At 53.1% G+C, this 139,609-nt stretch overlaps 6 protein-coding genes across 8 annotated transcripts in view; 3 read left to right on the forward strand and 3 right to left on the reverse strand.

Moving 5' to 3' along the window:
* Positions 1 to 2,372, reverse strand: part of PCYT1A (phosphate cytidylyltransferase 1A, choline) — a 22,999-nt gene extending 20,627 nt beyond the window's left edge. Inside the window, exon 1 of one of the 2 annotated variants that reach the window (XM_090050961.1) lies at positions 2,151 to 2,372. The gene's annotated coding sequence lies outside the window, so the exon portion shown is untranslated. Of the gene's footprint in view, positions 1 to 1,372; positions 1,461 to 2,150 lie in introns of those variants that run through there. The other variant, XM_090050962.1, reaches the window with a different exon arrangement.
* A 4,139-nt stretch (positions 2,373 to 6,511) lies between these two features.
* On the reverse strand, positions 6,512 to 12,041 carry DYNLT2B (dynein light chain Tctex-type 2B). Its single transcript, XM_090050963.1, has 5 exons — positions 11,890 to 12,041; positions 10,669 to 10,802; positions 8,909 to 8,978; positions 7,631 to 7,694; positions 6,512 to 7,009 (listed from the first exon to the last, which is right to left on the reverse strand). The coding sequence occupies exons 1-5, from the start codon at positions 11,955 to 11,957 to the stop codon at positions 6,962 to 6,964; spliced, it is 384 nt and encodes a 127-aa protein (XP_089907089.1). The 5' UTR covers positions 11,958 to 12,041; the 3' UTR covers positions 6,512 to 6,961.
* A 20,461-nt stretch (positions 12,042 to 32,502) lies between these two features.
* On the forward strand, positions 32,503 to 48,141 carry PDCD1 (programmed cell death 1). The gene is made up of 5 exons (XM_090052929.1): positions 32,503 to 32,758; positions 40,424 to 40,756; positions 44,334 to 44,501; positions 45,409 to 45,443; positions 47,038 to 48,141. The coding sequence occupies exons 1-5, from the start codon at positions 32,677 to 32,679 to the stop codon at positions 47,251 to 47,253; spliced, it is 834 nt and encodes a 277-aa protein (XP_089909055.1). The 5' UTR covers positions 32,503 to 32,676; the 3' UTR covers positions 47,254 to 48,141.
* An 18,651-nt stretch (positions 48,142 to 66,792) lies between these two features.
* LOC149863250 (receptor-transporting protein 2-like) lies at positions 66,793 to 70,084 on the forward strand. Its single transcript, XM_090054144.1, has 2 exons — positions 66,793 to 66,938; positions 69,550 to 70,084. The coding sequence occupies exons 1-2, from the start codon at positions 66,793 to 66,795 to the stop codon at positions 70,082 to 70,084; spliced, it is 681 nt and encodes a 226-aa protein (XP_089910270.1).
* Positions 70,085 to 77,164: 7,080 nt separating this feature from the next.
* On the forward strand, positions 77,165 to 83,099 carry LOC149863251 (receptor-transporting protein 2-like). Its single transcript, XM_090052250.1, has 2 exons — positions 77,165 to 77,847; positions 81,703 to 83,099. The coding sequence occupies exons 1-2, from the start codon at positions 77,687 to 77,689 to the stop codon at positions 82,346 to 82,348; spliced, it is 807 nt and encodes a 268-aa protein (XP_089908376.1). The 5' UTR covers positions 77,165 to 77,686; the 3' UTR covers positions 82,349 to 83,099.
* A 6,877-nt stretch (positions 83,100 to 89,976) lies between these two features.
* Positions 89,977 to 139,609, reverse strand: part of MASP1 (MBL associated serine protease 1) — a 51,552-nt gene continuing 1,919 nt past the window's right edge. The window contains exons 2-16 of one of the 2 annotated variants that reach the window (XM_090052678.1): positions 138,874 to 139,099; positions 122,848 to 123,025; positions 121,938 to 122,069; positions 121,358 to 121,554; positions 120,376 to 120,523; positions 119,679 to 119,797; positions 118,572 to 118,650; positions 110,141 to 110,278; positions 108,850 to 108,924; positions 99,982 to 100,116; positions 98,464 to 98,577; positions 97,850 to 98,035; positions 94,991 to 95,058; positions 92,237 to 92,336; positions 89,977 to 90,670 (exon numbers count right to left, since the gene is read on the reverse strand). In XM_090052678.1, coding sequence (XP_089908804.1) covers positions 90,480 to 90,670; positions 92,237 to 92,336; positions 94,991 to 95,058; positions 97,850 to 98,035; positions 98,464 to 98,577; positions 99,982 to 100,116; positions 108,850 to 108,924; positions 110,141 to 110,278; positions 118,572 to 118,650; positions 119,679 to 119,797; positions 120,376 to 120,523; positions 121,358 to 121,554; positions 121,938 to 122,069; positions 122,848 to 123,025; positions 138,874 to 139,099 — 2,086 coding nt within the window. In that variant the 3' untranslated portion in view covers positions 89,977 to 90,479. Of the gene's footprint in view, positions 90,671 to 92,236; positions 92,337 to 94,990; positions 95,059 to 97,849; positions 98,036 to 98,463; positions 98,578 to 99,981; positions 100,117 to 101,756; positions 105,009 to 108,849; positions 108,925 to 110,140; positions 110,279 to 118,571; positions 118,651 to 119,678; positions 119,798 to 120,375; positions 120,524 to 121,357; positions 121,555 to 121,937; positions 122,070 to 122,847; positions 123,026 to 138,873; positions 139,100 to 139,609 lie in introns of those variants that run through there. The other variant, XM_090052677.1, reaches the window with a different exon arrangement.

Raw genomic sequence — 139,609 nt, forward strand, 5'->3', positions numbered from 1 at the left:
GCACTCTCAGTGCAGGGAGCCAAGTGCTGTGAAATCAGTGGGAGCCTTTCTGCGATTTCCAGGGGGGCTGGACCGGGCACCGGAAGAGCAAGCCCAGCTCTAACAGGTGCTAAAACGAGAGCAGGTACAAGCCTGAAGAAAGTCCAACCACCCACCGCTACCCCCACGGCCAAGGGTTGTCCATCCCCAGGAACCCACCTATGTGGAACAAGCGCTTATCACCGATCTGGAAGCTCCTGCACTGAAAAGCATCTCTGGGACACAGCTTTAACCTTCTGCTATTTATACCCCACAGACTGAAATAGCCCCAGGACCGATCAGTGACTGCCAGCAGGATTCAACCCCTGCAGCACCAGCTCAGCACAGGCTTGAACATGTTACTTCCCGAATGCTCAAAGCCCCCTGTCCCGCAGCCGATCACGCCTGCAGCAAGTTGGGGTTCACTCCAAAAGCTTGTTTGAGAAATTCAAGCGGGCATGGCCCCAAGGAAGTACTCGTCTGCAGGCAGTCGCTGTGGCTCTGGATGAGTGGGGCTTTCCCCAGTGCTGGGGAATCTGCTCAGCTCAGACAAGAGCAGCAAGGTTAACAACAGATCCAATAGATCCAGTGCTGGGGGCTTCATTTCTGAGTTCCCGTCTCTCGTTTTCTCGGGCTAAAATGCATTTGGCCCCAGAGAAAGGCATGAAGCACCTTGCGCTGCTGTCCAATGAGCCCACCTCTTGGCAGGAGAGCTTGAGACAACTTGAAGGGGTCAGGATCTCCAGTGAGAACACCCCCTGCCCCTGCTCGGACCAGGCCAGCGCTGTGTTCAGGCTCCAGAAGATGCAATTGCAGAGAGAGGAAAAGAGGGAATTCCCCCGGCTGGGAGCCTCCTGAAAGCCGGGGCAATGCCCCGAGACCGCAGAGATTCCAGGCTGGAGGGAGTAAAGAGACCCACCCCGTGACCCTGGAGGAGCGCTGGATTGCCTAGAGCGGGCAACGCCTCGAATTAACCTTCAGCAAGTGCCGGGGGAGCAGGACCCTGCTGCCCCGGGCCGGCTCCTCTTCGGGAACCGGTGCCCCAGGCTGCCCTGGAAGCGGGACCGGTCCCAATTCCCGACCCCGAGGGCCCATTCATTCCCAGGCGGTGGATCCACGCCGCCGCCCGAAGCAGTCCTGAACGCCGGACGTGGACGTTTGGGGACCCGAGCGCGCCCCGAAGTTCAGCGGCTCTGCACACCGCAGTACAGGCCCCCGCCACCCCGGGGGGTCGCCCCGCTCCAGCAAAGCAGCACACGCGCCCCAGCCCCCCACGACCCGCAACGTGACGGCGGTGCCAGCACGGGGGGGCCGGCCCCGGACACCCGCCACCCCGACGCGCCCCGGCTCTGACCTGCTCCTCGGCACTCGGCTCCGCTCCCGCCCGCACCGGAAGTGCCCGGCCCCGCCGGAACGGACCGCGACGTCCGCAGTCGCCCCGCCCCCAGCAACCGCCGCCGCGCGCGCGCGGGTTCCGCCCCCTCCCCCGCCGCCACGGGAGGCGGGGTTAGTAGCGTAGGCCGGGGCGGGGGGACCGTAAAATAACAGGGGGACTCCACAGTAACACGGGATGGGGACCCCATAACAACCCCCGGCGGGAGGGGCTGGAGACCCCATGGGCTGAAGACCCTACAACAACACCACACGAGCGGAGACCCTAAAATAACACCTGGGGGGAAACCCTAAAATAATGGGGGGACGGGACTCTGCAATAACACTAGGGGCAGACCCTAAAATAAAGGGGGGACCCTACAATGGCATGGGGGAGACCCTATAAAAACACCTGGGGGACCCTAAAATAACAGGGGAGACCTTGCAATAACAGCCTGCCGGAAACCTTAAAATAACGGGGGGGGGGCTGAAGACCCTACAACAATAACACAGGGGGAGACCCTACAATAACACAGGGCAGGGGGAGATGTGGTCAGGTCAGCACACCCAGCTTCGCGGCCTGTGCTCAGCCTGCAGGGTGTTGCAGGGTTGCGGGGCAGCCCTCGGGCATGACCCAGGGCAGGGGCAGTGGGGGGCTGCAGGAGCCGCCCCCCCGGTGCCCCTGAGCTCGGGGTTAGGGGTATCAGCAGCTGCTGGCGGGGGGCGTTGAGCTCCGTCCCCTTTAGCAGCGGGGGAGTTACCTGGGCCTGGTCCTTGCGCTTATCCTTGCGGGGGTCCCCGGCGGAGGCCCGCGCGGGCCCGGGAGACAGGGGCCTGCTGCGCCACTCGGCCTCGAGGTCCAGCTGGGTGGCGGGGAGTGGGGTGTCACACTCGGGGCACAGCTCCCCCTCTGCCGTGCCCGGGAAGGGTGCCTCGCACAGCAGGCAGCGCTTGGACTTGTGGTGGTGCTTGCGTGGCCGCTCCGCCATGGCCTCGGCCACCTGCAGCGAGAGGGGAAGAAAGAGCAGGAGGGTGTCGCTGCCCTAATTGAAGGGCGGGGCTTGGGGTCGAGTCCCCCAGAGGAAGTGGGGCTGTGCCTCTGAGACCCAGCGGCGGGAAAAGGCAGGTCCCCACGTGCAGGCATGTGCCAGGTAGCCCTGCAGCATGTGGAGGGATTCAGGGAAGAAGCAAACCAAGGAGCGAACAAGCCCAAAGTTGCCAGGGGGCTGCAAATTGCCGGGTTCAATCCTGACTGCAGCGCTGTGGCCCAGCGGCCTGCGCTGCTGCCTACTGTGTGCTGATCACCGCGGCCTAGGGGACACGTCTCCGCCGTGCACTCGGTCCAGAAGAGACCACCAGTTGTCTCGTGCAGATCCCGGTGGAGCCAAGGCTCCCCTTTGTGCTAACGCTGTGACCGAGGTGATGCAATTAAAATGGCACTGAGTAGCGGAGGGTTGCACCCTTGTCTGCTTGCGGACAGGACTCCCGACAAGCTGCCAGCTTCCAGTGGGAGGATTTTGGCTACACACCAACTTCATGGACATGGGAGATTTTTCCCCAGTTTGCTCCTGCGGCTGTACGGCTGAGGGCAAGTGAAACTCACTGGCGTCCAAACCCCAACCCTCTGGGCTTGGGCCAGCGTGTAGGATGCCCGCCAAAAGATTTGGAAATATCCGAAGCCCCAGACTGGAAAGTTTGGGGTGCGGGATACTTGCTGGTAGTAGGACCACATGTGGTTCTTGAAGGATTGAAAGGATTTGGAACTGATCTGGCTGGTTTGACTTGGGACACAAAAAATTTTCCTTAAAACAACAACAAAAACCCACCCACCTTCTGTGCCTAGGAGCATTTGGCTCAGATCAAGTGTCTCAGCCTCTTGTGGGCTAAGATCAAATGGGGGCATCTGGGCTTGGGCCTGCCGATGGATTTGGGAGTATCTGAAATCCAAGGATGAGAGCCTGGGAGGGAGGATGCTCACTGGCCATAGCACCAGACAAGGTAGTTAGAATGACTGAGTTCTGCCTGCTCAATCAACATTGTTTTTGGAATGATTTTGTGCTCAATAGATATGAGTTGGCTGATTTGACCTGGAACACAAAATATACGAATAAAAAAAAGAAACTGCAGTCTGCCCTAGCTTTTTATATCTTTCCAGGCACAATCCAAGGTGCTGGTTTCGACCTCTATGGCCCTAAATGACCCGGGCCCTACAGAACACCTGCTCCCTTATGCCTCATCATGACTCCTGAGGTCAGCCAAGAGCAACCTTCTGCAAGCACTGTGAGTTTTCCAAGGCCGCATGGCAAAAACCCGTGGGAAGGTTGTTTGCAGCAGTTGCTCCTCAGCCTTGGGACTCAATCCTTGAGGCTGCCAGAGCCGGAGCCTGGACATCTTCCAGAAGCACCCTGAACCTTTCTGCTTGGGCAGGCATTTACCAAGCTGGGACATTGTTTAGGTAGGTTGGTTTATATTTTATGTTAGCACTGTGAGTTGTTGCAAGTTGTATTGTTTTATATTGTTCTCTAGCTGCTCTGAGCCTTTCTTGGGAAGGGTAGCAAGTACACGTCAGAAATAAAACAGGATTTCCACTTTTTTAGTCTTTGCCTTAGTAAAAACCAAAAGAATCACATGCTTTTCATTACTATTTAAATTTTTTTTTCTGATGACTTGAAGAATCAGATCGATACAGGAAGATGGAGTGAAGAATTTAACGTCAGCTTTTTAGTGAGCGTTTTCATTGAATTGACTTTTTTTTTTTTGCCCCGCTCCCACCTTCAAGCTCCTTTTCTGAAGTAAGTAAAGCTTTAGGTGTGATCTCAGTGATGCCAAGGCAAAATAATTTCCTAAGTGTGTGGAACATATGACAATGTGATGTGCCAATCTGTTAATAACTAAGTATATGGGGTGACAGTCTATTTGGTATTCAGATTCAAACTAGATGAAGCTGAGGTAGGTACTGCTTTGGGATAGCACTCAAAGAAGGAAGAAAAATAATTATGGTGTGTGTTATGTCCAGCATTGTAGCATAATATTTCCAGCACTGTAAGGTGGAACAGCATGCACAAGTCATAGGATCACAGACAATAAGGGTTGGAAGGGACCTCAGCAAGCCATCTAGTCCAAACCCCTGCTCAGAACAGGACCAGCCCCAACTACATCATCCCATCCAAGGTTTTGCCTACCTGGGTCTTAAAACCCTCCAAGGATGGAGACTCCACCACCTCTCTGGGTAACCTGTTCCAGTGCTTCACCACCCCCCTAGTGAGAAAGTTTTTTCCTAGTATTAAACCTCAACTTCCCTTGCTACAACTTGAGCCCATTGCTCCTTGTTCTGTCATCTGTACCACTAAGAACAGTCCAGCTCCATCCTCTTCGCAACGTCCCTGCAGGGAGTCGAAGGCTGCTATCAAATCCCCTCCTCGTAAGTGCAGTTCCCTCAGCCTGTCCTCAAGTTATGTACTCCAACTCCCAAGACATTTTCATTGCCCTCCGCTGGAGTCTCTCCAATTTGTCCACATCCTTTCTGTAATGGGGGCCCCAAAACTAGACAGAGGACTCCAGATGTGGCCTCCCCAGTGCTGAATAGAGGGGAACAAACACCTCCCTCCATTTGCTGGCAGCACTCCTACCAACACAGCCCAGGATGCTGTCAGTCTTCTTGGCAGCAAGGGCACACTGCTGGCTCCTGTTCAGCTTCTTGTCCACTGTCCCCCTAGGTCCTTTTCTGCAGATCTGCTGCCCAGCCAGCACCGATGCATAGGACTATTCTCTCCTAAGTACAGGACTTTGCACTTCTCCTTATTGAACATCATAAGATTTAAGTCCAATCCTCCAATTTGTCAAGGCCTCTCTGAATCCTAGCCCTACCCTCCAGCATATCTACCACTCCCCTCAGCTTGGTGTTATCCTTTAGGAGGCAAACGAAGAATAAAGTTTTGGAGTGTCATTGTGACCTGTTGTAACCCTGTCATTAAATGTAGCAACCATGGCTAATTTAGACTGTGATAATGCTAAAATGTCTTGAAATCCTACTGTGCATACACACACGTTGACACAGAATCAAGTGGGGTTGGAAGGGAGCTGCAGAGGTGTCATCAAGTCAAACTCCCTGCCTGAGACAGAATCAGCCCTATCCAAACCATGCTACACAAAGCCATAATCTAAATTCTTTGTAAAACTACCACTGACCCTGACACAACAGAAGACATCAAACCCAAACCTGCCCCAGGTAAAGTAGAAGCTATCAACCAACGTCCTGCTCCTTGTTGAGATCCCAGGTAAAGACCATGCCTCTGCTACGCAGGAAGGCAACTGCCACCCAGTCCGTACCAATCTGACTGTGGCCCAAAATGTAGCAGTTGGTCTGACCTTGAGCAGAGGGGCAAGACCCTCTAGCCAAGAACCTCTGGCTTTAAGTCCTAGCAGCATTGGCACAACCCAGTCAAAATTCCCAGCCTTGGCTGCAGCCAACATCTAATGCTTAAACTGCAGGCACAATACTGCAGGTGCTTTACTTGGCAGTGGGGGAAAATTACAGACAAGAGTGAAGTTATCTCTGTCAGCATTTGCAAAACCAGGGCCTCCTTTGAAACCAGCTGCCAAAAGCCTGCATAGCAGGCAGTACACAGAGGAGGAGGAGGAGGAGGCGGCGGCGGTGGCGGCTGTAATAAAGTAATCAGTTGTGTGAGCTAATGTCTGACTTAACTGTTGTGAATCATTTTTCTTCCTATAAGTATCAGCTCAACCTAACTGGCTTATTAGTGTAAGCTGGATTGATTAGCTTTGTTTTGTTCTTAGGCAGCACTGAAGTCCATGATCTCATGGGATTCAGAAGAAGATAGGGTAGTGGTTTGGAGGATTAGCTGAAGAAGGGCATTCTGTGCCTTAGAATTTGATTGGAAACAGCAGTGAAAGAAGCACTCTTGAATATCTAAGACCACTGTAAATGGCAGAGGAGGGCAGGGTGGCACCTTAGACACTGACTGGTTCAGAGAGGCACACGATTTCATAAGAGACAGCCTATTTTGTCCGAAACTAGAGGGTGGAATGAAGGCAGCCTAGACAACATTGGAAGAGACAAGCAAACATGGGGAGCAGCAGAGTTGCAAAAAGATAAAATAAATACATTTACATTTATTATAATTGTGCTTCTCATAAATAGTTCAGACATAGAAACAAGTAGATGCTCATAGAAAGGAATTGGCCATTTCAAGACACAAGTTGGATTTGCCTGCAGACACGAACTGTCTAGTGACTGAGCAAGACACTTGGCTTGCGGGGATGGATAAATCCCTTTTTGCACACAGTACAAAGGGAAGGTTAAAAAGGATGACAGGCTATTAATAGGCCACACAGCAACATTTAGCATGAGGAGGAGAGAAGAGGAAGCTGTGAACATGTGTGTTCTATGGTGGGTTGGCAAGTGTGCTTTACACAACCGTACATCTGCTGATTTGAACAACTGAGTACGTGGCTTGCCTCATTTTTTTCCCCTCCAAAACATATTACAGAAGGAAACCACACTAGGATGCTCTAAAAGAATGTGAGCTCTTCTTTGCAATCTTCACCAGCATCAGTAGTAGAAGCACCCAAATGCAGCCACCACACAGAACAGACTGTCCTGGGGGGAAAAAAACAACCAGACAATAGGGTTTTAAGTCAGCAGTCACAGAGAAGCCCAACTAAAAAGCAGAACAGAAAGTTCCCAAGGCTTTTTGCATGAGAAAGCCCATTTCAAAAAGTATCCACGGCAGATGTATGGGAGTGCGGAGAGATCAACTTTTCTTCCCATTGCATTAAGAACTTAAGTTCTAATGGAAGATTCAGACACGAGTACGTTAAACGATCCTGAACAATTCTTATAGCAACTTCGCATGCCAGGTTTTCACCTGACTTTAGTCAATCCACTAAAATCTCAGACATTATCATCATTAGCTGTGCCCAAGCTACACTGACTTCATATGAACAGCTGAATTCTACCTCTGGGTGCATGTTTGAAGGTACTGAGAGTACTGTGTGTACCTCCCACGTCTTACTAATCCTTGGGTGACACAACAAGAGCTCTGCCAGCAGAGCTGTTGAAGGGTGACACATCCCATTGCTGAGGCAGATCCCTGGCAAAACCTTGTGTGTGGATACAGCTCTGCTGCAGAATCTCCTCCCCCCATATCACAGCCGAGAAAAAGCCCTTGGGAATAGATCAGCGCCCCCACTCTCCTCCTGCAAAAAAGAAAAGGCTTACATTCATGAAGACGTCATGTGCATAGCTGTCTGTGTCAGCGTCCCAGAAGCATCGGGCAGCCATGCTAAACAAATAAACCAAGACAAAACCATTAACAAGATAGACTGCGGCATCAAGAGAGATATCATAGTGGAGTCCCTGTGAAGACCAATATTCTTTAAACAAGCAGGACGGGAAGTTGCCTTTTGGGCCATCGAGTCCAGTGACTTGCTGTTGTGCGCGATGCCAACAGATAACCCCCTTCAAAATGTGACCCACCTCCAGTCTGGTTTCTTACCCCTGCTGCCCCCTCAGAGCTGCTGTTCTAGATCTTCACTGTTCTGATTGTTAGGAACCTGCTTCTAATTTCCAGCCAAAAATTATTCCCAGCCAGTTTCTATCTACTTTTGGCTGAAATATCCCTCCTCTCTCCCCAATGTGTACCCCCTTGATATATTTGGAAAAAGCAGTTAGATCCCTTCTCATCCTTCTTTTTTCCAGATTAAACACACCAAGCACTTTTAGTTTCCACCTATAGGATAGGCTCTTCTACTGGAAATACTTTGACTGAGGGTGGTTTGACTGGAACAGACTACCTAGAGAAACTGTGGAATCTCCATCCTTGGACGTTTTCAAGAGCAGATTAGACAGACACTTGGCTAGGATGGGTTAGTCAGGAATAATGCTGCTGTGAGCAGGTGGCTGGACTAGATGACCCAATGAGGTTCCTTCCAGCCCTACTTTCCTATGATCCCAGAAAGACATGTGTCCTTACAGCTGCAAGGCACTGAGGGCTCACTGGCATCCTGTGACTAACACATACACCCACCTCCCTCTTCTCAGTCTTTTACAACTGCTGAGCTTCCAGTTTATACCAGTGATACACAGATATGCTGCTGCACAGAGACGCAGCACATACAGATTACCTGGTTCTTGGGCTGTTCCAGCCAGTTTTCTTAGCTCAGCACCAGAGCCAGAACCTTACTATGACATCAGGTAGAAACTTTCCTCTGATTGCAGACACCTGTGGCTAGCTTGGCAGATGCTCATCATCCACAGCTGGGACTGGGACTAAAAAGGCAGCATAGTATATTGGGTGCAGGGCTCTTTAGGCACTTTAATCAGCTAAATAGGAGCCGAAAACTTTTAAATATTTAACACTTAATATAATTCTTTCCCAGCTGCTTAACAAGAAATTATATTGGGCTTTACATTTCTAACTCCAGCACAGAGAACAGTTAGAAGCAATTCCTGAGGAGAACAACCAAAGCAAAAACACTTGTAATGTGCAACACTTACTTCACCCCTTCACCTCTTTGCTCTCCAATCACAACCTGCACCACCATTTTGTACCTGTCAAACCCCTTCTCTGAAAAAGAAAAGTAAAGATTACAAAGAAATAAAATTCAAAATTTAAAAGAGGCTGAGAATTCTACTACAGAGGTTGCAAAGGCAGAATTATTTATTTTGTAGCTAGAAAGCTTTAGCATCTTATGGGTGGTAAGAGGAATGCAACTGATGAAGCATAAAGTTGCCTACCAGTCTTATTTTCATAAATGCTAATCACCCATTCACTTTAACAGGACATTGAAGCAACTAATGTTTAGTGCCTTAACAGGACATTGAAGTGACTAGTGCCTCCCACAAAACAAATCAAAGAGGAAAGTTCCCAAACAGCCACAATAAATGTAAACATTCCACTTTTATATCTTTCAAGGATTTAAAGATGCCCACAAGAGCCATTAAAACAAGCATCTCTGTGGAAAGGAGGCTGTTACATGAAATGAATCCAAAGGGATTCAGGCAATTTCACTGATTTTAAAATTAGTCTAATCCACAGGATGTTTCCTCCTGTTTCTGGCGCACAGAATGCCTTGAAGATTCCCACTGTAGTATTAAAGACCTCTCAAAAGCAGGTGTAGGTCTGAGCGATGTGCTTGCAAAAGCACCTGGGTCTCTTTTAAAAGAAGAGCAACGATGTACCCTCAGATCATGGGTAATCTCCACTTTGGACAAGGAAACTTGCCAGGAACCCAAAGGCCAGAACAAATTTGCCTTAAATAGAACAAAAAAAGATTGCCTCTGTCTTTCACTCAGGCAGGGTCCCATGAAAGCTTCAGCAGGCTATAGTTCATTTTTGTCTCCCACTTCAGGGAACGGGGGTCCTGTGAGCTGGACTGGGCTTCTTCCTCTGCAGGGCATTATATTTATATATTTAGATATAAATAGAGATTCTAGAGAGAGAGAGAGGTAGATTTTAAAGCCTTGCACTCACGTCCTGGATGTTTAGATTGCATGCGTTTTGCACTCACAGGCACACATGCACGCACTCACCCCCTTAATATGAATCTCTTGAGTAGGGAGTTAATAAACTGTGGTCAGTGCAGGTACTTGCAATGTTTCGGTTGTTCCTGCCACTGCAGCCAGCAGAGGGAGCACAACCCCGTTCCCTGATGAATGCAAAGATCACTGATAATGATCATGAAATTATCACTGATCAGTGATAATGCTGAATCCCCTACCAGGGCTTTGGAAATGTTTTAATGGGTCCTCAAATAATTACAAGTTACAACTACAGTATGTCCTCATGCTGTAGCATGGGCTCAGTGTGGCAGTCTCACAGCCCATGCCTGCAATTTACACTCCTCCTCATATCCTACACTCTTTCCAATCCTCTTTCGGGCCTGCACCCACTGGGTCCCGTTCTGATCCCCTATTACAATAGGGTTTACATGACAGCAAACCAGAAGCAATTTTACTGAGGGTAGGAGGAGCATGATCTGTCCCTTGTCTCTTTCCACACCCTCTCATTCCCCTCTCTCATGGGAATCCGGTCTGCATAACCACATTTGTCTGTCTCAACTTGATTTTAAGTTGCTCCTTGCAGGGGGCAACTCCACCGAACACCCTGCCCATGGATGGGAATTTATTGAGCAATGCTAGGTTATGGGCAGTGAGTGATCAATGCAGAGGTTTAGGGAAAGAGGGAGTCAATACCTGTCAGAGGCAGAGGGCCAGCTCAGTAAGGAGAGAAGCTTATCCCTATCAATCCTCATTACCTTTCAGCCTGTCTTTAATTGTCTCAGATAATTGCTTTGTGAGCTGCGGTGTCTCCTCCGGGTTGTACTGCACATTGGCTAGCTCCTCCTTCAGTATAGCATGGATGCACTCTTTTACTGCCGAAGACCTGAATCTGGAGGTGGACAAAGGCCAACAAAGTTCACACCTGGCCTCGACAAAAGCACCGCCACATAAGAGGAAACAAAGTTTCCACTTCTGTCAGGTGCCAGCATGGAATCGCGAGGGAAGCCGGATGCCCAGCCTCGCCATGCAGCCCCTGGCAGTCGGGGTTGTACGGAAACCAGGCCTGGCTGTGAGATCGCGCCTGTCTCCCCTGTGCTTGGAGGTCACTTGTACACCCCTTCCCTTCCCTGTACGCTGCAGGGGGGTGTCCCCCCTTTCCCTTTGGCCCCCCACAAGGTGCTCTGTGCGCCAGCATTTCTCAATTTGTGGGTCATGCCCAAAACCGGGTCGCAAGAATATTCAAAAGGGTCGCGAGGGACTTCCAGGAAAGCACAGGGTGTCCTCCTGCCAGTAACCTGGCCTGCAAGGGGCTGCTTGGGCCCACACATGTGGAGCCAGGCAGGGTCGTGGGAGCAGGTAAGTGTCTGGGGAGTGAGGGGGGGGGCGGGGTGCAGGGCTTTTCCTGGAAGTCCCTCGCCACCCTTTCGAATATTCCGCCTGGGGGAAAGTGGCTCAGTGCTGAGACTGCCGTCAGGGCAGGGGAGGAAGGTGCTCCACCCCACAGATTACCCCTCCCTACCCCAGGGGCACTTCCCCCCAACCCTGCCGTGTCACTCTGCCCAATGGGCCCCTCCTCCTCCCCAAATCCCATCCCCATCAGTTCCCCCCTACCCTAGGGGCCCTTCTCCCCACAAGCTCACCCTCTAGGGGCCCCTCCCCCCATGAGCTCAACCCAGGGGCCCCTCCTCCTCCAGCCCAAACTCCAAGGGGCCCCTCCCCTCAGTGCACCCCCCCCAGCGGCCCCTCCCCCCATGAGCTCACCCTCTAGGGGCCCCTCTCCCTCCAGCCCACTCCCCCCAGGGGCCCTCCCCCCCATGACCTCACCCCCCAGTCCAAACCCCGAGGGACCCCTCTCCCCAGCGCACCCCCAACTCCAGGTGCCCCAACGACCCCTCTCCCATGAGCTCACCCTCTAGGGGCCCCTCCCCCCCAGCCCATTCCCTGCGGGGCTCCTCCCCCGCAGCCCGGGCGCTCACTTGCGCTGGCCGGCGGGCCGCAGGCTGTACGTGTTCTCGGCCGCGGACTCCAGCCCCAGCTCCCCCATGGCCCCGGGCCCTCACACCGTTGCCACGGCAACACGACCCATTTCCCCCTTGCCCAGCCTCAGCTCACTTCCGCTTCCGGGTTCCCCGTTTCCTCCGTCACGTGACGAGAGCGCAGCCCCGCTGGGCCCCCCCCCCCGCCTCGGGGGAGCGCATGCGCGGTGCTGCCCACGTGCGGGGCACGAGAGGGGCCTGGCTGCGCACGGCGGCGGCCCCTGGCGGCGGGCGGGGGCGCTGCGGCTGGGTTGGGCACGTGCCCCTGCCCGGGCTCCACTTGCCCTCGCCTGCCTGCCCGGGGTGCAGCCACGCCGGCTTGCCCGCCCCTGGTTCGCGCAGGCCTCCACGGGCAGCGGCCGCTCGCTCCTTGTTGGAGGGCCAGGGCTCGCTGCTCGGCATTGCCCTTGCATCGGCACACCAATTGTTACCCTTCGACCACTGCTCCTGTCCTTGCTTTTGTTATTATTTGTCCCGAGTGAGCTGCAACAAGTCATTAGTAGCCCCCCAGTGCTAAGGGGCATAAGGGTGGGCCACCCGGAAAATGGCCAGACCAACTTTTAGCATGTTCATTTATATAACCAACAAATGCACAATTGTCATGCCAGTTAAAACTAATAGCTATAGTTAAAACTGTGTAGCTATTTTTTTAATTGCATACCTAGCTAAATGAACGTGCTAAAAGTTGGTCTGGCCATGGCCTGGGTGGCCCACCCAGTTCCGCAGCCTATGCTAAAGAGGCTTTATTGTTTCCTTCGTTGGAGCCTGGGTCAGTGATTTCCCCCGGCGTGTGAAAAATCTTGTCCCTCGCCCGGTCATGCTATCAAGCAGAGGGTCAATGGGCAGCGTCCACTGGCTCCTCGGGCTTGTTTGCAGGCCAGTGGGGGCTGATCAGTGCTCTCTGCCTGGAGTCCCCCTTGCATGGGTGCACTCATTGTTACCCTTTGGCTGCCACGGCTGTCCCTGGTTTCATTATTACTTGTCCCAAGTAATCTCTAACAGGTCCTTAGTGCTTTCCCAGTACTAAAGGAGCTTTATAATTTCCTTGGTGGGTACCCGAGCCCATGATTTTCCTTGACATGTTGAAAGTCCTGTCCCTAGTCTGGTGACATTTCCAGGCAGAAGGTCAATGGGCAGGGTCTACTGCCTCCTCAGACTTGTCCGATCTCACAAGGTCCCTTCCAGGCCTAAACTTCTGTGAGTCTCCGAGGGCCGGTGGGCACCGGGTGGTGCTCTCTGCTCAGTGCCGCCCCCCAACCCTGGAAGCAAGTGCAGGTGTTAGGGGTAACAGGTTGCAGATGCTGTCTGTGGGCTAATGCAAAAGGGGGTTGGTTGGTCGTCATCGGAGATGCCTCACAGCCATGTGCAATAGAGGATACCCCCTCTGAACTCCAGCCAGGTGAACCGCCATTCATTTTTCTTGTCCTACAACAGGATTCTTCCTTTTGGTCCCAAACCACTTGCTGCTCTGCAGCTGCAGCCTCTCATACAGCTCCCAAAGGAGCTTCCTTCTGGCCGTCAACGAGGTGCTGCAGTCTGGGAAAACAGGAGGGAAATGCGAGATCTTAATCGTGAAAGAGCAGGGTGATGCTGAAGAGGCCTTTGCTTTCCCCTTGTCTTTGATCGAGCAGGCAGGAACACAGTGTGAAGACATGCAATCTCGCAGCCAGGTGCCTTGTGGGAAGCTCGCACACAAAACACCTACTCGTGATGTTTTTTTCTCTCATTACAGTGCATGAAGCAGCACGTGGAAATTATAGCCTGGCAGCTCAGAAAGCTCTATCTCATCTCATCTCGAGCACGTGCTCTGCAATTTGCTTTTTTATACACCAGCTTGTTACCATCCTCCTAGGCGAGTTGTCGGGGGTGGGGGGACAGCCTGAGCATGGGTGGGAGTCGGGATTCCTGGGTTCTGCTCCCACCTCTGACACGGTGCGTGACCCTCTCGGGTCCCGTCCTCTCGGTTTGCTCTGTCTGCCCCAGGAGATGTGTACTTGCATTGTGAAGGGCTGGGGAGGAAGTGCGCAAAGTGCATTGGAAGCAGGAAGGGTTGTAGAGGAAGTGGCGGTGCTGGGTGGGTAGGGTTAGAAGACCTGAATAGTAAGATGTAAGAATAGGGAAGCAAACTTCTTGCTTTTCCTTTATGAATAGCCCACCCCAGACCTAGAAATCCCTGAAGTATCTGCTGGATAACTTCAGGCTTTGGGGAACCAGGCTGCTTTTCACTATCAAGGAACCCCTGAGCCATGTGGGGAGCAGATATGACATCGGACGTGTCCATATGGGAAAGGTCTACACAGCCCATGTCCAGAGCTTTGGGCGTTTCACCTCCCATTGGCTTCAGAGCTGGAGGGGCTCAGCAGTGTCCAGGATTAGACCTCTACAAAGCAAACATGGCAGGAATTTTCTTGAGGGAGGTAGCCCAGATGTGGTAAAAGCTGGCTTTGCAAGGGTCCCTGCTCATCAATAGCCCTTTTGTTGGGGAGTCTAGAACAGCTTCACCCTGTTTTACTGTGCTGGGTGTGTCACTACATCCCTCTGATCCCAGGAGCAGTTCAGTCTGATTCACCACAACCAAGATAGTTTCACGGGAGTTGAGATGCCTCGGCCAGTGATCGCAGCCAGTGCCGGGAAAGAGCAGTGCTCGCGGGTCATGCCTCTGTTTCCTCGCTCCTTACTCAATTGGCCAAGAGAGCGTTAGCTCAGAGAAATGGCGCAGGGATATAGAGATTTGAATCTGAACTCTATGCAACTCTCCATACAAAGGCACAGGGGTGCGAGGCCGGAGCGTCCCTCGATTTTGAGGGGCCCGCGTCCTCCAGAGAGACCTGTCTAACAGCACTGACCGTTTTGGTCCTCGTCCCATCTAACCCCTGTCCTCCTCATTACTCTGGGATTATTCTGATTTTCGCCAGGCAGAGGTGTCACTTCCAGCTTGCAGGTCACAGCAGTGAGTTTCCTTCCCGGTTCTGGCTGCAAGGCAGAGCAGAGCATGTGAGAAAGCTTCATGAGTCAGGGGCTGGTTGTATCTCCGAGGGCAAGAGTGAGCGAGGAGCCGGATAAGGAGTTGTGCAGTAATTAAATAACAAACCACGGCAATTAGCAGCAGCCCCATGTTCCATCACACCTCCTCCTCGTATCACCCGCACACACACCTGTATTACTGGAAATGCAGTGCCATAATATGCCCCATTGGAACTTGCTTAGTTGTTTTTAGCAGGGTTTTTTTGTTTAGTTTTCGTTTAAAGGAGTCAGCTCATTATTCTTACAAAAGGGGAAGTGACTGCAGCAGAAGCGGTGATGGTGAGAGATACAGGCTCCTTGCTGAGAAGTTATCCAGGAAGAGGAGCTATTCACAGGCCTTTCCATTTCTTTGCTGTGCAAATCAAAGCTGCTCACATATGCTACCCCTGAATGGAGTCAGCTGCACCCAGGGCTTCTGGTTTTTAAAGCCTGGTTTCCCCATTGACTGAGCTAGAGGAGCATGTTGATTCATGCAGAGGCAGTAGCATATCTGCAGGCAATCAAGAGCAGCCTGAGTGCCAGGCTATGTGAACGGGGTTTTTACCAAACACAAGTGGCTTGGGTCTGGTTTTCTGTTTCAGAGCAGTATATAGAGGTGGAGAAGCATAGACAGGCCCTCTGTGTTCACATCCCAAATAGCACAGCTTTTTCCCTACAGCATGGTGGGAAATGACTGCAAGGGATACCAGGTTTCGTGGTGCGAGAGAGGGCAAGGGTGGAATGGGAGATCACGGGCAAGGGATGGTGCGGCCACAGCTCGAAGCTGACGGTATGGTCCATGACACGGTCCATCTCACTAGGACAGAGACGGACCGTAGTCTACAGCTGCAAGGTGTAGGTAGGACCCGGCGTGCTTGGTGCATGCTCTTCCTCCCAGCCAGGCTGTATCTGCATTCGTGCTCACGGACGGAGGAACAAGAGGAGCTCAAGGATCCTGCCCTCGGACAGGGCGTGGAGAGGGAGCAGAGCCCGGCCAGCTCCACACGTACAAGGGAAATGGCTGATGGAGCCATGCTACAGCCTCTCCCTTTCTCCAGCCCTGGCCTGTCTATAGGGTCCTCCACAGGCCCCACATCTCTGCCTCCACACCCTATATACAGACTTCTTCTATACTGCCTGCCTGGGCAGGAGTTGACCTATGGGCTTTTCTTAAAATACTTCAGCTGAGGTATGAACCATCCTGCTCTTTCCCTAACCCAGCTGCTCATGCAAGCCCTGCTTCCTTCCTCATCCCTATTCTTGCCTGCAATGAGCGGTTTTTTGCAGGCGTCCTCAAGGAGATTATCATCACGCAGCCCAGCTCATGCAACGACCTTCCACAAAGCTCACATCCTGCTTCCTTTTTTATTTATCTTGTTACAACCACTGTCTTGCTTGCATTTCCGATGTGCAGCTGGTGACGCTTTTCAGAAGCGGTCTCCAAGGACATTTCCTGACGCATGTAAAATGTAGCCACTGCTAAAATGCAACCAGCTCTGGGGTGGAGCAAGGCACAAGTGCTAAACCATGCTTTGTAATGTGGGGTGGAAACTGCTGGTAGCAGCATAGGGGCTTCAAGCAGCTGTATTACCCAAGGGGGATTTGGCTGGGATCCTGCAGTTCATATACTAATTTTGCAAAAAAACACCCAGAGTGGCATCTTCAGTGACCACAATGATGGTGATATCCATCATGCAGCACCAAAGATGTCATCAGTGACAGCACAGCACCCTCTGTTCCCATGGTAGGCAGCCTCAAACGATAAAAAGCCACATGTCCACTTTCCCAGGGCATGGCTTGCATAGTGGAGACATCGGTTCTTGGAAGTTCCCGGTGTCGGAGCCATTCGGATGCCTGGGGCTGTTTGTTTGTTTGTCGGTGTCTTGTGGTCCTGGGCTGGCGTGTTTTGTGCATACAGGACAGCCTGTGCCTGGCATCACCCTGTACGATCTTGTGTTTCACATACGAGCCCACGCTTTTCCTTGTCAGATAATGACTAATGACCTTTTTCTTTATCGGCAGCAGATCTGAGTATGTGAGCTTTGAAAGCACAGCTCTGCCATGATAGCTCATTAGTGAGGTGCCAGGGTGCCGAAATGAGCCTGCAGCACACCAGTACCCACTACTGGCCAGAGGCCAAACTGCTTGCCCCTCAAATCCAGGGGGCCGGGATTTTTGGAGCAGAGGAGTTGGGAATCTGAGGTGGCCACCAGCAGCGGGTGTTTCTCAGGGTGCAAGATCTGGACGCTGTCCCTGCTGACCGCGCCGAATCCTCGGTGGTGGCAGCACTGCTGTGACTTGCAGCGTGGTGCAGATGTGATGCTTGCCAACTGATTTGTTTCCAGATGCTCACTCATAAATGCCCCAGTTGAGGTTTGTCAGGAAAGGTCATGATAGCTCAGCCTAAAGGAATTTTTGCTTCATAATCTGCCCAAACTACCTGAACCTAACCTACCCAATGAGGTTATGTACAAGTTCCCTTGGGAAAGTAGTGTACAGTCATATAGATGTCACTGCTTGCATCTTTCTCGCCTTCACAAGCAGATAATTAGTATGGTGCCTGTATAAGCCCTGGGTGATACAAAATGCATAATGGCACGGCACCTGCTTGAAAGAGTTGAGCAATTTAAACCAACCAAGGAAACAGAGGGGAAGTGGCCTGTGGAAAGCTGTGCAACCGGTTGGCAGTGAAACCAGGAACAGAAGCCATCTCTCCCGAGTCCCGGTTGAGCCTCCTTTTCGATGCACTCGCCATGTTCCCCACAATTTATGAAATAAATGATGCCCTGTTTGCTTCAGGCGTGTGAGTGACGTGAGAAGGCAGGGCTCTTGCTGGATCCCCTGCCTGCCTTAGTGAAGCTTGGCGTTCTTTGAAATCAGTCCCTTTCTCTGAGCGGGGTGGGTTTCATGTTCACGTGCCCGGGGCTGGCTTCCAGCTTGGAGAAGTCTGTTATCACCACACCGCTGCTGAAAAGCAGGAGCCAGATTTCTAGGTATGGCACAAGCCTTTGCAATGCAAGCCTTTGCACTCGAGTGGTGTTGGTATGAAACCCGCTGGGCTCACAGTTCCAGATGCCACATGTCTCAGTGAGGCGACGTTCTTGTCTCTGCCTGTACCACACATGACGTATCTGAAAACCCATTCAATGACCACAAAATGAACAGAGGAAACTGCCTGCCCGAAGCCATCATTAGATATGCAGCATTTGAGAGAAAACTTTGCCTTACTGGAAGGGTCAGGCTGATTTTAAGCCCTGAGGTCTGCCTTTTCATAGGCATCAATGATCTTTTTCCTATAGTAGAGGTTTGCCTTGTGATCTTTGCAAGTGGAGATCTAAGCTTCTGCTCTTCACGCCAGTGGCAGCTGCTTCTCAGTGGTGTGGCCATCCTAGAGACCAAATCCCATCCATCTTGCATGCATTAAAATCCACAGACATATACAGTCCACAAGATAAATTGCCAGGAGAGAAGAAACAGGCCTGCGTGGCATGTGAAAGGCTTGGAGGTCTTTCAAGAGGAAAGAGAGAAGTATAAAAGGACCTCAGGCAGGTTCGCACACTGGGGCAGCACAACAGGTTGGTACCACACGCCCAGTCTAAGCCCAGATTCAGGCCCAGATCCTCACCGGGTTTGCATTTCAGTGGGTGTTAGATAGGAGTTGGGGGTTTTATTATCTTTGAGGATCTGGGTCTCCAGATTTTCAGGCCGGGCCTAGGTTCTGTGCCTTCAGAAGAGGAAGCAATTCCTTCTTTTACTGCCACCTCATTTGGGTTGTCTGCCTCAATCCTGACTGGGGTCTTTAGAGGTTATTGCAATATTATGATTAATGGAACCCTTCTGCTGGGCACCGGTCAGCAGCAAAATGGGTCGGGTTCACATTTTGGGGCAGCTTATAGCTTATACCAGTGGCTCGAGCCCCCACCCAGAAACCTGGCAACACTAAATTTTCTGGGGTGTCCCATATGAACAAAAGTCTCTGCTTGCAAGCAGTGTAAATGCAACCCTCCATATTTATTAGAGAATTAAAAAAAAAAGAAAGAAAACACTAAATATAATTTTAAAACACTATTAACTATAAAACAAAGTCTGTAGGTGGCACTCTCTCGGGGAGGCGTCACCCATGCCCAGGCACCCTGGGACTTGGGGCTCCCCAGTGGGTAGTTTCAGGGGCCTGCACCCCTATACCTGCCCTTCAGCAATGGGCTGGAGAGTGGGGAGTCCTGAGCTGCTCCATGAGTTCGCTGCTCGAGGGTGCAGGTCCTTCTGCATTGCAAAGGGCTCCATTGCTCCTGGAGAAGTGGTAGAGCACCAACCTCCACTTCTGCATGGTGGTTTGGAGGGGTTAACTGTGGCGTTCATCAATGCACTGCCCCCCAAAATTCCTAGTCCCAATCCCAACTCGGTTGGGTGGAAAATAATAAAGAAAACTGGAAGAAAAGGTCAGGCCTATCTTGGCGTGGGCCTCAACTACAACTAGCGCTCAACCATGCTGCTTGGCTGGGACATAAATTACAAAAGGGACAAAAGGCGGCCCAGGCATAGCTCACTGGGCTGGAACAGGGCAGCAAAAGCCGGCCAGGCCTATACTCCACTTAGGGTTGCCAACTCTGTTTGAATCTATTTTGGGGGGTTTTATCACATGATGTAAGGACATTAATGACTGATCTACTGGACTGTACTTAGGAAGGCAAACGCACATGACTACTACCTTTTAAAAACCCACTGGACTAGTGTATAATTTGGATTCAACATTTAATATTTATTTTCATGAATGCCCTCTCATTTCTCTCCCGGTTGACTCTCAGAAAACTCCTAGAGATTTATATCTAATTCCTGGAGACTCCCAGGCAATCCTGGAGGGTTGACAACCCTAATTGCATGGAGGCCTGGATCAATGACAAAAAGTACCTGGTCTTCTCCCAGCTCAAACCATGGCAGGCTTCACCCTGGTTCAAACCTGCCAGCCAGACATATGGCTGGGGTTCAGCCACACAGCTGTGAAACGCAATAGCTGTGAAGGAGCCAAAAAAAAAAAAAAAAAAGCCAAGGCCTATGGCTGCAGCTTGGGCAGTCTCAGCTACACCACAATGCTGAGACAATGCAATTATAAAACAAAGGGGGCCAGGCCCATGTGGCCAGTAATTGCCCGGACCCCATTTCTGGTCAGTCTGCTCCAGGGATTAATACCCCCATGGTATTATCCCACTCAAAGCTTGTGTGGCCAAAACTGCCAGGACTCCATGCCTGATCATTTGCTCCAGAGATGAATACCCCCATAGTAGATTAGGAGTAAGAGGGAGGGAATTAGGGTCTCAAACTCCGAGACAGACTTTCTCTCCCTGTAGCTCAATGCTTTTGCTCGCCTCTCCAGTGAAAGGGGGCAGGGGGAGATCCCCTCTCCTGGGGAGCAGTTTTTCTGGCTCCCAAATCAGCTCTTAGCAGCTGCAGGAGAAAGAGAGAAAAACCCTAGTCGAGTTGTTCTTATATACCTGGTGTGACATCACCCACGCCTTGTCCAATGAGGGAGTGCCACGCTCCAGTCTCTTTTTCAACCAATCTGCCTGAGACGTCTTTGCTCCCCCTGGCCAATGAGGCCAGAGGCTTTCGAATCTTTGGCCCAGATATAGGCTCCAGCTTTCCACGTGCAGAGCACATGGCCCGAACAGCAGGGGCCATTTTGCCCGCATTAAAACACCTGCACACAACCCCCCCAAATACACAACCACCAAAAGCACCCATTTTACCATCCACAACTCAAGTGTGCGTGGGTGTTACATTAATAATAACAGCTCTGCCGTAGCTCTGTGGTTGGATAGGTTTGGATAGGTAGGCCTCATAACTGGCTGAATTCATTATTACCGCAGGCTAATTGAATAATATGACATTCTTTGTTAATTTGGCATTTAGGCATTTTAAGGACAGAAATGCTCCATGCCCCTTGGCCTTGCATTTAGTTTTGCTACTGGGCTTAGTTTTGCCATGGGGTCAGAGGCAGGTTATGTAAAGCTGCTGCAGAACCCAAATTTCTGAGAAATGTTTGAAAGGCACTGAGCTTTCTGTGCATTTATTTGCAAACACTGTTAATCATTTCCTGTTCCTGCCCCAGCCACTGCTGCTTACGGTGCCTAGCTGAATTTGCATCAAGGAATCCCATTTTGGAAAGGATTTGCACATTGGCGACGCATAGGGGGTGCACGCGGGTGCACATGCACCCCCCGAGATCGGCCGTGCACCCCCTGGAAGCGCCAGCTGTGAAACTGGAAGTGCACGTCCTGTTTCACTGCTGGCTCGGCGATTGGCAATTGGCTGCTGGGGGACTCCCCGGCTAGCAATCAGCCGCTGGGGGACTCCCCCTCCCTGTGGGTGATCTGGTGCCCCCCGCAAATTCGGGAGGCACCAGTCGCCCATGGATTTGTGCAATGCTGTTTTCAGGGATCTTACAGTCCTCAAGTCTCTCCCTGTCCCTGAGCTTTTCCAGTGGCAGTGAACAGGGATGCAGGACGAGGCCTCCGCTTTCAAGCTAGGCTGAGAAGATGTTGGATGAAAGTAATGCTGAAGTTTGGTTGGGCCCCTCAAGATAGCTTCTTGGCCTTTCTGGGTCAGATCAAGTGTAGATGGGGGTCAAATGAATTCCCAGACTGTCTGGCTAGGGAGCTGCACATAAGGTACCAGTCCAGTGGAAATCAAGAGGTCCTGGAGCTGAATGACATGGAAACTAGGTAGAGACGAGACTGGATTTGGCCTTTAATTGGAAAGGATTTGGAAATGGAGCTCAGTTGAAGTATACATGTACCAAAAATGTCATTGCTCTCCCCAAATTCTGTGATTTTGATCCTCTTTCAGAAATATCCGGAATGGTTTTGCCTATCCTGAGCCTGTTCCCAACTCTTTGCAATGAGTGTGAAGGGACCAGGGCTGGTGAGCATGGCAGGGGGTAGCTGGATGCAATGGTGAGTGTGAACGTGGAGAAATTTGGGTTCTCATCCAACTCCCACTGAAGCCAGTGAGACTTTGAGGGCCACTTGGGTTTGATCCAGCCCTGAGAGCGTGCGCCCTGGTTTTCACACTTCCTTTGCTGGTGGAGACCAAAGAATGGCAGGCGCTCTCCTAATTACAGTCAGGGCTTTGTCAGTGCATTACAGTCAGTAGACAGAGTCCATGGATTAACAGTGAAATACTATCTTATCCTAATGATAATTACAGAGAAGCACAGTGCAACCTGTTCGGCTGTTAGAACTGGCTGGATTTTTTTAAACAATGTTTCAGAAAAATGACTTTTTTGCCAAAAAATGTCAGTGTTAGAGTTTTTCTGGTTTTATTTATTAAAGAAAACTGGAAAAAAATCAGTTGCTTTTTTGGGCTGCCTTTTTTCCTCCCTCCCCAGTGTTTTTATGTTGTTTCTCTTTTAATAGTCGGAAAAAAGTAAAAGTGGACAAAAGGTAAAACAGAGAGCAAAAGGAAAAGAGGGAACTGGTAGTTTTCTAGTCTGAGATCTCTTGGTAGAAAAGGTTGCAAGTGCTTTGTCTTTCATTCGGCAATGAGCTGTATTCTCTCTCATTCTCTGCTTTGTACCGCAGCTGCCCCTGTATCATTTTAAATTTTAGTCCTTTACTGCTATAATAGGTTTCCAATGACCAGCTGTGGTCATTGCCTGAGGAAGGACTTCCCAGTTGGCCAAATGCAGCAAAACCAGCATGTATTGCCCATTATTCTGTTTGCTGCTATTATTATTCTGTTAGCTGCTATTCTACCAGTTTTGATTTGGCAGGTCAAAGTCTGCTCTGTGTCACCAGCATCAAACCCGGATAGAAATCCACTGAGTTTAGTGCAGTGGTGCGCAGTAATGTGTGTGAGAGGAAAAAAAGGTTAGGTCAAGTCTTGTCAAACACCTTAATTAAAAGGCTGTTAAGGGTTGTTAATCATAAATACTCCTCGGAGCTGATTGCTTCTGCCTGGTGATGGAAGGTAATGTGGTGATGCCCCCAAAAGAATTAAAGCACCATTTATGACAAGTGACGAGCAGTGATCACCTCTGTCAAGTCTGCACAGTCTGCTTTCTTCCCCGGAGGCCTAATACCTGGTAAGAAAGTCTGCCAGCTGTTTGCTGAGCCCAACTTATCTTCGGTGATATACTCAGTAGACTTGATTTTACCAAGAATACCAGATGTTTCTGAAGGGCACAGCAGTAACCTCTGGGTAATACTGCGCTGGAGCTCTTAGAATAACACTAAGCTATTTGTACCCAATCTGCACGATCTGCAGTGTTAGCAGTTCCACTGTTATCTGTGTAGGTGTGTTTATAGTTCTCGTGTGCTGATTAAATATAGCTCTTTGTGAGCGATAGCTGGTCTGTGCTGATCGGTGGTTCTGTCTGCCCTGGGATGGGGCCATTGAACCTTGATGCAACCAATACGAGGGTAGTCTGCCTACTCCAAACCTTTGCGGACCTCTGGTCTCCTCACTATATGGGGCATTGCCTAAGGACCAAATAGATGGAGCCTTGCTCTGTCCTCTCCCCTTTGGGGCCTTGATCTGTCCTCTCCCCTTTGGAGGGAAGGCAGAAATGATGGAGGAGCTACCAGGCCAACGTGTGCTTTCAGGTCCCCTATTGTAAGACGGGTTCAGTGGAAGTTGCCCCTCTCTTGGGGACACGGGTTGTGAAGCTAAATTTCCTAATGCTTACAGGATGGTGCCAGAGAAGGAAAAGCCAATGTCAGGTGCGTGGGAAATTCTTCGTCCTACCATGTCATTGCAGGCTCATGTTCATCTTGGGGGTCATCATTGACCACAAGATGAACATGAGCCTGCAATGCGATGCTGCAGCTAGGAAACCGACCAAAACGCTGGCTTGTATCCATAGTTGCTTCTCGAGCAAATCCCGGGACGTCATTCTCCCCTTGTCCTCGGCCTTGGTGAGGCCGCAGCAGGAGTACTGTGCCCAGTTTTGGGCTCCACAATTCAAAGAGGATGTGGAGAAGCTTGAGAGAGTCCAGAGGAGAGCCACGCGCATGATCAGAGGTCAGGAAAACAGATCTTACGATGACAGGCTGAGAGCCATGGGGCTCTTTAGCCTGGAAAAGCGCAGGCTCAGGGGTGATCTGGTGGCCACCTACAAGTTTATCAGGGGTGACCACCAGGATCTGGGGGAACGTTTGTTCACCAGAGCGCCCCAAGGGATGATGAAGTCGAACAGTCATAAACTACTACAAGACCGTTTCAGGCTGGACATAAGGAAAAATTTCTTTCCTGTCCAAGCCCCCAAGGTCTGGGACAGTCTGCCAGCGGAGGTGGTTCAAGCACCTACATTGAGCACCTTCAAGAGTAAATTGGATGCTTATCTTGCTGGGATCCTATGACCCCAGCTGACTTCCTGCCCTTTGGGCAAGGGCTGGACTCGATGATCTCCCGAGGTCCCTTCCAGCCCTGATGTCTATGAAATCTATGAAATCCATGAATGTCATGCCCCTGCACAGTCAGCATTTACTGGAAGTAGCAAAGGTAGTTGACAAAGTCTTCTTCTCTGAAGACCTCGAGTTTCCACCGGTCTCTAGGACAAGGCCTATGACGTGCAGTGGAGCTGCATTGATTCCACCTAATGGAAACACATGGCTTCACCTGAAGGATGGGCCATAGCCATCCCTTTTCCACTGATGGTTGTAGGTTCACATTGTTATATAGAAGAGATGAAAGCCAATGAGTTCTGGTCACCAAACCTCCTTCTGTTCCCTCTCAGACAAGCCGGTCGCTGCTTCCCTGCATGGCTGTTCCCACTGCTGTTCCCTCACTCCAAAACCAATCTCGTTTTCTAAAATAAAAGACCGGGGCGGGGGGAGTGGTTCTTCTCGAAATGAGCCACACTTTCCAGTGCTCGCAATCCTGGGAGCGGGAAGTCAGATGCCATCAGCATCTCTCTGGAGAGCTCCATGACCCATGCTTGCCTGCAGTTTCTTCTTTAAATACCCATTATTCTGAAACCTCACCTGCATTTCCTGTTCTGATAACGAGCCTGTTCTGAAAACAAGCAGGAGCACAGCAGTGAGCCTTCTCGATTATCACGGCAGCGATCTGGAGCTGCAGGTGCTGGGTGCTCCTCAGGAAGTGCTCAGCGTTGGGTAGGATGGGGTCCCAGCAGCAGCCAACTGTCGTCGCTGCAGGATTCTGAGAATTATTTTTAGCTTTTTACTTGGCTTTGTTATATTTTTAACTCAACCGCCTTGCGGACTGCGGGCCCGATCCAAAGCCTGCTGGAAGCAATGGAAAGATTACCAGCAAGAATGATTGCATCCATCCCTAAATACGCAGTCCTTTGTGTACTTGCTAAATGGAAAGGATGCTCCATGGAGGAGTTTTAGAAGAACACCCAACCTCGGCATGGTTGTGTAGGGCCGGGGAGAGGCCTTGATGTCTGGGATTGCCTCGCAACAACCAAGGGCATGAACCTTCAATGCCACATGCTCAATTTAATGGCGTTTCATACTTGTTTGGGGGTGGAAGGGACCTTGCCGATCATCAGGTTCAGCCCCCCTGCACTTGGGCAGTTTGAGGCTGAAAGATAAGGCCAAACCAACAGGAGATGCAACGTGACACCAGAGCCGTAGGGCTCCATTTGCTTGCTCCAGGCTAGAGGGTGGCCCAGCTACGTATTTCTTTTTTAAAATGATAATGGAAAAGAAAATATTTTGTGCTGGAAGTGAAGCGTTCATATGTTTGGGGATGCGTGATAGACTGTCCATCTTGGAGTGTGATCAGAGGGCTTTTAGTTTAGATGGGAGGTAAGCAGCTAAGTGCAGGGAAAAGATTTGCATTGCAGACAGGTCCAGCAAGGGCCAGAGGCCTTGGTGCCTGCCATGCAGACAGTACAGCTTCAGATCCGTTTTTGGAAGTCATTCTCGCTTTGGTTTCAAGTGATCGGGAGCAAAATAAAAGCAGGGGTGGCTTGCCAGAGCATGGGTCTTGCTGGAATCGGATGGAACTTGAACTTCAAAAATTCCAAGTTTGGGTTTAAATTTAGAAGCCGACACTTTCGACGGGACTTTACTGAGTTTCCCTTCCCTCTGCTGAAACCCGCCCCTGTGCTCCTTATTTTTAGAACATGTATCACCCATCTTGCTCCAGCTTGACTCATGTTCACGCCTGTCCGTGCAGCACTCTCATGTCACAATGCAGGTGCCCTGCAAGAGATGCAAGCGAGCCCATTGCTCCTGACGGACGTGCAATGCTCATCCCAGCTTCTGCATTGCCTTCCATTTACAGGTGCCAGCACTGCTCTGCAAGCATGAGCTAACCCTGCTGCACCCATCGAAAGCACAGCTAGCAAGATAAAGCACCTCTCAAGCAGAGGGGCCTCAAAGCGCTCTGCAAACTGTGCAGTTCTCTTTGTGAGCAACATCAAATAGCAGCAATGGGACACTTGAATGAGCATGCAGGCGTATAACTGGGCTCAGGGAGGTTTCAGGGAGACAGTCCCATGTGTTGGCTGTGCACAGCAACCGCTCGGCTCCCACTGCACCGATGGAAGCCCATACCTGATTTTTAGGCATGGGAAAACGAAGGGTTTTTTTAGAGGGTGCCTGTCCCCCAACCCCGGTATGTGGGCATACCCAAATCCTGCTACAGAAGGATTGAAGGGAAGCAAAGTAGGACTACCTGAGGTAGGCATTAACTGAACCCGGGGATTAACACTTCTGCTCTGTGGAAAAAAATACACCAAGGACATCATTGACCACAGGATTTCAGTTGACGCCTCACCCAGATGACAGAGCCAGAAAAGCAGAAGCGGTGAGGGGAAGGCAAGCCTCAGAGCGAGACGGTGACATTTCAGATCTGTTCTTGGCCCCTTGCCCCTGAAGCTGGCATGCGCTGCAGCCCTGCCTCCCCCACACGGGCACACGCACGCTGGCTTTTTGATCACCAGGCTCACATTTAGTACAATCAGACATTTTTCCACAGCTAACAAAGTGTAATCAAAGGAAGTTTTTTGGAGTGGGTGGCAACTGAAAGTCTGGTGTTCTGGTGAGATTTGCCTCCATCGTGTTTCGCAGCATGTCAAGGACATTTCTCCTTTGCCTCAGAGAAAGTATGTCCTTGTTCCATTCAGCTCTCTGGATTTGGGCAGGAAAGTGGGAAAGGCATAGAGAAGGGTGGGAAGGGTGGGCAGCTGCTGCAGAAGAGGAGGAAAGCTGCCACCGGGGCTTCGGTATAACATTGCACAGGGGTTACAGGAGCCGTTGGTGGGTTTGATGTATTCGTGGAGGGGCATCCCCCCAGACTCAGTGCCTGGGTAGGACTGGGTATACCTATAGCAGCAGGACATGGGCTGCCACGGGTCCTGGGCTTTACCTGTGGCAGGTTCAGGTGTCAGGTGAGTGTTGTGTCAGGGTTGAGGTTTGTCTTAGCTAGAGTTTAGGTGATGAATTTGTCTGGGATAGGCACGATCCTGCCTTGGGCAGGGGGTTGGACTAGACCAATGGTTTTCAACGTGTGGTTCGCAGACCCCTGGAGCTCCGCAGACTTGTCTAAGAGGTCCACGAAAGATCACGATGATCAATCAAATGTATGTGAATGCCCACACTTACAATTCAAAGGGACCCGCAGCTCTGTTAAAAATGAATGCGGGTCTGCAAATGAAAAAAGGTTGGAAACCATTGGACTAGATGACTTCTGGATGTCCCTTGCAGACCTACTTCCCTCCGTCTGTGTCTATGTCTATGAACAGCAAAAATCTACAACTCTTGGTTCAGAGATGATCCCTTTTACTAGACCAACTGAGAAAGTGCAAAAAAAGAAAAAAAAGGAAATTTTTCTGCAAGCTTTCGGGTTCCCATGCGCTTCATCAGGCTCAGGGAAAGGTAAAGATGGTAAAAAGTTCCCACAGGTGGGAAATAAACTTCATTTTTGTACACATCCATGTCTATGAAGCACTGCCAGTTGCTAGACTCTTTAAAAGAGCATCGACTATTAATGTACGAGTTGATGCTTGGAAGACTGGACAATGCAGCCCCACTCAGTCAGCTGATTGATCGGCACTATAAAACCTCATAATCGCTAATGAGGTAAAGTGTACACCCCTGCGTCCTGGGCTGTTGTGGGCTGCAGCATATTCTTATGGAGGAAGCACAACACAGATCATTGCATGACCCCCTCTTAGCGTTAACCGGGTTATAACCCAGGGTCTGATCAAACGGGCCCGATCAAGTGCACTTGGGCAGAACTCAAAACCAGGAGCACTAAGAAAAGTGCGGTACCAGACAGGCACAGCATTATACCAGCAGCTACCTGGCATTTTACAGGAGGAACTGATTGAAAAAGGCCATTGATCAGCAGACTCTTAATGAAAGCAACCAGGCAGACTTGTATCATAGCTAAGAGAGTATTAGGAGAGCTGGGCCAGCTTCTTAGACTAACACTGAATGCTGATCCTAATGAAAGTCTGAGCTTCAGTAGGTATTAGGGCTGAACAAGGGTTAGTTCCTGCCCTTGTACCATCCTCATATACCCAGATGGTGACTTTTCCTAGCTTGCTGCCTGCTCCCAGTGCTACGTCTCTCCTGTTGTGCTCCAAGAGGCAGGATTCAGGCTTCTGCCTGGGCAAAAGCAGAAGATGGCCTGTCTCCCCTTCTCCCGCATGCACCTGAGGGCCCGTGTAACCAGATGAATGTTGGCCTGAGTCATGGCTGCCTGCGTGAAGTCCAAATTAATGTCTTGCTTGGGGAATTTTCATGGAAGAATGGAAACTGCTCTTGGAGCAGCCGTCATCAGACCTCATGGGCATCTGGTTGCCCTGTGGGGAGGATTTTAGCCAGCATGATCCTATGCAAGGTTGCCTTCATGCACTTTTCTCAGCTGAATTCAAGATCCCACTCCCTAATAGCACTTGTGGTCTTTCCAGATGTCATAACGTCCATCCAAGTAAAGGCGCTGTGCTAGGGTTGATGCATGGAAGGGGCGGGTAGGCGAGAAATCCGGTGGAAAGCAGAGCTGGTTGCATATTTTCCATCGTTTCCATGGCAGATGGCTTTGCAGGAGGATGGCCGTGTCTGCGCAAAAAACTTTCTGTGTTTGCGGCAAAAGTTCAAGTTTCATTTTAACATCAGAGCTCAATGCCAGAAATTTTCCAGGGTACAGATTTGTGATGGAAACTCAAGAAACTCCAACAAATTTTTGCTTTTTGGGGGCAATAACTGATTTCCTGTTCTTTGCCTTCTTGTAGGCAGACACATCCAAAGCAGAAGGAGCTTCTTTTTAAGGTTATGGAGAGCAACACCCCCCCCCCCCAAAAAAAAAAAAAACTCAAGAGACTTGTCTTTCACCTGGGGTTTGAGTTGAACATGGCAGAAAGGTCATGAGAATGCCTGACTTCAGAAAGTTTCCGCTTTAAGGTGGCTGAAATTTAACGCAAACGGAAAACAAGATTTACTGAGACGGGCCCTGAAGCACTAGCCTGGATAGACTCGGTTTGGCCTCAGAGCTGAAATCTTCCCCCGTTAGCCCATTAGCAATTGATTCACCCAGCTGCTGACACTATCCTGCTGCTATATTGCATTGTGTTACTTGAACTAACCATTATAATGCCCTGCATTGAGGACACATGGAAATTTGCTAAATCGTAGTGACAAAACACCAGCCCATTCATTAATTTTTCCCCTGACACTTTCTGAAAGCCCTAGCATCATGAGATTCCGTTCAAGAGGAGCAGGAAGAACCAGAGAAATGGGTGGTTTCATCACTGTTTATTTCCTTTGCAAATATTAGTCACAGCGGCTGGGTAAAATGACAGACCGAAGATGGTGCAGGTCACCAGACTAAGCATTTCTCATGGGTTTTCTCAGATGTTTCTGCTTGTGGCATCTCAATCAAGTCCAGCTCCTGGCCAAACCAGCCTCAGGGAGAGAGGAACAGGGGAGAAACCCCTGCTCAGACCCTGTTCCTTGTCCCTTCTGCAAGTGAGAGAGGAACAAGGGATGGGACAAAGCGGTGGTCAGGCTCTGCTCACTCTCCCTTTCAGCATCCACTGCCTACCCCCATGTGACATAGGAGACTGGGCAAGATGGACCTATGGTGTGACCCAGCCAGGGGCAGGTCTTGTGTTCTTATGTAGTTGAGGTCTTTGTTTCAGACAGGATGATGAGCAATTTGGAGATGGTCTGACTAGAAAGATGAGACACAAGCCCCATGCACATGCTAAAAATTATTGCTTAGGTCCTCTTTGTGCGTGCCCAGGAATGCTCTCAGATCCATCGTGGTTGCTATCCTGGCCCAGTGGCCTTAGGGTAGTGGGGCTCTGGGGAAGAGAGTCATTCGGGGCCCCTTAGAGGCTTAACTAGCATGACTTAGAAGCAAGTAGGGCATTTGTTGCAAAATTTTGGGGCCCCCTAAAGTGTGGAGCCCTGGGAGGTCACCTCCCTTAAGGCCACCACTGCCTGGCCAGCTGCCCACAAGACTTATTTTTAACTGTGAGCTTTGTTCAGAGTGGGAGCTATCACTCCCCACACGCCATGCACTGCACGTTCACTGTCCCGGTCCCGTGCAATGACAGTGAGGAAGAAGAAAGTGATGGTGATGAAGCCGTCTCCAGTAGCTGCCTGCTGCCACGCATGGAGTAGTAGCAGGAACAGGAGGATGTGGCTCCTAGTCATGCCCGTGCTTTCCAGTCCTCTAGTGGCAAGTCACAGTTGTGCAGGTCAAGAGATCTTAACATGTGAGTGCTCTAAACCCATTATAAAATTAAAACCGTTCAACATTTCACAGCACTGTAATGTGGCACAACACCCACAGCCTTGGGATGCCACGTCCCATAGCCTTGGGATGCCCATAGCCTTGGGATGCCACCTGTAGCCTGGGACCCATAGCCATGTCTTGGGATCACCAGAGATGAGGTCTAGACATCCCTTTTCTTTCTTTCTTTCTTTCTTGGTCTGGCCAATTCCTGGTGGGCTAGGCCAAGATGGCCACCCTGAAGAGCCGGCGAAACCGGCTCACCGGGGCTGGGATGCAGGGCGCCCTGCAGCTCTTCCACCTGCTGGTGCGGGCCTGCCTCTCTCTTGAATTCGAGCGTGCGGTCCTCTGGCGGACGGTGTCCACCTTTGAGGAACGCTGGGCCGTCGACGGGGCACTGTGCCGAGTCGAGGCGGGACGCCTGCTCCTTGCCTCTGACACCACCAGCTTCTCAAGGTGCGGAGGCGCACCCAGCAAGCTGGGACCTTGGGCTTTGTCCAGGCGGGCTGACCCCGATGTCCTGAGGCCCCCCGGGTGTTCCCCCTGGCAAGAACTGTATATATGTACATATGTGAATACTTCTTTTGTTCTTTGTGTTTTTTTTGTCTTTTTGTCTAACGTGTGCGGGCAGGCCTTGCAGGCCATGAGCCCAGGCCTTGTCCTCGAGGCCCAGATCCTCAGACCACACTGTACATCATTTTTACTGCCCACCATTTGTCACCCTTCCCGGAATAAACATCTCTTAAAAGTCAAAAGTCTTTCTTTCTTTCTTTCTACAGTTCGGTCCAAGGATCTGGGCCTTGAGGCAAGGCCTGGGCTTATCTGGGCAGAAGGGGCAGGCCGCCAAGGCCACCGGGTCCAGGTGGCGCACAAAGGTGCCAGTGGCCAGGATGCCGTGCACCAGTCTCCACTGGTGGTCGCCGGTCTTCTTGGCGGTGGGCGCCCTGTAGAGCGGGCGCCACGCTGGGGTCCCGGGCCACGCCAGGTGCCACTGCCCACGTGTAGAGTCCCTTCCGGGGCGGCGTGCCAAAGGGGCAGCCGCTCTTGCTGCTGGGGGGCACAGGGAGCCTGAGCAGTGTGTTGGGCCGGTCAGCCAGCTCGCTGGCCACCGCTGGGATGACCGGCAGTGGTGGGAAGGCGTCACCTGTGGGGTCTGCGGCGGGGAGGGCCTGGCGAGCCTGGAGGTAGCCTTCCAGGCATTGCACGTTTGAATCCAGCCCATGTAGGCCATGACGCAAAGTGACCGTGAACTAATGCCTAATCTGACTTTGTTGGCCTCCGTTGCATGTTCAGTGGACAAGTTTCTCTATCACACCAGCAATTTCAGCAGTTCTCCGTGGGGCAGGCCAGGATTGAACGGTCCCTGGAGGCTATTCGCCCCTAGAAGCAACCCCCGGAGGACCAGGTCTTGGGATAAAGCGAGGCCTCCAGCCTCTGGGGCTTTCTGCCCAGGTGCTTTCACTAGCCCTGCAATGAGTCAGAATAAATAATCCATATTAAAGTCTTTGCACAGCCACGAGCCAGCAGCACAATGTGAGCACGACCCGTTGCATTGCACAGAAAAGGGCCTCTGCAGCCCGCTGCCGCCTTTCCTTGTGGTCTCGTGCTTCAGACCCTTACGGCGAGGCTGCTGCCTCTCTTCTCTGGGTCGGGTGAACGATGCGTGGGAACGTGGTGCGGGGAGGGGGCCGGGGCCAGGTGGAGGCGCAGCTGCCAGGCTGCGTTGGAGGAGGAAGCAGGGGGCGGATGGCAGGGAGGATTTCCCTCCTCAGCCGCGATGGGCACGTTTCATTTCCATTCCTGCCTCTGCTGCACACAGTCGGAGGCAAGCAGCTGCCACGCTGGCGCCGGGGTCGCCGTGACGCAAAGCCCCCACTGCAGCGAGGCACGAAGGGACCCCACGGGGACACAGGCGCCCCCGCCACGCCGCCTGGGCCCAGCCGCTTGGATTGCGCTCGCTGCAGCCCACGGGTGGACCCCGTCGCAGCTCGTGGCCTCTCAGAAACAGCCATGGAGAGACTACCTGTTATCGTGGCCGGCGTCTGCATGCTGCTGCTATGCTGCACGCCGGGGCTGCTGCTCTCCCAGCTCGGTACGTAGCTGTGCGGTGCGGCCCATGAACTTGTGCCCCGTGGCAAAGGTTTGCTTGGCCCCGAGCTTTGCCAGCTGTAGAGGGAGAGATGGTACCTAGGAGGCTGAGAAGCCAGATTGACGTGCTGGGCTTGATGGAGGGGGGCAAAATGCCGGGATAGACACAAACCTGAGTATTGGGAGCAGCGGTGGGGCCAGTCTGTAGCAAGGCTCGCGTTGAATCTGTCAGGAGCGGGGTGGTGGGACGAAGGCTTCATCCCTCACTTTGGACTCTCAGCCATCTCGTTTGGTTGGGGGCACTAATTCCCCCTCCGCAGAGACCTCATCTCTGTGGTCCAGGCCCACGGACCCTCGCTGTGCGGGGCACCGTTGAGAGAAAGACGCGTGGTGGGTGACGATGGGGTGCAGGGATAAGAGCAAGGATCTTGCGGGGCTTTGTTCCCGGCTCTGCCAGGGACTCGCTTCCTGTCCCCGCGCTCCACCTTTAGAGGAAGGTTAATGGGTCTGGTTTACTTTTATAAAGGGCAAGGAAGAAATGCTTGAAGTGATGTGGAAGTGCAAAGATACGAGTCGGCAAGTCGCTGACAGCCTGTGCTACGGAGAGCGTAAAAACTCAGGTCTGAAAGTCACTGTCCGGCTTGTAAGAGGAGCAGAGGGGGGACGAATGAGCTGAATGCATCCAGAAAGGCAGGAATTGTTTTCAGTGGAGTGGGCTCTAAATTTATCGAATCACAGAAAATTAGGCTTGGTTTTGGCCAAACTGGCCCAAGTGTTTTCCAGAATGAGCTGTTTTGGATGTTGAGCTGAGAGGGCGGGTGGAAAACAATGCCTCTCTCTGTGATGTGTCCTAAAAAGCTGAGGCATTGCCCCTGTCACGCATCCCCTGTGAAGAGTCAAAAAAAAGCCAAAAAAGAAAAAAGCCACAGCACATGTAAAATTGGCAACAGCAGCACAGTCCAAGCAAGCTCCTTTGCCTCACAGAAAACTGCACTCGCGCCTCATCACCATGCCCTGAGCTCTTAATTCATAACCATAGAGCTGCGATTTCACGGCAGACCCATGGTCCGTCAATTCTCAGATCTAATCGAGGAAGCCCTACCGCACTCCTGGACGGTTCATGGTCCCAGAGTTGCTTTCCTTGCTCATCTGAACTTGCTTAGAAAATGAAAGAGTTTTCTGTGCCAACAATGCAGGTTGTTTCTGTGCCAAGACTGCACTTGAGAGTTGGGGGTTTGTCTATGAGAAGGCCATGCAGGTTTTACCCAAGGGGCCATTTGAGGGGAAACCAGTTGGTTTCATGGACTCCTGCAAATAACCTGGGAAATTACCTTTTTTTTTTACAGGGAAACTGAATTACCATTAATTTAACATGTCTTGCCAGCCATGTGAAAGATGTGGTTTGGAGTCAGACTTTCAAATACTCTAAACTATAGGGGTTCACACCCATCTCTAATCTAGACAGATAGACAGACATATAGACAGACAGATAGATTTTTAAGGTTGGAAGAGATCTCCATAGATCATCGAGTCCGACCCTCTGCCCTGGGCAGGAAAGAGCGCTGGGGTCAGATGACCCCAGCCAGGTGCTTGTCCGGTCTCCTCTTGAAGACCTCCAAGTTCCTTAGCTAGATAGATAGACAGACAGACAGATATTGGGGTGCCTATGGTGCTGATGAATAGATAAAGTACAAGGGGAAAGGCCTGAGAATCTTATTATCAACAATTAATGATGGCAATTGAGGGCTAGATCATGGATTATGATAGGGGACAGTTCCTAATATGAATGTAACAGCATGGACTTCAGTCCCTGGAAGCAGAGCGTCTGCAACCTGTCCTCATGTTTAAAAAGCTCCTTTCTGTGCTTCCAGCAATTAGCCCGCAAAGTTCATAAGCAGCTAAAAAGGAGGAACAAAATAGATAATGTCAAATATTAATCACGTACTGGCAGCAGCTGACTCTGATGCATCGCAGCAATCCTTCAGACAGTGAAATTGTCCTTTTGCTCAAGTCCATGCAGATAAATTTGGCCTGTTATATTCAACCTGCCGGTGGCTCCTATCAGTGAACCCAGGGGTGCTTGTCAAAGCACTCTGGGCTGATTTTCTTCTTCTCTGTGTTGATAAAACTCAATGTCTTCAACAGGGCGATTCCTCATTGCATTTGGGGTGGGAGTGGGCAGAGTCAGGCGAGCAGTCCTTTACCTTGCTGTCCGTAAGGCCTAGGGTGTTAGGGGGGATGCGAACACCTCCCATGTGCTGTGCCAGACATATGTGATGCACGGACCATTTGCATTGCAACAGGCCTGCAAAGCTAGGCGTGCCGACAGCCTGATGACCCCACCTTGTGCCTAGCCCACCAAAATGCCCAGGCTGCTGGCTCGCCAGTGTTTATCCTCTGGGCTTCCATGCCCAAGCACTTAGAACAGCTTTCCCCAGATAATAAAGCCCCTTTCTCTGATTGCATTGATGTCAATAAGGGGTGGATTCAAGCAGAACAGATGATGGGGAAGGAGCATTTCACAGCCAGGCAATGGCCTGTTCTAATCACAGCCCAAGACCTCCTGAGGTCCCTCCCAACCCTCATTTTCTATGATTCATCCCATGGGCAGACCTGGGGTTTGGAAAAATGGGTGCAGGCACTGTGGCACAGTGTGGCAGCAAGAGCAACCCCATTTTTCTCCAGGGAAAGAGAAGCTAGAAACTTTAGTGATGGGGGGCAGGGGGGTTGGGTTGGGGAGGTAGCGCTATATTATCCAGGTGGAGAAGAAAATAAAAAAAGTTTCAGTTCATTGCAATGTGCTGTAGGAGAGACCAGAAGAGGACAGAAGCTGAAGGGAAAGGACGTGGTGACCTCAGGCCAGGTCCTAGTGGGCAGATCTCCGTGCCGCCTTGGAAACACTGGCTGGCAGTCCCAGGGGAGTGGGTAAGGGCTGTCTTTGTGATGGCCTTATCCTTTCGTGATGAAGAGGAGAGTGGTTGCTTGTTCCCTGTGGGTACAGGAGGAAGGATGGGAAGAAATACCAGCTGGGCACTGCATTATACCAGCAGCTATGTGACATTTTACAGGAGGCACTCATTGAAAAAGGCCATTGATCAGGAAACTATTCACAAAGACACCCAGGCATAATTAAAAGAGCATTAAGAGAGTTGGGCCAACTTAACACTGAACACCTGACCCTAATAAAAGTCTGAGTTTCAACAGGTATCAGGGATGCGCAAGAGTTAGTTCCTACCAGCCTCATATACCCAGATGATGGTGACTATTCCTAGCTTGCTGCCTGCTCCCAGGGCTATGTCTTTTCCCTTGTGCTCAAAGAGGCAGGATTCAGGCTTCTAGCTCGGCAAGAGCAGAAGATAGCAGGAATAGAAGACATCAGCTTTCCTGGCAGCAAAGCATTTGTGGTTTGGATAACGGGAAGAAGCTTTCTAATTGCAAGTGCAACAAAACTCCAGAACAGGTTACCAGGGGAGCCTGCAAAATCTTCTTCACTGGAGGTTTTTAGGAATAGGCCAGACAAACTCTTCCTCAGGGCAGGGGGTTGGGAGCTGGGATAGAGGATCTTTTCAGGTCCCTTCCCGTCTTGGATTTCTATAAATCTGTGATTTAATGATGATTCGACTCCCCCCTCCTATCTGTAGGGGCGGCTTGTCCAGATTTAGACACATTAATCATCCTGTTAATGAGGGGTTTAGCGATGCTTGATGAAGACAACATTTTCTTTGTTAATAATAATCATCCTTCTCATTCAAAATGTGCTCCTGTGGAGGAGTAGGATTAATCAGGAGGCTCTTTCTCTCTCTGAGCAAACAGGCATGGCTGTTTATGGTGTGCTGTGCTCTGTACATGTCCTTAGGGATCAGGGCATAGTGATGGCAACGATGACTGTGTCATGGAACAGGACCCTGAAATTATGTGAGAGCGAGAAGACAGATTGACTGGATCATGGCTTGAGTTAGGAAGCCAAGTGACAAATAGACGCCTGATGCATGTAAATCATTAGACAGGCAACAGCAAGTAGCATGTAGGCAGTAATGAGTGGAACAAGAACTATACCGAGGGTTTTTTAGAAACACTCATAAAAAGAAGGTGGGAAGTTATAATTGGCTTATCAAAGGAGGACAGAAAAGAGAAAAGCGGAGTCTAGTTTTAACCGCAAAGGAACAGGCTATTTGCACAAAGTACGTGGATGCAAAGATAAGTGGTAGGAGATCAGAACGTAGCCTACACAGTTGGCCCTCTCAGACACTCGGTTGTCTTGCAGGTCATATTGCAGATGCATTGTACTCACCAGAGAAGAGTACAGAGCACAGCCTGACAAAGTTTGCAATATTGTGCCCTAAGAAGCTGGCAAGGAATGAGGGCCACAAGTAGGAGAGATGCATTGACAAAGCCCTGGCTGGGATGATGTAGTTGGGGCTGCTCCTGCTTGGAGCAGGGGGTTGGACTAGGTGTGACCTCCTGAGGTCCCTTCAGCCCTCATTTGTTATGATTTTATGATTACAAAGTCTGGCCAGACACAGTGTGCAGAGGATAGCAGTGAAATATGGGGTTTGCCATTTGTTAATGTTTAAAGTGCTTCCTTGTGGGTTCTTCCTTTCCATGGGGATGAAAAGATTCAGTGAAAGTGCAAGGAAAGGTGGAGCTCAATTACGATAGAAATGGAGGGGAAATAATTCTAGCTGCTTGTGACGGGCTGGGATTTTGTGCAGCAGCATTTTGGTGATTGGAAATTTGGCTCTATGATTAGCCGGGCGAAGCAGGGTGATTCTATAATCCTAAGAAGGGAAGTTTAGGTTAGATATTGGGGGAAAACTTTCTCACTGGGAGGGTAGTAAAGCACTGGAACAGGCTACCCAGAGAGGTGGGGGAGTCTCCATCCTTGGAGGTTTTGAAGACCCGGGTAGACAAAGCCTTGGCTGGGATGATGGAGTTGGGGCTGGTCCTGCTTGGAGCAGGGGGTTGGACTAGATCCTTTCCAGCACTCATTTTCTGTGATTCTCTGTTTCTAAGGTGATAACTTTCCAAACACACGTCTAAGTTAGCCCCTCCTTAGTGACTCTGTTCCCCCACAAATCTTGAATGCTGGAGGGATCATGGTAATAAGGGATGTTATTTCAGAAATGTCCAGGATGGGCGCAATGAAGAATCATGATGCTAACCATTGCGAAGATAGTACCATGGCAGTCCCCCCCCCCCCCACAGGCTGCAGTCTAGTTCAGGACAAGATGCAACAGGTGGATGAGACAGACATGGGAGGTAGGCACGGGAGCAGTAGCACATGGTAGGACAAGGTGTTCAAAAGTGCATGGGAAATGTGGGCACCAATTTGGGACCTGGCAAAGACCTGATCATCGGAGGGAATATGCAGCATGTTCTAGAGATCAGTCCCCTTGAAGAGGCTTGGATGTGGTAGCTCGGGAGACCCCTTCCAGCCCTGTGTTCCTCTGTCTGTAGCAGGGCACCAGGGAGCACTTTGAAAGCCCCGTCCATAATGCATATCTGTGTCAAGTCTGTCTGCCTGCCTAACTCTGATACATCACTTGTTTGCACCCTTTAATGAGGACACAGCAAGGTTGTCACATCACCCACTTCCCATTGTGTTTGACCACATCTTTGCAGCTGAAGTCAGCATTAATTCTGCGAGCTGGAGAAGGGTGCCACAGACCCTGAGTCCTGAAGTGGAGGCATCACTCTCTGTGGCTACTATATGGATGGTGTGGCTACAACTCAAAAGTCTGCAGGGCCAGCTATGGCAAGAGGCACAGCGGGGTGACAGATGAGACACAAGCATCTCATCTGTCCAGTTAGCAGCGTGAGCCACTGCGGGCAGGCAGTGAACGTGATGAGGCTGAGGATGGGCTTGCTACTCCTGCACACACCCTGTTGTGAATCACCGCTGTTCATTTCACCCATGTGTTGGTTTCACTTGCTGACTCTCGGGAGCAGAGTCAGAGAAATGATGACTAACATATAATAAAAATAGTTCCTAATTTTCATACAAGACACAGGCAGGTTGGAAGTTCCTCTGGGGCTAATTGCGGGGAACTGAGAACAGAATTTGACTCGGTACCGTATTGAATAGAACAGTTATTACTGATGCCGAAATGCTCTTTGTTTAGCTCAGGGTCTGGCTGCAACCATTCCTTTGATTTCAGGGGAGTTAAGTCACAGAGACTTTGTCTCTTTGTTCAGTACCTCCAGAAGGATACAGCCCCTGCCGCATACAACTTCCAATCCAGGAGGCAGAGACAAGAGGTCATGCAGACACCTTTTAATTCAGGCCCAGATTTGTAAAAGTAACTAGTGATTTTATATGTCTCAGCTGCCACATTCAGGGAACAGGAGCTCTATGGGGCAGTGAGGTCTAGCTCAAGCCAAGGTCCTTGTGATCTTCTTAGGGACAGGCTTGCAAGCACTGAGCTCCTAGAGTTGGGACCAGCTTTTCAGAAGAGCCCAGTTGCTACTCAGTGGGTGTGTCTACACATGCATTTGCACCAGCTTAAATTTACTGCACAGTAAGTTGGAATAGGCTGGCATCTACACATGCTGGCATTAAAGCACATTAATGCTGTGCGTGGACTGACTTGGGACTAAAGCTAGTCCCAAGTCAGTCCACACACACAGTGTCACTGCACACTAAGGCATCTACACATGCCTTACGGCGCAGTAACTAATTGAGCGTAAATAGGATACCTGCATGATGCAGGTCTTCCATTTACACTCAAGTTGGCGTAAGTCGCTATATTTACTGCGCAGTATGGGCATGCACATGCAGACATTCACCTGTACTGTGCAGCAATTTCAGTTACTGTGCACGTGTAGACACACCCAGTAAGGAGTCCTTTGGTCTCTAAATCTGGAGGGAAGCTGCAGCTTTTGCCACTCTCTTAGGATCTGTGTGGTCCTAGTATTACTAAAAATGTTAGAAAGTCAAGAGGCAAAATGCACAGGCTGTGTAATATCCAAAGGAAGGATTATCCCAGATACCAAAGGTCTGGGTGCTCCTGTGCATTTAAGCACAGTACTCAGACTCCATCCGCTTTTGTGCTTGAATAAAACAATCACCATGAATGAACCCGTGCCAGCCCCTTTCAGCATCACAGGGCTTTACCCCCCCCCCCCGAGGCACAGGCCAGAGATCGGAGGTGGCCTCCTAGGCAGGGCTTCCAAGTGCCGGAGAGCTTTTGCAAACTTATCCCCTATGCCTAAAGAAGGGTGACTTTGCTCAAAAGCTTTCAAATAAAGACTTTGTTTTGCAAACATCTAGTTGGTCTAATAAAAGATATCGCCTCTAGCACAAATTCTGATTCCTCAGAGCAGGAGACACTGGGATGAGTTGCACTTTCTTTGATCCAACACAGACAGTGTTAACCAGGCTGAAGCACGGTTTGAGTCCATGGGTATATACCACATCCGTTGGCCACATCCTTCCATCTGCCTCTAAGAGTGGGTAGATAATTTAGGCCAAAGCTGTGTCCGCACACACACTGGTCAAGGGCTGTCTGTGGTCTTCTCTATTTTATAGCTCCCTATACAATGCAGTCCTTCATTTAAGACTGGGATCTCCAGGACCCTTAGCAAGAGTCCACTGTGAAATGTTCCCATGAGGCAGATCAGTGAGCTGGCTGGTAACTGAGCCCTGTTCTTTTTTTTGTTTCTGAAACAGTGACTTTTCATCCACCCACATTAGTCAGACAAGAAGGGGACACCGCCTCCTTCTTCTGCAACATTTCCAGGAGAAAATTCCAAGCAGTGGATGATAACTTGAACTGGTACAAAGCGACCAACGGCACCCAATCCCTAAAAATTGCTGGGCTTCAAGGGAATAAGAAAGAAATCAAGACAGCAAAATACCACCTCATCAACCATACATCTGCAATTGAGATGAAGCTTTTGAACCTGCAGAAGAATGACACGGGCTTGTACTTTTGCGGGCTGATAACTTTCTCTCCATCTCACAAAGTGATAGAAAGCAACCGGTCCATGCTCACAGTAACAGGTTTGTTTCAAAGATACGGTCATGAAGTGTCTTGGGTCTCTGGCTGTGGTTACCCTCTACTGAACGGGATCGCAGCTGGGGGGAATTGGCCCTGCGTTGCTAGCAGAGGCTGCAGGCAGACATACCTTGAAAAGGGTTTGAAATGGGAAATGGCCTTGCTGCTCTAGAAAATGCATCTGCAGGTTCAATAACTGTTATGCCTGTCCACTCCTATATTGCTAGCTCAAGGTAATGGTAAACCTGAATGAAACATGTTTAAAGTTACAGCAGTTTAGCTCCATTATACCCATATAGGAGTAGAAAGATCTATGGATTATACTGGGACAACTAATACCTCTATAGTATAATGTTGGTATAACTGTTACATCTGTCCACTCTCTAGAGCAGAGGTTGGCAGCCCCTGGAGCATGGCACACAAAGGCATTTTGCTTGGCATGCACACCTCTGGGTGAATGGTGTGGAAGTTGTCGGGGCTGAGCTGCCACGACAAGGATCAGGCCCTTCGTAGCTCTCGCACCGTCCACCCCGGCGTGTCAACATCTTACAGGTGGAGGTTGGGGTGTTTTTGGCCTTCTGCCCCAAAACCTTGCAGACGGCAATTATTTCAGCTGGAAAGAATCACCAATTCACTGAGAGCAACTCATTAAGAGCAGCAATTAATGAATTGTTGCTCTTAATAATCAGCTTATTATTCACGAATTGTTGCTCCAACAACTGGCTGGAGGGACGCTTAACGAGTTTTGGTGAGCTGTGAGGGCTGCGTACGTGAAATCTTTCGGAAGATATCATTTGAACAGATCAGAGATAAAAGAAACAGATCATGTACTAAACATCAAACATCTACCCTAGCATACTTTAATTTTCTTTCCAAAAAGAAGGTTGGTCCTTATTTATGCTTTCTTTGAGTCGTGTGTACAGAGGTGTTTGCATGATAGCTCAAAATAAAATCTCCCCCGCCGTCCGGAGTGGTGCAGCAGGGGCAGGAGGGGGAGGACTTGCTGGAGGCAGGGGGAACTGAGCAGTTCCTGGGCGCCTGCACTGGGAGCAGCCCCCCTGGGAAGCTGTGTGCACTGGTTGGGGCTGGGACCAGTGGGCACAGGCTGCCCTGGGTGGGAGCAGGAGCGGGCCTGGTTTGGCCCTATGCGTAGCACTGCCGGGGCAGCTGCGGGACAGATGCATTCAATTAGCAGGCACCTGCCTGCAGATTGGACCCCATCAGTTGGTCGGCCGGATACAGGCTGCGGGCTCTATTTTGCCCACCCCTGCTCTAGAGATTTTCCCTGAGCTTGAGGGGTGGGGACTGGTGTGTTCGGAGGGGCAGAACCTGAGGTCTGTCCATGCCGCTGTTTCCGTAGCGTTTCAAGGGCCTGTGGTGCCCATGCAGTGAATCTAAAGCCGTGATTCTCAACCAGGGTGCCACAGCACCTTGTGCTCCTTTCAAGGGTGTCATGGGCTGCCCCACAGTGTGAGCGCTGCTAGGTTTACAAGCTTGATTCATGAGATAAACCCAGAGATTTCAAATAGAAATCGATAGGGGTGGTCTTTCTGAGTTCTTTGCAACAGAAAAGATGCCCTACTATTTTTCTGTAGTCCAAGAGCGAGTGAAAACAAAGAGCTGCCTTCATCTGAGTGGGGTGTGGAGTCTAGAAAAGGCTGAGAACCACTGATCTAAAGTCTCATTACAGGGTTGTCGGCATGTGCTATATTCCCCATTTATTTCATGGCTTAATACCATACAAAGCCTGCTTAGCATGTGTGCTGCTAAGACTGGTGACGATTTTTGGCTGGAGAACTCATTTCCACTCATGCCAGTCAAAACCTTAGCTCTCTGGTCTTCAGACTACATGCCAACCCTCATTTTCCCAACCAACTATTTATTATAGCCTAGCACCCAAAGACTCCAGCCTGGGATGACAGCACTTTGGGTTTAGATTCAGTGATATGTGCTTTCTCATCCAAGGCAAAAACAGTAAGTACCTCTGCTCTGAAGTGCAGTCGTGCTCAAGGGAAGCTTAGACATTTGCAACTCTATTTCTAGGAGGCCAACTTAGTTAAGATCACAGATAGGTGCTGGGGCAGGTTCTTGCATGTTCACCTCGTTAAGTGAAAGCACGTTTGTGGGTGCTTTCACTCCAGCGACTGAAACGTTGGCATGTGTCAAGTACCATCTGCACGAGTAGGCTCCTATGTATGTATACATCTATATTTATGTGTATATAAGTAGATCACGGTAATCCAGCAGCCCACCATGGATATTTTGTTATGTCACTTCCCCAGCACAGCTAATTATCTGCAGCAGCTGGAATAAACCCTTGATCACCGGTGTGTGCCCCCTAACACACAGTGGCTGTTAACCAGCACTGTAAGATCTACCCCTTGATTGTCTCCTCTGTGTTACAATGGGCTTGTGTGCAGTCCCTGATCCCACCCGTGCTACAGCAGCTGCGAGACTGACGTTATGACACTGACGTTGTGCAACTCGCACGGGGAAATGTACATGATGAAGAAACCAGCTCAGCCCCAGAGGAAAATGCCTGATGGCCCAATAGTGGAGTGTGCAATACACTTCTTTTACAACCGAATGACATTTTCCCCACAAAACCACTTTTTCCTTTTTGGGGGCGTTTTTTGCTACAATCCCAACATGTGACTATCTCTTGGCTTTTTCATGCTTTCCAGTGAAGGTTTGTATCAAAGATGTTGATGTGTTTCTTGACATATTTTGTTTGCCATACATGGGGGATTTTTTTGGTGCTCTGAAAATAAGGTGTTCAGAAAATAAGGGCGGGAGCAGGGGGTTCACTGGTTCAGTTGTGAAAAACTCCAGAATTTTTTTTTTCCAGAAAGGTTCATTGGGTGCCCTGAGAAACAGAAACATTTTCAACTTTTCTATTTTCAGTTGAATCCTTAAAAAAAAAAAGTCCACCAGCAATAAAGGATGATTGGCAATGAGACATGGTCCTGACAGCCTGCTATTTAGAAACAGGTGATAGAGGTAGCCTGTATCTCAAGGGGGTATGTTTGATTCAAAGGTTTTAGGTGTTCTTCCTACCTGAATAGGACTATTGGTTTTTATATGTAAGTGGCCACTAGTTTTTGCACTGCCGCTGCTTCAAATAGAATGGAGGGAATTAGCTCATTTTTGGTAAAAAGGGGTGGTTTTTTTCCTTTCTCTTGCCTTTCTTTTGTTCAAATGAAACAGGAGACTGAACAATCGGAGAGGGTTGGACTGAGTGGGTGGCACGGTGGAGATAGAAATTGGAAGATTTCATCAAGAGCACTGTGATGCGTCAGCCCCCGTTCCAGCTCTTGCAAGCCGTGGGTGAAGTCCACCTCCACCCAAACGGCTGGCTCGAGTCAGAAACACCTCCTGCCACGGGCTGGAGTTCAGTGGGATTTGGGTTCCTCTCAACGCCTTTAAAATTTGCAGCCAAAGGGCCCACGAGAGACTGAAGCGATGTCAAGGTCTTGCTCTCTGCCTAGCACCTGGGGAGGTGACCTGAACGCCTTTATATTTATACAGAGACTTGACAGCATCTTTTGTAGTCTGACCATTTCCTGTACTGACTGATTTCAGAAGCTGTGATGGATGGGAACACCACAGACACTCCTGATGAGATCCTGAGCGAACCCTATCCCAGGGATCTGTATAAAGTCCTGCTCATTGTCGGCCTGATTGTCACCACCTTGGCCCTGCTGCTTCTCTTCAGCTACCTGCTCTTCCTCATCACACACAGGCGAGGAAGTACGTTGGGGCAGGGTGGATAGGCCAGTGGGCACCTGCTGCCTTCTCCCTTTTTGCAGCCAAAGCCAGCTCAGCCTTTGGCCTGGGGAGATGGTTGAAGTAGGTGTCAGAGATGGCCACGAGGGCAGAAAGGTGCATTTATTGCCGTGTTGTCTCAGAACAGGTCCCGGCTGTTCAGCCTGCCCGAGGTCAAGGCTGCTGGGCTCCTCTTGCCCACCTTGCCCAGTCCCCACGCAGTGTGGACCCATTCCCCTGTGACCGACGAGCCAAGCTATCCGGCCTGGGTCATATTTGCTTGACCTTTTTGTGGGTTTACCAGGCAGTCTCTCCCTTAGATGGGGAGAATATTAGCTGCTGCACTGAGGTGCAAGTAGCCCAAAAAAGGTGCTGCTGGTGCCAAGTGGATTTCAGCCTGCCATTTCCAGCAGCCCTCTTGGAAGCGGGCGCTTCCACCCCATGCTGGGATCATCCAGGCTCTCCAATACCCCAGGGATGCTTGTGATACTAGGACCTGAATAGAGGAGAATAGGGTCTAGGTCTCTTGCCATGAAAGGACCTTGAGGGTTGAAAAACACATCAAATTTCTCCCCATCGTGGGCCTTCATTCTGCTGTGTTGAAGGGCTGAATTCACTCAGGTCTCCTATGGCAGGGCTGACCCTGCATCCCATGCTTCCTCGAGTAAAATTTCTTTGCCCAAAGTGGGGAGTCTTTATGGCTCTGCATATATTGGCACAGCCCACAGCGTGATCTCAGGAAATGCTCTGGGAGGGGGGTGGGGGGTGCTGAGCGGTCTCAGCGCCATTCTCGGGTTTGCAGGGAGCTAAGGCGGGCGACCCTGCTAGCTGCTGTGCTGTTTGCTCTATCTTGCCATGTGCGTGTGTAGTAACCAAATGTGTTGCTTTGCAGAAGAGCCAAAACCACAGAGTGGAAATGCACTGAAGGTAAGCTTCCCGTCACTCGCCCTGGGCTGCACACCCCTGGGATGTCACCAGGGGAAAAAGCACCTCCACCACAGTCATGGCAGTCAGCACAGCTGTGCAAGTTCATGGCTTCTCACCCATAACTGGAAAAAAGACCAGGACCTGGGCAGCCTGGTACTTGGGGCCAAATGTACTGGCAAGCTAGACCCAGACAAACTGAACGATGCTAAGATGCAGAAAAAACACCTTATGTTGCAGCTGTGCCATTGCGATTGTTGCTGCTGTTAATGCAATGCAATATTTTCACTGGATATTTATATGGTATCTCGTGAGCCAAAGTATACCTTTCTCTATAGGCCTTGAAGCAAACGCTTCTCTGAGATGGAAAATTGTCAGTCTAACAGGTTGTTGGTTGTAGCCGCGTTGGTCTAAGGACATAGGCAGGCAAGGTTCTTTGGGTAGATGTGATATCTCTTATTACACCAACTAAATATCTGGAAAAAAGTGTCTTTGCAAGCTTTCAGGCCCAAACACACTTTGTCAGGCATAGGGAGACTCTGCTGGTGTTATGTGTTCTCCAAAAAAGAAGCTAATTTACAACAAACAGATCTGTGAAAATGCAAATGAGTGGAGGTTAGGAAGGCAATGGGCAGAGATAGGAGGGAGGGAAATGTGTGCACAGCTTATCAGTGCATGAATATAATTACCGGAGAAGGAATTTGGCCAGGACAGCTGGATCAATGTCCCAGCTCTGGACAGAAGCATCATGGGACCATGCGCCTTGGTTGCATATTGTATGAGAACATCCTAATGTCATGCTATGTCCTAGTGCCATACTGGGGCAAACGCTCACTTGGCGGGAGCAGGGCTCCCTGCAACACCCCTAACAGCTCCCAGTTATCCGATGGAGGTCTCCCCTCCAGTTACTGGCCAGATCTGCTGCTCTGAGAGCTCCTGGGAGCAGAGCACAAGATCCTTTGGCTGCAGCCTTCCTGAGTTGGTAGAGCTGGGTTGCTCTTGAAGGATGCTTTTTTGGGAGGAGGCTAAAGATGCTCAGTCAGTTCATCAAAGCAAAGGGTAAGAAGTGAACCTAAGGGTAAGAAGTGAACCTGATCTCAGTCTGGCAGTCCCAGGCATTGGGGAAGAGATTTCTGACAGTATTTGGCTTTTCAGACTACCAGCAAAAGGCCTGACAAGATCCTTTGGCTGGAAGGTGAAACCAGACAAACTCAGACTCGAAATAGGGCGCACATTTTTTTAAGTGAAGGCAGCGAGAGGCTTGCGATGGGTTGTCCCAGGCTTGTCCAAGGGTTGCGATGGGTTGTCCATCTCTTGCCAGCTCAAAGTATCAATAAGATGCTTTTTGCAAAGAAGTCCTCTAGCTTGCACAGACAGGCGGGGCTCGATACAGGAATTACTGGCTGTGGTTCTTGGGTCTGTTAAGTGGGAGGTGAGACTGGAGGATTATAGTGGTCCCTCCTGATCTGAGCGCCAATACATTTGTGGATGTGTGTGTGAATGTGTGTGTGGGTGTGGTGGGGTGGGGCACTTGCAAGATCTAATCACACCTGGACGTGACTTAGTCGAAGTGGTTCCTCCTCCTGTTTTGCTGCAGGGAGACAAGACCGTGGTGGTGACTGAGCCCACCGTGGATTACGGGGTGTTAGAGTTTCAGAGGGACGAGAAACCGCCGGCCCCTGGGGAGACGGCCTCGCACGACCAGACAGAATATGCCACCATCGTCTTCCCTGAGGAGAAGCCCATAACCCCGGAGAGGGGGAAGAGAAACCAGCACCAGAGGAACTGCCAGACCCACCTACAGCCCTGCTGACTGGTCGGGAGTCCACCCAGCTTTTTTCTTCCATTGCACCTTATCTCTACATCCGCCTCAGAGGCGTTTGGACAGCAAGGCCTGGTGGTCCTGGTCGCACTATTTGTACACGTGGTGTGCTAGAAGTGGGCCAGTTCTTGGCATGCCTTCCTCCACCAAGGGTAGTGACTGGGGCTTTTTCCGGCCCTCCAGGTATCATCCAGTTCCTAAACCCCTTCGGCAGATCACAGACAGTTGTTCGCCGCTAATGAAAACATGCAGTTGGAACTGGATGAATGGCCTGGGAGGAAGGAGGTTAGAGCCATGGATTCCCCATCCTTGGTTTCTTGCACTGCCTGGCTGCGTGACGGGATCACCCGAGGAGGTGGGGAGGGAAGGTAGAGGCATATATCGGAAGTTACCTCATTTGGGCAGTGGTGCTGGGCTCCGTAAAGAGCCTTGGCCCCCCGCCCATGCATTAGCTTGGTGATGGCCAAGCTGGATCTAAAGGACGGGGGAAAGTAATGCAGTGGAGGGTGGAGACATGAGCCAACCCCTGCCTTATTCACCATCTTGCAGGTCCCTGGGCTTGGAGGTGAGCAGATAAAGCAGCTGAGCCCCTCTGGCTATTCCAGACAGTCCCAGCTCCCCACACACTGCTGATGTGTCTCCGTTTGTCCCCACCCAGGGCTCTGACAATGCCCTTCCATCCAGCCTAGCCTCCGGTCCCCCCCGCCACCGTACGCCATCCCCTGGTTCCTGCCCGTCAGGCCAAACTGCGCACACACTTCCCCCTTTCAAACTCCCCGTTGGGTTTGAACCTACTAAGAAATCACAACTTTGGGAGAAACCTGCAAATGCATGCTGATGGGTGCAGTACAAAACCAACCGCAACACTGAGATGCTCTCCTGTCCCCCACAGAAAATCCACCCAGCTGAAATCAGTCCGGTCAGCTGGATGCAGTGGGCAGGAGAAGACAGTGCTTTCTGTGTACTGTGTCATGCTGGGGGCTTTTCTGAGCATTGTGTGAAAAGTTCTCTTGTATATAAATGTTTATTTAAATAGACAAATAAGAAACATGCTGTGATGATGGCTTCCCCGCCCCCCCCTTCCCCTCTGTAAATTCCTACTTGCGTTTGAGGTTTTAAACTTTCTAGCATGATTGAATGTCTGGTAGGAGCCTGTCCCAATTAAGCCAGGCACTGGCAGAGGAGAGAGCAAATATCTTGCTCTTCTAGGAGGCACCAAGACTGCAAAACTCTTATTTACCTTGAGTATCACCTAGCTACCCCATCGATTCCCTTGGAAATGTGCACGCAGTTTAGGGGCTTGGGCCTGCTGAGTGGGATTGGTTTCAGATGGTAGAAAGTTTCAGGGGGTATAAAGTTCAGCTCTTATGCACAGATACCCTCTGGGTCCTTGTGAATCCCAAGAGGCTTTAAAGTGATTTTCAAATGCATGCAGGCATTGGTGTGGAAAGGGAGGCATTGAATGCCGCTTTGCTAGTTCACGCCAGGCCTGCAACTTGGAAGTTATTGTGGTCCACGGTGCCCCACAATTATCAGGGTCCATCGTGCCCTGATCTCTCATGGTATCTAGGACGATTCATTCACACAGAGAGCACCGTGCTTTGCCATCTTTAGACCACGTCTTGCATTTCAGGCATGAATCATGGGTGGTTGCCCAGGACCATTGATATTTTAACCCTGCCTAAGTTCTGGGCACCTTTGTTGTGTTTATTCCCCTGCTTATTTTAAAGGTTGGATGTTGCAAGCCAGATCCAATCTGACCCTGGATCTAATGCCACAGCTCAGACCTGATCCTGGAACCAATGCCACAGGCCAGATCTGACCCCGGATCCAATGCCACAGCCCAGATCTGACCCTGATCCAATACGCCAGGTCCAATCTGACCCTGGCTCCAATGCCGCAGCCCGGACCTGATCCTGGATCCAATGCCACAGCCCAGATCTGACCCTGATCCTATACGCCAGGTCCAATCTGACCCTGGATCCAATGCCAGAGCCCAGACTTGACCCTGGATCCAATACACCAGGTCCAATCTGACCCTGGATCCAATGCCACAGCCCAGATCTGACCCTGATCCAATACACCAGGTCCAATCTGACCCCAGATCCAATGCCACAGCCCAGACCTGATCCTGGATCCAATGCCACAGCCCAGATCTGACCCTGATCCAATACGCCAGGTCCAATCTGACCCCGGATCCAATGCCAGAGCCCAGACTTGACCCTGGATCCAATACACCAGGTCCAATCTGACCCCAGATCCAATGCCACAGTCCAGATCTGACCCTGATCCAATACGCCAGGTCCAGTCTGACCCTGGATCCAATGCCGCAGCCCGGACCTGATCCTGGATCCAATGCCACAGCCCAGATCTGACCCTGATCCTATACGCCAGGTCCAATCTGACCCTGGATCCAATGCCAGAGCCCAGACTTGACCCTGGATCCAATACACCAGGTCCAATCTGACCCTGGATCCAATGCCACAGCCCAGATCTGACCCTGATCCAATACACCAGGTCCAATCTGACCCCAGATCCAATGCCACAGCCCAGACCTGATCCTGGATCCAATGCCACAGGCCAGATCTGACCCCGGATCCAATGCCACAGCCCAGATCTGACCCTGATCCAATACGCCAGGTCCAATCTGACCCTGGCTCCAATGCCGCAGCCCGGACCTGATCCTGGATCCAATGCCACAGCCCAGATCTGACCCTGATCCTATACGCCAGGTCCAATCTGACCCTGGATCCAATGCCAGAGCCCAGACTTGACCCTGGATCCAATACACCAGGTCCAATCTGACCCTGGATCCAATGCCACAGCCCAGATCTGACCCTGATCCAATACACCAGGTCCAATCTGACCCCAGATCCAATGCCACAGCCCAGACCTGATCCTGGATCCAATGCCACAGCCCAGATCTGACCCTGATCCAATACGCCAGGTCCAATCTGACCCCGGATCCAATGCCAGAGCCCAGACTTGACCCTGGATCCAATACACCAGGTCCAATCTGACCCCAGATCCAATGCCACAGTCCAGATCTGACCCTGATCCAATACGCCAGGTCCAGTCTGACCCTGGATCCAATGCCACAGCCCAGATCTGACCCTGATCCAATACACCAGGTCCAATCTGACCCCAGATCCAATACCACAGCCCAGACCTGACCCTGGATCCAATGCCACAGCCCAGATCTGACCCTGATCCAATACGCCAGGTCCAATCTGACCCCGGATCCAATGCCAGAGCCCAGACTTGACCCTGGATCCAATACACCAGGTCCAATCTGACCCTGGATCCAATGCCACAGCCCAGATCTGACCCTGATCCAATACGCCAGGTCCAGTCTGACCCTGGATCCAATACGCCAGGTCCAGTCTGACCCTGGATCCAATGCCAGAGCCCAGACTTGACCCTGGATCCAATACACCAGGTCCAATCTGACCCCGGATCCAATGCCACAGCCCAGATCTGACCCTGATCCAATACGCCAGGTCCAGTCTGACCCTGGATCCAATGCCACAGCCCAGATCTGACCCTGATCCAATACACCAGGTCCAGTCTGACCCCGAATCCAATGCCACAGCCCAGATCTGACCCTGATCCAATACGCCAGGTCCAGTCTGACCCTGGATCCAATGCCACAGCCCAGATCTGACCCTGATCCAATACGCCAGGTCCAGTCTGACCCCGAATCCAATGCCACAGCCCAGATCTGACCCTGATCCAATACGCCAGGTCCAGTCTGACCCTGGATCCAATGCCACAGCCCAGATCTGACCCTGATCCAATACGCCAGGTCCAGTCTGACCCCGAATCCAATGCCACAGCCCAGATCTGACCCTGATCCAATACGCCAGGTCCAGTCTGACCCTGGATCCAATGCCAGAGCCCAGACTTGACTCTGGATCCAATACACCAGGTCCAATCTGACCCCGGATCCAATGCCACAGCCCAGATCTGACCCTGATCCAATGCCACAGCCCAGATCTCACCCTGATCCTATACAGCAGGTCCAATCTGACCCCGGATCCAATGCCACAGCCCAGGCGTGTTGGGAGGGCTCTGCTCAGGTCCAAACCCTATGCCTTGGGCCTCATTTTTCAAGCTAACTTTTCCTTTCAGAAGTGACTTAAACTGAATTAAACTGCGCCTGTGTTGCACAGAAACCAAAACCGAAAGGAGGCAGAAACGCCAGAGAGCTCGAGACCGCTCTGAGCTTGGAGCAGCAGCGAAGGGCTTGGAAACATATAGCGAGATACTTGCTCCGCAGGAAAAGCGTGGTTGTGACTAATATCCCCTGCAGAGGTAAAACCCTCCACGGCGGGTTTTTTGTTTGTTTTTTTTGCTTGCCTCAACATTATCGAGCAAAACGTCAAACACTTTCATAAAACAATTCCTGCACGGGGCCTGCAACCTCAGCATTGCTTTACTCATGTGAAGAGCCTTTCGGTGGTGGGAACAGCTTCTGCAGAATCAGGTCAGTAGGGCTCGTAGCACGAACCAAACTTCAGAGGCTCCAAAAACTTTATAAGGGGCAGGCTGTGTATGAGGAATCAGAATGAAAGAGCCCAGATAAGAATCTGCCACTTGCTTCTACTAGCCGGCCCAGCCGATATTTGCCTACCGCATCAGAAAAGGCAGCTCGGGAGGCAGCAGTGGGGAGACAGTGCTGGGGCGAAGTGGGAACTCAGTCAGCAGTTTTGTTTCTCGCTTTCCCGTAAGATGCTGGCAGCCCTGCCTCTGGCTCACTTTTTCCACCCTGCCTCAGTGGCAGAATTAAAAAAAAGGTATCGGCGCTATTAGGTGTTGCTGGCTGCCTGGTCGCAGGTCGTGTGCTGCGGTTAGCTGAGCGTGTGCTCGGCTCGGGGCACGGACCGTGCAGGCGCCTTGTTTACGCCTCGACCTGCGGAGGAAAAGACAGGCTGAGCAGCAGGCCTGTCGGCTGCAGGGTGCGGGGCTGGTGCCGGGACCAAGCCCCCGGGCGGCCGGTGGAGGCCTGAGCCCGATTCTGGGCACAGGGTCGCGCTCCAGCGTGGTGGGCACGGGGTCATGCTCCTTGCCCGCCTGAAGAAACCCCACGTAGGACAGCAGCAGCAGGCTTTTATCCTCTTGCCATACTAGCTGCTAACCTGGGACAGGGCACGTGGAGCAGAGGACTACTTGCCCAGACAGGATGGTGTAAAAGCATTGGGGAGACTGAGTCTGGCAGCACTTTGTACTGTTTGGAGCAGCTTTCTCTCCCTTCCAGTGCCTCCTATGGCATTGGAAATGCTGGGGAGACAGGGCTGGACTCAGGCATGGGCAAACTGGACGGCCACCCAGGGGGCCCAAAAATGGTAATTTATATTATCATCATTATCTCCAACGAAGGTGGGCCTGATATTAAAAGTTGGCCGGGGCCATCAGGAGCCTAGGTTCGGTGCTGCAGGGAGATGACAGTCTCCTCACTACTCCCCACCTGCAAAACCTTCCCTCCATCACACCAGCCAGACGCTGCTCAGGGCATGGCCCTTCCCGGTGCAGCGTGTTCTCCTAGTGAAAGGACTCGCACGTCCAGGGACTCAAAGCAGAGGGCCAGAGCCAGCACCGCTGGAACGGCAGAGCAGCGCGTGCAGCCACACAGCACATTTGATCCGGAGCAAAGTGACTTTATTCCGTAGCAAGTAGGGCAGTGCACACACCCCTACGTCATTTGAAGTCACTCCCCTCTGGGGTAAAGTTCCCTCCCGGAAAGTGAGGACTAGCCACACACCAGGGTAAGTTATACCGATGTAGCAGCTGTGCGCCTGTGGCCCTAAATCCATTTCATTGCAGGGTAGCACCCATCTCGGTGCGAACCAGGTCCCCTGACACCGAACAGCCAGGCGTTATGATAGCGCCTACTGCAGACATTCAGCCTGGCAGAGCTGGCCCCATCACGGCTCCTCACTACAGACTAGAGTTCCTACAGCGTGCAAGCCAGGCTAAGTTACTCCAGAGTAATTGTGATGTGTGTTCTCACTTGTCATCTTCATGCCTTTGGGAGGAAGGTGTCAGCAGATGATACGTCCTTGAGGGGTACCGCTGAGAAAGACCCATCGGTGCCCAGTCCAGAGAGGTGCCATTCAGGAGGGCACCCCCAGGAGGAAGGGGCAGAGGAGGGCTCATCCCATCAGCTCCCTTGGGCTAGCATGGCTCTGTACTCAGCACAGGCCGCGTCCTGACCCTGCCCTCACCTGGGTGTGCCAAAACTTGAGCCTGGCATGGCAGTGCTGTGAGCTGGAGAGCTCTGCTCAGCCCCTGTGTGTGTGCATATGTGGGTGTGGGTGTGTGTGCTTGTATTTGCATGCAGGGGTACATATCTGTGTATGCATGTGTGTGTATGGGGTGTGTGCTTGTATACGCATGTGTGGCATACATATGTTTGTAGGAATATGTGTGTATGGGCGTGTGTGCTTGTACATGCAGGTGTGTATATATGTTTGTATGTATATGTGTATATGGGTGTGTGTGCTTGTATTTGCATGCAGGGTTACATATATTTGTATGCATATGTGTGCACAGGGATGAGTACTCGTACACACATGGATGGCTTATATATGTTTGTAGGCATATGTGTGTGGGGGGGTGTACTTGTACACACATGGCATACAATCATATGTTTGTGTGCTTAGGTGTGTACAGGGGTGCATAATTCTATGTACATGTGCGGTGTATACATATGCTTGTGTGCATATGTGTGTACAGGGGTGCGTACTTGTATGTGCATGTGCAGCATACATATGTTTGTAGGCATATGTGTGTATGGGGGGCGTGCTTGTACGCGCATGTGGCATACATATACTCATATGGTTAGGTGTGTACAGGGGTGTGTACTTGTATGCACAAGTTTGTACGCATATGTGAGTGCGCTTGTAGGTGCATGTGTGTCTTTCTGGCCACGCGCTATAGCCAGAGTTGGGCTCCTGTGGCTGTGGAGGGAGAAAGAAGAGGAGCCGGCCAGGACAGCCGGGCTGTGCTGGGGATTGCGGGGCCGGGGGGTTATTTGCTCAGGGGGTAGGTCAGGCCCCGCTGTTTGTGTGCTAGGAGTGCACGCTCCAGCGTGCTATTTTAGGCAGTTCCAGTTTCACCTCACCTGAAACCGAGAGCCCGCGAGGTAGGCAGTCCTGCCCGGCTCAGTCATCTCGACATTTTCCACGCTGGCCTCTCTCGGGCAGGCTGCTGTTTGCCCGCCAACACCCCGGTCGCGAATGGCTCCATCAGCAGCAGGATCCACCCGAACCCTCTCATCGGAGAGCCCCTCCCTGCAGCCTGTTCGGGGGGCTGGGGCAGGCCCCCTAGATTGGCAGCTGTCCTAGGGACAAGGCGCCGGGGAGCTCTGCCTCCTCTGCACAGACCTCTGACTCCTCTCCTCGCTCCCCATCTGCTGCTCGTGTTGGTCCAGTGCTCAGCTCTCCCGCAGAGCATCAATCCTGGCCTGAAACCCAGTCCTGCGGTCCCCTGCACACAGCCCTGCCGATGACCCTCGGTCCTGCACCACAGACCTCTGTCTGGCACTGCCAGCTGTAGTGACTGGAGGGGTCCTAATGACTTGTTGTCCCTGGAGGAAGCTGAGCCCCAGGCAGCTCATTCCTACTGTGATCTGGCGCCAGAATTGGCAGCTGATGCTCCAGAGGGGAAGGGGTAGAGGTGCAAAGCCGAGGTCCTAGCACTGAGAGCCGGTCAGCTCCTACCTTTGCTTTTCCAGCATGCAGAAGTTGCATACAGGCTGCGAAGAGATGCCACAGTGGGGCTTGGCACCAGGGGATGCGTTCGCCGTGCCGGACAGGCTTCTCAGACACCCGTGGCTGGTCTAAGAATAGGACTGAGGCAGGAGAGGAGCTGTGTGGCTGTGGTGGCCTGAGCTTTTGGCTGGGGAGACACCACGATTTGTGGCTGCACCGTGCTCTGGATTTGACCTCACCGAATTAAGCAGAAAACCAGTGGGCAGGCCTGGGTCTGACCCTCCCTCAGCTTTGCAGCGGTGTCCCTCCATCGGCATCTCTGGATTTGCTCCTGCTTGTCACCAGTACAAGGGAGAGAAGAGTTTGGCCCGGAGCAATCTCACTGCAGCTAGACATGACATCACGGATCTGATTCTCCGTGGTCCTGGCATCCTGTTTTCAGGTGGCCATGCGCACAGTGGGAAATGACTTCCAAAAGGGGACCAGGGTCAGTAGGTCCAGCACAGCCCACGTGCACAGTGGGAAATGACTTCCAAGAGGGGCAGGTCCTAGGGGACCAGGCTCGTTTGGTCCCGCGCAGCCCATGCTCATGGACAAGGCACCTTCCTCTCAGCGATGCGTTCTCCGGACTGGTATAAAATTACTGTTTTATACAGCTAAAGCAGGAGGGTGCCCAGCTGGGAGAGCTTTCCTGGCATGCTCGCACCTGGCAACACATGCACACGTGGATGTCTCCAAGGACAGGCACACGCACGTGTATATACACGGCCTTCTCTAACGCTCCCAGTGACTTCTTAATGTCACCTGAAGCCTGCTCCTGTCCTCGTCCACACTGGGACCCGCCAGCTGATGGTGTCTGAAGCCCTGCTTCCCCCTGCGCTGCACCCGCAGCGGGGCAGGCTGGGTTCGCTCTTCCTCACCGCTGCACGGGCTGCAAAGTGCTGCTCTTTCAGCAGCGCTGGTGCCGGTTTATCCTAAGGTGGTGGCTGTGGTCTCTGCAGCAGGTCCCCGTTTCCTGTGTACTTTGGTCTGCCAGAGACGGCAACCACTTCCGACCACAGATACCCAGCGCTGACGCGGGCAGAGGGGCCTTGTCTCATTCTCCGTTGGTGCTGAATTGCTTCGTCAGCCCCACCCCGGGCCCTTGCCGGGGATACACCTGGCGTGGAGCAGAGCTAAACGCGATCCCCGGCAGCGAGGCCCAGACTCGAGATCCATCCCGTCCCCTTTCCCGACCTGGAATACGGATCCTCGTGCCCAAGGGAGCAAGAAGTGGCTCAGGTGACTCCTCGGGCTGTTTGCAACAGCATCCCGCCCAACAGGCCAACATTACACCACATTTTCCACTCCGAAGCAGCGTATCGCTCACCTGCTAAGAACTTGCAGGGTTGATGTCTCACAGCATCACCCAGCAACGCTCGATGTTTCCACGGTGATAATTATACCTACCGGAAGTGGGTGTTGGGCAGCTTACCGACTGTTTCCTAGGGGTGTTAGGATCCGTGGAGGGAAAGTGCCAGGAAGGACGAAGCGCTGCTCTCAAGTGCTTGGGTCCACGCGCAGGCTCTGTGGCCAAATGGCCAGGGTGTGGGCAGGATCTCCAGCCTGGTCTCACTGGGCACCCCTTGATGGTGAGGCATAGCTTTGTCGGTTGTATCTAGAAAGGGTGACTGCCCAGGTCTTGCCCAGGTTCCCACCCATGCGCTGCCGGCTGACATCTCTTACCCATTTCTGCTCCTTGCTAGATGCTGGCGTCCTTCCTTTCCCCGGCGCTGAGGCTCGGGCTGGCTTACACTCAGTGTTAGGGTGACAGAGAGTTTTCATTTCCTCCCCGATGCCTCCTTTTGCTTTCTCTAGTTTTGCTTTGAGTTTGCTCTGGCATCTCACTGTTTTCCCCTTTCCTTCCTCCCTCCCTAGCTGCTGAGCTGTCAGCCACATGAATGGCTGCATTGAACGTGCCCTCCTGGAAAGGCACCGGCTCCCGTGGCTTGAAAGCCAGCAGAGTGGCTGGTTATTGTTTGAGGGGATGCCATAACCCTTGGTCCGACAGGCCGAGGCAATCTCCGTGCAGCTATGACTTGGAGCGTAATGGTCCTTTCCAAGTGCCTTTCTCCTACTGCCCTTACAATCAAAATCTCTGATGGCTGAGGGGAGCGCAGGGCTGAACGAGCTTTCCATCAAGGTCACCGGCATGAATATAACCTGACTCAATAGCTGTTCTCTGCCCTGCATAAAATGAGGTTAATTGGGACGAGATACTCAATTAAATTTAACAGAGAGAGAGGACCGCAGAATAGGGAAAGAGGAGGTCAAAGCCTGTTTAGAAAAGGCAGAAGTATTCAGCTTGGCCTGGCCCAATGAACTTCACTCTGCGTTGCTTCAACACCGCACTAAAGCCATCTCTGATCCATTAGCAATTATCTCCGAGATCTCTTGGAGAGTCCGAAACTGCTCAGAGGAATGGAGAAGGGGAAAAAGACAACTTATTCTTGAAAAAGGAGGACCTGGGGTATTCAAGACTGGTCAGCCTAACTCCCAGCCCTGGAAAGGGTCCAGAACAGACTCTTAAACCATCCACCTATAATCACGTACAAATGGCCATCAACACAGCCAACATGGCTTTGAACAAATTGCATCCAACCAATGTAATTTCCAGCTGGTACTGGTCTAGATGATGTGGTGAACTGGCCTAGATGATGTGGGAAAGAACAGATGTGGTATACATTGCTTTTGGTAAGGCTTTTGGCACAGTCCTATGTGAGATTCTCGTGAGTAAATTGAGATATGATCCAGATGAAATTATTGCGATGGGGGTGTACATGTGGCTGAAAAGCTGTCCTCAGAGAGTACTTGTCAATGGTTTGCTGTACAGCTGGGAGGACATTTCAAGTGGCGTCTGGCTGAGGCCTGTCCTACCAGTGGTACTAGCCAATAGCCCCATTGATTGCTGGGATGATGGGACAGGGGGCACGCACAATCTGCCCCGGCCACCAACCTGGGAAGGGTTGGAAGCACTTTGGAGGACAGGGTCAGATACTGGAGAAAATCAGCAAGATAGAGCTCTGGAAAAGGAGGTGCAAGGAAGTCTACTCAGGAAGGAGAAATCAGAGGCACAACTATAAAACAAAAGCGGGATAAGCAGCCCTATGGCAGGAAAGACCTGGGGGTTATCATGGATCACAGACTGAATGAGACCCAACCAAGGGGTGTTGTTGCAAAAAAAAAAAAGGTGAATATCATTCTCAAATGCATTCATGGGAGTGTGGTAAGTGAGACCCAGGATGTGATTATTCTGAGTCAGCTGCCATGGGCGAGGCCTCCACTGCAGTCCTGGAAAAATATGTGCCCAGGAGGACAGAAACAGGGAGGATAAGGAGCTTAGCACCTGACTTGCAAGGAGGGGTTACAAGAGCCAGGCTTATTTATTGTAGGGAAGAGGAGCCCCCCCAGCAAACCTACTGAAAAAGGCTGTTATAAAGAGGATTATTAACTGTTGTTCTCCACCGCTGTAAGAAAAGAAGCACTGGGCTTTATTTGCACCCCAGAGATCTAGCCTGGTTTACTTGGAAAACTTTAATTTGATGGTTAATTCAGGCTTCCTGGGATCCTTTCAGCTGGGGAAACATTGAGGGGGTCAGCATCATGTGGAAGGACCCAGTGAGCTGCGTGGAAGGCCCTGGCGGGGGGGGGACTTGCCATCTATATGTGGCTGGCTTGCCCATAGCAGCACGTGCATCCGGGCTCAGACAATCCTTGTTGTGACTGGTGGAACACTTCCATCAGTCAGGCGATTGCTGGGGGGGCGCTTGCCCCGCTGGACCTGGTTGAAGCCTGCACCTTGCTTCAACCTGATTGCTCCGTTTGCAATCTGGGGGGGCGGAGCCTCTGGAGGGAATAAAAGAGCAGCGTGCCCAGCACACAAGCGGCTGCATTGAGGGATGAAGAAGAGGACCGGGCAAAATAAGAGCTGGCCAGCAAGGGGCGGAGCTGTTGCCCCGAAATGCCTGAAGACCCTCCTCGCTGGACGGGAGCAACAAGCGGCTGCAACCTGCAGCCCCGCTGCTGAGAGGCGCCATGTCGGTGTATGGATTGGTGCACGGGGGTGAGACCCTGGGAGATGCATGAGGCAGCTCAGGTTTGCAGCCCCTGGTGTGTGGCCAGGAACGCTGTACATGAGCTGGTGCACAAAGCCAGACCTTGGGAGCTGCATGAGGCAGCTTGGGTCCCCAACCCCTGGCAAGCAGCCAGGATGCGGTGCCAACAGCGTGGCACGGAGCGACCTGGGAGGGATCGGGATCCCTGAGAGCCGCACGGGGTCAGCAGCTTGGTGCAGACAGCGCTGCACAGAGGGTCTGGGAGTGGACCGAGCCCTGGTGCTGCACAACACAGAAGGCAGAGCCATCGGTGCACATGACAGCGCACAGGGCCACCAGTGGCCAGTGGCCCAAGGGGAGCCAGTGGCCTCAGAGGCCTTGCATGTGAGGAGAAAATCAGCCAAGGGGGACTAGGACCATCTATCCAGGCCCCAGAGTTGTGAATTGCTGGGGAGAAGGATTCCCACAGGGAAGGGGTAATTCCTCCTGGCTAGTATGGGGCTCCTAGAGGGAAAGCAAAGGGAGAGGGCCCTTGGGTTTAGGGGCTACCTCAGGACTGTGAAAGCCCCAAGGGGCATTAAGGTCTTCCCCCCACTGATCCCTGGAGTGCTGGCAAGGCCTCAAGACCCATCAGGGTTTTGGGGCCCCTTAAAGAGTTTTATTTCTGATGCTATGCACCTCATATTTTGTAAGATAGTGCCTTGTATTTTGTTATTCCTGTGTCATGATAAGTGTTGATTCGTCAATATGTGACCCCACCGAAATCCTTGCTGGGATCCCTCCCGGCCACCCACCTGTTGCTTATCCATTCTTGATTTGTGCCCACCTGTACTGGTTTATTACTTACCTGTCCCTGCTTTGTGTTTACCAGTATTGATCTGTTACTCGCATATTCCTGAGTGGAAGCCACTACTAGTGGTAGTGTATAGCTGCCCCCATAGATTTATGTCAAAGTTGTACATTTGTAAATATGTCTATTAATAGATCTCTCTCGGTCCATTTTTATTAATACATCTGTATATAGTTACGTCCATATTGTCCCAGATTGTCTCTGTGGGGAATAGAGGGAAACTGGGCTTTGATTGCCGTTTCCTCTCACGATACTCCTGCCTAGCCAGCTGCAGGACTCCTGCCTAGCCCTTCCACTGGGGGAGGGAGCGCTTACCCTGGTGCACCCGGGTGACATATAAGGAAACCCTAGGGTTGGGGATGGGTACAAGAGGGGAAAAGAGGAGGCAGAGGATGAAGAGATCCTTGCAAGTAGTCAGGGTGCCTGCCTCGGTGTACAGAAAAGTGACTCAGTCAACGGGGGAGCTGAGTCGATGCATTACCCAGCCCCAGGGAAGTGAAAGCAGCAGGGAAACACCCACAGAGTGGCTGCATTTAGCGGCTGTGTCCTTGAAAGCAATGTGAAGTCATAGCTGTGAGGCCAGCCTCGGTGCCCATGAGAGTGCACCCGTTCCACAGTGGCTGCCGGGAAAAGGCCTGGCTCCAGGCAGTGCTGGGCGAGGGGCGTGTGAAATGGAACGAGATGCCAATGCTATTTCACCCTTGTGGGCGGGGGACGGGGAAGTCCCTATTAGTAATATCGGCCTGAAGTCTTTAATAGAGGGAGTGGGGGCCTGCCCATTCTCAGAGATGACTCTGGTGCTCGGGGAGTCGTGTTTTGACTGTTGCTACCGTGACGCGTGGCTTTCCATGACTGCAAGCTTTCTTGGGCTGGGGGGGCAAGTGCAGAGCCTGGAGAGGGGAGGCCGGGCTGTTCTGTACCCAGGGTATTTTCCCAACATCTGTATGAACCCTCAGCAGCATTTGGGAACAGCTGTCCTCTGGAGAGGAGGCACCAGGCACACACAGACCAGGTGCTACCAGCTGGACCTGCCGTGGGTTTGGGCAGCAAGAGCCGTTTTGTGACCACGTCTCTCCTAGCCATAGGACCGGTTGGTTGTGGCAGAAGGAAGGGTCCATTTCACACAGTTCAAAACAGATTCTCCATGGAGCCAAGAGGATATAGACACCCACCTGCCAGGAAAGTGAAAGGAAGGGGAGGTGCCTAAATCCCCCAGGCTGCAAGCTTGTCACTGCAGGAGACATTCAGGGGCCATTACTGAGCAATTACATAATCTGAACTCCCTGGTTTTTGTTCTCGTCATGAAATCCCCGTTTTGCCGGTGATGCCCCCACACTAAGCACAAGGTGAACAACACCCCGTCCCCTGGCGAAAGCTGTGGTGACAACAACAGCACTTATGTCACACCCAAAGGTCCCCTGCGTGCAGGGTGAGATGCAGCCCACATCCTTGCTTTCGTTCTGCACCGTGCTGTTGTGGGTGGTCTCTCTTTCCTTTGATATGATGAATGCCGGTGCTAATCTATGGTAAAGCCCTGCCCGTGGCTCATCAGGGAGCGAGGCATACACAGCAGGTGGGAGCCCTGCTATTATTTCATAGATTTCATAGACATTAGGGCTGGAAGGGTCCTGGTATTATCCACTGTCTTTCTGTCGTTGTGGCCCGGAGGCGTTTTCTGCCAGTTGGGCTTGTTCTGCGGTTCCCCTGGTTCTCCTATGGCTTTTGACCATGGAAATCCATGCCCCAGGCTTGGCCCTTCTCCCCAGCATAGCCAGCCCCTTGGTTAGTACCCTGGCTACTGCAGTCCCACCAGCCTGGACTCCGACCTCATCTCGCTGCGTCTTCAAGAAACATCTGAAGCAACCTGGTTTTCCCCGAGGAGAAGGCAGGGCAGCGAAAGTGGGCCGCAACCGTCTCTGCCTCCGCGGCAAATGTGGAAACAGAGTGACGCTGCCTTGCGACCCGGTGCGGGGGCCCACCGCGACCACATGAAAGGGCTCTGCGAGCGCAGGAGTGGGAGCAGCCAGGCGGGCCAAGGGTTAAGTCGCTTCCCTTTAGCAGAGAGAACAGGGCGGCTGCGCCCACTGAGCACCGCTGCCACGCAGGTGGGGCTGGGGGAGCCGATTGCTGAGCCAGGCAGCCTATAAAGGGAGCACAGAGAAGGGGGCAGCGGATGTAACGGGAGGGATGTGGGCTTTGTTTGGAGGGCACAGGGGCTGCTGCTGGCCAGGCGGGTGGGTTCCCTGTGTTAGGGTTTGCCTAACTGGCTTTGCAGAGTCCTTGTTTCTACTGAGTCCCCCTTGCTGGCTCTGAGCACCTATTTTTCTCCTCCTGGGAGCCAGATCTGTAGCCTAGTGCACCCCAGCTATTGCAGGGCCACAGTTGTGAGGTGCATCCCCCCTGCAGTGCTGGATCTCCAATCCTGCTGATCCCAGTTGGAAACGAGCACCCTTGCTCATGCAGTAGGCGGGAAATGGATCCCCACCTGAGCGAGCAATAGGACATCCCGGCCACGAGGGCTCATGCTGGAAGGGCGCCCTGTTCTGAATGCTCATTTCCAGGATGATGGAGGGATGGTAAGGCCAGCACTGCACAAACAGCCCCCTTCTTCCCATGCACATGAAACGGCCACGTGCCTTCCCACCTGTCTGCTGCCTCCTTGCACTTGCAAAATGCTTTCAGGCAGGGACCATCTCTTTGTTCTGGGTTTGCCCAGCACCTAGCACTGCTGGTCCATGCATTGGGATAGGACTTGTTGATTATCTGGGGGGTGGGAAGGGGAGTATCTGGGACAAGAAGATGCTGGTTCTTCTCAAAAGCAAATGCTGCTGGTTGGGGGATGGATCTGTTCTAGCAAAGAGCCAGAGTATTACTGCTGGGATCAGTTCATTGAGTATACATTGCCTTAGCTTCCTTGAAGTCAGTTCTTACCAGCTGAGAATCTGGCCCAGGTTATTAAATTACAGAGGATCATTTGGTTGCATGGATCAGAGTCCTGCCCTGGAGCGACGTAACTCTGAGCTGCATAACGAGTGCTTTGAGCCACTTAAACGTGTTAATGTGTGGACCGTCCGAGGGTGAAGAGTTCCAGGAGTCACCTAAAATTAATGTGCAACAAGGCCCTTGGTGAGCACCATACAGGGCAGAAGGAATTAAGGCTCCAGGGAAGGTGACTTATCTTGGTAGTATCACTGCGAGGACTGACTCCATGCACGCTGTGCACATGCATGCAATGAGCCAGCCCCCAGTCCCTGCAGCCCCCGTATCACTGCATGCATCCAGCCTCCCCACACGGGACTTGCCCGACCAGATCAGACCGGGGGCTCTGGCCTCAGACGCTCCCCAGCACCAGCCGCCCCAGCGGAAAGTGTGAGGGGCCCTTCGTGGACCACTGTGGCATAGCCCAGCAGAGGGGAAGCCCTAGGGACACCCATTGTGGTTGAGCTCTCCCCTGAAGCCAGGAGTCTCGTACCACTTCCTCCAGCTCAGCTCATGCCGCGGAGAGAGTGCCAAAGGAAATGCCACCGCTGTTTCCCACGCTGCCAGCCCCAGCACCCTCCTTTGCTCTATCGGCCTTGACCTCCACGTCTAATAAACATCTCCCACTTCCTTTGCCTTCCCCCCTCCAGAGCCAGGGCATCTGCCGACGGGAGAAGTATTGATATAGGGCTCTGGAAGGAGAGCAGTTCACTTGCATGGCAGCCTCCCGGGGTCTCCTTCCCTGGAGCCAGCTGGGTGCAGGCAGGGGCTGCGCATTCAGCTTAGCTCGGGGTTAGCTTATTGCACTCGTCGTTTCTATCAGTGGGTGAATCAATACCTAGGGACTGCACATGTCCACTGGAGACACTTAATTATTATTTATTGCCTATTCCAGTGCTGCTCACCGCCTGGTCTGGGGACAGCTGTTGGCTCACAAATCAATGAGCTCTGGCTGGCTTATTTGAAATCCATCTCCTTGGTTATTTTTCTATTGCTATTACAGGGATGTGTCATGCGGGCAAGCAGAAGGGAAGTGGTCAGCGCAATTTTAGATAGAGCCTGCTACATGTGCTGCTTGCTATTCATTTCACTGCCCAGCCGTCACCGCACTGCGCTAGGCGCTGTACAAACACCAGTCAGAAACCCGGTTTCTGCCCGGAGCACGGGGCAGTCAACCAACCCCTCTGTCACCACAGCATGCTCTACAAGAAAAACACTTGAGACATGCTGGGAGAAGCTATTTGCTGTCCCTTCCTCCCCACCAGGTAATGAATATTGAACTCGCTGCTTAGGAAGTTGGTCCAGGATGTGACCATTGCGGTTGTGGCAGTCAGGTTGTTCATGGAGAGCCGGGTATAGAAGAGGGTGCAGGTAATTACTGTTTCATGCACGGTGCTCTGTGCAAGAATAAAAGGGCTCCATCTGGACGGCAGCTGGGACTGTCATGTGCTCGGAGCTGCTGCTTGCAGCCACGCGGTGCAGCGTGCCCTTGGAGCTACTGCAAAACTCGCTGAGCGTGTGGAGCTTCTCGGTGTTGGCCTCCAAATCACCCCCCTACAACTTGGGTTCAATCTACAGGGAACCTGAAGGCTGTCACATCTACCAGCTGGACAGACCACAACGCACACAGCGTTGCCAAGTATTCCTGTTTATATGATGGTCGTGCCCTGATGCTGTACGTCCAAGCTTGTCAGACCTAAGGCCTGCTTCAGAAAACACCTTCTTGGCACAAAGGGCACACTGCTGGCTCCTGCTCAGCTTCTTGTCCACTGTCCCCCCCACATCCTTTTCTGCCTCTGTAAGTCCCCGCTGACTCTGGCCGTGAGCCCTGACAGGGAGGCAGTTTTGTTTTCAACGTGCCGTTGGACATGTCAGCAGGCAGGAAGCCACGCTTCATTGCACTGGTGCTGTACTGTTACTTAACCATGCTGAATATGGATCAGAGTCTGCCTCCGCAGCCTTTTTATTAGTGCTTTATTATTCTGACGCTGCTTCCCACAAGCCCATTCGACTGGGACAGAGGACAGTAACATTTTCATCGCTAAAAATACACTTCACGGCACACTGGTTAAAACTCACGCCCATTCGGCTGTGACCCAGGGCTGAAGATTACTATACCAGAATGAAAAGTATCCCTGCTCCAGAAAACTCAACATCTAACTAAATTCAGTGGATTTCCTGTGCATCATCACTTGTTTGGCTGTAGTATCTTCTAGCAATGCTCTCTCAGGGAAGGGATGGTAATGTAGGTCAAGAACGTGGTGTTTCTTTTTCAGCCACCATTTAATAAATCATTTCTTAAAAAGCCATTTTTATCTTTGCCATCAACATGCTTGACTTGGCCCGTATTTTTTGACATATGTTGCAATCCTTCATAGTTTCCTTTATCTCTGTTCATTTGAAGCCAGTTAAAAGCATCTCTGGCCCTTTTTTAGGTATTTCAATCTCTAAATAGCCCCTGTATGTCATTTGAAACATGCTCCTCTATAGAGTCATAGGAATCACCATCTTGGTTTTAAACAAAAACTTCTCCAATCCTGAGAATTTCACCTTTGAGTCGTAATAGTAAGAGTAAATTGGATGCTTATCTTGCTGGGGTCCTATGACCCCAGCTGACTTCCTGCCCTTTGGGCAGGGGGCTGGACTCGATGATCTCCCGAGGTCCCTTCCAGCCCTGGTGTCTATGAAATCTGTGATGTCTATGAAATAGTGGCTTCAGAGGTGATGTCCTGCCCAGCCTGTGCTAATAGGCTTAATTGCTTCCTCTGGGATCTCATCCTTGGCAGTAGCTCTGGCGCTCACAGTCTGAGATGGGACCCACATGTCTGAGTCGAACTGAGGTGTACTGAGTGTTGCTCGGGGCTTTGTTTGATTTCATTTTTTTGGCAGATACTCCACTCTGGGCGTTGCTGAGCTTCCCTACCCCTGGAAGGTGCCCTCCAGCTCATACTCGCTTGCCGACCTGTGGTTGTTTTCCACATCGCCGCTCTATGAGTTGTTTGTACAGCCTCTGATTCTGAGCTCCTCAAACAGCTCCTTTTTCATGTAGTCTGCTGGACTCTTTCATACCCCCAGTGTCCGAGCATTTTCCACCCCCTGAGAAGCTTCAGTCTGCATGGGATGGCTTTGCTCTTGAAAACCCTTGAAAACCCCAAGTCCTCCAGACCCTGCCATTGTCACAACGAAGGGTACTCAGACTGTCTTCTCTTCTGCTAGAGGCAAGGCTTTTAATGGCAATATCATTTATTGTCCCAGTTTACCAGCTTGGAGAGACGCTGGGTACAAAATTGCCCTTCTGTTTCTTGCAGATGCAACGTGAAGTGCTGTTTAAACCTGCTCCATGTCGTAATCCAAATTTCCAGTCTCTGCTGTGCCAGGAGCTTTTTGCCTCTCTCGCCATCTCCTTGGCTGACTTTACTCCCCGAGCCAGGTGTTGTTCAGTGATCACTCAGAGCCAAGGAGCTTGCATGCTTCGGTGTGTGAGCTCAGCCTAGTGTAGCACGCGGCTCTGTGCAAGGCAGCGCCCCTTCCAGCTGGCTCTTAAAGCCCACGATTAAAAACTGCAAAATCAGGAGGCCCATTTAAAATATCTCCCTCCCCCCTGTTCTGCTGTGGTCACCTCTCGCTCCGGCTCGTACCTCATAAGCCCAGTGACTGTGAATCACAGCAGCTGGTTCCCCTTTCGTCTTGGGTGCATTGGTCGAGCCCAGAACATGTGTGGGGCCCAGTTGCCAATTCTAGGAAAATGAAAGTCTCCCAAGAAGATCCATGTCATGAGTGGGCCCAGCCCCAGATATGGAAATCACAAGAAGATGTGACTTCAGTCCAGATCCCATCAGCAGATGCAGTTCCTAGTCTGGAAATGAACCCAGCTCCACACTGATGCTTTGGGACCATGGAGATATGGAAGCATATATTTTTACAGAAGATGCAGCAGGTGCACCCAGGGGACAAGTGGGCCCTTAAGCTAGATGACAACCTGCAGCCCGATGTCTTGGGGCCAGGATGGATGCAATTCCTGCAGCAGCGTGCGTTCGGCAGGTGAGGAGGATACAGCAAAGCAACCTCGGAGGCCTCGGAGCTGCGGTGGTTTGCCCCTTCGGTGCTAAGGAAGAGGTGGGCTGGACAGTACAGGAGGATTGATGCACGAGGAGAAGGCTGGCTGCAGTGTTTTTCTTCTAAATCTTTACTAAATGGGAAAAGTCTTTTTGATAACATGGACGTTTTTGGGGCGTGGGGGTGGAATTGCTGTTTTCATCCCCAAATGTTCAGGGTCTTGTTGCAAAACTGAGTTTTCTCCTTGGGTTTGCCACAATCCTTCCAATTTTTCCTGCAGGTAAGGAACTCTTTCCTTCCCCTTCTCACAGAAGGAGTCACAGCATGTGAGCGGTTGCTGAATTTCTCCCCTTGTCTGTCGACATGTCGAGCTTTTTCTTTGTGTTTTGTGTTTGGGCGAATAAGGACTCTACTTGCCATTTCTGGTGCTGCTTGGGGACCTGTCGTCTCATATTCGTACGTGTCTGCACAGATGCTGGACATGTGTTGAAAGGGGCTCACGTGCCAAGGGTTTCACAAGAACATAGGAGCAGTGACAGCTTGATTGATGGATCATTGGAAAAGTCATGCCAGAAGAATATAACTCCCTGTTTTATTATTCTTGTCTATAAAGTGGTCCTTCACTGATCGGGGAGCAGAAGCAAGAGCATTGGCTCAGGTGGCCAATGTCAGGGCACAAAGAGTGAATATTGAATAATTAGAGACAACTCTCCAGTGATTTGCACTGTGTTGTTTTGGAGTCAGAAGGGTTTGGTGAATTTTTTACCAATAGCCAAATACACGTGGAAAAAAAGAAGTTAAGATCAGATCATGGATGATTTGCTAACCCCCAAAGTGGGGCTAAACCAGAGGAAATACTAAGGAATAGTTTGTCTGGCTTGTGGAAGCATTTGCCATGCGCCCGTCCTTCCGGCTCCTAGCTCCGGCGTCCCCCAAATGCACCGGACCCACCAGACAGCAACGGGAGCAGCAGGTGGAAGGGAGGTGGTGGAAACAGGAGGGGAAAGGCAGGGAAGGGGCAGAGGAAGAGGGAGGCTGAATTTTAGGGGCTGTGATGAGATGGCTGAGAGAGAGGGTGGGGGTGTGAGAGCAGGGCCAGGTCATGCGGGTGATGGCAGGAAACCTTCACTGCTGGGAGCGGCCCATTGACAGAGCTGTGAGTTATGTCCGGTTGTCCCCAGGCTTGGCCAGAGCCCTCCACCCACGCTTTCCTTTTAGTTTTCTTCTTCCTCCTATTTCTCCAGCTGCGGGCTTGGTGCTCCTACAGCTCTATCTGCTGAACGGCACTGAGCCCAGCTCACATCTGGGTAGGGGCAAAGCTACTACACCCAAAATGGACAGATGTTGTTGCTCACTGGTACCCCCATTCATGGCTTGGGAAGCCACTGGCAGCCAGTAACCATCGTGGCGTTATTGAGCCTCCTGCATGCCAGGAGGTGGTAGCCTGCATAGTAATAGCTACAAGCTGCGTGTCGTCTGTATCGCCTGGTGTGCCAGAGGCACCCCTTAAAAATAATAAAATGAACCGGATAAAATTGCAGTGGAAAAAATGCTTTTAGCCTCAATTCAGTTGCATTTTGGTCCATTCCCATTATGACGACTTCAGTTATTTTTCGTTCCGTAGTTTTGGTGCACAGCATGATCTCCCTTCCGGCCCTAAAATGTTGTGATCATTTTTGTGTGTGTTGGGGGTGAGGAGGGGGGCACGGCAGATTCAGTTCTTCTTCCTGTAGCCAGCCCTCCTGTAACACATCTCTTATATGGGAAAATACGGGATATCTGCATAAGAGCTGCCATTGACTGGGTCAGAGCATAGGTCCCATCTCCTGTGTCACACTGCAGTGGCGGAGGCTGGAAGGGAGAGTGATTGGATCAGACGAGGGTTTTTCCCCCTGTTCCTCTCTCCCTTGCAGCCTCCAGCATTTAAGGTCCAGGATGTCCTGATGCAGATCTTACAACTTATTTTTGGTTTATACAAACATATATGTAAATATGTTACTTCATACGTCGCATGTTTATTATAATTAACTACTTAAGTATGCGGGGCGGATAGGCATATATGCATCAGCTAATTACGCATGCTCAGAAAGCTTCTCTAGGTTACTAAAAGTTGAAATTTCCCCTCTTTCAAGGACACACAGTCAATTGAATTATTGCTTTTGTAATCTGCATGTGAATGTCAGGGGAGCGTGTGATTTAGTGTGAGAAAGGCTGACAGAATGGCCAAGAAAGAAAGGGAGTGATACTTTAGCACAAAGGGTCCTTGGTAGTGTTTCTTTTTATCAGGTACGAGATGCAAACTGTGCAGTTCTAACAACACTCTATTCATTATGCATTCCTAATAATATTTTTAACACAGAGGCCATCTTGCCCATGCTCAATAGTGACCGATGCCCCTTTCCTGCAAGAAGGCGTCCAATCCCTTTTTGAGTCTGGCTAAACTCTCAGCGTCTGGTGGCCACGAGTCCCACGTTGCAACGACATGCGGCGTGAAAAGCAACGTCCAGCTGCTGCTCCTCCTGCAGCTGCAGCGGCTCCCGCATGAGATCGGGGCTGCGGGTTGGGGCTAAGTTCGATCTGCTCCTTTCTCCATTAGGTTCCAGTGTTCGCAGTGCCATCACGCCTGGCAGTCCGCCCAGGTGCACGTGCTCTTCCACATCCACCTGGACCGGAGGCGGAGATGGGGGCAGGTGAAGATGAAAATCTTCAGGCAAGAGTGCAAGAAATGCCTCCTGGTCATGCTGGAAGAGCCACAATTCAGCCCCCCCAATGTCAAGAGGGTGCTGGATAGCCTGGGGCAGAAGATACGCCAGAAGTGCTATGGGGAAGCTGTCCATCCCAACAGTGTCCCCACCACCGTTGCAGGAGACCCCTCAAAGGGGCTGCATGACAGCACCTGCTGCGAGGCCTGTGGGCTGGGTGTCTGCGGCGTGAAACACGAAACGCAAACGCTGCCCGATGTGATTGTTGGATCCACTTGCACCCGCCCCGAGCAGTGGGAGCAGACGGGGGCGGCAACAGGGGTAGGCGGCAGCTTCAGCTGGCGGCAGTGTTGTTGCTACAGCTGTTGTGTGCTGGCTATTGCGGCCATGCTCTTTTTGCTCCTGCTGTATTTCACACCCAAGAAGTAGAAAGCCGGCTCTCACGCTGGTCCCTTGAGTCACAGCTGCCAGAATAATTATAGGCCATTTCCATTCATGCATATGCAGGGTTGAATGCATCACCGCACGCATATGTTACAGACGCTCGCAGCTGCAGGCACCGCATGTGCTTGAAACCTGTTGCTTGAATCATGTCGCCTGACATAGCTCGTGTAGGGCTGTCTTATGTCTCTCCTCACCGAGCGTCCCCACATCATCTGAGGCTGGCACTAAATAACCAACGTGCTCAAGATGTAGCTAGTGTAAAACATGTGAGTGTGTTTTAGGTAATAGAAAGAAGGGATGCATGTGCCAGCATTGATCAGCGTGCCCGGACAGCAGATAAGACCTCCGGGCACCTGTGCTGTCCCAGACTGTGACATCTCATATAAGTGTCGCCTTCCAAGGACCCGCTCCAGAAGTAGTTTCGACTGGTCTTGCACTGAGCAGGAGAGAACGGGGAGCTTATCTGCCCCGTGGTGGTCCTGGCTTTGAAAGGAGATGGTAGAGACAGGCCCTAAAGGCTCCACGTGCGGATATAGAGGCCTGGGTAAGGGGCCAGGAGGTGACATTTGCACATCGGAGCTTCATTTGCAGACGGGTCGAGCCAATAAAACTCAGTTAACTTGGTGAATCACCTGGTGTGTTGCGCAGCTCTTCACCTGGAGTTGGGAGCACAGCGGGGGGTTGGCAGCTGTGCCTGGAGAGAGAAGGGAGCTGAGGGTCTTCCCAGGATCCCTTCCCCCAGACCCAGAGGAGCCTTTGGACAGGGAGGAGGGAGCCATGCCAGGGCGGTCGTGCTGCGGCTGCGGGCACTGTGGTCTGGCAGCCGCATGGACCTCCTGATCCAGAACCCCCCATCACATAGATTGCATAGACTTCATAGGCATTAGGGGCTGGAAGGGTCCTTGCAAGATCACTGAGTCTGCAGGGATCAAATGATCCCAGCAAGATACGCATCCAAACACCTTTTGAATGAGTCCGGAGTATGTGCTTGCACCACCTCCTGGCTTGCACTGTCCAGGAGTTTGTGGCTGTTGGACCTTGTTATCCCTTGGGCAGCCCTGGTGAGCAGCCGTTCTCCCTGATGCACACCCCCATGTACTTGTAGGCAGCCACCAAGTCCCCCCTGAGCCTTCACTTCGCCGCCAGGCGGAAGAGTCCCATGCCCCTCAGCCTCTCCTCGTAAGGCTTGCTCTCTTGGCCCTTGATCGTGCGGGTGGCTCCCCTCTGGACTCTCTTGAGCTTATCCACATCCCTCCTGAACTGGGGGGCCCAAAACTGGATGCAGTGCTCCAGCTGCGGCCAAACTAAGGCTGAGTAAAGCAGGAGGCTGGCATCCTTGGTTTTGCTTGAGATGCATCGGTGGGTACACGCCAGAGTTTGGTTTGCTTTGCCGGTCACAGCATCGCCTCGGGGGCTCATGTCCATCTTGTGGTCAATCAAGATCCTGAGACATCAAATCTTGGTGTCTTTTCTTTTGGTGCATGTAGAGTGCCTAGCTGGTAAGTCTGTGGAGGGGAAGGGGCAGTGGGAGAGGGAAGGGGTGGATGGGTGTATATCAAGGCCCCCATGGTGAGGGAGGGAGTGGGGTAGGGGCTGGGGTGAATGGGGCGCCGGGGCTGGGGCGAGCCATGCAACAGAGCTGTGGGAGGCTGTCTGTGTGTGCACGTGTGTGTGTGCGTGTATGTGTGTGTCTTCCCCTCACTCTGAGCCCCCCCAGCCCTGCTACTGCCCCTCACTCCACAGTACCCAGTATCCTGCCAGGGTGTGCAGAGACCACCCCCCCAGCTCCGCTGGGCTCCGACCCTCCCACACATACCCACAGCCCCTCACACCTTCACAAATAATGTCCGCCCATACACACCCTTCAAAAATAGCATCTCATGATTTACACTCCAAATCGCTTGATTTTTAAGTTTGTCTCATGATTTTTGACATGGCGGGGCTGGCAATACTGAAGATGTGGGGTGCACCCTGGTCAGGTCTGGCTGTTTCTATTCTCCGAATAAACTCAGTGCCCTGGTCCCTGGGGAGAGGGTGGGGAGTTGGCAGGGACAGCCACGCATTTCCCTCTCCCTTTCATTTTTCACCAGCCCTGACCTCCTTTCCACTTCCTGGCTCTTGCAGCTGCAATCACAAAGACCTGTGAGGACAGGCAAGAAACCCTGCAGAGCCTGCCAAGGGCTGTGCCCGGGGCTGCAGGTGGAGGTCATTGTCAAGTGAACGCTGCCTTTCCCAGCTCAGCAGCACAACCGGTGTCCCGGAGAGGCTCCAAAGAGAGTGAACATGGAGCTTTGGGAGAGAGACAAACCGGGCAGGGAATGAGGCCCCAGGGTGACCACGTCCTCGGGGGCAGATGAAGCAGGGAGTGTGTGTGGGGGGGCTTTGACTGAGCAATCTCTGTGCCAATCTCTATTTTTATTGTGCTGCCAGGTGGGTTCGGTGGCCCGGTTTCCATCCACGAACATGGATGTGTCTCTGTGCCAACGTTCCCATGCGTTGCAACCATTTGCCTCCTGTTCGTGTTCCCTGGCAGTCAAACAAACCGTATGCTTAGAGATATTGCACCCTGTACCCCTGGAGATAATTGAACCCCATACTCCTGGAGATATTGCACCCCGTACCCCTGGAAATAATTGCATCCCGTACCCCTGGAGATATTGCACCCCATGCCCCAGGAGATAACTGCATGCTGTACCTCTGGAGATATTGCATCCTTTGTCCCTGGGGATAATTGCATTCCTCTCCCCGAGGTGATGTTCTGGTTTGAACAGGATGTGGTAGTGAGACATGTGCCCTTCAGCCGTGTTTGGTTTCTGGGGGTGGTTCAGCTAGGGAGAAGGCTGGCCGGAGTGTGGGCCAAGGCAGGCAACGGTTCCCAAGGTGCCTCTGACACGAGTGTGTTTCAGATCCAAAACTGCTCACCTCAGGAACCTCCCGCTAATCCCCCTGTGGTACATTACATATATGACACAGTTAACAGGGCGACTGCACAATAAATTGAAACCAGCCACATTTGCAAAGTAATGATCACACAATTAACTGATTAATGGCGCAGTACATTTAGACCAGCCACACTTGCAAAGCAGTGATCACACCATAAAAATAGCCATCCAGCTATAAAAATGGCCAACCAGCTACAAAGTTAGTGCTTGAAAATGAGTAACAACTTTATAGCTGGTGACTATCCCAGTTTAATTTGCATGTGGAGCAGAGCCCTAAGACTTATGCTCCTCTTGTCAGGGGATGGAGCCATGCTGTGTGACCTTAGCACCCAGACAACCCTGACCCCAGTTCTCAGAGGACAGAGGGCTAAAAAATGACCCCTCCAATAACATGAATTAATCTGTCTCTCAAGACAGTTGCAAACCACCTCCAGGTTGTTTGGTAACAGGAACTGGGGTGAAGGTTCTGCAGTAAATGCTTCTGCACAAAATATTCTCTCTGCTGTAGTGATGGGCGTGCTGGTTTGAGGGGAGGCTGCTGGGCCACCCTCTCCTGCCCCGGCTGGAAGGTGTTGAAGGGGGAAGCTGCATGTGGCTCAGAGATGCAGCATGCAACAGCTGCCAAGGCTGCGCTGCAAGGGAATAGGAGCTACCCAGGTGAATCCTGAGCCCGTGCGCCCGAAGGAAATGTTTCTCTCACAAGAGGCGGCACAGCGGGGCTGATGCTCAACTGGGTGCATCTACATGTGATGCTGACTGCACAGGAGCTTAGTAACACCGCGCGGTGGCATGCTGTGCAAAATCCGTATTAATACACTACTGTGTGGTAGCATTAGGCGGCTACACAGTTGGTGTGTGTAAAAACCTGAGAGCTTGCGCTATGCTGCACAGGAGTGCCAGTTACTGCGCACTGTTTTAATACTTGGTTATGCAAGCGCTAAACTTAAGGCGCTGAAACTGTGGTGCATTCATTACTGTGTAGATGCATGCACTGGCCCTCGAGTGACATTTGTGTCTGTCCCAAAACAGAGGAGGAAGCTGTGTGTGAAAGCTTTCTATTAAGGTATCCCTTTGAATTGGAAAGCCTGGATTCCCCATTGCTTTCCTTGGGAGCAGAGCCTGGAAATCTGGGCTGAGGGTGCTCAGGGGACCCAGGTCAATGGGGGCAGGGCAGTCTCTCCCACCTACATGGCGGCTGGTGCTGGTTTGGGTTCAGCGGCTTCTTCTCCATCCCGGCAGGGTCCAGTGCTCGAGCTGTCCCAACTGCCGGCCCGCCGCTCAAGTGCTTGTTACCTCCACGTGCACCTGGCTGCGAGGGAGAGACGGGGCCAGGTGAAGATGCGGCCCTTTGGGTGTAAGCGGGAAGTTTGAGAAGCCGATGTTCAGCGAGAAGAACGGCAAGAGGATCCTGGGCAACGTGGTGCTGATGATCCAGGAGAAATTGTACCGGCGGCCTGTTGCCAGCAGGCATCTCTCGGAGCCGCCGGTGGAAGATGACGTGGAAGGGCCTCACGACACCACTTGCTGCGAGGCGTGCCCCTCTTGACCTCCATGGGGTCATGTCCTTTGCTGGTGGTGGAGCTGCTCCTGCTCTCAGCAGCTGAGATCTTGACTTGTCCCCTGCTGATGGGCTTTGCTAAGGACAGCGCGGCACAGTTCGTTCGCTGCACCCCCGCGCAGTGCCCTATGCACATGTCTTTGCAGGTTAGAAAACAAGGGTTTGTCCATCAGTCGCACCATCGTGAGTAGTGCTTTTCTCTCCAGCTGAAGGAGCTCTGGGCAGAGCAGCATGTGGATGAGAGCCATTTCCTTCCTCTGTACTGTCCAAGGGAAACTCTGACTATATCCCTGCAAAAAATCTGCCCCTCTTCCACGTGCTGCAGCTCTCAACAGAAGCCTCTGTGTTAAATGGCCTAACTCTTTTCCCTCTGTCCTGGAGTGTCCCTGCATGTTAACAGAGTGATATTTTGCTCCTGTCTTTTTCTAGCCCTGCAATAAAGCATCCCTTCTGAAAATGCAAGCTCCATCTTCGCGGGGTCGTTCCAGTCTCGGAGGTTTCACCCAGGGTTACTCTGAGGGTTTTTTGCTAATTTGGCATGGGACAAGCCAATGCGAATGCTTCCGAACTCCCCTCCGGGTTATTGGGATATTAAAAACCAGGCAAAATTCCCAACTGCAGCCACATACAGCAGATAATAAACAGTCAGGCCCACTACCAGGGTGTGTGGCACCCCAGTGTCTGTGCTCCTTGTCAAGGCTAATCCCAGCCTTTGCTTGCCTGCTTCGGCAAGCCAGGATTTTATATGCTTCAGATTCAGGTTTTTCTTTGTTTCCACCTGTCTCTTGAGTAACTTTCTCTTGGTCTAATCAGCAGGAAACAGTGAAACACTGAGTTATCTGTGTGACCGTGGTCTGTACCTGGGGTTGCTGGTCTGCACTGGTGCAGTCCCCCGCGACTATTCATCACAGTTCACTCAAAATGGTCCCTGCGTGGGCTCGCCTCGTCTAGTGTGCTAGTCATTGCATAACTTATGTGGAGGGAAAGCAAGTGGTGCACCCACAGTGAGCGGCTACGGGGGCTCCCGAGCAGATAGCAGCCGGACTCCCCCCGAGGTGGCGAAGCAGTACCAGCCACATCGGGCTCCCCCAGTTTGGATGGTCTGTGTGTGTGTGGTCCTGATCCTGCAGGTGCTCCAACGCCGCCTCTCCTAACCACCTTGTTGCTATCAGAAAGAGACTGTGGGCTCCACTTCTTGGCACAAAGGATCCTGCCAGGCTTATTGCTCACAGACCTCGAGCGCTCCCGATCATCTGTGCCCCTTTCGGGCACGGTGCCAGGTTATCTGCACACAAGACTTCCCCACAGAGCACAGCCCTTACCTCAGTGCGAAGTATCCAGGCTTCCCAGCCCCATTTTATACACCGATCAGGATAACTTCATGTTTTTTGACTTCCTCATTTTCACCAACTACTAAGACATTTGCAAGTGCCATCGTTCAGGTCCCGTTCTCCCCAGACTTTGAGGGCTTCCCACGAGACCTTGAGGGCTTCCCATTTAACACAGCTGTTTCAGTGTCTTGTGCCCATATTATCCAGAGTTTTCCATCCATTGGCCTTCTGGGGGGGTCCAGAAGCTAATACTCCTACCTTTCCCAGCTAATACTCCTACCTTTCTGCTTAGGCTATACAGGGTCTGCTTTCTAGTCATCAAGGTTGATTGCTCGTGCTGTCACAGAGGCCCACTTCAGTTCGTACCATTAATAGGCCTCTGGATGGTTTCTATGCACTGATCAGTGGTTGCGTTAATCCATGTTCTAGCAAGGACTACAACTGCTTTTGTGGAGGCAGGCGTTTGCTCGCTCCAATGCACAGGTGCCCAGGCCTTTATCAACACAGAAAGATGCCTGGTGTCATTGCAACCGTGTGGGGAGCACTGGCATTCCTGAGAGCCCGGAAGGAGATGGAGATGCCAGCTTTTCAGGATGCATCCCTTGGATGGGATATTGCTGGCACCCCAGTGCCGCTAAGGACCTAAGACCTCTGACCCGTGCTGGTGATCCATATTACAGTGCACCCTAAAAGCAGGAGCCTGCAGCCAGAGCTACTGGCCCAGGGGCTTGCTGATAACCATTGCACCCTACTGGAGAAGGATCCCTGCAGGGGGTATCACGTCCCCTAGCCCCCCCCCCCCCCCCTCCCCCCGAGCATGTGGTTATGCCCCGACTAGCACAGGTCCAGGACAGCATGTTCCTGAAGGGTTAACTTCCTATTAAGCAAGGTCTTGGAATAGGCTCTGAGGCTGCGATGGGCAAGATCAGGATGCTTCATGAGTCTCTTGGCTCAGCAGAGTAGGACCCCCTCCCCTCAGCACTGTTAGCAGCCATGGGCTGTGCAAAATGCTGCAGCTCCAAGCAGGCAGCTCCCGGGAGGTTGGGGAGGAGGAGCCGCTGGAGGAGCTCTGGCTTCTGGCATAGCTGAGCTGTGGGCCAAACCCCCAGGACCAGACCACCAAACCGAGGGAGGTGAAATATGGCCAGTGCCAAAGCCCACCCACCTCGAGCCACCTCACTGCACCCCCTCCTCTAGTGGTTCCCAAACTATTTTGGACTGAAAACACCAGATCTTTGCTTTGACTCCTTTTTTTTTGGACTAGGGAAAGATCCTAGAGCTGCAAAGAACCCAGCCAGTCCGCAGCAGAGCAGGAGGCTTTTGCTTTTTTTAACACTCTGGTTTCCGATGTGAAATCTTTGGGTTTATGTCGTGCATCGTGACGGGGCAGACGTAACGTGGCATCCGCAGCACCTTTGAAAGGATCTCGTGGCCCCCAAGGGCATGGTGGCACCCTGGCTGAGTATCACTGCCCTGTGCAAACCCCATTTGTCTGGTCCCTCCTGTGTTGCTGTCAGTGTAAGAGTTAAAACCATGCATCCTGTCTGGCTTCAGGGACAGAACAAGATCTCCTTTCGGTTTCATTTCTCAGAGGCACAGAGCAGGGGCCAGCCGGGGACTGGTTTATGGAGGCAGGAGAGAGAGAAACGGGAGCGAGGGGCTCCTACCTGTCTCCCAGGGAGCTGCCAGTGAGCGGTCCCAAGCTCAGCCTGCGATTTCACCTGCTTGGAGGGTGAGAGCCCAAACCAAGGAGAAGATGAGGAAGCTGAGCATGGGTTCTTGGAGAAAGCTATTTTGGGAGAAGATCGACAAGGCCCGTCTAAGAGACCAGTGGGACCTGAAGATGCACCAGGACCTTTGTTACGACGACCCGACTCCTGGTTGGGTGCAGTCCGTGGAGGAGCACGCGCGCGCCAGGTGGGAAGACAGGCTGCCAGTCTCCTGGGTGTTGGCAGGGGAAGGTGTTGTGTGCACGGGTGTGAATGTGCAGGGCAGTGTGCCTGGATGGGAGGGTGCCTCTGAAGCCCCCACTTGCAAAGACAATTCCTTGCTTGCAGCCACTGCAGCCCCACCCCACCCCCACGTCCTGAAATGCTGCTGTTTTTGCTCTGGATCAGGGCATCGGGGCACCCCGGGGTGCTGCCAGATCCTGTCAAGGGTGCTGCAAGGTGTGAGGAAATCAGCAGCTAAACTAAGCAGATGATCCCTCCACCTCCACTGCCCAGCCCCTGGGAAACGGGGTGCCCTCAATTCACAGAAGTTACAGGGGGTGCCTCGAGTCCAGGGAGAGGCATCTCGAGTCCAAAAAGTTTGAGTGTCACTGCTCTTAGGCTTGTTAATTTGTGTTTCCCTGTCTCTGGCTCTCTTGCCCTTTGAATTATTTCTGGTCACTTAAGCAGTGCCAGGCCCACCCCTCTCCTGCCCTGGCCTTGTAGTGTGGTGCCCCTTGGCACAGCCCAGGGGTTGGGGCACCAGCTGTGGAGCTGGGAGAGTCAGAGAGAAGCAGGGTGAGGGATTATACCCAGAAATCCTTCTTGGGCCACCTCAGATTGCACCTCTGTGGCCCCAGGGGACTCTCCTTGACACCTCTGACCAGAGGCTTGCCTGGCCCAAAACATGGTTTGGCCATATCAGGCTGCCAACTGACTCCACTCTTGCCACTGTGCTAAATATATGGACCTGAATAAGGAACTGGAATTTGGAATGGGATGACAGCTAGAAATCCTTCTTGGGCCACCCCAAAACATGACCCTGAGGTCCTGGACATCTCTGACCAGGGATTTTCCTGGCCCAAAGCACGGTTTGACAGTGCCAGGCTGACAACAGCAGTGCAGGGCTTCTGGGTTCTGGGGTCCTGCACCCCGAGCTGCTGACAGGCACAACCCGGGACATGGGCGCTTGTGCAACTGTGTCTGTCTTGGGGCAGTTGATTGTCTGTATTGATTATTTCCTCTCCTTAGTCTGTGGGTTTGTAGGTGTTAATCCATGCTTGTTAACTCGTTATGTAGTAGCTAGGTACTGTGTATTGAGCTGGTCCCTGAGTGAATCATGATTGGTTGGTAACTGGTAACACAGTAGCTTAGCAGCCAGGCCTGCAGTCGTGTCCCCCAATACAGGAACAGTCAGTCGCACAAGCATCCATGTCAGCAGCTAGAGGTGCAGGGCCCCAGAAGCCCCCTGCACCGATCTCCTCGACAGCTGGCAGGCATCGTGGCTGCAGCAGGGGCCACCATCCCTGCAGCTGTCACCCTGCTGCGCCTTAGCACACAGGGTCACCCATGGCACGAGTTTTGCTTGTGGTGCAGTTTCCCCCAAACCTCTGCACCTATCTCCTTGAAACTTGGCAGGCTTTGTGGCCGCACCAGGAGCCACCACCCCTGCAGTTTTCACCCCCCTGTGTTGCGACACGTACACGTGACATGAGTTTTGCTTTCAAGAAGTTGGGGTGCAGTTCCCCTCAAAACTGCACTGATCTTCTTGAAACCTGGCAGGCTTCATGCTCTCAGCAGAAGCTACCAACCCTGCAAGTTTCATCCAAATCAGACAAAAAAAAGTTATAGATAGTTCATTGATTCCCCATTATACCCTATGGCAGGGTATATGCCTGAACATCTCTGACAAGACACTTGCCCGGCCCAAAGCGCCGTTTGGCTCTGCCACGCTGTCAACTCAGAGCACGCCTCCCCCCACACCCCAGCGACTGTATTAAGGACGATGGCTTGAATAGGAAACTCTTTCTGGGCTGGGATTAGAAACGGAAATCCTTCTTGGCCACCCCACACCATGCCTCTGTGGCACCGGTGGATCCCACGTTCTGGGGTAGCCCAAGAAGGATTTTTAGCCATAATCCCATTCCAAATTCCAGTTCCTTATTCAGGTCCAGATACTTAGCACAGTTCCTTATTTGGGTCCAGATACTAAACCACGTTTTGGGCTGGGCAAGTCTCTGGTCACAGATATCCAGGGCAGTGCCCCAGTGGCACTGATGGGTGGCCCAAGCAGAATTTCTAGCCATAATCCCAGCCCAAAAGCCAGTTGCTTATTCAAGCGATTATACTTAGTATAGTGGGCACAGGGGCTGTTAGTTGGCAGCCTGGCGTGGCCAAACAGTGCTTTGGCCTGGACAGGACCAGGGTCAGGCTTCTTTAGGAGAGTCTGCCAGTGGCATCGCCATGAAATTTGGGGTGGCCCAAGAAGTATTTTGCCCCATAATCCATCCGAATCTGACCTATGTTTAGGGCTCTGTATTTGATATGGAATATTATTTTACATATTAATTAGTCCATATGCGTAGCTAATGAAAATCTCTCTCTTTAGGATGTATGATTCATTAATAACAAGTTTTTATGGGGTCTAGATTAACTTTGAAAAAGGGACCGGGAGCTGGGAATAAGGAATAAAGAACTGGGGATAAGGACTAGGGAACCAGGAATCAGGAACCAACTTCAGCCTCACCAGGAAATGTGGGCTCTGAGCTCCTGCCTGCTCTCCCGAGCCCAGACCCCCTTGTTCAGAGCTGCGTGTTAGCCAGCAACTTGTAATCCAGGTCCTGGCTCATTGGCTTTGGCAGGGGGGTCGATGGGAGGCAAGGAGTGGCTGGTCCAGTGGTTCTCAACCAGGGTGCCACAGCACCCAGCAGTGCCTTGAGCTCCTTTCAAGGGTGTTGCATAATGTCATCCCACTGAAGTGTGCAAACACCATGCGCAAGATAAACCCAGGGATCTCAAATAGGCTTTCTGAGTTCTTTGCAACGGGGAAACTGCTCCTTTTTCTGAGAGTCAGAACGAAGAGCTGGCATTTTCCAAGGGGGCCTGGAGTTTAGCGGGGGGCCTTGAGTCGAGAAAGGTGCACGGCCAGGCGAGGGGCATACAGAGGAGGAGGAGTTGTCCTACCTAAGGGAGAATCCTCCTGAGTGGTGAAGACTGCAGTGTTGAGTAAGAGGTGGGATGAGAGCAGCTGAAAAGAGATGCACTTCGAACGCATGGCCAGCCGGTGCTCAGGGCAGTGCCTATCCTAAGGGTATGCCTGTCTGGAAATGTCCCGGGGGGACGTGAGGGAGGAGAGTGCCTTGCTTTCAGCATAACTAAGCTGGACATAACTACACTGGCCTCCGTTAGAAGTGAAACCAGGAAAGGGTGAGCCCAGCACCGGGAGCATTTGTGTCCGTATGCTGGATGTGAGCAGGCCACACATTTTCAGCTTGCTCTCAGTCCGGGGCAGGCATTGCTGCTGTGCCGGGGGGTTTAATCCTTCCTTGAAAGCATCAGGTGCTGGCTGCAACCCAGGTTGGGGATGGGGACTGGGCTGTGCCGATGCTCCTGCTGGGACCAAAGCTGGAGGGTCCTGGCTAGAGGGTCTTGCCCCTCCACACAGGGTCAAACTAATGCCCCGTTCGGGGTCAGGAAGGAATTGTACCCCCCTGGACAGACTGGTACAAACTGGGAGGTTTTGTCCTGTGTAGCAGGGGCCCGGCCTCTACCTGGGATTGCTTGAGTGTATTTTAACAGCCTTATATAGCAAGATTGGCTGGTTCAAGGTGGCAGGTTCAAGTGCACTATCTTGCGTTGCGTCAGGATTGATCTGCATAGATTATACATGTAGCCGCTAAACTCTCCCTAGTCTTATGAAGAGTCTGGAGGACAGATTTATACGGATGGTTTGCACAGGTCTGATCCTGCCTTAGGCAGGGGGAAGGACTAGATGTGACTTCTGGAGGGCCCCACGTCTCTGGGAGGTCTGTGCTTTCACGCTCTGCTTCCTTCATCCTTTTAGGTTCCAGTGCTCGGGGTGTGGGCACGCCTGGTCGTCGGTGCAAGTGATCATCCTGTTCCACATGTGCTTGGACGGGTCCAGGAGACAAGGCTCGGTGAAGATGAGGGTCTTTGGACAGAAATGCAACCAGTGCTCTCAGTGTGACTTCAGCGAGCCAGTATTCAAGGCGGAGGGTGTCGACAGGGTCTTGGAGAAGCTGGTGATGAGCATTCGGGAGAAATGCTATGGAGAGTCCGTGGATCATAGCCAGCTGTTGGAGGTGGTGATTGGCAGGCACGGTGGGCCACATAGGAGTGACGACTGTGAGGCTTGTCACCTGGGAATACACAGGAAGACTCAAGGACCAGCACAACATGGGAGGCTGGTTTCCTGGGCACCCCAAACGCCAGTGCCATCCTTTGAGCCCTCCAGACCCAGCGTACCCCACCGGACAAAGCTTCTGAATCAGAGTTTTTACAAAGATTATGAATCACAACGCCTTGTCCAGCCCTCCAGACCCAGCATACCCCACCGGACAAGGGTGCCGGATCAGAATTCAGGCAAAGATTTTGAATCCAAATGCCTCATTTGCTGCTTGACAGTGGGTGGCTGCTTTTTTGCTGCTATTTTTCTTTGTCTTCTCATTCTCTACATCATTCCCAACTGATCCTATGACCCCAGCTGACTTCCTGCCCTTTGGGCGGGGGGCTGGACTCGATGATCTCCCGAGGTCCCTTCCAGCCCTGATGTCTATGAAAGCTGCTCAGCCCGTGGGTGCAGGGGAGATACTGAGCCATGATGATTTTTCCACGTGCAGCCAGTGTGGTGGTTTGCTCAGGACGGGCGAGGTGGGGTTACCGGTTATACCGGCAAGTTCGGGCAACGGTGGGAGATGCGCCCCTCCCCAAAAACCTTCAGGAACAGTTCTGCCTCTGAAGATCCCAGCCAGAATTGCATCCTCCTGTCCTGTTCATACAAAAAAAGGCTTCACTTGGGTAGTCAGAGAACAGAAATGGTGGGATAACCGACGGCACCCCATCAATAAGTGCTGCCGCAAATAGTGTGTGAACGCCCCAAGAGGTAGACCCTGTGTCTTCGGCTTGCCTGTCGCATGCACAGAGCCAATGCGATCAATTCCTGAACCCAGGAATTGAAATGAATATTGCTTTTAACGACTAGTTCGGCTCTCTCAGTATGTCACCTGTGTGGTCTTTAAGTTATTGGATGTTAAAAGTGAACACTAGGAAAGAGGCAGGATTTAGTCCCTGAACTACACAAGGGAAGATGCAATATCATCGGGACTTTTGCAAAGCCCTTATCTAGACCCAGAGCAACTCATAATGCATATCGCTTTATTACTGTGTGTTTTATGACTTCCATATTGCCGCCGTCTTTAGCTTTGCTTGTATAAGGAATGACTTGGCCCAGGGGTCTTTAATAAACACTCGATAAGGCAGCCAGGGTGATGGGAGCGCCAGATGCTGTCTCTTCTTAGAGGCAAGGAAGTTGAGCAAGCCTTTCTTGCAGTGGTAGTTAAAAGTGAAGCAGATGCTTAGGGCATTTTTAACCTGAGCCTTGTCCCTCTTTTCTGTACCTGGGGCGAGATGCTACCGGGGGCGTTGATGGGGTGGGGGAGTTACTCCAGTCCGATCGGCACGGACCATCACCGGTTGTAACAGATGGGGGTGAAGCAGCCTGGCTGTGTCTCACACCCGCTTTCCTTCAGTGTTTTACCTCAGCTCCCTACGCACTTGCCCATCTCTGCTCCCTTTCTAGATGGGAAGTGGGAAGTTTGCATGGCAGGAGCTGGGAGGAAAGGGTTGGCTTCCCAGCATGCTGTTTTGGGCCTGAAGATGGTGCTATGCAGCTGTACACAGAAATTAGTATTTCTGCCCTGGGACTGAAACCAAACCCCGCAAAGAGATTCAGGAATGGGCTTAACTCCTGGCAGTTGGCTTGGTCTCGGTCTCCGTGCTGCTGCTAAACAAGGCAAGGAGAGCTCCTTCTCCCACCTCAGCCCCATCAGTTCTCCCCAGCAGACCCAAATAAGAGGTTAATAACACCAGAAAAGCTCGCAGGTCTTTTCCCCCTCACAACAGCCTGCATCAGAGCCTCCGTGAACTGCACCTTGGGAGGAAAAACCTGCAGCACCCTTATAGGCTCGGCAGTGCTACGTTGGTTAGCACTACAGAAGAAAGAGACTTGGGGGTCATCATTGACCACAAGATGAACATGAGCCTCCAGTGCGATGCTGCGGCTAGTAAAGCGACCAAAACGCTGGCTTGCATCCATAGATGCTTCTCGAGCAAATCCCGGGACGTCATTCTTCCCTTGTACTCGGCCTTGGTGAGGCCGCAGCTGGAGTCCTGCGTCCAGTTTTGGGCTCCACAATTCAAAAAGGATGTGGAGAAGCTTGAGAGAGTCCAGAGGAGAGCCATGCGCATGATCAGAGGTCAGGAAAACAGATCTTACGATGACAGGCTGAGAGCCACGGGACTCTTTAGCCTGGAAAAGCGCCGGCTCAGGGGTGATCTGATGGCCACCTATAAGTTTCTCAGGGGTGACCACCAGGATCTGGGGGAACGTCTGTTCACCAGAGCGCCCCGAGGGATGATGAGGTCGAACGGTCACAAACTCCTGCAAGACCGCTTCAGGCTGGACATAAGGAAGAATTTCTTTCCTGTCCGAGCCCCCAAGGTCTGGAGCAGTCTGCCAGCGGAGGTGGTTCAAGCACCTACATTGAACACCTTCAAGAGTAAATTGGATACTTATCTTGCTGGGATCCTATGACCCCAGCTGACTTCCTGCCCTTTGGGCAGGGGCTGGACTCGATGATCTCCCGAGGTCCTTTCCAGCCCTAATGTCTATGAAATCTATGCACCAGGGACTTTGTGATTGCTGCTATAGGGACAGGCAGGAATAAAAAAAACCCCAATGTGGGTGGATAGAAAGGTGGAGGGACAGGTGTCCTGCCCCCCAAGACAGTTCTCAGGCCTTTTGCTGCATGCAGCATCCAGCAAGTCAGACCGGATTTAGTAATAGCAGTATCAGGGAGATGTTGGAGCCATGGTGGTCCAGGATTTATGCAAGAGGCAAGGATTTATAAGGGTGATACCTTTTATTGGATCAACTGCAGATTTGAGATGGAGTTAGACCAGCTGTCAAATGCAAGACATTGTTCATTAGGTCTGAGCACTAACAGCTGGTAGAAGGCAGGGTAGATTTGCACACTATAAACTAACCAAAGTAGATACACAGACATAGCACAAGCTTTTGGGAGCTGAAGCTGACTTCATCGGCTCATAGAAAAAGAGGGTTCTCAGATGCTGGGCTCGCTTCATCAGTAAAAGCCATCCCAGTAAGACACGTTTAATAAAACCCAGTTAGTAAAACAGGGCTGACTCAGTTCAGAGGCTACTGAAATCTCATCTGGGCAACCAAAAGGGGGTTTGGAAGAGACCTCAGGAGGTCACATCTACTCCAACCTCCTGCTCCAAGCAGGACCAGCCCCAACTCCATCATCCCAGCCAAGGCTTGGTCCAAACTGATCCCTGGCGGAAGTCCCTTGGCTCCAGTGCCCTCCCGTGATCGCTTGTGGCAAAGATCAGAGATCTGGTGATCAGGAGGAGCCCAGCGCTGGCAGAAGGGAGCTCGCTTGGTCACATCAGACCAAAGAGTCGCTATCTCTTGTTAGCATCGTGATGGTCTTCCTCTCATTGCACACCTGAACTGACGGCTCCTGTGATTTCCAGTGTCCTTGTCTGCTTCCTTTTGGACTCTCCCATAGAGACCATTCACATTGAGCTAAATGCGACTCTAGGCTAAAATCCCTGCTGGACAGGGGTCCACCCAGACCGGCAGGGGCAGACGAAGTCGCCCACAGTCCACTGCAAAGCAGTTGCTAGAGCGACTCCCATTGCTTCAGCCAAAGACCCCGGCTGACTGCTGGCAAAGCCAGTGTCCAATGTGCATTTGCACGACCAGTGAGGACACAGGGCTTTTAATGCACATCTAGCTCTCAGCCTTGGCTTGGCTGACTTGAGCTCACCGCCGGGACAGATACATGCTTACTCTCCCTGTGCCTTAGTTTCCTCGTCTGTGCAGTCAGGACGATGATCCTTCCTTCCTGCTGATTTGGACTCTGAGCTCTGCGGGATTTGGGCTGTCCCTTGTGCTGTGTCCATGCAGCAGCCGGCATGAATGCAGGAATCCCCTATTGCCTCAATGTAATCTCCCCTCAAGGAGTTTCTGCCCGATCCAACCTGTTTGCAGCCACTGATCGGACCATGTCTGCCTCCATGACACCAGTGGAGTGACTCCAGGGTCATAACGCAGCCCTGCGTCTGGCCCTAACAGCTCCCAGCGCTCCCCACTTCCAGCCTCCCAGGGAAGGGATCTGGTTTCCTTCCACCCCAAGCGCTTCCTAACCCTGTGTAGCACTTGGGGTGTTAGGAGCATGGGCTGCTCTCTGCACCTCCCAGCAGGCTTCTGGAAAGGAATTCCCCTCCAGAAGGGGGAAACTGAGGCATGTAGAGCCTGTGTGAGGTATGCACTGCTGCTCCCAGGCAGGGGGATAGTCTTCGTGGCACGGAGCTTTGCAGCTGACCTGTAGTGAGATCAAGAGCCTCCACTATGCTTGAAGCCCAGAAAGCACAGCTCAGGTACGTGCGTGCATGCATATGCAGGTGGCCTTTGCACTCTGCCAGTCCTGGACCTCCCAGCCCCCAGCATGAAGCCCCCTTGGGCCTGTGACAGCAGGCAGAGGGGCTGAGCCCTCGTCCTCCTGCTGCCAACACAAGGGTGGGATAGGAAAGGCACACATAGGGCATAGAGATGTCTGTGGAGATGGGGCAAAATCTTGGCTCAGCTCCTGGGAGTGCCCTGTCCTGGTGTGGGGGAGAGGGGCACACCTCTCCCAATGCTGGGGGTGTACCCCCAGTTGTGAGGGGGTGTGCCCTGCTGGGGGCACCTCTCTTCCTCCTCTCTATGCCCCTGTTTGCGGGGCTGCGGTGCAGCCTGGCCTGCGTGCCCCCTCATGCCTTGCCTCATCGCAGTCTGTGCCAGAGCACGCACCATCCCGGTGACCTTCCCCTCGTCCTCTGCTGCAGCCGGACACTGATAAATGACCGCCTTGGCGCCTGTCTCCCAGGGGAACTGGGCTCGTGATGCCGGCGGGTCGGGAGGCGCCAGCAACGGCATGGCTTGTTGTTGCTTCTCCCTTTCTCATTGCCACCGAGCTCTCCAGGCCTGTCCTCTGGGGTGCTGAACACAGCAGGGCCCGCACCCAGGACGGCCTCTTGTCACGAGCAGAGGGAGGCGAGGGCAGGTCGGCTCCATGCCTGGCATGCACAATTTCCCTGCAGAGCTGGGAGGGAGACGCTACCCGCAGCACTAGCTCATCGTCGTTCCTGCTCCATGGCACAAACACCGGGGGGGGGAAGGCTGGCTCTAGGTCAGTGGCATTCACCCTGTGGTCCACAGGCCCCTGGGGGGTCCACAGACTATGCCTAAGGGGTCCACGAACGATGGCGATCATCAGTCAAAAGTGCGTGAATCCCCCTGCTTACAATTCAAAGGGGGCTGCAGATGAAAAAAAGGTTGAAAGCCGCTTCTCTGGGAGTTACCCCAAACTCTTGGATTGGGGAGCCAGTGCTTTGTTGAGACCAAGACTGCTCAAGGGACAGGAGTTCCCCCTCCCCTGCTGGTGGTTTATTCAGCAGACAGCACACACTCGTGTACTCACAGATGCACTAGTTACTGTGCAAGTGAGTCTTCATCACGTGTACAAGTGCCCTTGCTCCCTGTCTTGTTGCTCTGGGAGTTCAGGGTCTTGCTTGGACCTTCAGGGACATCTTCCAGCAGATCAGTACTTTAGTGATGTAGTGATGCAGCAGTCCAATGACCTTTCGTTCCCAAACTTTTTACACCTTTTCTTTTCTGCATATTCGATATTTTTACTCCTCCTCATGCTACTGCAGGCTGCTTACAGCCTACTTACACAATCAATTTCTTACTCTTGGGCATTTTCCTGAAACTTTCTGTGCATAAAGACACCCAGACCATTGACACCCATGCCTGTGATACCTTTATATCACATGCCTTTCTTATCACATATCCTCTCTCTCCCCATTCTTATCCTCATCATCATTGACCAGGTTGAGGCACCGACAAAATGTGTAGCTGCTTGTTCAGCTTTAACTGGATAGGCTGTGCAACCTCTTGCTGGAGTGGGCACTGACATTTTATGGTTGCATAGGGACCCAACCTGGACGCTGTCTTTTCATGAGGAAAGAGGGGAGATTTGCACATGATGGACTAGCCAAAGTAGATCTGCATCTTGCAGCACGTGCTTTTGGGAGCTGAGATGCTGTGCTCACTTTGTCTATAAAAGCTGACCCAGTAAAACATATAGGAAAACCCAGCTGGTGCAGTTGCTCCTACGCCTACCTGTAAACCACCTGGGTGATGACCCCCGGCGTCAGTCTGGAGTATCTCAGTTAGGATCCATGAGGTTGTTTCCACTAGATGCCGGTGTAATGCCGAGGGGATATTCAGGCTTCTGTGGCCTAGTGGCGACACTGGATCCACCCCCAGCTCCAGCCCCTGGTGCCCACCTGGGTGTGGGTCCATGGGCTTTGGAGGCTCATCTGCCTTCAAACATCCCTTAGGCTCCAGGCGTGATGCTTCAGGGGCTGGAGAGTCTTGTTGGACATAGAGGATGCTTGGGGGTCGATGGGACCGATGGGTTTTCCAGGGAGAAGCTGGGCCCAGATAGATCAGGGTCCAGCTTGTGAGTCACAGCTCAGACCTGGGCCCCCAAACCTCAGCCCGACACCCTGGGGTCAAGGGAGAGCTGTACAAAATGACTTCCCCAGAAAGCTGCTCGACTTGGCCATGCTGGGTGGGGATCTCTTGCTCACAGCAATCCCCATCTCGCTCCCCTGTTTTTCTCAGGGTCCTTTTTCCCCATGGGGATGTCTTTAGGACAGAGCACCTGGGAGACTTGTCTCTGCAGTGCCTCAAGTAAGTATCCCTGGAGCAAAGAAACTACCAGCTCTGCCTGCCATAGCAGCAGTCCCAGGAGGACCCAGCCCCTTCTGCCTCACTTTGACTGGAAAGCTGAGTGCCTGGTAGCGGTATTAATTGGAAATCCCTTTATCTGAGGGCTTCCCTGAGGCTGCATGCTCGGGTTCTTCTTCTGCTGAGCCTTCCTTTAAAGGCAGCGCAAAGGGAAAAGCAACTGAGCTGCAAGACTTAATCCAGACCCACATCCAACACCCCGCTTTGACAGGCAGCTCCCACGTCTGATATGTCATTAGCAAGGAGAGAGAAGGCCATTGCTACTGTGGCTTCGGTGCAGGGATTGTAGGCCCGGGAGGATGGTGCAGGCAGCACACACGTATTTCACGTGTGCCACGTTTCCTGCATGTTCTGTGTGTGTGTTTTTTCCCCTTGTGTGTTACCTACTGTGCTTGGCTTGTACCCCAAGCCCAAATTAAGCTGGCTGCCCCAATAACCTTTCACACCAAGCCCATCGAACCAGGAAAAGTGGATTTTCCAGCTGGCAGAGGGTGAAGTCGGGCAGCCATGGCAATGGGGACAGTGTCAAACTCTGGATGGGGGGCATTTCACCTGAGCAGATGGCAGGTCCAGCACTGTGCAATCCCCTTCACCCTGCCTTGAAGCCAGGTGAAGGTTGAAGGTCTCCAGTGACATATTGCATGTCAGTAGGGAAGACACAATTCCCACCCTAGCACAGAAGCCATGTGCTACCCATGTCCCATGTGAGCTCGAGTTTATAGATTGCCTCCCACCGGCTTTGTGCCCAGCAGGGAGTTTCTCCTACCAAGATCCCAGCAGCAGCCAGAGAGCCATGGTCTCAATTTGCAACAGGGGAAGTTGAGGTTAGATATTAGGAAAAAAATTCTCATTGGGAGGGTAGTAAAACACTCCAACAGGTTACCCAGGCAGGTGGTGGAGTCTCTATCCTTGGAGGCTTATAAGATGTGGCTAGACAAAGCCTTGGCTGGGATGACGTAGTTAGGGATGGTCCTGCTTGGAGCAGGGGGTTGGAGCAGGGGGTTGGACTAGATCAACTAAATTCATGAGGATCAAATGCCGTGGTGTGTACAAATGCCCTATGTGACCTCCTGAGTTTCCTTCCAACCCTCATTTTCTATGATTCTATGATTGTCCCATAAAAGGCAACAACTAGTGGCATCCCAGGAGGAAAGACTTTCATGTTGGGACCTCCCTTTGCATAGCACAGATTGGCATTTAATTAGAAAAAAACAATTACAAATATATTAATTCATGAATCAATGATAAATGAAACCCCTTTCCTTTGCAGTCCTGGCTTGGCTTCAATGATAGGTGTTATCTGCAACACTTCCTCACCCCAGAGGGTCTGCAAACCCTCCCCTCCCACCCCCTGTCATCATGGTGATTGCATTGTTATTTTACCCTGAGGTTTCCTGGGCCAGGCCAAGCTGTCAGTCCAGGGGGCTGGTGCCTGGAAGCCTGGATTCTCCCTGAGGGACATGGCTTGGGGCTGGGCAGAGTCCAACTGAGATCTGTGCAGGGATCCAGCCCCGGCTTTCCTCCCCTCCATGCCATGAATGAGTTCTCAGACCCAGGCAGGAGAGATCTTTCGGACCCTGAAAGATCTCCCCTGCCTGGGTCCGAGAGAGGAAGGCCAGGGCTTTTAGCAGAGGCAGTTGGCACGGCTCATTCCTGCTTTGTTGGCAGCACCCCAGGTGGTCCCCACCTCCGCAGGGGCCATGGGGAGCAGGGAGGATTCAGTACTCCACTCCCGTGACCTCCTTAATCCAGGCCAAGCTTTGCAGCATGCTGGAGTAGACGCCGTAGCGATCGGTCTGCCCGCAGCCTTCGCCCCAGGACACGGTGCCGAGCAGCTGCCAGTGGTGGTGCTGGTGGCTGAAGGTGACCATGGGTCCCCCGGAGTCCCCGCTGCAAGCGTCTTTTCCTCCTGCATGCAAAAGAGACCGGGGCGGTTTCTCCAGCTTATGCGTGGGGCCTCTGGTAGCCTTGGGTCTGGCTGAGGATCTGCTCCCTTCCCTCCTATGCTGGCCTCCAAGACGCCACCGGCCCCCCTGAAAGGTCCACTGGTATTCCCCACCTCCCAGCCAATAAATCCCATCCCATCCCCTCCCAGCTCCCTCTTTCCCTCCTGGCCGTATCAACACCCCCTGTCCTGCTGGCTCCAAACCCCTTTCATAGGACAGGAGCTCCTGTTGCCTGTATGCTGAGGAAGTCAAGAGGCCAAGGTCTCCCCGCCAAATCACTGCTTCACACCTTCTCCCACCGCACAAGAAGTGCCTGAGCTACCAAGAATGGATGATAACAGGCCACAGGTCCAAGCCAGGGGGACGAGGGCACTGGCAGGGGAGTAACTGTTGACTAAATGCTCAGGCGATCCTAGGAAGAGCGTCAGGCCACGTGCTACAGAGGAAGGCAGCTCCCTGCCATGCCAGTCTGACCATTTCCTTAGTCTTTTCCATTTCTGACTTGATTTCTCAGCTTTCCCTCGGGCTGTCGTTCCTTCCAAGAGCCCCCAGCAGGTCCGGTTGAAGAGACCACCAAAAAATCCTTTGTTTCTTCCATATTGTCTGGGCCGTCGTGCCTGCCACAAGACTTGAACCCTCTGGAGAACCTGCAAGGCATTTTGCACCGTGGCTGCCGAAGGGGTGGGTCCTCCTGCTTCAATGGGGAGTGCAGGGCAGTGTCGTCTGGCTGGAAGGGGTCTTGGAGCCCATTTCCCAGGGTCTGGGATTTCCTGGTTGCCCCTTGCACTTCTTGTCAGGGGGGGTTAAGCCTCCCCCAAAGGCACTGGGCATTGGCTGCAGCCCAGGAAGGGGATGGGGACTGGGCTGTGACAATGCTCTTGCTGGGGCCCCAAACCAGAGGGTCCTAGCTAGAGGGTTTGGCCCCTCTGCTCAGGGTCAGACCAATGCTACATTTGGGGTCAGGAAGAAATTTCACCCTATGGTCAGATTGGTATGTGGGGGTGTTGCCTTCCCCTGTAGCAGGGGCACGGCCTCTACCTGGGATCTCTTGAGCATATATTAACAACCTGGTATAGAAGTTGGACCTTGGCTGCCGTGGTCCCCCAGCTTTACCTGTGGCAGGTTCAGGTGTGAGATCTGTGTTATGTCAGGGTTGATGGTAATTTTACTAAGTGGTTAGATGACGGATTTGTGTAGGATGGTTTGGCCAAGGCTGATCCTGCCTCAGTCCAGGGATTGGATTAGATGTGACCTCTGGAGCTCCCTTCCAGCCCCACTTCTCAATTTTTAATATGATCCCTGCTCCCTTCCAGGGTGCTAGATTGCTACCAGCTCAGAGGTCAGGCACAGGATTGCATTTCACTGAGGAAATTCCCAGTCCTATTAGTATGAGGAGCTGGGAAGGAGAGGCAGGACTTAGCGTCCCCCCCTGGGGCCTGGATTTCTTACAAATGGCTCTAGCTGAGACTCTGCTGGGGAGCACAGGAGAAGATGCTTGCAACCAGGTTTGCTGGGAAGGAAGATTTTACCTTCTTTCTCTCCAGCACAGATCATATCATCCGTCACCTTCCTGTTCAGCTTGGCATAGGTTTCTTTGCACAGCTGGTGGTCCGTTAGCGGGATCTCTATCTGCAACACAAGAGGCTTCTGGTTTGCAAATCATCCTGGCTCAGGGGGCTTGCTCCAGCCCCCCACTGCATGCGCTGTGGTCTATCAGGCTGCATGCTGGCCTGGGGGATATCGGGGACTGGTTTCAGGTGGGACCTTGCAAGGTTAATGCATGAGTCTGCATTGCTGGGACTAAAACCCCGCTGTCCCAACCAGCATGGCATCACCCTCATGTGCCCTTGCTGCCATTGGAGGGTGATACAGCACCACGTTGAGGTGGCATGGGGCTTGTTATGGTAAATGGGTCAGTTTGCCTGTATGCAGGAGGCCTGATGGAGAGTTTCCCCATCTCTCTGCATGTATTGAAGGCTCCTTCATCATCTCCAACTGGATGGGGGTGGGAGTGGGAGTTCCTGCAGTGCCCTTGGAGGTGTGCTGCAGCTCCCAGGTGCATGCTTGATGGATCAAGGGGAGGTGAGATGTAGCTCACCTGGAAGGTCACTGCCAGCCTGAGGCTACCCCAGCAGGACTGGGATGGGACCCAAGGGTGCCTTGGCAGAGGCAATGGCCATGGAAAGGTCAGCTTTTCATGGCATCTCCCTGTCTTTGAATGCCCACCACCTCTGCCACCCACTTGTCCACTGGCCTCACAGGCAGCTCTGCCCCTTCTTCCATGAATTCCCCAGGACACTCTCTGGGGCTCCTTTAAAGTCCAGCCTACTGTGATGCCTACAAGAGGCTGGCCATCAGACACGGGTCAGGCTGGGAGGGGCAGTAGATGCATGCTTATTTTTCAGTCCTACTCCCAAATCCAACTGATGTAAAACTCACATGTTCACATAGATGCACATACATACATGCGTGCTCACACACACAAATATACCTATAGATATGCAAACACACACATCCCCATATATACCTATAGATATATGCCCCATACACACATCCCCATGTATACCTATCAACACACAGGGATGCACACACATAAGTATGTGCACACACACACCTACCCCTATCTACCCCCACACATAAGCACACAGATAAGCAGGATCTTTGGGGCTGGAACTGCTCCTGGATGAGTATGGGCAGCGTCCCGTGCTCCCTGGGGCCTTACCATAAGTCAAAAAAAAAAACTATTTATGCTTGTTGCTCTGGTCTGGGCCCGTGAGATCTCACGCTTCACGTTAAGGTTTACAAGAGGAGGGGGGCATCTCCCTCCAGGGGTCTAGTCCAGCCTGACTCTAAGGCAAAGAAACCAGCCACATGGAAGCAACCCCTGGGAAGTGCTTGTGGGGTTAATGGAGCCTGTTTCCATTTCCTTGGTGTCATGATGTGCTCACATACGGCTTGTGATCAAGCAACGCAAAGCAAAGCAAAGCAATGCAACCCCATCTGGATTTCAATGGCATAGTGGGTGTTAAAAATCATACATTATTTCTGCGTCTTTGTAGAGAGTGACGAGGACGTAGGACCCCACACATGCTTATACAGCTCACTTGTGATATGTCAGTGCAGCCTAGGCCATGCGGTTGCTCATGCAGCCGACACTAGCCTGGACTATGGGGGGGTTGAGACGTTTCAGTGCTGTGCTGTGATAAGGTGAGAGGCGAGACTCCAATACAGAGCTGTAATATGGCCAGATATACCAGAGCAATGGCTGTAGCACTGCGTGTGCAATTGCAGGGGAAGGGAATCTCCAAAAGCATTAAAAGTCTTTGTCGGTGAATGGTGTGAGAGGGGGGGCTTTCAACCTGCCCCCATTGTCTCGCTTCTGGCTGGCGGTCTAGGGGTAGGAGCTGTGCACTTTGTGCTGGACATTTGACCTCTTTCACCTTTTGGACCTTTCTGACACCATTGTAGTCTCTCTGGGAGCCTGTACACGCGACAACCTGATGCACTTGAAGCCCCAAACGCCTCCTAGCTGGGTCAGTCAATTGAGCAAAGTGCCCGTGTTTGCCCATGGATCGATCACTGCCCACGGGCTCATCGATTTTCAGGTGGGCTCTCACCGGTTGCCAGCACCGCACAGACCTTTTTTGGGAAGCAACTCCTGACTGTTTGCCTAAGAGGTGTGTTTGTTCCCGGCCAAAGTCCTTGGGGATGTTTGCATCTGGCAGTACAAACAAGCAGCTGACCAGCTCCGCCGTCTCTTTAGGCAGGCGTTTGTCTCGGCAGGGCGTGAGAGATGTGCAAGCGTTGACTCTGCAAGTGTGAATTTTCAGTTGCTTTCTACCGAATCTACCGATGCCAATGCACATTTAGTTTTACCTTAACTGACAATCTATATATCCTTTGCTCACCCACCTGATAGAGCTCATTCCCACCCTTGTCACAAGCCCTTTATTTGGGGATGCCCTGGGCAAACCTAACGCGTGGCACTGTGCAAGATGCCATTGATCCTGACCTTGCACGGATGCTAGCACTAGCCACGGTGCCTGTCACATACCCCACACATACAGCACACAGCATTTCTCAACCCACAGCCACACACAGACAATCATTCTCCCATTGCTGCTTGGAAAAGGGCCTTCTCCTCATCCTGCACGTGGGGCAACAGGCCTAGAGCGGGGAAGTGACACGCCAGAGGACACGCAGGGAGACCTGCCTCTCTGTCCGAAATGCTGCACTGAGTTGGGGCCTCTAGATTAAATAGGAATAGTAAAAGCCTGTATCACCTCCATCAAGGCGTCAGGCAGCCGCTGCAGGAACTGCTTCCCCCATCCGCTGACAATGACGATGGTGCCTGGCAGCAAGAAGGAAAGAAAGGAGTTTGCTTGGCCCCGGATCCTCGGCGCCTTTCTACGCAAGGCTGCAAGAGGCTGTGCTGGTCCCTGGACCCTCCTAAAGGCCTGTGTCAATCCGTCTGCACGGCAAAGCCTTTCTAAGTGATTCTCCCCCTTTATTTGGCACTGGGGAGGCCACATCTGGAGTCCTGTGACCAGTTGTGGGCCCCCCACTACAGAAAGGATGTGGACACGTTGGAAAAAGTCCAGCAGAGGGCAATGAAAATGGTTGTGGGGCTGGGGGACAGGACTGGTGAGGAGAGGCTGAGGGAAATGGGCTGATTTTGAATGCGGAAGAAAAGACGCGGGGGGGGGGGGATTGAATAGCAGCTTCACCTCCCTGCAGGGGGGCTGCAAAGAGGCTGGAGCTGGGCTGGTCTCAGTGGGGGCAGACGACAGGACAAGGGGCAATGGGCTCCAGCTGCAGCAAGGGTTGTTTAAGTTGGATATTAGGAAAAACTCTGTCATGAGGAGGGTAGTAAAGCCCTGGAACAGGCTGCCCAGAGAGGTGATGAGATCTCCATCCTTGGAGGTGTTGAAGATCCGGGTAGACAAATCCCTGGCTGGGATGATGGAGTTGGGGCTGGTCCTGCTTGGAGCAGGGCTTGGACTAGACGTGACCCCCTGAGGTCTCTTCCCACCCTCATTGTCTATGATTTTATGACTCTATCCCAACCCTGTGCTACCAGCAGCTGCACGGAGCCCAGCTCCTTTTCATGCCCAGCTGGCTCCTGTCTCAAGGACCAACACAGGCATTCTTGCCTTATCCACTCTCCGCTGCCAGCTCATAGCTCCTTCTTCCCAGTTTGGCTGCTCTGAGCATCCCGAGTGGGGCAAACACCCAGGAACACGGACAGGACCGGGAAGAGAGGGACTTGCGAGGCTGGGCTGGGAGATGTGAGCTTTACGCCCTCAGAGGTACCAGGAGGCCGGTTCTCCAGGAGCCCCAGCACTGATGGGGCAGCTTGGGGAGTGGCCGGTTGGCCAAGTTCATGCATGATTTGCTGGGAAGAGCAGCTGGTCAGCCTTTTTCACTGCAAATGGGGCTACTCCCTCCCTTCCTCAGTCCTCACCTCCATCAGGAAAAAACTTCTTCACTGTCAGAGCAGCAAAGCAGTGGAAGAGATGCCAGGGAAGGTGTGGGTTCACCGTCACTGGAGGAGTTCAAGACGAGGTTGGACAGCCACTGGCTGGGGGGGGATTTGGTGTAGTGATGCCTATTTTCTACTATAGGTATTTCCTAGGTTTTGGGGCCTTGCTTGTTGCCCCAGCCCTCCCTTCCCGCTATATGTGTCAGGGTGTTTTTAAGCCTTTCTCATAGGTATTGGATGTTGGCTGCATCCCAGTCTGGGGATGGGGACTGGGATGTGCCAGTGCTCCTGTTGGGACCAAAGCTAGCCATTCCCGGCTAGGTCTTGTCCCTCCACGCAGGGTTGGCCCGACAGCAGATTTGGGGTCAGGAAGGTATTTCCCCCCATGGTCAGATTGGTATGGACTGGTGTGGGGTGGGAGAAGCTGGCCTTCCTGTGCAGCAGGGCGACGGCCTCTGCTTGGGATCTCTTGAGCATTTATTAACCACCCTTTACAGAAGCAGGATGTCGGCGGCTGTGGTTCCCCTGCTTTCCCTGTGGCAGGCTCAGGTGTGATGTCTTGTTTAAGTGGGGATAGCAATTTTACAATGAGTTTAGACGCTGGGATGATTTGCACAGGGCTGATCCTGCCTCAGGTGGGGGGTGGACTAGATGGGACCTCTGGAGCTCCCTTCCAGGCCCACTTCTCTATGAGCTGATGATCCCCTGGGCCTCCATCCCCTGGCAGGTTCCTGACTTCCTACTGCCAGTTTGGACCCACCCCTCCTGGCCTCAGCTGGATTACCTATGGCCCTGATCCTGTAGATTGCCTGTGCCCTGATTGTACAGCCTGGTTGTGCAAGACGCTGAGCTATAGGAGGCAGGAGTTGCAGCAGCACTGTCCAGAGGGACAAGGACCCACAGGGACGGGATACCCGGAGAGTGAGAAACTTGAGGGTTGGTGCACTCAAACAGCTCCTCTCATCCTCTTATCCCTGCTCAGCCCAGTGCAAGACGGGCCCTGGCGAGGTGTTGGCTTGCACTTTCTCCAGTCCCGTGCAAGGTGCTTTGTGTGCCGGGCCCTCCATGGAGCATCCAGCACTTCCCTTCACACCCTAACCGTGCAGCTCTCTCGGTTAGGAGGAGGTTCAGGATGTCCCACCTGCTTCTTCAACTCTCTGTGTCCCATATGAGCTCTCCTCCTAGCCTCCCGAGCACCCTGTATCAGTGGCACTCCACCTTTTGCTGACATTGGCTGGATGAAGGGCTTGAGGGCAGTCCACGGGCTGGATTGGGCTCGGTGAGCCAATTGCTGCCAAATTTTTGGACCTCAGAGGACTCTGTGAACTGGATGTGGCCTTCAGGCCGGGGGTTGAGCTCCTCTGCCCTCCAAGGGGTCTTTCCTGCCCTTGCAGATGGCTCCCTTCTCCCTCCTGCATCTGTGTCCGACCAGGGAATGCAACCCGGGCTCATGGTAGGTTGCTTTTTCCTCTAGACCAATATGGCTACAACCTGGATGCCAACCCGGGAATGGACGTTTATGGCCTGGTCCCACCTGGTACCTTTGAACCCCATCACCGAGGTCTGTATCCAGGGAAGCCCTCCCCATCCTCCAGCCCTTCAGAGCCTCTGTCCCGCGCTCGCATCCCTCGGGCAACGAGAGCAAAGAGCCCACTCTTGCCTTTGCTGGGTGACCCGCTGGGGAAGCAAACCGGCATGACGTAGTCATTCAACACCGCCTGGCTAGACAGCTCCACCAGGCCCAGGTCGTACTGGAAGGTGGTGGGGTGGTAGGCAGGGTGGAGGATGAGGTTTTTGGGTTCCAGCTGCTGCTCGGTGTCGTCTTGCTTGAGCGTCGTGTGCTTGCCTGGAAGGGAGGCAAGGAGCAGGGAGATGATCCGGTGGGGCAGAGCCACCCCGTGACATTTCCAAAGGGGCACCTGCTTCCCTGAGCCCGTCTAGGTCATCCTGGGTCGTGGAGAACGAGTGGCTGCAAAGGGGACCTAGCTTGGTAGATGCGTAAGAAGTTGGCAGGTCCCGGCTGGGCTACGGCTGCATGAGCCAGGGCATAGAGAGCCTCATGTGCAGCCCCCCAGAGAGGCGTGGGAGAAAGCTGGTGTGGGGTGTGTGAGCCAGGGCACGCTTGGTGGCTGGCAGGTGCTCCCGGAGATGCCAGACTGTACGGTGATAGGGTTGGGGGAGGAAACCGCACTACTGCTGGCCCGGCGGGCTCTGCTCCCACCCAGCTGCCTCAGCCCCATTTCTCAGCCGGGGTCCCAATCCCCATGCACTCACCCAGGATGACCTTGAAGGAAGAAGGGCTGATGACGTCCAAGCTGTGGAGAGCTGGGTTCTCCGGGTCCAGCATATGGTGGAGGCAGTGGGCAGCTGTCACAATCCACTTGTTCCCTGGAAAAGCAGCGGTCAGCAGGCTTGTCCAGCCAGCCCAGTCCAGCCTAGTGGTCAGCTCACACCAGGGCAGGACTTTCCAGCTCATACAGCCCCTTTCCCCTAAGGACCAAGGTCACACATTGGTTCCATCTTATCCCAGCTATGGGGGGAAAAAAACCCCATCAGAGGCCTAAGAGGTGGTTACTAACATGTGGCTGAGCTGACAGCACCCCCTAGGAGTTGGCACTGGGTGGCTAGAGATGCTGCCCATGTCTCACCCTGCACCAGCGTGAGGGTGTCCTTCCTCCTAGTCACTACTCTGGTGAGTCTTTGCAGGGCAGAGCAGAGAGCAGTGCAAAGGGTCCCAGCCCCTCTGGATCCAGGCCTGGGAACTAGGTCTGAGCAGAGATTGGGTGCATCCGAGGAGACCTGGGCTGAAGCCTGATCCTCCACCTGCCAAAGCCGAGGCCTTTAGCCATGCATCTCAGTCCTGGGCCTCCTCCCTGCTATCAGGTCGTAGCAGCCGTGTTGGGCAAGTGGCATTGAAGCCTGTGCATAGTCGCAGAGCAGCGGGGCTGGCAGGGAGCTCCAGAGGGGGCATCCAGTGCAGGATCAGCCCTGAGCAAACCAGCCCAGACAACCAGCCAAACAACCCGAGAGCACAGGCTTGTGGGAGAGCATAGCCCAATGCTAGCAGTGTAGCTAATGCAGTATCTGGGGGCAGTTCACTCCTCTCTACCGGTGCAGACGCTGCTGGGTTTCACCCTGCCATTGCTCCTATTTCTGACCCTGCTGGGCCACGTGATGGGGAGATCTGCTGTTAGAGATGCTTTTCTTGGATTCAAACTTTGAATCAACATTTCTTTCCTTCCTCTCTGTGGGCGGCCTGGCTGGGTGTTAAAGGCTGGGTTTGAACCGTGGTGTTGGATCCAACTTTTCTTGTCCCGTTCAAGTAAGTCCTGCTTTGCGAAGCTGCAGGGAGATATTGCCTATTGCACAACACAACTGTATTATCCCTCCCAATTCACTCACAGGATCTAACTTAGTCTCAGAGAGAAACAGTGAGTTTCTACTCCAGCTTCTTCTCCAGCAAAGTTAGGAAAAACTTTCTCATGAGGAGGGTAGTAAAGCATCGGATCAGGCTACCCAGAGAGGTGGTGCAGTCTCCATCCTTGGAGGTTTTGAAGACCTGGGTGGACAAAACCTTGGCTGGGATGATGGTGTTGGGGCTGGTCCTGCTTGGAGCAGGGGGCTGGACTAGATGTGTCCTCCTGAAGTCCCTTCCACCCTCATTATCTATGATTTTATGGGTCAACAGGGCTTTATCCTTTTCCCCTTAATCCTCCTCTGCACTGAATCATAACACATCCCACCTTCAGCTCCCTGCTGCATCCAGCTTCACCGCTGTAGGGACTTTCTTACCTAGCAGTGAGCCTCCGCAGAAGGGCATCCCATTCCTATAGAGCATGGCGATCCATGGAGATATCCCTTTCTGGGCGTAGCGTCCATTGGCAATCCGGGCCAGCAAACTTCTGGAGACCTTTGGCTTCCCACACACTGAAACCACAGGGCACAAGGTCAGGCACCAGAGGCACTCGCTGAACCACTCTGAGACACGGGGCTTGCAAGTGGAGGCAGATCCTGAGACTGGTTGTTTGCCTGGGCGAAGCTGGGAGATTTCCAAAGTAACTGGAGTGGAGAGCAAGCTGGGGCCTGGGAATCTGGACTCGAGTGCAAAGCATCGCAGGGCAAATCTCACCTCCAGCTGAGTTGCAGCCGTTCCCCAAAGACCTTTCACATCTGCTTCACAGCTCTCCAGCCCGCTGGCTGAGGCGAGCTCTCTACACATCTCTGTGCACGTTAAGGCTCAGTGCGATGGAGCTACGTGCCAGCACCGTGGAGCAGCATAGAGCCTATTTATGAGCCTCACCCAACCGGGGGCCAGTGATAAAAGGTCCCTGGAGTCTCACGCTCTGCAGCCCACGATCCCTGGATTTGTTGGGACAAATCCGGAGAGCTGTGACGTGGGTGTTACCCAGGCACACGGGGTAGCAGACGGCAATCGAAATCGAAGCGGGCAGGGAACATGAGCAAGGGATGTAGGTGGGGCTGTCCCAGCCTGCTCTGGGCCTCGGGCGCCCACCCGCCCTGCCCGCGCCTCTCACGTGGAGGAGCCTGCCCTACTCCCCTCCTGGAGTTCACTCCAGCTCGGGGGTGCGGGGGGCAGCGCTGCTTCGTCACCCCATTTCCAGGCTTGCTGCGCGAGCGGGAGCGGGTTGGAGGGCTGCGACCGAGAGCCGGGCTCCCCGGGGGGGCCAGGGATGCAGTGCAGATGTACCCTGAGGAGCCCAAGTCACAATGCCACCCAGCTCCAGAAAGGCTTTTGGGTTCCTAATGCCTCGTGATCCCAGTGGGGAAACAGCTGCATCCTGAGATCTGGCTCGGCGTGGGGAGGAGAAGGTGTGAAGATGCTCAGAAATGCCCAGCTCCCTCCTGGTTTGCCCCTTGCAGCAGGGCAATCTGTCCCTTTGCTTTGGAAAAGGAGCTTTGAGTCTCCCTGCAGAAGCCAGGAGGCACTGCGTAATGATAGTCCACCTTTTATCTCTCTCTTCCCCCCGGCATTACCACGGTGGCCTGTTCGTTAGCTTTGCACGCGCGCCTCTGCCCCTTGCTCCCCCAGGAATGGCTCCGATACTGTCAGTTGAGCCCCTGAAAGGCTGTGGTCAGCCAGCGTCAGCCAGTCCATTAGCACACCAATACTCACCCCCAGACACGGTGTTACTCTGATGGGGAGTGAGGGAGGGACCCCCGGGCAGGCATGGTCATTGGCATCAGAGAGATGCACCCTGATTACGACCAATTCCCTGCGCTTGCAAGGGCTGGACATTGGTGGATCCCCTCTTCTTACCATCCTTTGTGCTTTTAGGGATAATTTCTACTAGGGTTTGGGGGAGACGGACGTGATGTAGAAGGAGGGTGGCTGCGGTGCCCTGAGTTGAGCTCATATCATGGCAGAGCTATGCCTCGGGGGGCGGGGGGGCTGTGCAGAAGGAAGGATAACGTGGTTGTAGGACGGGACGGGGTACTGAGGTGGGGATCTACCACCAACAAGCATCTACCTCGTGGTCCGCTGTGCTGCGGTTTGCCCATTCGACGCGCTCCCCGCCACGGCATCCTCAGTGCACTGGCTTCGTCCACACAACGGGCTTTATTTGGTTCTCAGGAAGGATAATACAGACCGTACATACGTAACACGAGGCGCTTGACAGGAGGCCGTACAAAAATATGTCAACAATATCATATCGTCTAGCTATGCGAAGGCAAACGGAGTACAGTTCGCGGCACGCGGGTAACATAAAGGTATGGCTTGGGCAGCATGGTCCTGGCTTCAGTGCTGGCAGCCTCAAGGGGCAGGGGGTCTTGCCCCTGACTCCGGGGAGACTCCCACGGCGGGAGTGAAACCCAGTTAGACTGAGGTTCGGCCCAGTGCGAGCTGCAGGCGTCCAACGCAGCAGGTGCCCTCTCGATACGGAAGTGTGTCAGGGGCTTGGCAAGTGTGCAAAGACAACAAGGCCCTGCCCCAAGGGGCATCTCTTCTGACGTGGAGACATGCCCGGGGTGAGATACGCCAGCGGGGAGGAGTGTCGGGCAGATGGTGTAGTGGGGAGGCGCCTAGACTTCTCCTGGACTCAGAAGGAGGCTTTTCTGCACCCCCAGCACAAACTTGGTCCTGTATGTGAATACAACCCCATGGGGCAAATGCAGACCCCTTGTCTTTGCTCTCTGACCAGGGAGGGAGGACGTGAGAGGGGAGGGGAGGTGTTGGGGAGGAGATGAGAAGAAAGGAAGGGGAAGAATTGACCTCTCCAAGCCCCCACCAAAATGTTAGGACTCACTCAGGGGACTGGGCTCTGGGCAGGCCAGGCTCTTGGCAAGTGCCCCCTCACTTCACCCCGGGGTAGGGGCTGGGGGAGCAGAGCTCTTCAAAGGGGAAAGCCAGGGATAGATCGGGCTCCTGGGGTCCGAGATGACGAAGGCGGAAGGGGCCTTCAGGCTGGCAGCAGCCCCCCTCGGGGCCCACCGGCTGCCGCATGGATGCTGGGAGCTTCCCAGAGAAAGCTCCAGGCTCGAAGCAGATGCCGTGGGGTGTAAAACCCGGAGGCCCAGGGCAGGCTTGCAAATGCCCATGAAAAAGGCCTGCACCAGCGCAGTGAGCCAGGAGAGGGAAGGCATCTCAGCGCATGCCCGCGTGAGCACCCCTGGTGCCACCCTCCCCCTCTCCCCTGGCGGGGCTGGCTCCGCTCCATCTTGCTGGCGTTGTTTGCTAATACGGGGGCTTTCTCCTCGCAAGCACCGAGGGCGACCGGCGCTACCTCCAGGCACAACAGGCGGAGTGGGGACGACGTGGCCGCTGAACTGCAGGCGCATCCACCAAGGTGAATCTCAGCGCATCGCTTTGCAGCCCGCGCCTTAGGCTGAGAGGGAGGAAAGGGGAAGCCTGCTTGCTAAGCAGGCAGGGCACACAGGGGCTCCCTGGGCCCCTGGGAAAGCCGAGAGGCAGGATCAAACAGCGGGGATAAAAAGAACCACAGGGCTGAAGATCTCTGCCACCGATTCACCGTGGGGCCTTGGTCAAGTCCCTTTCTGTCTCTGGGGCCTGCCTTCTCCCTCGGGCTTCGTTGTCTCTGACCTCAGAAGCTGGGTCTCTCCCTGGGTTTCTCCGCCTCGGAGCTGAGCCTCAGGCAGGGAGGTTGCGAGGGCTGGTCCCACCATGGGTGAAGTTCTCTCCGCCAGGGCATCCAGACTCGGAGAGGCGTTTCGCCCAGAGGCAGGGTTCGGGGCTGCCGGGGGCCGGGTCTCCATGAGCACAGGCTCGTGGCTCCGTCCCTGGCTTGCGGCCAGCTGGCCCCTCAGGCCCCGAGCAGGGGACGGACTGGATGTGCTCTCCTGAGGGTCCTTCCAAGCCTGCCATTCAATTCTGCGGTTTGGTAGCTGCGCTGGGGCAGATCCTGGAGTGACTGGAGAAGTGGAGTGGCTTTGGGTTGACACCGCTGTAAAGGAGATCAGAATCAGGCCGGCTAGCTCTGCGCCAGCCACTAAACCGAGCCAAAAAATGGCAGGAGGGATGGGACAGATGGTTTTAAACACCGCCCCCGGAGCGCCTCGCGCTGTGCATCGGGCGGCAGGGCAGGGCGGGAGGGCTGGGTCTACAAATGGCTGTGGATGCTGCAGAGAAAACACACTCTGTCAGCAGCCTGCGGCTCCGCTCCGGCGAAGGTGGCGCGATGAGGATCTTGTGGGCTTCCCCCCAAAGCGGGCATGGAGAGCGAGCAGAGGGATCTGGCACAAAGGGACTCCACGTGTCCAGATGAAGGGGTCGTTCTGTCTCCATCGCTCCCCTAGCTGCCATCGGGGCTGGGGCTGGAGCGGGCTCCAACTGGGGGAGCATGGACACACGGGGACGACGGGATACGCGGAGGGAGGGACCGGTTGAGGCCTGGCGCGTGACGGAGTCCGGCCAGAGTCCTGCCCGCTGGCTGGGCTCGGACCAGCTCATCTCTCCAGCTGGGGGTCCGGCAATGTCCACCTCCCAGAGGCGCCCACGTGCTCCTCCACCCAGTCCACATAGTTCGACACTTTGGTGTACACCCCGTACACTTGCTTGCTCCCGCACTCTTCCGGCCCGCCCCACGAGACCAGCCCCTGGGCCACCCACCGCTGGGTGCCCGGGTCCTGGATGACGAAGGCTCCCCCGCTGTCGCCCAGGCACGTGTCTTTCCCCCCTTCGTAGTAGCCGGCGCAGAACATGTTCTCGGTCACACTGTAGTTCCCCGAGCGGGACTCGTAGCTCTCCTTGCACTCGGCGTGCGGGACGACCGGCAGCTTGACGTACTGCAGGATGTCGGACAGGGTCCGCATGCCCGAGCTGATGATCTCGTCCACGGTGATGTTGGGGTTGGAGATGCCCCAGCCGGCCACGAGACCCAAGGTGTTGGGGTGCGGCCCCTCCAGCTCGCGCTCGAACTGCGGCAGGCAGACGGGCATGACGTAGGGCCCCATGGCCACCCCCTCCCTCAGCTTGACCAGGGCGATGTCGTGGTTGTAGTTCTGGATGTCGAACCCCGCGTGGAGGACGATCTTCTCCACCGTCCGGTTGACCGCGGCCGTCTTGCGCCGCACGTCGTGGAGGCCCAGGTAGACGGTGACGTGCTCTTTGGACACCGGGATGACCGTGTTGTCCCGGCGCTGGGAGCGGAGGACGTGGGCCGCCGTCAGCACCCACGAGTCGGAGAGCAGGGCCCCGCTGCCGAACCACTTGTCGTTGGGCACCCGGGACGTGTCCTCCACCACGATGAGGGCCTGCCAGGGGAAGGAGCCCGGCTCCGCGTTGCGCCCGCCGATGATGCGCTTGATGATGCCGGGCAAGGGGCGAACGGGCCGGCCGCACACTGGGGAGAGAAGAGACAGGGCCGTTACTCCGAAGCCGCAGCAGCGGAGAGCGGGGCAAAGGGCTCCCTGGTAGATTATGCCAGCGTCAAGCATCCCCTCCGGTCCCAAATGCTCTTTGTTACTGGCCTCCGCGGACAACTCCCCCTCACTCTCTTGTCTCGGGCTGATTTTGACCCTCCCGCGAGTCCGTTCCTTCATCCTTAATCTCTTGGGCCCTTGCAGACATGTCTGGGAGGGAGGCTGCCAGTTCTACCTTCGTCCTAGAGAGTCTGCTCTCATCCTACGTTCATCACGTGCCCTAGAGAGTCACTTGCACCACCTGTTTGCGGCTGGGTCGAACTGGCCCTGATGCCAGCTTGGGAGCCTCATCCTTATGCATCCTTCTCCTCAGCCCTTTAGGGAGGCCAGTCCTATGTCTCAAAGGCTGGGGACAGTGAGGCATAGAGAAGGGAAGTGACTTGCCCAAGGTTACACAGCGAATCAGTGGCAGAGCCAGCAGCGAGGCCCCGCCTCCATCCCCTCCCCTTCCAGCCACTGTGCTGCTTGCCTCTAGAGCCTCCTCCTTGTCCTTTGGGACATCCTTCCTTCACTGTTATGGCTGTACTTTGCTCCATGACACGGCCTGCCTTTGCACCCCAGTGCCCCGCTCGCACCAGATGGACCCCCCGGAGACGGGGCAGCCTGGCGGCATAATGCACCCGCAATGATGCATGCCCGCAGCTCAGCGCCATCCATCATTGCACCAAAGGACGCCCCAAGTACCTTCATGGGGGCGGGCGGGGAGGAAGCACTGGGGCTCCCTCCACGCCCCTCCGGCACACGAGCGCTCAAACGAGGCTGCGAGGATCGCACCGCCAGCGACCTATGCTGGAAGGCCTTCGAGGCTGGGCCCGACCGCACAGGGCACCGGCAAGTCGGGAGCTGGGAGGGAGGCATCTTCAGGGCTTTCCAGCGACGGGTTCGAGTCCAGCTGGGATTCGGTGCTCAGACAGACGCTCTGCTCACCTCTAGGCCGGGTCTTTCTGCCAGCAGCCCCGTGTCTCCTCCACCCCCACCACAGCCGCCCGGCGTCCCTCTAGGTCCCGAAGGAAATGCATTCAACTGCCTGTTGGGTCCGTCCCCGGGAAGGTGTCTGGAGCGCCCCAGAAACACAGGGCTCGATTCCAGGCTCGCCGGCAACACCTCGGCGCAGAGCCGACTCACACCTTGGACTTTGACCTGGCTTATGTCTCGTGCGGGTTGCTTTACGCCCTGCTCAGAGTCAGGCCTGCCCCCGATTCCCCCTGTTGCTTACTAAGAACGGGATCAGGCTCAGCTGAGCCCCTCATCGAAAGCCTGGCCCGCATCACCCCTCCTCTGCGGAGCTGACCCGGGCGCTGCAGGAGCCGTGGGGGTTGCAAGCCAAATGGCAATGCTGCCACGATGCTCAGAGGCGGCCAGTGACATGGGAGCACGTGGCGGCCAGTGCAGGACCCAGATGGCGGCTAGGAAGCAACCTCCCAGCTCTCCAGGCTCACACAAGCAAGCCCCTTTGGCCACCCACTGCTGCAACCTAGATTAGTCCTTGACCTGCCCTAGTTAGCTGATCTGAAATTGCTCTCTCAGGAGTCCTAATTTGCCTCCCCTGTCCCACTAAAGTATCCCCCAGCTGTTCATCCAGCTCCTTTAACCCAGCTGGAGAAGGAAAGGTGCCCATTAGAGAAGGGGCGCATGGAGAGAGGCTGCACTGGGTGGAGAGGATGGAAGAAAGCAATGGGATAAACAGTCTCTGAGGCCCCGCACAACATGCCTAGTCCTGCCTGGTCCCCGGGAGACTGAGCTGGGAGTGATTCACTCCCCCTGGCAGCTGCAGCCAAACAGGGCCACTTGGGGATGTGGGCACCACTGGAGGTCTGTGGACAGCGAGGCAGGGAGTGACCACTAGCACAGCGCTTGATATGCTGCCCCTTTCACAAGCATTGATGGACACAGCCGCACATTACCCCAGGCACAGGGAGAAGCAACAAGCCCAGCTTCCAGGCAGGGAAACTGAGGCACAGAGGGGTGACGATGACTTGCCTGAGCCGCCGAACGAGCCAGGGACGGGTCTGGCAGACGAATGCACGGGGGCGACAGGCATGGATCGTCGTGGCTCTCGGCCACGTGCCCACGCAGCACGATGATCTCCGTCCCGCAGAGCGGAGACACCGGCTGCACGGCTGCAAGCTGGTGGCCGAGTTACTTTTGCACCGCGTTGCCGTGTCCGAGCCCCGGCCCCGGGAGGGAACATTTGCCTACGCAAAGGTGACACCTCTCGGAGGGGGCTGGGGGGGGTGCGAAGGTGGGCATTCAGGCGTGCATTTAGTATTGTAAGGAACACAAAGATGCTTAGCCCAAAAATTCCTGCATCTCTGCCCCATGCAGCTGTCAGGCTGTGCCAAGGCCTGGCAGAGGCTGGGGAAGCTCTGCCAGCTATGTATTTTAGATGGACGGTGCTTTTGCCCTCACCCTTCCCACGCCAGCAGGAGGAATCCTGCACGGGGGTGACTCTGCTCTGGTGCAACGGGGAGCCGAGCAAGGGTTCATAACCATTAATTTCTGCCAGATGCAGGCCCTAGGTACCCAGCCGTCTTGTCTGAGCATAGAGGAGGCCCAGCAGCGAGCGATGGAGGACAAGTCTCCCTCCATGCAGCCCTTCCTCCTGGCAGGGCTGCCTCTGCCAGATGGGCTATGGCATGGTTGGGGCTTGGGAATTCAGTGGCATCTGGCCGAAACCTGCATTTGGGACATGTCCCCAGGCTCCCTTTGTATGAGAGTCCACAGGGAACTTTCTCTTTCTGGTCCGGCTTCTTTCCAAAGGGCCGGACCGCTCTCCCCGGCACTGGCACGGGATGGGAACAGGGTACGCCCTTTGCCATTTGCTGAGAGGTGTTTTTGTTGGCGACAGAAAAGCTGCACACGCCACAGGGTGCACATGCATGTGTGTAGAGCAGGAGCAGCCGGCTCAGCTGGTTTGTAACTCAGACCGGCTTCCTCTTGGCCAGAACGGAGAACGGGCCTGCCGCTCGGACAGGGGCAGGACAGGGCTGTTTGCCAGGCTCTCGCACAACGACGCCCTGGTGCAGGCAGCTTGGCCTGAGGTCTTGCAAGCTGACACACTGGGGTAGGAGCAAGTGAGCCCTTAACACCAATCCCTCCTTTGACACTGCCTTCTCCTGGGGTCTTGGGCCCACCCCTGAATCTCTCAGCCTCAGTGTCTCCAGCTGTGAAATGGGAGCAAGGCCCATACAAGTGAGTGGATGTCTGAAAAGCACCTTGATGCCTGCTCTATAAAGGCTTCTCCAGCACTGTGGGGCTGGGCCTGTATCGAAAGACCTGCCTCTGCTGGCTGCCTGGTTTTGGTTGGGCTTGGGGGTGGATTCATAGTGCTGTAGGGGCCAAATTCCACCAGTGCAATGTTCCTGACACATCCAGTGCCCCCAGGGGTTGGATTTGGGCCCCGTGCCTTAGAAAGAGGTCTGAGCTGACACCCGTGATCTCAATGCCTATGCACTTTGGGGGATTCAGGACTCCGGGCCCCACTTTTGTGACGTCCCCCCATCTCTCCAGCACTCACTGCTGGGTCCTACAGGGCCAAGAGGTGGCTTTTCCCCTGGGGATGAGGTTTGTGTCTCTGCAGCGTAGCCTTTGAGGTGGGCCTCCGTCTATTGGGGAGGCACCACATCGCTCCAGGCCTGAAGCACAGCCAGCAGAACTGGGCCAATGCCTCCCACCCTTGCCCCATGCCCCTATATCCCCCCAGGCTCTGCAGCATGCAGCACAAGTGGCCGTGAGAGGGCATCTCCAGAGCCTTCCAGGTACCTGGTCGGCAGGACGGCAGCTTGGTCCCCAGCTCCTCGCTCCTCCAGACCCCGTTCTCATCGCAGGTGTACAGGCCTGGAAGAGAGCGAGATGTTAGCCCCATGGCCTGGATGCACTGGGGTTTGCGCGTGCATGGCCGGAGGGCCTGCACTGTGCCCTTCCTAAACACAGGTCTAGCACATGTCATGATAAATCCTAGGGCCCCGGGTCACACCGGAGTAGCTGGACTGGCATAGCTGTCCGCAAAGGCAGAACCGAGGGCAGAAGGGCTGCATGGAAAGGTTGCCGCTCCACCCCTAGCCTCCACTAGCAGGTCTCGTGGCTGGCACCGCTTGATATCTGTGATATGGGGTCCCAGACTCCAGAGGGCACCTGCAGCTCTTCCTGAAGGCAGGGGGCGTGGATGAGCCCCAGCAGAAAGCATCTTCCAAGGTCATCACACCGTGAGGATGGAGGCGAGTGCAAAGGAGTGGTCCTGCCTTCGGAGATGTGGCTCGTGCTCATTTCCACGGGCCACTGGGCTGCTCAGGGCACAGCAGGGGCTGCGTGCTGGGAGCGGGGAGATGAGCCGATCACACACGCTGATATACCGGTCTGCAGCGGGTCAAGGGATGGAGGCACCAGCCGGGTCGAAGAGGCAGCACGTGGGGGCTGTATGGCACAATGCTGGCTCTGGGGAGACTGCTCCAAGCCAGGTTAAAGGCGCAGAGCTAATTCAGCCCAGCTGGTGCCAGGGAGACCTGGGAAGCCAAGCGCTACAGCCTCACCGCTGCAAGGGAAGCGCGGACCAGGCATTCTCCATTCCCAGTCACCCACAGGAGGGTTTTGCAGTGGGCTCAACGGGGGAAACTTTGCACACAGACAAGCAGTGATAAGGATTATGTGGCCTGGGTGTTGCTATCAGTGAGGCCTGTTGTCTTCAGGCTGTGGCACTTTCCCGTGAGGACAGGACTGCGCTGTGTGCGGGCAGGGTTTAGTAGCTAGACATGGCTAGCAATGCTCGCTAAGAGCTGCTGCCCGAGGGCCAAAGAGCACTGAGAGGGCAGCGTCTTCTCTGCCGAGACGTAGCCCTGCTGGGTGACACGGTCGTCTTTGCAGGACCGCCTGCAGCCGGCTTTGCCTGTAGCAGCACAGACACCCAGACGAAACCTCTGTTTCTAGCTAGCTCCTTCCTCCCAGGGGTGACCGCACGATGTGGCCACATGTAAACATGTTGCACACGGAGCAGACCATTGCAACCCCGTGCTTGCATGGACATAGTCCCTCCAACCCGCCTCGCACGGTGCCTCACCGGTGACGTTGGGGGCCATGCGGTAGTAGGGGTGCTGGCAGGAGTACCGGATTGCAGAGCGGTAGGTGGTGAGGTTGCTCCTCGAGGTGAACGTGATGAACCCGTGCTCCAGCTCCGCCGGGGCTCGGCAGTCGGCCACTGGGGAGAAAGGAGAGTGGGGTCACCTGTGCTCGCGTCCCTTCTTGCCAGCTACATGACATTATCCTCAGCTTTAGGACTTTATAAAGAAAGTGGGGTGGGACAGATGCTCCAGAGGTCCCATCTAGTCCAACCCCTGCCTGAGGCAAGCTCAACCCTCCGCAAACCAGCCCGGTACGAATCCATCACGATGATCTCATGAGGTCCCTTCCAGCCCTCAACTTCTGTGAATTAGCTGAACTCTTAGCAAAACTCCCATCAACCCTGACATAGCACAGACCTCACACCTGAACCCGCCACCCGGAAAGCAGGGGACCACGGCAGCCAGCGTCCTGCTGCTACAAAAGGTTGTTAGTATACACTCAAGAGATAGTATCATAGAGTCACAGACAACGAGGGTTGGCAGAGGCCTCGGGAGGTCACATCTAGTCCAAGCCCTGCTCCAAGCAGGACCAGCCCCAACTCCATCATCCCAGCCAAGGCTTTGTCTAACTGGGTCTTGAACACCGCCAAGGATGGACCCCCGATACAGGCCAGGCTCTGGATACAGAGGAAGGCAAAATCCACACAGTCTGTGCTAGTCTGACCGGGGGTAAATTTCCTTCCTGACCCCAGATGTGGCATCGGTCCGACCCTGAGTGGAGGGGCAAGACCCTCTAGACAAGAAGTCCCAGCAGGAGCATTGGCACAGCCCAGTCACCACCCCCAGCCTGGGGTGCAGCCAGCACCGGTGATGAATGCTTAACACCCCCCCCCCCAACACATGTAGCAGAGAGGAAGCAACTAGCAAAGCCCAGACGCCTGGGAAATGCCCATAGCAGGCATTGCTAGGCCGAGATCATCCCCCACCCACGGCTCGCCTTGAACCCCTCCAGTGTTGGAGAGTCCACCCCTTCCCTGGGCGTCTCCTCCAAGGCCTCCCTGCTCTGACAGCGAAGAAATGTGTCCTGAGATCCGACCTAAACCTGCTTTGCTGCAGCTTCAAGCCATGACGTTGACTTGGAGCTGGGCTGGCAGGAGGGGAGGGTGTGCGTGTGAGCAGGGGCTGTACATGTGTGCCTGGCTCGGGCCCCAGATCAGCCTCTGGGCAGCTTTTCCTTCTGTTGAAATCTAGGTGTGTTTTGCTTCTGCTTTCAGCGGGGCTGTGATCCTCCCTTCTCCTCCCTCTCTGGTATCTGGGAGACAGGGAAGAAAGGCCAGCCGGAGAAGAAGGCTCTCTCAGGTCATAGTATCATAGAAAAAGGGACCTGCATCTAGTCCGACCTTCTGCTCCAAGCAGGACCAGCCCCACCTACATCATCCCAGCCAAGGTTTTATCTACCTGGGCCAAGCACAACAGTTGAAGGATCTTGGTTGTGATTTGGGTCTCAGGAGTCCCCATGTTCAGGGCCTTAGACTAATTTATGCTGATTTTGCATTGCCTGCAAATGAGGTGAAATTCCTGTAGCCCTTGGGGCGAGGTAGACACTGATTTAACAACAGGGCTGGTTGTTCTCTGCCTGGGAAAGAAACCTCTAGACTAGTCAGGGTGTGAATTAGGGGCCATGGAGGAAACAGCTGGCAAGCGGGTGTTGAGAACGAGCACCCGGGGCTGCTCCTGCCCATGCTAATCCCTGCCCCCATTGCTGGCATCGGCCCCAAGACACTCACTGAAGACCCTGTGGCGACTCTTGGGGATGTGCAAGCACCAGGCCAGGCAGTAAGGTGTTCCCATCGCAACGTGAGCTCAAACGCTGGTGCTGGAGCCAGCCCGTGCAAGGGAGAGCAGCGAAGCTGCAGAGTCCCCCTTGAGAGAGAGGGGCACTAGCTACAGCTATAGCCCACATCTGAATCTCACTGACAGGAGTAGCTGGAGCCCCAGCCGTAGCCCTTCTCCCACCCTGGCAGATCGGCCAGCTCGCGGGAATTGAAAACCTCTCTTGAAGCAGGGAATTTGGGAGCTGAGGTAGGGGCATCTCTCGCATTGTACCTCGCCTTGCAGGGCAGGCGTGGTGTGGCCGCCTGTTTCTCTCAGCGCTTTGTTGGCCCTGTATAGATTGCAACCAGCCAAGTGGATGCGTTGCTGCTGTTTGAGCTAATTAGTGCATATCTGTGGGTGTGTCTGCACGTGTATTTATGCGCACCTAAACTTCACGAGCCTTTGCTTAAGGCACGTTAAGGTGATTTAGGTGCGTATCTACAAGTAGACACGGTAATGCGCATTAAGGCGAATAGCTAAGTCGCCTTAGTGCACATGCAGACCTGCTAATCGCATTAACACATTGTGTATCCATTGACGCACATGTTAATGCGCATTAGTACGTCTACACGTGTGCTATTTCCGCCAAAATTGGATACCTGCTTTAGGCATGTATCAAATTTAGGCTCACATAACCTTAAACCGCCATTGTTAAGGCACACCAAGGGCATGCACATGTAGACACATGCCCTTAATGAGCCTTAAAAATGGGGATTTTAAGCTAAGCCCACTTAAAAGAGGCATCCTGTTATGCCGAGATGGTGTTGAACTGGATCTCCAGGGCGTTGTGGAGCAGCTCCTACTGGGGCAGCTGCTAAGGCAGATAGAGACTTGCTCAGGCCTTTCCCCCAGGCCCCACCACTTTCTCAGCAGCTCAGTGCCGAAGTGGCTGTCCCGCCGCCACTAGATGTGCTCTTTGGGGGGCTGGCAGGACCCTCACAAGGTCATCTCGCCCTACCCTCTGCTCACGGCAGGATCATGGCCATCTAAACCATCCCAGCCCAGTGTCCACCCCAGCTTCCAAGGACGGCGATTGCACAGCCTCCCTAGGCCGCCTGCTTGAGCACCCCCGCAAAGAGCAAGTTCTTTCTAACACCCAGCCCACATTTCCCCCGTTGCCGTGTAAGCTCCTGGCTTCTGCAGGGGATAAAGCAATCGAGAAGAATTCATCGCATCCTCTTGGTCAGCACCCTTCAAGTAGCTGAAGGCTGTCATTAAATCCCACCCTGGTTTTCTTTTTTTTCCAGATTAAAAGCTCCCCGCTCTTCCAGGCTTTGCTTCTATGTTGTGTTTCCCAGACCGCTGACCCTCCTGGTGCTCTCCATGGGACTCTCACCTGTGTGTCCACATCTCTCTGGATCTGTGATGCCCAAAGCTGGACACGGTACTCCCGGGGAGGCCTCCCCAGTGCTGAATGGACCCCGTTCTTAGCTCTTTCCCAATCCGGATGGGCTGCACTAGGAGGGACCTCTGGGGGCGGGGGTCTCTTGTCAGGCCCCTTCTTCTGCCCCCACCCCCAGCCTCCCACCCCTCTGTCACTTCCCAGTGGGGAAGCACTGGGTTCACCAGGTCCCATCTCTCAGCCGTGCTTTCTGGGGATCCAGGCTTTCTTGCCAGGCCATGCTGTTCTCTCTGGTCAAGTCCCCGTACCTGAAGGCTTGAAGGTGTGTAATATTTTGGATGGGCTGCCTCAGTCTGGGCTTCTTGTTCTGACCCCCCTCCGCCATCAGGCCCATCTCTCTGCCCCTGACTCTTCCCTATTTCTGGTCCCAGCTCCATTTTGGCGCTTGCTCTTAGGGCTCCCTTGCTTTCAGGCCCAGACGTGACCTCCTTGCTCTTCCTTCTGCTGCCACCTGCTTTGTTCCTCAGGCCTTTTCTCCCCAGGCATCTTTTTCTCTGGGCTATAAGCTCCTGTCTTGTGCTGCAAAGCTGCTGTGGACCCGCACACTCGCCTCAGACATCCATCCTCACCGCCCTGGCTGTCAACGCTAACTCTTGAAGATCTGTCTGAGGCCATCACTAGCCAAAGCTTGGCAACCCTTTCCCCTTAGCTCCCTTCTCCATGGGGCCTATCCAAAGCCAGCTGAAGTCAAGAGAGAGCTTTCCAATAACATCACCGGCCTTTGGTTCACTGTATGTGTATGCGTATGTGTGTGTGCTTCCCCAGTGGCCTGGCTCTCTTCTCCAAGATCCTCTCTTCATCCCTCTCTCCCCACTGGACTGCTCCATCACTTCCTTCTAGCCTTCTTCCCTCCATGCCTTCCCTTCTGTGACCCTCCACCCCTTCCCTAGCTTGCTCCATCATCTGTTCCTCCAGCCAAGTCCCCGGTAGCATGGTATCAGCCTTGCTCTTTCCATTTTTACGCTTGGAGACTAATCTCTGGCCCTGGAAAACAACGCTACAAGGAGCCACATCCTATTCTACCTATTAGGCATCTAAGGGTGCTTGTACACGTGACAGAGCTTTAGTCCTTCAGGTTGTATTCTACGCCCCCCAAATTGAAACAGTGGGTTTTAAATTGAAACCTACCCTGTCACTGTACACATGTGATTGTCCAGGCCCCTGTTGCAGGCTGAAGCCCTGAGGGGCCCAATCCTTTCCCCTGCGGAGTCTGCCTGCCTGTCCTGTGGCTGGGCGGTGGGAAAGGGAGGGAGGGGAGCTGACTAATGGCTGCAGTGTTCCCAATTGCAGCGTTGCAAGCTAAACCACATTGGGATATCGTTTAGTTTGCAATGATGCAAACTCATTTAACCCCCCACCCCGCAAACTCAGGTACATGTAATGCTTGGTGCCATTAAGTCACATACGGGGAAACTTTCGTCATGTGTACAAGTGCCCTTGGCAATCAGTGTCTAAATGCAATCCTCCTCCACCCTGCTCAAATCCCTGACAAGCCATTGATGTTAAAGGTGGTGGGTCCTCCTCTCTAGCTGTTTTCTGTGACTTACTCTTCAGGCTAAAAGGACAGTGTGCTACACGGGAAAGGCTCATGAACAGCAGCTCTGGATGAAGGCAGCGGCTTGGCAGAGGCAGCAGCAGAGCTGGGAAGGCATGCTGAAGGGGCGAGCCCAGATGGACAGATTCCCTCGCGGGTCTGTCTTGCAAGCACTCGTCAGTCCCAAAGAGCCGGGGTGGGGGGTTCACATGCAGCAGGACGCAGGGAACAAGGCTGGCTTTTTGCTCTGAGAGACTGAAAAGGAGCAAAGATCAGTTCTCGTTCTTAGACCGACCAGCCTGGCCCAGGGTAGGAGGGGGAAAGCAAGGCCACAAAGGGTTATTTTCAAACAACAAAGCACAGACAAAGCAGCTGCTCCTTGCATCACGGTTTTCATTGCTGTGTCTCCGAGGCGCAGTGCAGACACCTGCCAGAGTGCCCTGTCCCCGGGGCAGCAGCCTGGGGTGCGGGTGGGTTGTGCTTTTCCTGGGGTATGGGGGTGGGAAAGGAGTTTGATCCTTTCAGTCGGAGTGTGCCAGGTAGGCTGGGGTGAACAGGGGTCCAGCATTGAATCTACAGCAGTGACGTATCTCCCCAAAGGAGATCCCCCCCACTCCAAGGTTGGAAAGGGCTGGGGGGAGAGCACAGGGAGTATGCCTTGCAGCCTAGAGAGTCCCTGATATGTCTAAGAGACAGTCTGCCCCTTCTAAGAGGTGGTCATGCCGTCACTTGGTCCGACTCAGCTCTTCTCTCTGTCTTGTTGTCGGCTGTCTCTGCAGCTGCGCCGAAGGCAGAAGGGGAAAGGGAAGGGAGGAAAGCAGAGAGAGAGAAAGAGAGAGCAGGATTAACGGCTGAGCAGAGAGAATCCATGCAGGAAACATGCCCCCATAACACCACGAAGGGGGACCAATTCAGCAAGCGTCCGAGGGTTATATGCGGAGAGCAGGCTGGGCCCTGGAGGCAGTGCAGAGGGGGCTGATCACGTTAAACACCGTAATAACAGTACGACACCTTACAGTGGAGCCAACACCTTGCCCCCTAATCCCAGTCCTGGTGGAGACCCCTTTTCTTCTACCTGGCTCCACTGGGCCAACATCCATCCTGCAGTGGCACACGGCTGTCCACACCTTCTACTACAAAGAAACTCTTTGCATTGGCCCAATATCAGCCTGTTTTTGTCTTATTACAGCTGGGGCAAAAATAGTTTTGTCTGCAAAAAAAACTGGAAAAACCAAAAATGTTTCATTTTTGTACTTCTTTTTTTTGCAGCTTTTTTCCCCTTAAGAGACGTTTTTTGATTTGTCATTTGGAGGGGTTCCGTTTTTTTGACAAACCCTGAAAATTTCAGTGAATAGATGATAACGTCTCAGGGGACCGACATGATCATCTTGTCTGAGCTCCTGGATATCACTGCCCCAAAGTGGTTTATTTGGGTTGTTTTGGTCCAAACCCCCATTTTTTGGTGCAAAACGTTTACTGAGAAAAATGCCCGACTGGCAGCCGTTCTTATTTGGTCTTTGTTCAAGCTCTGGAGGAAGAGATTTCTCTAGTAATAGATGAGTTAGAAACTCAATATCTGAGGGGGTTTTGTAGCAAGGCATGTCCCCTTCAAAGGCACAACTAGCGGCTGGGGAGTCCGTGGCAGTTCTGACACCACTGAGATTGCCACGTCCAGGGAGCTTTGCAAGTACAAGGTACTCCTTGCCACCACCTGCCTATGGCGGGTTCAGCAGAGCAGTATTATTGTTATAAAACAAGGCTCCACCGGCAATGGAGGCGGCTGCAGAGCAGGGACTCTCCAGCCAGAAAAGCTCCAGTGGCTCCCAGCCCTTCTCCATCCCTAGGTAAGAGAGGCAACAGCGTGCACAGGTCTGGCCTTAAGCAGCTGAAGCTGGCAGGAAAGCAGACTCAGGGCACTTTTGCCTAGAGGTACCTGCTTTTGCAGAGGGAGCAGCGTCCAGGACACGGGGGTTGGATCCACTGTCCCGGGTTGGATCGGTTCAGGGGATAGATCCCAGCTGGGAAGTTGGCATCAGGACCTGGGTCTGAACTCTGCCCGCGTTCAGGGGGTTGAGATCTGATGACTGTCTCCACCCTGTCCCTGCTCATGTGCTTTAGGGTCCCTCTCCCAAACAGGAGGCAGAGGGGAGGTGAAGGGATGCCCTTAGCTCTCTATGCAAGCCGGCACCCCATCCTGTTCTGCAATCCCCGGGCGAACCACCTTCGCTTGGGTTGTTCATTTCCTCTGTTGGCCTGCATTCAACTCTGACCCGCCTTTCTTGGCCATCCATGCCTGTCTCTGCTTCTCCACCCCTCCTGCCCAGGGGAAACACTGGAGCACACAGGCTGGATGCCTTAGGGGTGCCCGCACTCGAGAGATGTCATTCCTATGACCCCAGCTGACTTCCTGCCCTTTGGGCGGGGGGCTGGACTCGATGATCTCCCGAGGTCCCTTCCAGCCCCGGTGTCTATGAAATCTATGAAATCTGTATTAGAAGTAGGTATGCCTAAAGCCCGGGGCCCATTGGAGCTGTGCAACGTCCCAGCATCAACCTTCAGCAGCAACGAATCAACGTGTTTTTTGAAATATCAGGCGAACGTTTCTCACTCCTTTTGCTGCTGTCTGTATACCTTGGTTTTGGCTGCACTTGTGACCAACCCAGACCTCTGCGTCTGAGCAACCCTAAAACCAAAAAGCAGTTCAGTTCCAGGTCCAGATATCCCACGTGGGCCTTGTTACTATAATAGTTTGAAGCCCCCCTCTCCCACCCATCAGCTGCAAACACACCGCTGGCATAGGTGGGTTCAAATCCATATCAGGATTTGGTAGCTGGGCCCTACCAGCCCCAACAAGAAGCCGACAAGTTGACTTATCACAAGGAAGGCTGTCCCAGGCCGTGTGTGGGAAGGGGGCTCTGATAAGATCCTAAATGACCCTGGAGCTTGTGGGTGCTCGTTCAACTGGGAGAGAGCTCCCGAGCCTTCCCGTATTTGCCCACCTCTGTCTAGTAGCACCAGGGCTTGAGCCAGTTCCTACTGGAGCCTTCCCAGTGCCTTCAAGGAAGTATGGGCACTTGCACACGCTGTGTACTGGTTACATACACATTAGAAAATGGCCTGAAAAATCGCCGTTTCACAATTTTAGTCGTGTGAGCGAATGCTTGTTGACCTTTTTATCATGGTAGGTTTCGATCGATCGTGGCAAGCTAGACCACCTCCGCCACGCTTTAGTTTTACCACGGCCAATTGTTCTAGCAAGTTTTGTTTTCTCAGGACACTTCCGTTAGGTGCGCTCCTGCACTATGGGACCAGACCCTTCATGACGGGGTGAAAGCTAATGCAGAGGACGATGCCATTTATCCGTCTGCTTGGAGACACTGTCCCAGGGCTGGGGCAGTGCTTGTTTGGAGAGGGAGTCAAGGAAAGCAGGTTGTGCTTATCCAGTTGCATTAGGGAGAACAAATACCCGACCCGTCATCTTTGGCACAAACTCTGTTGTGCTCTAGGAGAAACGGCCAACACGGTTTTGCAGGGACATCCGTACACTCCTGCCCGGAGCTTGGCACTGGGGCTGTTACCCCCAGATAAAGGGTAGGGAAGGGAGAGAGGGGCTTCTTACTTTTGCAGATGGGGACCTTGTTGCTCCATGTCCCGTCCTTCAGGCACTCGATTTGGAAGGTGTCGCTCTCCACGTCGCCCTGCGCAGAAGGCAAGAGGGAAAGACATGGTGACCCCAGCCTTGGGACCACCCCACCCCTTACAGCAGAGAGACAGCCTGTCTGGGATGGCAGCAGATAGGCCCAAGGGGCGGTTGAGTGCTGAGTCTAGGACCACTTTGTGGATGATCCCTACCTGCTGGAGGTCATCACTCAAAATACCAGCCTTGCTCCACTTGCAAAGTTAATAGTTTCCTTTACAGGCTCTCAAGTTGGAAGCCACAGCCATGGTCACCGAGTTGGACGGGTGGCATACAGCTGGCTAGGGAGATTTCCCTGGGGTTCAAGACCACAGAGGAGCTGAGCAGAGGCTCTACAGAAGGCCCCTCTGCTCCTCTTCGTCTTGTGCAAAGCCAAGCCTTGCCTCTGCTTGCTCGCGGGCTGGTGTGAGACACTAGGCAGGTGGTTTGGGGAAGAGTCGGTCCGCTCCACCTCCACCTCCACCTCCACCGTCTTTGCAAGGGAAGGTCTATGGCGTCAAGCGTAGGCTGTTCCTATGTGTGGTCTCTAGCAGGGCAGGCAGGGCTCTCCTTTGGGTTACTTTGCCCCTCTTGAGCACAGAGGTAGCCGCTGTCCCAGGGAAGGAGGTGGGAGGAGGGAAGGGTCTCCTTAGGTCTGAACGAAGGGGGTGACGCAGGGCTGCGGTCTCCGCTTCAGTGGAGTGGTCCCAGCAATGACCGACTGGGAAGCTCCTTTGCGTGGTGCTGGAGCCTTACAAAGCATGAGGGATGGCAAGGCCTGGGACGATGTGGTTGGGGTTGGTCCTGCTTGGAGCAGATGTCCCTCCCAACCCTCATTGTCTATGCGTTTATGTCCCTGGCCGTGCCTGGCCAGCTTCACAGGGTACCACTGAGAGCTTCCCATCACTACAAAACATGGTGCTCCTCCCTAATTCAGCATGTGCCTATGGCATGAGAGCACGGACACAGGGGGCCTTCACGTGAGCCCGCTCCAGTGGATTGAAGAGACGCTGCCCCAGCCCCAGAGACGGAGGCGAGTAGTCCCTGTACCTTTAGCACTTTGTATCCGGGGTTGCAGCTGATGACCACCTGGTCCTTAAAGCTGTACCGTGCCTGCAAGGGGTCGATCTTCCCATTGATGGGAGGCTGCACGAGAGGGCATGAGTTCCCTTGGCAAGTGGGGAGAAAAAAAATGCAAATTCAAATGGCAGCCAGCTAACGGGACAGAGGCCTGGATGGAGCCCGGCCATGGCAGGCCTGTTCCCAAGCCTCTTTATTGGCGCAATGATACCTGCTGCTTCTCCTTGAGCTATGACGCTGTGCGAAACGGCACAGGGGCCAGGGCTATTGGTGCTACTGAAGGCGCCCTCAGGGATGTCACGAACCTCGAAGTCCCCTTCCCACCCTGAGCTTTGCCTCCCTGTTGGGACTGCTTCATTCCCAGCCTACTTTGGATGAAGTTAGGACTCGGGACTCACTCCTTGGGACTTAATATGAACAGCCTGATGCTCCCAGTGGCCCAGAGCCTGGCACGGTGGCAGGCAGGGCTCAGTACCGCTGCCATCAGTCAGGTCCATCCAGGTAGCTTTCTCCCCCGCAGAATGAAACTGCACCGTTGGATTCACTGTGTGCATCCCACACCCTCCTTCGCCCGGAGTCTCAGGACCAGATGGACCATCAACCCCCTCCTACCCGGTTTGCCAAGCCCCTGTGGGTGCAGAGGAGGGAAAGGAGCGGGGTGCGTTACCGGTGGCCGTGTACGATAGCTTCCACCCTTGGTTCTCGCCCGAGTTGTCGCTGTGGAACAGGATCTGGACGCTGTTGGTCTGCGTTTCAATACGTCCCGGGGACTTTTCCCCACAGAAAGGCCCGAACTCCAGAGGGCCGGCTTTAATCTGTCACAAGGAAGCAGAGGAGATAGCTTTAGGAAGCACTGAGGGCTCCCCACACCCCGTGGCTGGTTGACAGGCTGGCCCTAGACTTCATGGATATAAAACATGTCTTGGGCCCTTTGTAAGGGGGAAAGGGGTCTTTCTCTCCCTTGTCTCCTATTGGCTCTTAATCCACCTCCAAACTTTACAAAACTTGGCTTCTGTGTTTGCAAAGAGGGCACTGAAGGGCATCTCCCGCTTGGAGGACTTGGGCATAGGAGATGCGGACACCAGTCTGGGGGCTGGGAAGGCATGCACCCCACAGCCAGACTGGCTCTGCCTCCCTCTGTAATGAGGACCATGTTCCTCTTCCGAGGATCTTCTGGGCATCTGCTTTCCTGGTGTCAGGGCACTTTTCCCCTGCTTTCGAGCTGTGGTGCTCTGCACGGTGGTTTGGGTTTGTAAGATGCATGTGGCTGTGATGGGAAAGGGATTGAAGTGAGCAATTTTTTAGGCCTCTGGCTAAAAGACTGCCTGCAAAGGCAGAGGACAGGACTCGATGGCCTTAGGAGCCCCTTCCAGGTCTCTGTGGCCAAGATGCAGCCCAGCGAGCAGCCCAGCAGGAAAGCGCTGCTTGCATGTGAGGCCCTGGAAAGTTTGGAGAAATAGAGATTTCATGAAGCACATGGTCCTAGCGTGGAAATCAGAAGGGATGCAGGCTCCTCTCATGCTGGCTTTGTTGTATCCTTGGAGGACAACAGCCCACGGCTCATGGGACTATGGCTGGCCCAACGAGACAGAGCGAGCGCGCCCAGAGCGGGGGTCCGTCCCCTGCCTCCGCCAACCCGGCTGACTCACCTTGATGTAGTCATAAGGGCAGGAGACCTCGGGATGGTCCTCGATGTCGATGCTGTCCTCGAACTGCAGGGTGATGAAGAAGCCATCCTCCAGCTCGACACGGTACAGGCAGTCAGAGCTCTTGGGGTACGGGTTGGGAAAGTCGGCGCTGGTGATCACCCCGCTCCTCTGGGTGAAGAGGTTGTCGCTGCACTCCACTGCAACACGGCCGGTGCGGTCAGGGTCCACCCGGACCTCACACGTGGTTTAAAGCCCTCCTCGGCTGGCACTTGCCCCGAGAAGGAGCCTCCTGTTCCCAGCCCTTTGCCATCTCACCCCAGAGCGTCCTAGACTCAACCTGCCACCAGCAAAGCATGTCCAGGCAGTTCTGATGCCCCCCCCCGCCCATGGTGGCGTGCATCAGGAGTGGCGCTGATGACATCATGCTGATGTCATACCCCTGGGAGCCACCTGAAACCACTGCAACCAGTACAACCTTCTTCCCACCTCCATCATTTACAGAGCAATGGTGCCTGGGCTCGCAGGTCCCAGGCAGGCGGGCTCGGAGAGGGAGCAGGCCACGTTGCCCCACAGCCGGTACCTTTGCAGGTGCGGTTGTCAGAGTGCAGGATGTAGCCGAAGCGGCAGGAGCAGTAGTACCCCCCGATGTAATTGTGGCAGTAGTGGTCACAGGCCAGCTCCTCATCGCTCTTCTCCAGGCACTCGTCCACATCTGCGAGGAGGAACCGGGGTCAGGGCATTTGATCCTGATCTCATGCCTAGGCTCTCAAACGCCAAAGCCGAAATGCTGCACCTGATGCCGTCTGATTTGCGAGGGGCATGGGGAGGCCGGCCTGCTAGGGGAATCAGCGCTCTACCGCGGGGAGGCAGGCTGCAGGACCGGAGACCCTTGCGTTCCCTGCCATCCCGCAGACGTTGTGCGCGTGCTGTAGCAGCAGGCCCCTTCCACTCACAGTCCCTTGGGCAAACCCTACTAGGGAAAGTCAACGGTTAGGAAAGAGCGTGAGCGTGGTGGCAAGGGTCTGCCATGCCACGGGGGCGGGGAGGTGCCGCGCGTGACCTGCCAGCTCTCTGCAGGACACCGGAAAGGGGAGCAGAAATCAGATCCTGCTTCGCTTGCTGTACACCCAAACCCTGCGGCACTGGCAATGAAGCATCCCGCTGCTCTGAAAGTGGCCCCCGGTAACAAGCCTGCATTTGCAGTTCTCCACCATACTCTGCCTCTGGTCATGCTCAGTGTCTCCAGCGATGATCGCTGTATTGAGTATTTGCATCACTGACCTCCAGAAATGCAACTGGCCTGGGCGACCGGTCTGCTGTAGACCCTGTACTGCTTACCTCTGAGACAGCTCCTCTTTTAGCTCGGGGAAAAGAAGCCTGCTTTTTTTTAGAGTCTTTTCCTTCGGTCTCCCCTGTGCTCTGGAGGGCTGAGAGGTCACGGCCCGGCTTGGGCTGCGAGGTCTGCACGTTTGCTGCGTTACGGTACTTACCCACCGCCGTGTAATGGGCCTCGAAGCCCGTGAAGCGTTCCTCGTTGGAGAAGTCGGATCTGAACGTGAGCCCCATGTAGGAGCCAGGGGACAGGATGGCTTGCTGCCCAGGGGCTTGCTCCGTGTCGGTCGTCTCCCGGCCGCAGAAAGTTGCCAGGACTTGGTCTTCGGCCTCGATCTGTTGAAACCATAGAGAGAAGCCTTTAATGTCAACCACAGCACGAGGACTGAAGGACCGCGGAGGAATGGCTGCAAAGCAGCTGAGTCAGCTCGCGTGGGGCAAAGCATTCCTCCATCGCACCGAATTAAGGGCTCAGGCCACCAGAACCACGGACGAGTCACTTCGTGTGGTTTGGAAGAGCTTTCCCGGTGAGGTCATTTGGGCCAGCCTCCTGCATCGTGGCAAGGTAGAGTCTACCCTTTCCAAAACCACCACTCCTTCAATCGCTTTTAAGTTTAGGAGGGACCACCACAAAGCGCTAGTCTAATGCGAGCCACAGCCCTTTGCCTAGTAATTTGGGTGCTGGAGGGAACCCGTCCGCTCTCTTGCATAAGTGAATGCAGCTGAGGCCCCAGCCTGGAAGTGGACACTTAAGAAGCTGCCTCTGAGGGATAACGATCAAACTAGCTTTGAAGGCTTCCCAAGCTGGCAGCTCTGCAACTGGTAGCATGCCCCATTGCCCAGCATGATCCTGGAGCTGCGACTTGGGCAGAGAGACAAGCCCCATCCATCATGCGGCTACTTGAATTGTTCCAACAGGTTGTCTTAATTATTGGTGCTTAGGAACCATTTGGGACAGACTCTGTGTCTCTCAGCAGGAGGAAAAGTAGTTTCCAGCGGGTTATTTTCATTTTCTTGCCTTAAACCTCCCCCTGGTATTTTAGTGGAGGGAGATCCGGTGATCAGGACTGGACGTGAACATGCGCTAGTTATCTCCATCTGGAGAAGTTGCCATCAGTGCTTGCTCACCTGCTGAGAAATAGAGGGCGATTAGGGCTGGAAGGGACCCTGAAGATCATCGAGTCCAGCCCCCTGCCCCACGGGTAGGAAGTCAGCTGGGGTCATAGGATCCCAGCAAGATAAAAAGAAGTGGTCCCTCAAGCTGCTCCCCTAGGCAGCCACACTCCGGAGCTGAAGGCTTTGCATCTTCTTTCCTGGCGTCACTGTGGCTTTATGGGCGGTTGTACCGTCATCGCCACTTGTAGGCGCCTGGAGCCACGGGCATTGGGTTGTCTCACCCGCACTGCTATGTAGAGTGACCCATTCCTCCAGTTTTGGGATGCAATGTTGGGGACGGGCTTCGCTTGCTGTATGTTCGCACCCCCAGGTGTGTGTGTGTATTTGTATGCACTGGGTGGGGGTGGACTTTCTGGACATCTCAGGCTGTGGTTGCACGTGATTGAGTAGCAGGATGGTCCCTGGGCACATAGGAGGCCTGCGCAGCAGGAATTTCTTTTCTTACTCCCTTGTTTTTATCTTACTTTCTTCAGGCAGAAGCAAGCCTTGCAGCAGAGAGCAGTGTGACCCTTAGGTGAAGGGTGTAGGGACATCACTTACATGGAACCTATAAGGCGCATCTACACGAGGCGCTTACTGCGCATTAGCCTAATTACACTGCGCAGTAGCATATCATGGCAAAAACCACGCTAATAGCCTACTGCACAGTGTTATTAGGCTAATGCACAGTAAGCATCATGAAAAAACCATTCGGTAACTTTAGGCACCATGCATTTAGTTAGTCCTTTAATAAGGAAGTAGTACACAAAACACACAGTATCTAAGGTGCATTAATGAACGTGTGTAGATGTGCCCATAGAGGAAGAAGTGAGCTGCCTTGGTTCTCCTGTGGAGGAGAGCCTGTGAAGGTCACAGCTGGTCGATACCAAACCAGTTTGCCCCTGAAATGTTCCCTCACCGCCTCCTGCCATAGTGTGGGCACCTGCTGAGTCTCTGCTCTTTGTGTCAGGAGTGGATTCAGAACCGGGGGACTTGCAGTTCTGAGATTTCTGCAATATGATACCAAGGGAGCTCCAACCAGCAGAGTCAAGACCAGAACTCAGACTTGGTTAAATAAAAGCATTTCTCTTTGCTCACTCTCTTTTATTTTTCCCATTTCATTGAGGAACTTTGGGAGTTTGTTTTTGGCGTTATGTTCCCTGCCGTGTTGGGCCCCTGCAACGCATTACATACGTCATGCAATTTACTGGTTAATTGTGCAAGACATGCAGGCCGGCCACACGTGCAAAGTGAGACTGGCCACACGTGCAAAGTAGTTATCACACAGGTAACTGGTAAATTGTGCAATAAATTAAATCCGGCTGCATGGGCAACGTAATGATCATGCCATGAAAATCTCCATCCAGCTATGAAAAGAGCCAACCAGCTACAAATTGGGAGTGTCTACATGCGCATTAATGCCAGCTTAAATGTACAGAAATAAGCCAGCGTCTACATGTGTGCATTAATGCTGTTTGCAGACTGACTTGGGACTAAAGTTAGCCCCAAGTTAGCCCACACATACATTGTTACTGTACAGTAAGGCATCTATATGTGCGTTACTGCACAGTAACTAAATGGGTGTAAATTTGATACCTGCATGATGCAGGTATCAAATTTACACTCAAATCAGCGTAAATCACTATATTTACTGCACAGTAAGGGTGTGCATGTGTAGATGTGTGCCTGTACCGCACAGTAATTTTGGTTACTGCGCAACATGCCCAGTTACTGCTTGAAAATGTGTAATAACTTTATAGGTGGTTTCTGTCCAGCTTTACTTTGAAGATGTGGCAGGGCCCTCAGAGACCCAAACACATGAGAACCAGAAAGCGATACCGAAGCTAAACGACCTGGCAGATTTTACAGCCTCAGCTGGGCATGGTCCAATTAGCAAACAAATGGCACGGCAAACAAGGTTGAATACTGGAAATGAGATTAGCTACAAGGCCAGTGGATATCAGTGTTTTTAGACTCAAGGCACACCTGGCTAGATTCAAGCCCCCTCCCCCATGGAAAATGCCAGCTCTTAATTTTTAACTCTTTTATGAAGTACAGGGTAGAGATGCATGTAACAGGTGACTGAATAAGATATATACAGAGCACAAAGTTTTGTGAAGTTGAGTTCACCCCATCAGGTGCTCCAAGAGGACAGTACAGAGCCAGTCAGGCTAAGTACAGACTGTCAAAAAGCCCGAGGCTGAATTGATTCAATCTTTGCAGGTTAGTCTACACTGCAGAGATTGAACCGATTAGCAAATGAACAGACCTTCATTTCTGATTCAGGGAATGCAGTCACATGCTTGCAGTGGCTCAAGCCAGCAAGAGGGGGTGGGGAGGGGGGCAACCACTGCCAGACTAAGGTGGGGGATTGGGGAAAAATGTAGTGGCATTGAATTCGTAAAAGCTTGAACAAGAATAATCCTTTCTCTGAAGCGAGCGTGTATTGAACACAGCAGTTTGCAGCCTCAAGCACAGGACAGAACAACCACAGACCTTTGCCGAAGCTAAGATACAGCCCAGTAAAACAGTGAGAGCGCACGCCGTGTAGTCTAACTGAAAATGAAATGGAAGAAACCAAAAAGACAAGAGAAAGCCTTGCACACATCTTGTGTAATCCCTTCAGAAAGTCCTTGCGTAGGTATTGCTGTCCCCCACCTTTTACAGGTTCTGCTTTATAATGTCAGTGTAGTTCTCTGATTCCTTTGGTCACACCAGCTCAAGCTGTTTGCAACCCTCTCCCGTTCCTCCACCACCAGCACATACATGTCATGATTGTGCCAGGTCTTTGCCAACACCTCCCGCCTCCCCAGCTGGTCCTGCAGGGCTTGATGATGCAGGGCTTCCCTGAGCTGGGGAAGGGGCATTAAAGTCTTCAGACCCCAGATCCCAGCCAGGGTTTGCCTGGAGGGGGGCAGTCCCTCACATGCTGTTGCCCACCCGTGCCCTGTGCCCCACACCCCACTCCAGCAGAGAGCAGGGGGTGTGGGCAGTACACCGACCTGGGGTGTGGTGGGGGAATTAAAGCCCCTCCAGTCTGGGCCATTTTGAAACTGGTTTCTGTGCATTGAGCTTTTGTTCTGTTACAGGTTTCAACCAGTTTCTGATCACTTAAACCAGTTCAGGTGTAATTTCTGTCCCTCACCTAAGACACCACCCATAGGCAGTGATCTTGGTTGAGCCCCTGCCTAGCCGCAGTGGCAGATCCATGAAAGCCTCACAGCAAAGCAGAGGTGACTCTTGTGCTCTCTGCTACTGACCTACTACATCTGCCAGGGCAAATCCCTTCATCCCGCCGCACCTCTTTCCCCTTTTGTAAAACTGAGATAATCCCTTATTCACAGTGGGACTTGGAGACTTAACTCTTGGATGCCTTTTTGTACAGCACCTCCTGAATGCTTGAAAAGTCTAAATCCCTTTTTTCAAAACTCACTTGGGCTTTCAGGAATCTTTCCATAGGAATATAAAGTCCTTTAGGAGCAGGGCTTCGAGAAAGCCAGGCTCTACTGAAAATACGGAGTGCTCCTGAGTCATGTCCAGACGTGGGACTTAGGTGCTTTTGGAAACAGTCACTCATTGCAATCCTCTGTTGGCAGGTGGGTGAAAAATTTGCAGCCGAGGGTCTCAGCAGGGCATTGCTATTTAATTCACTTTAGACAACGGCTTGGGTGAAGTCTTTCGAGACATTCCTTGGGATGACCAATAAATCATGCCGGGTTTTTAAGGGCATCTGAGATATTTCAGAGGCTCAAAATCACCTCTGCACACTTGAAAATCCTCCCCCAAGCGCCTGGCTGCATCTTTTACTGCTGACAGTCCTGTGCGAACCTGGCCCTTGGTCCTTGGAGAACGGGGAGCTCATGTCTGCTGGCCTCTCTCTCCCATTTTTCTGCTTCCTCGAAGTAATGGTTTGATTTACCCTCTCAAGGACAGTAGGATGAAAAGCTGTGCGTGTGTGTGAGTGAAGGGGGGGTGCATGATTTCCTGTAGCCCAGACCAGACTGGGACCTCACATGTGAAATTTGGGGGTAAATCCACAGAGGCCCATTGCTACTGTTTCCTGTCACCAGCTTATCTTCTCTCTCAGCTGCCCCTTTCACACTGGCCCGTGCATTGCAACCTCTCCCGGCTGCAGCCCACTGTCCCTCATCAGCATTTCTGCAAGGGGATTTGAATACGAATAGCCCCCTGCTTTCCCCCAGGCGGGATGGGGGGTGAGGAATGCTGTTTGCTCAGAAAATGCCTGCCTCGCTTCTTGTCATGCCCTTGCTCGTCCCCTCTTCCAGCTGCTGAAGCCTTCTATTTTAGCTTGGGGGCCACAGCTGGGTCTCCCTAGTCCCCCATGCCTCTGCTCCAATACACCCTGTCCCTACAGCCTGCAGAGAGGGCTTGTACTGTTCTGGGGACAATGTCCACCTAACAACGTACCCGAAATACTTTTGTGAGGCCTCAGTTGGGTCTTTTTTTAAATCTGTTTGATATTATCTGTTTTCTAATAACATGTTTACAGTAAAAAAAAGTACCTGAAATACCATGACCATTAAGGTGGTTTTCCTAGCCCTTTTTTTGGCAAGGGGTAACGTATACTTCACCTCCCGCCTTCACTTCTGGTGGGAAGATCTCTGCTATACACTGACTGTATAGAAATGGGAGACCCCTGCCTAGCTTGCTCCTGAGACCATAGGGCTGAAGGCAAGCAAAACTCGGGGGCATCTGAACACCAAGCCTCTGGATTTGGGCCTCTACGTGGGATGCTGCCAAAGGATTTGGAAGCATCTGGAGCCCCAGATGGGGGTGCAGGCTGCTTGCCGCTGGCAGGGGCCACCTCTGGTTCTTGAATGACTGCCGGACTTGGAATTGATGTGGCTGATTTGACCTGGGACACACAAAATTTCCTTAAAAACCTCCAAAGCAAACTATACCTGGTAGGGGGAATACCAGGGCCTTTTGGCTCGGGTCAAGTGGGGGCACCCTAACCCCAAGACCTCTGGGCATGGGTCTGCATGTAGGATGCCTGCCGATGGATTTGGGAGCATCTGAAGTCCCAGGGAGAGAGCCCGCGAAGGAGGCTGTAGCATCATACGTGGTGTTTAAAACCACTGAGTTCGGCCACATGGTTTTTGGAACGATTGAGTCCTGCGCAGTCAGTATGATTTGGAATTGATTTGGCTGATTTGACCTGGAACACGAAATATATTACTGTTTTTTTTTAAAAAAGTGTCTCTGCCTTTAGGCCAAGATCAAGGGAGACAGAGGGGAGCTGAACGCCGAGGCCTCCAGGCCTGGGTCCTGCACGTAGGATGCCCGCTTGGATTTGGGGAGCAGCCAAAGCCCCAGACTGGTGGGTCTGGGAGGAAGGACACTTGCCCGGTGGTAGAGCCACACAGGCTAAACGATTGAGATCTGCTCAACTGAATTTTGAAACTTGACCCTTGGGGTTTGCCCAAGTGAATTAGGAACTGATTTGGCCTGGAAAAAGATATGTGTCCACTTGACACCTATGTGTGTCAGGAGGTTGCCGAGTGTGTGGCAGGGAGGGTCCACGCCAACCAAATGATGGGGTGAGAGGCCCTGACACCCATGTGAGTGTGCTCAGGTGTGTGAAGGGTCTGGGAGTGTGACAAGGGGTGTACAGGCATGAATGAGTGCCCAGGTGTCTGTAGGCGTTTGAGGTCTGTGAGGGGACGGTGAGTGTGATCCCCTCATGCATGCAAGTGTATGCATGGAGTCTGCTTGGTGTGCAGGGATTGTGAATGTGGCACATGTGTGTGTTGGTGTAAGTGGAGTGACCACCCCCTAAGGGAAAGGCAGCGGCTCTGATGAGCTAGGGCTCACTGAGCTCAAGGAGAAAGGAGACTGTCTTTGGACCCGAGTCACTCTAGATTTCCACCGTGACAAATGAGTGCACAAAGGTGGGGCAAAGCTGTAATCCCAGGGAACTACAACCAGGCCCAGGGCACGGATGCACCAGCACAGCATCCACGCACGTGTCTCGGCACATTGTTGTAACCGGCTCCCCGCCTGCGGTGCTGTCTGCCTCGGCCACATGCAAACGGCGCACGAAGACCTGTCACTGCACACAACTGCACTGTTCCGGCTGAAAACAGCATCTCTGGGGTTGAAGACACCCAGGAAAAGCTCCCTCTGCTACAGCGGGCTACAGCTCAGCAGCTTAACTGTGCCAGGGACTCTCAAGGCAGTGACCTGTTGCAATGCTTCTCCAGCGCTCTGCCCTGATCTTCAAACCCGCCCGCTGCCTGAAAATATCTGGCAGATTGGATGTAGACCTGGGCACTGCCTCCTGCAAGGACAAGACAGCACAGGCCTCACTGCATTCATGAAATGAAATGTCAACACCACTCAACGAGTCTTCTGGACACGTGCACACACACGCATGCGTGAAGAAAATGCATGCACGCATGCATCTGCACTCACCCCATGTATCAAACCATAGACAGTGAGGGTTGAAGGGACCTCGGGAGGTCACATCTAGTCCAGCCCCCCTGTGTCAAGCAGGACCAGCCCCAACTACATCATCCCAGCTTTTGTCAAGTTGGGCCTTAAAAAACTGCCAAGGATGGCGATTCAACACTCTCTCTGGGTGACCTGTTCCACTGCTTTACTACCCTCCTAGTGAAAAAGTTTTTCCTAATATCCAACCTCAACTTCCCTTGCTGCAGCTTGAGCCCATTGCTTCTTCTGTCATCTTCCCCCACTGAGACCAGTCCAGCTCCAGCCTCTTTGCAGCCCCCCTGCAGGGAGGTGACGGCTGCTATTCAATCCCCCTCGGTCTTCTCTTCTGCAGACTCAGTCAGCCCATTTCCCTCAGCCTCTCCTCACCAGTCCTGGCCCCCAGCCCCACAAACATTTTCATTGCCCTCCACTAGACTCTCTCCAACGTGTCCACATCCTTTCTGCAGTGGGGGGCCCACAGCTGGACACAGGACTCCAGATGTGGCCTCCCCAGTGCTGAATAGAGGGAAGAATCACTGCCCTCGATGTGCTGGCACCGCTCCTGCCAGTGCAGCCCGGGATGCCGGTCGCCTTCCTGGCCCCAAGGACACACTGCCGGCTCCTGTCCAGCTTCTTGCCCCCTGTCCCCCCAGGTCCTTTTCTGCAGAGCTGCTGCCCAGCCCGTCCCCCCAGCCTGCCCCGGTGCAGGGGATCGCTCCCCCCTCAGTGCAGGACTTTGCACTTGTCCTTGTTGAACTTGTGCACATCAGAGCTTGCTGGAAAACAGACTTTCTTTCCCAGGAGAAATACTAAGTTTTTGACAAAACAAGGTTTTTTTTCTCCCCAAATCTGGACAAAAAAGCCAAATGTTTGAAATGTTTCATGAAACAAAATTCGGGGGGGGGGGGGGGGGAAGCCAGTTTCAGATCTACCAAAAGGTTTTGTTTCCATAAATTTGAAACACTTCAGCTGGATTTGGACCTTTTGTGGTTTTAACACGTTCCCATGGAATCAAGCCGGTGTTGAAACGAAAAAAGCCTTTTCACAATGAAAATGGAAACTTCCCACTTCGACGTGTGGAGCCGGGGCCGTTTCGTCCATCTCCGCGTGTTCTAGCTGACGTTTTTCCGAAACAAAACTGCGCCCCACTCCCTGCCACGCTGGGATAAATTTCCAGTTTAGTTGAGACAGCATTTCCCAGTGGAAACTGCTCCAATAAGGATGTTTCAATAGGGCCTGGGGTGTATCCCAAATTTAAACTCAGAGTGAAGATAAGCCGCAGCTATTGGCTTTGATCCCAAGGGCCCTCCTCACTTCCAAGCACCCTCGCTCGGCAGCCCTGGTACTAACACAGAAGGTGACTTGACACATTTATTCTGCTCTTTCCCTGAAAGCAAGGAGCCTTGGGTGTCATGTCCCAGCTCGGCCTGCATTTCTACTACCGTGACCCTTCAGGGAGCTCCAACATCCTCTCGGCGTTGGCCGATATCAGGTGGCAGCGACCTCGAATGCCACAGCAGCTCCGCGGAGGCATTTCATGTCACCCTCCGGGCTAGCCGTGTCTCTCCTTCCCATGGCATGTTCCCAGAGGGTCCTCAGGCCAGCGCTGGGATTTCTCTGCCTAATGAGCCATTTAGATATATATTAGGAGGGGTGTGTTTCTCCCTCATCAGTCCAATTAGTGCATTCCTGGAAGGGTGAGCGAGGGGGTGACGGCTGCATTTCGTTACGGCCTGCCTCGTGCGATTTCCCGCTCTCGGGGTTGAACCGGGAGAGCAGAGTTCACGCGGAGCTGGCGAAATCTTGCAAACTTGCCGTTCCCCTTTGCAGCGTCGAACGGGATCCTCTCCGGTCCAAGATGCCACCAGTGGGGCATTTGGCCTTGAATATGGGATGCCTCGCTTTGCTTCGCTGCTTGCCCATTGAGACCTCGCGTCACCCCACCAGGGACACTCCTTTTCTTTCTGATGGATATCGGTATAAATGGCAGTGGACTATGGCGCCGAGGCAGTGAAGGGAGGGGGTGGGGGGGGCGGTGATTGCACAGGACCGGCAAAGTGGAAGCGAACGTCATTTAATTGTCGACTCTCTAGGTGGGTTTAATGCACGGTGGGGAGGGGGAGAGAGGATGTTGCTATTTTTTAAACGAGGCTTGAGTTGGGGTTATTTTTACAGTAAACTTCTCCTCCGCGATTGATGTTTCCCTTAGGGACACATCTTCTCTAGTGAAAATGTCGACATTGTGACCCCAGAGGGAGAAACTCCAAACAAACAGCCAGGATTTAATGACTAGCCTGCTCGCTGGATGTAAATGATCTATGAAAGAGTATACAGTCCTCAGCAGAACCGGCACATATTAACCAGGGGGGGATGACCCCTCTGTTTATTTTACTGCCAGAGGCCTGTCACTGCTCCATGCGTTTCAGAGGGTGGAGACCGCCGCAGATAAAGAGCCCCAGATCCCTTCCTGGAGGAGGACACGGCTTTCCCCTAGCCCCAGCCTGCAGGTTTTATGCCTCTTGGGTCTTGCGAGCAGATGCCCCTTCTGGCTCGCTCTGCGTGTGTCTCCGTGCGTGTGTGTACAGGGCACCCACAACACAACCTGGCTGTGACGTTTCATGGAAACGGCACTGCATCCAGTGCACGCCTCAGGGAAGATGCATGGAGACAGCACCAATTTACCTGATATAGAAATGGGCCAGTGCGCCGGGATTAACATCCTGCTCCTGCCAGGACAGCTGCAACAGCCAAATCAGTTCTGGAAGCGGGTGTTGCACCCTCCAGATAGCGTCCTGGCTCCGGGTCAGATGAGCCGATCTGCTCAGGCTAGACCCCGAAGGAAGGGTCCCCACGTAGGGGTTGTGACCCCAAGTGTGGTCGGGAGCTTGACGGAAAGTCAGGTGTGGAGGTGGGTTTTGCAAATGGAAGCAGGGCTGCTGGTGGGAAAGCTCAGGGCTGCCGACCTAGTGAGCCAGCCTTGTTTTTGGGCCATCAGAGGTGCTCACCCAGGCCAGACTTGCAGAGGGTGTGAGATGTGGTGCTGTTGCAAACCACTGGCTCATGCACGCAACACTTCTTGCGGGCTTCATCCACAGAGGACACACGTGCATTACAGCTGTGCCCTGCAAGGCCAGTCTGTTTAGCCTAGCCCGGACTGAGAAGACCCAAGCAGCTGCTCCTTGGGCCAAGCCCAGACTCGCTGTCACACACCTGCACCAGATGTTGCCGATGAAGCCTCTAGAGCGGTGATTCTCAAGCCGGCATCTGATGGGCAGATTGTGCTGGGGAGTGTGGTGGCCTCATCGCAGCCATCAGCTGCCTTTTCGTGGCCACATTTTACAACTCCGTGGAAACATGCCCCAGGCTGGGGATGAGCACTGATGCTCTGCAGAGAGCAACGTGCTGCTTGCCGAAGCAGCCGGGCATAAGGTGCATCTTATCTGCAGCCCTGAACCCATGCACGGGAGGAACCCAGAAGCTCCTCTGCAGTCCTGCCTATCTCCAGGCATTTCAGTCCATCTCTGTGGGAACACAAGAGTAGGGTCCTGGCCCTTGGTCCTCCTAGGTCCCATTGGGCAGAGATGCCAACCGGGGAGCCTAGAGCATCAACACCCAACATGGCACGTGATGTGGAGCCCTCCATCCCACTGGCTTTCAGGAAGTTGCAGCACTGTCACCATCACCTCCCAGTTACTATGCCACAAATCTCCTTTCACAATAACGCTGAGACAGCAGCTTTCCTGACCTCACATCATTTCTGGCATTCACTATCTGGAAAGCTCTCATCCACTGCTTGGCTCCTTTTCTGGCTCCCCTGCATCTCCTGCGTTCAGGCCCATGCCTGCATTTCTGAGTGCAAACCCCACAGCCACTGGATGGGTCCTAGTCTTGAAAGGGAAGTCTCCTGGCTTTCATAGGGTCATAGAAATTGAGGGTTGAAGGGAGCTCAGGAGGTCACAACTAGTTCAGCCCCCTGCTCAGAGCAGGACCAGCCCCAACTACATCTTCCCAGCCAAGGCTTTGTCTATCCAGGGCTTCAAAACCTCCATGGATGGAGATCCCACCACCTCTCTGGGTGACCTGCTCCAGTGCTTCACCAGCCTCCTAGGGAGAAAATTCTTCCTAATCTCCAACCTAAACCTCCCTTGCTGCAGCTTGAGCCCATTGCTCCTTGTCCTGTCGTCTGCCCCCACTGAGACCAGTCCAGCTCCAGCCTCTTCACAGCCCCCCGGCAGGGAGGTGACGGCTGCTATTCAATCCCCCTCGGTCTTCTCTTCTGCGGACTCAATCAGCCCAGGTCCCTCAGCCTCTCCTCACCAGTCCTGGCCCCCAGCCCCACCACCATTTCCATTGCCCTCCGCTGGACTCTCTCCAATGTGTCCCCATCCTTTCTGCAGTGGGGGGCCCACAGCTGGACACAGGACTCCAGATGTGGCCTCCCCAGTGCTGAATAGAGGGGAAGAATCACTGTCCTCAATCTGGTGGGAAGGCTCCTACCGATGCACCCAGGATGCCGGTCGCCTTCTTGGCACCAAGGGCACACTGCTGGCTCCTGTCCAGCTTCTTGTCCCCTGTCCCCCCAGGTCCTTTACTAAACAGCTGCTGCTTTGCTGGTGGTCATGCCTCCTTTCCCCCACCTGCTAGCATTGCTATGGGAGAAGGCTCAGGGGCTCTGAGGCTCACTGTGCCCGGTTGTGCAGGCACATTCGAGGAAAGGCTGCCTACCTGGGAAAAGGGACTCAGCTGCTGTTGCAGAGCGCACAGACCCTTCTGCAGTAAGTTGGAGTCAGCCCAGAGCCGCATCTACATGGAAAGCTCTGGGCACTTGTTCCAGAAGAGCTGATCCCAATGTAGACAAGGACTAAGAGACTCTCCCTTCCCTGATCCACATTTTGCTAAGGCTTGGTGCAGCAGTAGCAAATGCAAGATGCTTATAAGACCTTGCTGAGATGTCCTTGAAGTCCACGGGTCTTAAGCATGACCTCAAGTGCTTTCCTGAATCTGGGCCAAGTGCTAGGAATAGGGAGGATTTAACATCACCAGGGACAAGTGGTGACACTGCCTTACTTGGTGCAGTGTGAGGCGGCCAGCTTGGCCAAAGAGGATGCTTAAATATCATAAGGAAGCAACCAGACTAAGCTCCATGTCAGCCACGTCTACAGGGCACAGGGACAGATGGGAAAAGGGCTCTGATCCACATTCAGAGGTGTGAGTTTTAGCTTTGCTCCAGGTTCTTCCTGCAGGCTGATCCCAGGCAGCTCAGCTGTGCACGGGCATCTGGACATTAGACTGGGACCCAGAGAGGATGCTGTGATACTGGATACCTCATTCCCATGGGGGTTGCACCCCCAGTCCCTAGGGTGCCTTAACCACTTGGGCTGACAAGCTGCCTGGGCTCAGGCCTGGACTCGGACAGTGCGTCCACTCCTGGGCGTCAGGCCTGGACTCGGACAGCCCAGCCATTGAATTGTCAGGGGCTGGCTCCCAGGCCAGAGGCCCCTGGCTTTCACAATGAATTGCAGGGTCAAGACCCCAAGGGGTGGAGGAGTCTCCATTCTTGGGGGTTTTTAAGGCCCGGGTAGATGAAGCCTTGGCTGGGATGATGGAGCTGGGGCAGGTCCTGCTTTGAGCAGGGGATTGCACTAGATGTGACCTCCTGAGGACTCTTCCAACCTGAATTTTCTATGACTCTAAGACCTGAAGCTGTGATTTCCAAACCAGATCCGGGAGCTGGCTGTACACTTTGCAGTGAAATGAAGGGGCGTCATGTGTCGATACTCAGTCCAGCTTTGCCTTTTCCTTGGGGTGAGAACAGTTTCTTCTTGGTTGGCGTATTAATCACTGTATTTATTACAGATAATAAGTGCCCTTGTCTCTCACCACGGGGAATATAAACTCAAGATTTATTCACCTGAGCTGTGCTAAACCTGGCTTTCAGCTGTGTAGATCTTTTGGCATCACATCCTCCTGAGTTTCACTTTGGTCCTATTCACCCTCTTTCTAGAGGAGGTGCTTTCCATCTCTCTTGGTCCGGGGGACCTTCCTTCCTCATTATCGCTTCCTTAGGAGAGACAAATTCTTCTTAATACTCCTTTTTATAAATGCCATTTGCAATGAGAAATGCACTTAGCGCTCCTGGAGAAGCTATTCTTCACTCCAGAGGAGTACGTCTGCAGGTGAGATTGGCACATATGTTCCTGACCGGCTCAGAAAGGATTAGGCGTTTGCTCTAAATTCAGCGACAGCACTTCTTTACACGTGTACAGACTAACCGGCTAACGTTGCTCTAGATCTCAGTGGTGACGACGAAGATGAAGAGAGGGAAATGACTGGCTCCCATCACACCACTGGCTCCTGTCTATCCCGACACAGGGCTTTCTTCTGCATTACAGAGGGCCACGCAGAAGGAGCGCAGATGCCTTTACTGGGGCAGAGATCTTAGACGGTGATCCAAAAATCTGCAAAAGTCAATAGAAAGCTTGCTGCTGGGTTCAGTGGGTTTGAGGCTACACCTGAAAGCCTGCATTTCCTTCCAAAAGTCCTCTGCGATCAGCAGAAGCTGGAGACATGAAACAACGAAAGAAGCTCTCATCGCTTCACACGTCCACTTGGCTGCTCTCCTCGTTTTTTCCATCCAGGTCATCCAGCTTGGACCTCCGTAATTATTCCAACTAAGCGAATCCGAATAGTTTACATGTCATCGTCCAAATGGCCAGATGGACGCTTCTGGGCATTTTGCAGCAAGCATGTCATTCCCTGGCTGAGACGCTGTGAGCAAATTTATACAGCCGAGGTTGAAATCCCTGTGAAAAATCCAGGCTTCTCATGAAAACCCAGCCGCATAAAGGGCTGTCAAAGGATGCCAAAAACCATCAAGTGTGAATGAAAAGGCATGTTTGTGACACAAAGTAGGGGGGCTGTGGATGTCAGGGGCTGGGGGAGGGAATTATGCCTGGAGTTGAGGGGGCTTCCAAGAAATTCTCCCGTAAAGCTTTTTCTCCAGTTTTGGAGGGGGGGGGTGTGGATGTGTGTATACATATACGTATATATGTCCACGATCTTTGTACTTGGAGAAGATCCAGGAAAAGCAGAAAAAAATAACCGAATAGCAGCGAGAGCTGTTAGCAGAGGAAAGCGTGGCAGCATAATGAGGGAATTAAAGCAGCCGCCACAGGAACAGGAACCAAGAATACAAATGTTTTGTATTTGTATGATTGTTTCCAAAGCAAAAGTCTAAATGATAGACAGGGCCAGGCTCTGAAACTCCGCTTTAGAGCTGCTATTTGACTGGAGGCTTATGACAAATTCATTTGTACCGACAATCTACCCCAGAGTCAAATGTGCCTGTCTACCAGGGGGAGCAGAGAATGGGAATGACTACCTTTCCCTACCTAGAAATTAAGCAGGCTTGGTGCGTTGATGAAGGAGAGACCTTGGTGTTGGGACACTTGCCATCTTGCTGCAGGTGCTTTGAAGCACCAGCGCTGCATTTGTCTTGGTCTGGGGGTAGGAAACCCTGATGCTGCTGGAGATGCGATCTATCAAAGGAGAAACTGAAACTTTGCTCCGCTTGTGGCTGTTATAGCCCCCAGAAAACTTTCAGCTTGAGGATGGGGGGAATTAATCATAATGCCCTACTCTCCTGTTCCAGTAACGTCAGGAGATGGCCTTGAATCTTGGGTACAAACTTCAGTAGCAGATCCTTGTCTCTATACTGAATTGCAGGGGTGTGGGCTGTAGCCGTGTTGGCCGAACGACATAGGCAGACAAGGGTCTCTGGGTAAACCTGATATTTTTTATTAAACCTATTCAAATAGCTGGAAAAATTCTTCTTTGCAAGCTTTCACGTATAAATACCCATTGTCAGGCTGAAGAAGCAGATATAAAAGGTATCAGATTTACCCAAAGACCCTTGTCTGCCTACTGAATTGAAGAACATTTTTGGGTCGGAAAGCCACCAAACTTTGGGAAAACCCACGCACCGATCCAGACTTGCAAACTTCACTTCATTTTGTATGAAGAGATCCCCTCCAAACTGGGAGGCTTCCCAAATGGTGAGGCAGAGCTGGACAGCTTCAGTTAGCAGGCGCGTGGGAAGGCCCTTCCCGGTGAAGGGTGTATTTACCCGTGGTCCTTGCATCTCGCGTGACATCCTGATTGCACTGCCGCTCCAAGCGGCTACGACGCCGGCACGGTTCCAAGCAAACCGTCTACATGAACATCACGGCGGGGTGGGATCTGGCTCTCTGACCTAAGTTTGCAAAGGCATACAGGCTCCTGACTCCCCTTGATGTCCGCAGCACGCAAGCGCCTTAATACGGTGGCGGGGGCTTTTGAGAATCTGGGTCTTGTCACACCGCTTTGCTGAGTTCAGTTCAAGGCACGGCCTTTCCTTCTTTCCTCTAACCATCCGCTGATACTCACCAGCTGAGCAAAAGCACCTCCATGCCCAATGCACGAAAAGAAAACTTGCCTGCATCGCGTTGTCGCTACACACAGCCCTCTCATCTGCCTCCTTTCAGCCTCTTAGTTTAACCCACAGTAGCCTGGGTTTACATTTAGGTTAAGCGGCTTACCTTCAGATAGTCATATTCGCAGAGATAGGAGGATTCCAGGTCAAAATGCATGAAGTACAGTTTGATCCTAAACCCGTCCGGCACTGAAATATTCCAAGTCACTTCAGAGTCACTGGGGTAGGAATCTGGGAAGTTAGGGGATTGGATCTCCCCAAACATATCCGTCAGATCGACCGCATCTGTGCTGCAGAGCAGGAAGGCACAAAGGGACCAGGCCAGAAGGTACCTGCAAAAGACACACGGAGATCAAACCTCCCCCCTGAAACCCATCGAGGACAGCATCTCCTTTCCCCGCGAGATCAAAGGCGGTCCTCTGTTACGGAGGGAAGGCCTAGGTGCAAAATTTGGGTCTGAAGTAGGTCTCAGATACCCCAAGGTTTGGAGGGATTGGGTCCAGAGCTGGCTTTGCCCCATTTTAAAGGGGGGTCATCTTTGGAAAGGGCATGGTGGTTTGGACTGAAAAAAAAAGGATTGCCTCACTCAGAGCGGGTTTCTTCTCAGGCAGGTGGCAATGACTCCATCATGGGATACAATCAGATCCCGAAGCTCATGGCCCACTCATTAATGCCATTAGGTTTTGATTTCCTCCAGATGATGGAGCATCCAGCATCGGGCTGGTGGCTCGGGCCCAGGGCTGCTACGGGAGCAGCGAGGAGTCCAGTCTCTTACAGAATAGGTACCAGACACATTGCAGCATAGACAAATATTTCATATCGAAACACAACATTTTTGCTCC

Source organism: Crocodylus siamensis, chromosome 6 (assembly GCF_052110815.1).
Source record: "Crocodylus siamensis isolate JL-2025a chromosome 6, ASM5211081v1, whole genome shotgun sequence".
In the NCBI taxonomy this organism is placed as follows: Eukaryota; Metazoa; Chordata; order Crocodylia; family Crocodylidae; genus Crocodylus; species Crocodylus siamensis.

Excerpts from the sequence above, each read along its gene's own strand:
- DYNLT2B (XM_090050963.1), bottom strand. The coding sequence starts at position 11,957 with ATGGGGGAGCTGGGGCTGGAGTCCGCGGCCGAGAACACGTACAGCCTG. Across the intron at positions 10,803-11,889 it reads CGGCCCGCCGGCCAGCGCAA|ATTCAGGTCTTCGGCAGTAA; the intron begins GTGAGCGCCCGG and ends GTCCACCTCCAG. Across the intron at positions 7,010-7,630 it reads CACATGACGTCTTCATGAAT|GACAGTCTGTTCTGTGTGGT; the intron begins GTAAGCCTTTTC and ends TTTTCCCCCCAG.
- PDCD1 (XM_090052929.1), top strand. The coding sequence starts at position 32,677 with ATGGAGAGACTACCTGTTATCGTGGCCGGCGTCTGCATGCTGCTGCTA. Across the intron at positions 40,757-44,333 it reads GTCCATGCTCACAGTAACAG|AAGCTGTGATGGATGGGAAC; the intron begins GTTTGTTTCAAA and ends GACTGATTTCAG. Across the intron at positions 44,502-45,408 it reads CATCACACACAGGCGAGGAA|AAGAGCCAAAACCACAGAGT; the intron begins GTACGTTGGGGC and ends GTTGCTTTGCAG.
- LOC149863250 (XM_090054144.1), top strand. The coding sequence starts at position 66,793 with ATGGAGATATGGAAGCATATATTTTTACAGAAGATGCAGCAGGTGCAC. Across the intron at positions 66,939-69,549 it reads CAGCAGCGTGCGTTCGGCAG|GTTCCAGTGTTCGCAGTGCC; the intron begins GTGAGGAGGATA and ends TTTCTCCATTAG.
- LOC149863251 (XM_090052250.1), top strand. The coding sequence starts at position 77,687 with ATGAGGAAGCTGAGCATGGGTTCTTGGAGAAAGCTATTTTGGGAGAAG. Across the intron at positions 77,848-81,702 it reads GAGGAGCACGCGCGCGCCAG|GTTCCAGTGCTCGGGGTGTG; the intron begins GTGGGAAGACAG and ends TCATCCTTTTAG.